Source organism: Canis lupus, chromosome 5 (genome assembly GCF_011100685.1).
Source record: "Canis lupus familiaris isolate Mischka breed German Shepherd chromosome 5, alternate assembly UU_Cfam_GSD_1.0, whole genome shotgun sequence".
NCBI classification, from domain to species: Eukaryota; Metazoa; Chordata; class Mammalia; order Carnivora; family Canidae; genus Canis; species Canis lupus.
In genome coordinates, this window is record NC_049226.1 from 8,892,962 (window position 1) to 9,016,274 (window position 123,313).

At 41.4% G+C, this 123,313-nt stretch overlaps 3 protein-coding genes across 7 annotated transcripts; all 3 read right to left on the reverse strand.

Moving 5' to 3' along the window:
* Nucleotides 1–4,326: 4,326 nt before the first annotated feature.
* Nucleotides 4,327–36,770, reverse strand: CHEK1 (checkpoint kinase 1). 2 transcript variants are annotated; one of them, XM_038535488.1, is made up of 13 exons: nucleotides 36,685–36,760; nucleotides 35,871–35,955; nucleotides 33,690–33,913; nucleotides 32,201–32,265; nucleotides 32,037–32,106; nucleotides 18,462–18,650; nucleotides 17,907–18,011; nucleotides 14,343–14,438; nucleotides 9,956–10,064; nucleotides 9,592–9,769; nucleotides 9,198–9,329; nucleotides 6,410–6,511; nucleotides 4,327–5,200 (listed from the first exon to the last, which is right to left on the reverse strand). In XM_038535488.1, exons 2-13 carry the CDS (start codon nucleotides 35,933–35,935, stop codon nucleotides 5,105–5,107), a joined length of 1,431 nt encoding a protein of 476 aa, XP_038391416.1. In that variant the 5' UTR covers nucleotides 35,936–35,955; nucleotides 36,685–36,760; the 3' UTR covers nucleotides 4,327–5,104. The 2 variants fall into 2 exon arrangements, with proteins under 2 accessions (XP_038391416.1, XP_038391417.1); XM_038535489.1 differs by lacking the exon at nucleotides 35,871–35,955 and having other exon boundaries at nucleotides 36,685–36,770.
* A 6,573-nt stretch (nucleotides 36,771–43,343) lies between these two features.
* On the reverse strand, nucleotides 43,344–68,539 carry STT3A (STT3 oligosaccharyltransferase complex catalytic subunit A). Of its 3 annotated transcripts, none has more exons than XM_038535734.1 (18): nucleotides 68,383–68,539; nucleotides 65,979–66,105; nucleotides 64,623–64,683; nucleotides 60,953–61,074; nucleotides 60,421–60,566; nucleotides 58,779–58,869; nucleotides 56,587–56,693; nucleotides 55,554–55,718; nucleotides 53,982–54,162; nucleotides 53,048–53,203; nucleotides 51,640–51,731; nucleotides 50,444–50,599; nucleotides 50,029–50,217; nucleotides 49,106–49,222; nucleotides 48,898–49,000; nucleotides 45,728–45,916; nucleotides 44,788–44,903; nucleotides 43,344–43,937 (listed from the first exon to the last, which is right to left on the reverse strand). In XM_038535734.1, exons 2-18 carry the CDS (start codon nucleotides 66,064–66,066, stop codon nucleotides 43,899–43,901), a joined length of 2,118 nt encoding a protein of 705 aa, XP_038391662.1. In that variant the 5' UTR covers nucleotides 66,067–66,105; nucleotides 68,383–68,539; the 3' UTR covers nucleotides 43,344–43,898. The 3 variants fall into 3 exon arrangements, with proteins under 3 accessions (XP_038391662.1, XP_038391661.1, XP_038391663.1); XM_038535733.1 differs by having other exon boundaries at nucleotides 68,332–68,473; XM_038535735.1 differs by having other exon boundaries at nucleotides 68,301–68,436.
* Nucleotides 68,540–76,367: 7,828 nt separating this feature from the next.
* EI24 (EI24 autophagy associated transmembrane protein) lies at nucleotides 76,368–90,321 on the reverse strand. 2 transcript variants are annotated; one of them, XM_038535736.1, is made up of 11 exons: nucleotides 90,128–90,321; nucleotides 87,366–87,475; nucleotides 83,925–84,070; nucleotides 83,449–83,509; nucleotides 81,956–82,022; nucleotides 81,293–81,417; nucleotides 80,865–80,984; nucleotides 80,407–80,518; nucleotides 79,618–79,729; nucleotides 79,153–79,227; nucleotides 76,368–77,399 (listed from the first exon to the last, which is right to left on the reverse strand). In XM_038535736.1, exons 2-11 carry the CDS (start codon nucleotides 87,405–87,407, stop codon nucleotides 77,237–77,239), a joined length of 1,023 nt encoding a protein of 340 aa, XP_038391664.1. In that variant the 5' UTR covers nucleotides 87,408–87,475; nucleotides 90,128–90,321; the 3' UTR covers nucleotides 76,368–77,236. The 2 variants fall into 2 exon arrangements, with proteins under 2 accessions (XP_038391664.1, XP_038391665.1); XM_038535737.1 differs by lacking the exon at nucleotides 90,128–90,321 and adding an exon at nucleotides 89,435–89,780.
* Between the last annotated feature and the right edge of the window lie 32,992 nt (nucleotides 90,322–123,313).

The following is a 123,313-nucleotide window of genomic DNA, read 5'->3' on the forward strand; positions in this document are numbered from 1 at the left end:
AACACCGAATGGGAACAGTAAGAAATGGATAATCTTTTCAATGAAGCAATGCTAAACTGGATAGCTAAGTGAGGGAAAAAAACCAATCTTGACTTCTACCCTCACATTACACACAAAATCCACTTTCAGGTGGATTGTCGATCTAAACGTAAGAGCCAGAACTATAAAGCTTTTAGAAAATAATATACAAGAAAATCTTCATGATCCAGAAGGAGAGAATGAGTCTTTCAATAGGAAATAAAACCAGCGCCAGGAGAGGTCTTAACCAAACTATGTTAAAATTACAAATCTCCATAAAATGTGAAACAATAAGCCACAGAATGGGACAGTGTATATGCTACACATGCAATTGACAAAGAACTAGTATGCTGAACATATAAAGAAGTGAAATCATTAAGAAAAAAGAAAAAAACAACAAAAAATTAGGAAAAGACTAGGGGAGGCACATCATAGATACTCAATCTCATTTAAACTTAGGAATGAGCAAATTAACACCAAACAGATATTACACACCAGTAACTTGGGAAAAATTAGGTTGACAGCATCAAATGGAGGTGAAAGTCTGAAATACTAGAAACACATATTCTGCTGCTATGAAAATTGTGATACTTTAATAGATTATTCCAAACTTTTTCCAGCAATTGCATCTTTTCATGGCAGTATAAATTGATACAATCACTTTAGAAACAGTTTGCCATTATTCTACTCAAGTTGAAGATATGCATATCCTAAAACCCATCCATTCTACTTGTGTAAGTATACATACTAGTCTCTAGGATCTAGAGAAGTTCATGGACTTGTACAACAGTGTTCTTAGCAAGAGTGTTAATAGGGGTACCTGGGTGGCTCAAGTCATGATCCCAGCATCCTGGGATCAAGCCCAACATCGGGCTCCCTGCTCAGTAGGAAGTCTGCTTCTCCCTCTCCCTCTGCCTACCGCTGCCCCTGCTTGAGCTCTGTCAAATAAATAAATAAAATCTTCAAAAAAACAAAACAAAACACAAAAAGAGTATTAATAATAGCATCAAACTGTAAACAATCCAAACATCCATTAACAATACAGTGTATACGCAATTAGTGGTATATTCCTAAGTGGCATCCTATACAGTAATTAAAATCAATGACTTTGATACATGCAAGTTATTCATGCTAATGAACATTAAAAAGCAACACATAAAAATTACATACAGCATAATTTCATTTATATGAAGTTCTAAAACAGGCAAAACTAAACTATCTCATTTAAAGATGCATAAATAGCTGAGAAAACTAAAAACCAAGGAAAAGATTATTACAAAAATAAATTTTAGGATTACTTCTGGGGGAAGGGAGTTGGTTATGAGTGGGAAGGGGAACAAGGGAAGGCTTGTGAGGGTTCAGAAATGCTCTTTCTTCAATGGAGTTTGATCAACAGACATTGACTTTCTAACTAAACCATACACATTTTATATATTTATATGTATCTCAACAATCATACCCAATATACATACTACACTATGCATACACATAGCATTGATCTTCCCATCAAAATTTTAGCTGTTATCTTTGGCTAATAATTCCATTCCCATTTTTACACTTTGCTAATTTTCACTGATAAGCAAACATTACTCTCAATAATGGAAGTAAGCACTTTCTCCCAATAGTATAATGAACACTGCAGAAAAATTATGGCAGCTTATGTTTATTGAATGCCTTTTGTGCAACACTGTATACTATACTTTTCATACACATTAACTCACTTAAGAAAAAAACAACTCTAAAATGTAGTTATTATCAGTTTCTCTACAGAGGCGGTTGCCAATGCTCACATAAAAATGTGAGAGCTAATCTGTCCAAGTCTGAATGCAACTTCTTCCACCATTCTACACAAATTCCAACAGCTGAGTTTGTTTACTCTCCATCGATTCACCTTCCCCTTACAATATTCTGTAGGATTTTCTTCATCTGATATTTAATTCATTCATTTATTCAACAAATATTTATTTAGTACCTACTATATTCCAAGTACTGTTCCACTTTCAAGATATACAAAGGGGCAGGAAGAAGGAAAAAGGTAGGCAAAGGGGAAAAGAGATGATGAAGTCTAAGTTTACATTTTGTTGGGGGAGAGAGACAATAAATAATTTCAGATAGCAATCAGTTCTATGAAAAAAACAAAATAGGAAGACAGTGATTGGGGATAGTAGAAACATTTGGGCTGAGATCTGAATACTACATAAGTCATGCAAACCACTGGAAGGGGTTCCAGGCGGTGGCAGCTGTAACCATAAAAGTCCTGAAAGCCGCCCCCCCCCCGCCCCCGCCAAAAAAAAGTCCTGAAAGGGGAATGAGTTTTGGCATGCTTAACGAACAGTAAAAGTAGAAGGCTACTCTGCCTGTAGTATGATAAGCAAAGAGGACAGATGGTGTATCTTGCAGTCCAAGGAAAGAATTTAGACTCCATTTCTGATGCAGTGGGAAGCCACTGGAGATTTTTAAGCAAGGACTTACAATTTATCTTTAAGAAAACAACAAGTTAAAAAAAAAAAAGAAAGAAAGAAAACAAGTTAGGACCTATGTCAAGCGAAGACTTTGAGGAAAAGAAGGTTGGGAAATGGCAAGAGTGGAAGTGGGAAGACATCAGTTTTTAGTAAGAAATCCAGGGAAGAGATGAAGGAGCTTGAACTAGAATGGCAGCAATCAAAATGGACAGAAGTGTTCAGCTTCCAAATATATTGTGAGGATAGACCAGATCAATGGAGTGCCTATTTCTTCATTAAACGACTATTCATTGCATGCTGTAATAATACATCAGGCACTGTTCTAGGTGCTGGGGACAGAGAACTGAACAGGACATACAGGATCCCTGACCTCAAGGAGCTTATTGTATATTACATACTGCAATGAGGGAAACATTTAATAGGTAAATAAAAATATATAGCATCAGACAATAACTGTTATGATGAAAAATAAAGGAATGAATGATAGAAGTGGGATAATATTTTAGGTAAGTCAAGGAAAGACTTTGCATAATGGGTGACATTTAAGCAAGGACTTAAAGTGAAACACAAGCCACACCAAAGCACTCCACAGAGAGGGAAAGAGCAAAGGAAAAGAATATGAGGTGAGAATGTGCCTACATTGTGAGAACAGCTAAGCAAATGCAGCCAGAGCAGGATGAGTACGTAAAAGAGTGGCAGAGGAGGCCCAGGAGTTGGTAAGAGGACAGATCCCATAAAGCCAGGAGGTGGGAGAGAAAATTTTGAAATTTGTTTAAACTGTGATGAAAAGCCAGGAGAGTTGAGAACAGGAGAAGGATCCCTGATTCACATTTTAGAAATATCATTCTGACGGACTTTTTGAACTGTTGAAGGATAAGTAGTATGAAAAGAGAGGTCACAATGCCTTCAACTAGAGTGCTTCTAATAGAGATGTGAAGTAAGATAGATTGTGGATAAGTTTGCTAAATTGAATAGGATTTGCCAAATTAAATGTAGAATATCAAAACCAGGTCAAAAAAGATTCCAGGGGTTTTGGCTTAAGGAAGGGGAGAGCTGAATGTAGCATTTATTGGAATTGGGAGAAACTTAGGAGGAACAGGTCAGAAGATAGGGACCAACAGCTGGTTTTGGTCACATGTTCACTATTAGTCAAGTGGAGATGTCAGCTTGGCTGGGTCTGTCAAGTCTGAAGCTCAAGGGGGGAGATCAAAGCTTAAGATAACTTTGTTTATGAGAGTTACTAATGATAATTTTCAAGAACAAAATTTTTCATATTTGAGAATTTACTAACTCAACCTTAGGAACCACCTAACCGTTCAAATTTTTTTCTCCTATGGTGTTAACACAATCACCAGTATAAACTAATAAGCGATAAACTCAAACCATAAAATTTCACCTTCTTAGGTTCAGACTAAGATGATCAATTTTATAAACTACCAAGAAAAAGGAATAGAGGTCCCAAACCTAATACATTCAAAAATTAATATAAAATTTTTTTAGGATTTTATTTATTTGAGAGCGAGATACACAGTGTGAGGGTGTGAGCAGGGGGAGCAGAGGGAGAGGGAGAAGCAGACTTTCTGATGAGCAGGAAGCCTGATGTGAGGCAAGATCTGGGACTCCAGGATCATGACCCGAACCTAAGCCAGATGCTTAATCAACTGAGCCACCCAGGAGACCCCAAAATTAATATAAATTTTATTAAAAGAACAGAGTCTTAGTAAATCTAATAGTAAAAGAATTAGGAATCAGATCTATTTCTCTCACAGCTTATTTACTTCTCCCTCCCTCTTTTATTCCTTACTACCTAGAAGCTTGGTTACCAAGAAGTCCACAGAGTTGGCTATTCATTTTCAAAATAGAATTTATTTCTGTAATAAAGAATTAAAATATGGCTGTGAAAGTAGAAAATAATATAGAAAAATATTTAAAATGTGCAATAGTAATTTTAGAGTAAAGGTAGTTAAGCATTAGAGTCCATGCTCAACTTCTACTTGAAAGACCAACCAGTATTTTATATATTAACTACACTGGAAAAAACATACCTAGCAATTTCAATTAACAGTTATACTCCAAAAACAGATTTATATACTTGGTAAGGCCCTTGTGAAAATATAAGTATAAATTTTGAGGATATATTTTTTGAAGTTGGCTTCACTTTATAGACTGATAAATCTACTGTCCAAAAGTCACAGGACTGCTTTTATTACTAATCCATCCATATAATTAAATCAACATAGAGGAAACACCTACTTTTTTGGATAAAACCAAATGTTCTGTTAACAATATGACAAGAATATCATCTTTCATTACAGTGGTATAAAAGTTGGTAAGTTCATGTATCCTCAAAGCTTGGTTTCCATTACATGGGTCTTTGGAAACTAAACACAGGATGAGAAATATCTAATGAATTCTATCCATCCATTCCCCAAAGCTTTACTTACAATGAAGATGTAAGGTATTGTTTGTATGAAGAACATACCAAAAAAATTCAAAGTGTTTGGCTAGAGGGAAGACAATTCTTCAGAGACTATTGTTTGCAGTTTGCAGAATAGGATAATCTTCTCTAGGAAGAATAATGTCAACATAGCAGCACTATATTCACCAGGAATCCAATGGATCTCTCATGTGGCAGGAAGCCAAACCTTCTGGCTGCTCACAACATCACTCAGCTTCCCTTTAATCTTCAGGAAGTGTCTCTTGAATTCTAATCCATCTCCCTATATTAGGAATAATATCCAAAAAATAATATCAAAAAAGAGACTGCCATAAAATCAAACTCTCTTTAGTGGCAAGTAGAGATAAACACCCTTAGATATGTCCAACTACAATTCCCTTCAAGTCCTCTTCTGAAGACTAAATATCCTAGAAGATATGGCTACATAAACAATTTCAACTTGATTTTGGGCCATCACTGTTCCCACCATACTGAGCGTAGAGAGGCAGAAACAATGGCATCTTATCTCTGTCCAGCATTGGTATCTATGTCTATGAACCTAAATCACTGTTTTCCATAGGTACTAGGGGTTTATAACCCAAAATTAAGCTACACAACTACATTGAAGTCTTGTCCAAATACTGTGGTAACAAAGCCAGTGATTCAGTTATGAGAAGAAATTCATTACACTAGGATCTTAATAATTTAATTTCATACTAAGCATCTGGACAATGCAGCAAATTTCCAATTTCAAAATGTGACCTAGTTCTCTAATCTCCTTTAGAACCATATACAGTATCTCAGGAAACATAGAGAACACTATTTTGCTCTTATATATCAAGGCCAAACTATAACCTCAGAACCAGTAATTTCTAAAGAAATAATCAGATATGTGAACAAGACTCTATGTATACAAATATTAATCACAGATTTACGTATGACAGATAAAGGTTAATTATATTGTACATTTTGACAAACATAATTGTTATTAAGATATATGTGGATTAAATAAGAAAAAGTTTAGAATGCTTTAAAATATTCAGGGTAATTACTGGTGGACAATATAACAGGATTATTTTTATTTTATTGTTACTTATTTACATTTTCTACAATAAAGCTTTTATAATAAGGAAAATGTCATTTGAAAAAAATCTGTATTTTAGAAGGATAATAACAAGAATGTTCAGAAAACTGAATGAGAAAAAGCAAGTTACCATATATTTACAAATGCCATGTATATACAAATATAATGCCATTAAAAAGAAATCTCTACATAAGAGCATTTCCATATAACACATACTAAAGAAGTAGTAAGACTACCATAATGAAATACAGTATAAAATCTCTCTATTCTCTCTGGATAAGTTTAAACTTGATTCTTATTTTATCCTTTATACATGTTTTCATATTTTTTAGGTTTCTTCAATGAACATGTAATACTTCTTTAATAACAGCAAAACAAATTTTTTTTAAAAAATGTTGTTTGACATACCTTAGAGAGCCGAAAGTCAACCAAGATCTTCTCATCCATTTCTACCAAATTCACTTTGAAAATCAGCTTATTGTTTCTCCTATCAGTTGTTGATACAGTAACCTAAGGCAATAAAAATAAGATTAGTGCAAATTACAAAAACATTTGTAAAACTTCTCATTTCAAGGAATGACCAAAAAAAATACACCAGTGTACCACAATTGTGCAACACTGGAACATAATGTTCTGGGAAAGAAGATGCTTAATACATATATTGCTGGTGGGAATCTGCAAAGGTGCAGCTGCTTTGGAAAACCACTTGGCAGCTCCTCAAAAAGTTAAACACAGATACTATATGCCTTAGTAATTCCATTAGCAAGTTATATACCTAAGAAATTGAAAACATATTGTTGTGAATTGAACTATGTCCCCTCAAAATTCATATGTTGAAGCCCTAGCCCCTCAGATTGTGACTGTATTTAAAGACTGGGCCTTTAAATAGGTAATAAGAGTTAAAATGAAACCACTTAGTGGGCTCTGATCCAATATGACTGATAGCTTTATAAGAAAAAAAAAAAAGTGCTGCCCGGGTTGCTCAGTGGTTTGGCACCTGCCTTTGGCCCAGGGCGTGATCCTAGAGACCTGGGATCAAGTCCCACGTGGGGCTCCCTGCATGGAGCTTGCTTCTCTCTCTGCCTATATCTCTGCCTCTCTTGAATAAATAAATTCTTTACAAAAAAAAAAATTTTAATAAAAAATTAGAATACAGAGAGAGAAAGATACCAGGTACACATGCACACAGAGGAAAGGCAAGATGAGGAGGCAGCAAGAGGCAGCATCTGAAAGCCATGAAGTGAGGCCTTAGAAGAAATCAATCCTGCCTGGGATGCCTGGGTGGCTCAGCAGTTCAGCATCTGCCTTTGGCTTAGGCCATGATCTCGGGTTCTGGGATCGAGTCCCACATCAGGCTCCCTGCATGGAGCCTGCTTCTCCTCTCTGCCTGTGTCTCTGCCTCTCTTTCTCTATGTATCTCTCATGAATGAATAAGTCAATAAATCCTCTTTTAAAAAAAGAAAAAGAAGTCAACCCTGCCGGCACCTTAATCTCAGACTTCAGTTTCTAGAATTGTGAGAAAATAAATTTCTGCTGTTTAAGCACCCAGTTTGGATATTTTGTTATGACAGCCCTGGCAGGCTAAAAACACATTAAGTTCATACAAAAAACTTGTACAAAAATGTTCTCAGCAGCATTATTCATAATAGACAAAAAGTAGAAACATCTCAAAAGTCCATTAACAAGTAAATGGATAAATAAAATATTCTATCCATATAATGTTGTATTCTATTATTCTCCCATAAAAAGGAATGAAGTACTGACAAATGTAAACAACATAGATTAACCTTGAAAACATTATGCTAAGTAAAAGATGACAGACACAAAAAGCCATTTATATAATTCCATTTATATGAAACATCCAGAATAGGCCATCTATAGGACAGAGAGTAAAGTGGCTGCCAGGAAATGAAGGGAAGAAAGAATAAGGAATGACTATTAATTCGTATGGAGTTTATTTTGGGGACGATGGAATGTTCTAGAATAAAATGACGATGGTACCACAATCTTGTGAATATACCAAAACCACTAAATTGTACACTTTAAAATAGCTAAAATGACGATTTTTAGGTTACCGTGAATTACATCTCAATATACCTACCTGATTAAAAAAAAAAAGTAAATTATCTACATAAGTGAGAGGAAAATCAGGCTGGTCTCAGATTTCTGCACAGTAACAATTTCCCCTAATTTTAATTTTGAAAGCTTACAAAGCTATTAAATAAATAAAAAAAAAACCCTGAAAGAATCACCAACTATATACCCTTTGTTGGTCTTATCAACCTAGATAAGTAGGTTTACTTGTCTTTTTTTTTCTTTTAGTTTTTCAAACAAGCTATACAAGACATACACTTCACTTCAACATGTTTCTCCTGTGAACAAAGATCCTCTTCTACAAAACTACAATATTATGATAACAACCAAGAAATTTGGCACTGATTCAAAAACATTATCTAATATAAAAACCATATTCAAATTTCCTCAATTGTTCCAATAATGTCTTTTATAGCTTTCACTTCTTTAAAACCATGATCTAGTAAAAGATCATGTCATTACATTATTTGTCAGGCCTCGTTAATACAGAATATTCGTCTAATTGTTTTTCATGCCATTAGGTTTTTGAAAAGCCTAAAGATGGACTAGAATTTCAGTATTACAAATATGCTATAATAATATAAAACAAAAATTGGTGGTGGGAGCAGGGGAGATAGAAGAAGTATGGGATTGTTAATGTATTCATCTTTCATAGAAGGTAATCTTTGTTACTCTTACAATTTAAGGACATACAGTTTTCAAGAACATGACTTGCGTCTCTTGATATTTTTTTTTTTTTTTTTTTTTTTTTTTTATTTATGATAGTCACAGAGAGAGAGAGAGAGAGAGAGAGGCAGAGACACAGGCAGAGGGAGAAGCAGGCTCCATGCACCGGGAGCCCGACGTGGGATTCGATCCCGGGTCTCCAGGATCGCGCCCTGGGCCAAAGGCAGGCGCCAAACCGCTGCGCCACCCAGGGATCCCGCGTCTCTTGATATTTTTAACAAACTTAAAGAAGACTTTCAATACTATTTCTTAAGGTAAGTAACATTTTACTTAAGTCTTTTAAATTCCAATTGCTTTTTTAAAAAATATATACTGATAATGATCATTTTTTACTCAAATATTTACATTTTTCTTCAGGAAAATCAATGAAACATACCTGATTCATACAACTCTTTTTCCACTGATAGCCCAATTTCTCACAAGTCTCTTTCAGGCATTGATAAGATTTGTCTGCATCCAATTTGGTAAAAAATCGTGTCATCCTTTTCACCAAGCGCTGCCAAGGGTTCTACATGTCAAACAGAGGAAACCTGAATAAATCTGGTATCACCAAAAGCAGTCATATCATAGCTATTGGGTCTGAAAATTTTTTTGTGTGACTAAAGATTCTTATATAGGAAAGCATCCTCTTATCTCTTCCTTAAAAAAAAATCTATATACGCACAATATTAATACTATATTTCTAAGATTTATACATTAAAACAAAAGCCTTTATGAGGAAAAAACTAGAAGTTTCTCATCATTTATTTGAAAAAACTAAATTCCCTTACCTGTGAGGATCCCGGGGTGCCAAGTAACTGACTATTCAGGAGCATATGATCAGGACATGTGGGTTGGGAAAAACTGATCCCTTGTACCAGCTTATCAATATATGAAGGGCTAGTGTCCCATACGGAAAGACCTGTCCGTGGTTCTGGCTGGGAACTGGAGTACTTCACATTTTCTTCACTGAGGCATTAAGATATGGGGAAAAATATATCTTTAGATAAAACCAATCAGGCCTTTCTTATATCACATTACCATTCTCACACTGATAAAAAATTACATTCATTATCAAGAAAAAATATATACATGCATTATTTTTATGGGAATATTACATACAATAATTATTTGGTCTTTATTGATTTATCTTACCTAGAGGCACTGTTCACTGGAGAGAAGTCCAAATTGGATTGAATGTGCTTAGAAAATCCACTAGGAGACTCTGATACACCACCTGAAGTGACTCGGGGCCTCTTTGCTCCTAAAAAAAGAAAACATAAATACAAATGTTTTTAAACCACATCTAAATCCATTTACTCAAAACAAAATAGTTATATGACAAATAGTGGCTCTCCATACATGATTGCATAAGAAATGTGGTCATCATAAACTTAGGAGGACTCCTGTGTCAAATTACACATTTCACAAATCCTGATTTGTATGTTGCCAGTGTGGGATTTCACAATAAAGTCATAATTTTATTTTATTTTTTTAAGATTTTATTTATTTGACAGAGATAGAGAGAGTGAACAAAAGCAGGAAAAGAGGCAGAGGGAGATGCAGGCTCCCTGCTAAGCAGGGAACCTGACACAGAGCTCAGGTGTCAGGACCAGGATCCAGAGATCATGACTAAGCTAAAGGCAGATGCTTAACCAACTGAGCCACCCAGGCACTCTCTCCCCTGGCAAAACTTTACTGAGAATAATTATTACAAAGAAAATGATGCCACTGTAACTTCTGTGGTTAATACCCTTAGCTGGATCCTCAATACTGATAGTCCTATGTTTTTCAGTCAGTTTCCTCTCCCTTTCTCCATAATGACTGCTTCAAAACTTCTACATTCTTATCAAATTCCCACAACCACCCACCCTCCAGTTCCTTATTACGTAGCACAGGATACCATCTCCCACTGCACAAAGAAAATAACGTCATTAGAAACTCCCTCAACTTGCCATTAATAAATCTGCCAATTTACTTGCATTGCGACTCATCCTTCCCTCCCTTCCATGCTCCCATCCAATGCCCATCCCTCTACTCATACCTGAACCCCATACCTTCCTATCTCTTCGGGGTCTTGATGCTCCTTCATTCCTTCTCTCTTATACCTTCAGCCTTTTTCCCTCTCAACTGGAACTGTCCCTAAACCATTTAAACACACTTATATTTAGCCAAACATTTTATTTATTAATTCCTTCATCCAAATATTTTAGTAAGCCTCCTATGGATCAGGCAGTAAGATGAGAGAAACAGCATGCTGGTATGCTGATGAGAAAGTTAATACAGAAAAATTAACAATGCAGGAGGAAGACTGAAGAATTGCTAGATAATGTCCCTGAGTAAGCAAAAGAGAACTGGGTCTCAAGTACAAGAGAAAGAGAGTTGGCTTATAACTGGAGCAATTTATTCATAGCAACAAAGAGAAAGCAGAGTATAGGAGCACAGAGGCAGCTGGTTAGGTGAGTGGAGGTGATGACTGAAGCCTGTAGAAGTTCCTTTGTGACTGTTTCCATTTCTCAGTGAAATAGGAAATGCTGTCACCAACTGAGAGTGAGGAGGGGAAAAGAGGCATTCAAAGTTGAAGGGGAAAAAAAAGTATATAAATGTGATTTAGGAGAGTGAGGCTGTCAAAGGAGTGGAGAAATGCATTATAACTGACTGGCAGAATTAAGGGCTCACTTGAGATTAGTGATCCTGAATTTAAAGTTAATATTCTGGTCCAAATGTGATCCGCTGTGCAGGTGTTAAGTGTACATAGGCAGAAAACTGGATTAAACTTGGGTTAGGTTTTGACCAGTAACCATGATGAAGAGCGAACAGGGCTGGAAAGCTGAAGCTGAATGTAAAGGAGTCATTATAATAACTGACCCTAGGATTTAAAGTAATGAGGATGGGATGCCTGGGTGGCTCAGCGGCTCAGAGTCTGCCTTTGGCTCAGGGCATGATCCCAGAGTCCCAGGATTGAGTCCCACATCCAGCTCTCTGCATGGAGCCTGCTTCTCCTCCCTCTTCCTGTGTGTCTCTCTCTGCCCTCCCCGCCCCGTGTGTGTCTCTCATGAATAAATAAAATATTTGAAAATAGTAATAATAAATAAAGTAATGAGGATGGAGCTAAGGACCTAGGGAGGGGGCAAATAAGAAATAGTGAAAAGGAAGTAGATTCGTGAATTGCATATCTAGGTAGGGTCAAAGGATTGCTGGAGTCAGGGAACTAGAGGAAACCAGGAAAATATAACAGTAGTCAAAGCAGGATGCTTAAAGAGACAATCCAGGAAATATAAGTTCAGAAAATTGGAAGGATCATCCAAATGAATATTTAAATTACCAAGAACCATGACAAAATGTACATCAAGAGTTGGAGAGAGTGATGATGTGACAAGAATTTTAATTGGAGGTTCAAAAGCTGACTGTAACAAGGATGGAACAGCGGGTGATAATCTGATATGAAATTCAAAATGAAGCAGGGGAGAAATGTGAGGAAAAGGCAGAAAGTGGCAACAAAGGACAAAAAGGATGCTTGCCCACTCTCAGATTCAAAGGTAGGAGAGTGTGGGAAAGAAAACAGCTACCACTGGAGGAAGCCTGTGTTCTCAAGGGAGAGCTGGATTCCTGTTAGAATAGAGTGAAAGGTAAAAGATGCATTCAGAGAATGCCTGGGTGGCTCAGCAGTTGAGCGCCTGCCTTCGGCCCAGGGCATGATCGTGGAGTCCCAGGATCAAGTTCCTCATCGGACTCCCTGCAAGGAGCCTGCTTCTCTCTCTGCCTATGTCTCTGCCTCTCTCTGTCCCTCATGCTCTCATGAATAAATAAAATCTTAAAAAAATAAAAGATGCATTCAGAGAAGAGTTAAAAACTCACTCATCTCTAGCCATTGTCCTCTTTCCTCTCATTCACAGCCAGAATGAGCTGTCTACACTCTGCTTCATTATCTCTCTTTTAGACTATAATCACTGTACTCGACAATTACTCCCACCTCTCCACCAAATCTGTTCCTGCCACAAACACAAATAACTACTGGGCAAACTTTTAGGCTTCATGTTATTAATTCATTAACAGTATCTGCTACTGTCATGCATTTTTTTCTCTTAGCCTCAATCCCTCCATATTCTCCTGATGTTCCCCCGCCCCATCTCTTTGGCTATTTTTCTGTTTTACTGGCCCTTACCTACCACTTAAATGTTGGCATTCCTTAAAGTTTCACATACTCAATTTCATCTACCAGTTTAAACTACCATCTATTTGCAGAGAACACCCAAATATTGAGATCTCATGCCTGGTCCTGTCTCCTCAGTTACACACATACACACGCACACACACACACAGCATACATCATCTCCTTTTTAGACAGTTTTTACTTCTAAAATTCCACATGTCCAAAATCAATAAAATTTCCCAATTCTGTTTTTCCTGAGTTATATCCTAGTAAATGGCACCACCATTTTCTGAGTTGGCCAACCCAGAAAGGAGTCATCCCAGACTCCTCATCCTCCTTCATTTTCCACATATAAACAATCACCAGTCTATCAATTGTAGACTGTAAATTTCTTTGGAATCTACCTCTTCCTTCCAAGCCCATTGCCACTAAAGCTCATGCAAGGTACCGTCTACTCACATCTAAGATCAAAAATGTCATAAACAATGAAAAAGAAAAAGCCAGAAAGATTTTTTTTAAGATTTTATTTATCTATTCATGATAGACATAGAGAGAGAGACAGAGACAGGCAGAGACACAGGCAGACGGAGAAGCAGGCTCCATACCAGGAGCCCGACATGGGTCTCGATCCCGGGACCCCAGGACCGCACCCTGGGCCGAAGGCAGGTGCCAAACCGCTGAGCCACCCAGGGATCCCCGCCAGAAAGATATTTTAAAACCAAGTATATGATGTTATTTCCTGGCTTAAAATCTCTTAAAAGCTTCCTCAATGGCCTTAAGTTAAAGCCCAAAATCCCAAATGTGGTTTACAAGGTCCCCCTCTACAATTTGGTCACTATCTACCTCTCTACCTTCATCTCAAACCTGTCTCCCTCTTCCTATTCTTTATTCACTCATTTACTCAACAAACATTTACTGAGAGCCTACAAGGTACCACACACCATGCTAACCACTGGTGACACCGTGATGAACAAGACAGACATGGTCCATGCCATACTGGCCTTCTTTCAAGTTCCTCAAATGTACCACCTTCCAAATTCCAAGACTCTCCAGAATGCTGCTTCCTCTGTTCCAAAGAAACTGTCACTCATCTTGCTAGTACTCATCTGGCTAGCTCCCCTTTAATCTTCAGACCTTAAATTTAATGTGATTTCCCCAGGAAGACAAGGTTTCTCTGTCATTTAAGACTTGGTCATACGCTTAGCTATAGTACTCTGACTTTCCATTTTATTAAAAACCGTAAAATTATTTTGTATTTCTCTTTTCCCTACTAGACATTATAACCAACCCGAGGACAGAGATAACAGCTATCTTGTGCTGTTGACTCGTGATACTGACTCAATTGCCTTTTCTTTCACAGAAAAAATACTTGTATTTTCAGGATATTACCTTTCTTGAGTGGTTTGTTGTACCATCTATCTTTTTTGATGTCTGGGATGGTAATCCTTACTGATGGATTCTCAACTAGGATTTTATGCAGCAAAGCTGAAATAAAAATATTAATACGATATTTACAAAATAGTCATGAGATTAGAATGCAACATTTACAAAATAGTCATGCAGATTAGAAACTTGTGCTGTGGAACATATTCTCTTTTAGTCTCTTTATATCCAAATACTTCTGGGCAAGAGAAAAAATAAGCTACTATATTATTGCTTTAATTTCATGTAATTGCTCTTTGCTACTGTCTATATCTTAGAATACCAGTTCGTAGATCTGATTCTCAGTTGTCTGCAAGTAAGCAGAGCAGGAGCCAGGTGGAAATGTTTCTTCGCGTGTGACACACATTAACAAAAAGATACAAAAACCCTCATCCGTTTTCAATACCAAACTCGTTCCAATATATCATGTTATGTCCTCACGCACACAGTTTTATAAAGAAAATTTACTTTCCAATAACTTTTTAAGAGATAATCATGTACGCAGCTATCATCCTAAAGTATCTTAACTATCTCGATGAAGAATTCATATATCTTCAAAAGCCAAAAAAAAATTTTTTAAAGATTTTATTTGAGAGAGAGAGAGAGAGAGAAAGCACAGAGGGACAGTGCAAGGGTAGGGGGAGAAGGAGATTCCCCACTGAGCAGGGAGCCTGATGCAGGGCTTGATCCCAGGACCCTGAGATTATGACTTGAGCTTAAGGCAGATGTTTAACTGATTGAACCACCCATAGGCTCCCCAAAATTATTATTATTATTTTTAAAGATTTTATTTATTCATGAGAGACACACACAGAGAGAGGCAAAGACACAGGCAGAGGGAGAAGCAGGCTCCATGCATGGAGCCTGACATGGGACTCGATCCTGGGTCTCCAGGATCACGCCAGGCTGAAGGCGGCTCTAAACTGCTGAGCCACCTGGGCTGCCCCCAAAATTATTTGCTAATGGGACAAAGATTTATACGAGAAACTGAAGCCATAAAAACACAGGGAATTTTTTTTTTTAAGTTAGGTCTAGGAAATATCTTTCCAAACATAACAATATAGTCAGAAAATTGCAAAGGACAAAATAATAGATTTGAATAAAAATATAAACTTCTGCATGTGAAAATAGCGTAAACAAAATAAAAATGCATGGCAAATTGTGAAAAACACTTGTAACTAAAAAAAAAAAAAAAAAAAAAAAAAAAAAACACTTGTAACTAATGCAAAGCTCTAATGACATTAATGTTTAAAAAAAAAACAACCCCATACAAAATAGTAAGAAAACCTCCCTGCCACAAGTGAGCAAAACAGATCATTCACAAAAATGGACAAAAAGCTAACAATGGATATACAACCTCACTGGTATTAAATTTAAAATAAGAAACAGTGAATATAGGGGTGCCTGGGTGGCTTAGCCAGTTAAGCAATCAACTTCGTTTCTGCTCAAGTTGTGATCTCAGAGTCCTGAGATGGAGCCCCATGTTGGGCTCCATGCTTAATGTCTGGCTAAGACACTCTCTATCCCTCCCCACTGCATGTGTGCACTGCATACGCTCTCTGGTCTAAAATAAATATATCTTAAAAAAAATTTTTTTTAATATAAACTAATGAAATTGTGAAGAAATGATACAAACTCTCTAAAAAGCAATTTGGCAGGGATCCCTGGGTGGCTCAGTGGTTTAGCACCTGCCTTTGGCCCAGGACATGATCCTGGAGTCCCGGGATCGAATCCCACATCAGGCTCCCTGCATGGGGCCTGCTTCTCCCTCTGCCTGTGTCTCTGCCTCTCTCTCTTCTCTTTGTGTCTCTCATGAATAAATAAATAAAATCTTAAAGAAAAACAAAAAATTAAAATTAAAAAAAATTAAAAAAAGAAAAGCAATTTGGCCAGGTAAACCGTAATAATTAAAAACTGCATATATCCCTGACACTTCTGGATTTGTTTAGTTTTAAGATTTTATTTATTTATTCATGAGAGACACAGAGAGAGAGAGAGGCAGAGACACAGGCAGAGGGAGAAGCAGGCTCCATGGAGGGAGCCCGACGTGGGACTCGATCCCAGGTCTCCAGGATTACGCCCTCGGCCAAAGGCAGGCACTAAACCACTGAGCCACCCAGGGATCCCTTGTTTTGTTTTTTAAAGGACTTTATTTTTTTTTCTGCTGATTTATTTATATTTTTAAAGATTTTATTTATTCATGTGAGATACAGAGAGAAAGAGGCAGAGACATATGCAGAGGGAGAAGCAGGCTCCATGCAGGGAGCCCGATGTGGGACTCGATCCCGGGACCGCAGGGTCACGACCTGAGCCTAAGGCAGACACTTAACTGCTGAGCCACCCAGGCATCCTGTGAATTTATTTTTTAATTAAGTGTATGTGCATTATGTGAATGATCATCATATTGCCTTCATAAGTGAAAATTTTTAAAATATATAAATCTCCAAAGAAAATGAATTGGATGAATAAGGTAAAATATACCCACACAGCATAATTCCATCCTTTAAAACAATGATGTTTTACAGCCTTTAAAAACAATGATGTAGACCTATAGTTATAGTCATGGAAGAATGTCCATGTCAACAGCATTAAGACAAAAAAACAGGTTATAAAATAGCGTATGTAGTGTGATCTCATTTTCTATAAAAACACAAATACTTATAAATAATATACATATGTAACAAATATTTGTAAAACATTTTTTTTGTTATTTTTTTAAAGATTTTATTTATTCATGAGAGACACAGAGAGAGAGGGGCAGAGACACAGGTAGAGAGAGAAGCAGGCTCCATGCAGGGAGCCCGACGTGTGACTTGAAGATGCTTAACCTCTGAGCCACCCAGGTGTCCCAACATTTTTACAATAAAGTATAGAACTGCATGTCAAAATATTAAAAGAAGCTATTTCTGAGTGCTGGGATTATACAGTTTTTTTTTAAATTATTATTTTCCAATCTATCTGCAAGGATTATGGATTACTTATGTGATTATTTAAAAGTTAAAAAGAGGGAAACTCTAAAAAACAACAACAACAACAACAACAAAAAAAAGAAAAGTAAAAGGGAAGCCATGGGGATCCCTGAGAGACTCAACAGTTTGGCACCTGCCTTTGGCCCGGAGCATGGTCCTGGAGTCCCGGGGATCAATTCTCACATCGGGCTCCCTGAATGGGGCCTGCTTCTCCCCCTGCCTGTGTCTCTGCCTCTCTCTCTCTGTGTGTCTCTCATGAATAAATAAATAAAATCTTAAAAAAAAAAAAAAAAAAAGAGGGAAGCCTGGGTGGCTCAGAGTTGTGTCTGCCCTTGCCTCAGGGCATGATCCTGGAGTCCCAGGATCAAGTCCTGATTTGGGCTCCCCCCGCAGGGAGCCAGCTTCTCCCTCTACCTATGTCTCTGCCTCTCTCTGTGTCTCTCATAAATAAATAAATAAAAATCTTTAAAAAAAAAATATGTATATAAAATGAAAAAATTCAAACATCACTAGGTTTCATTATATAAGAAATCAGTAGTTTCAATCAATATAACCCAGTTACCAAGAGGAGCTGAATCAATTTTTTTCCAAGGGTTAAGGTATGTTTTTTTTTCTTTCCAATCAGAATATTCTTGACAACTGTCACTGGGCTGGTCCCATGGTAATTCTAAAAAAGAAACAAGTCATGGTTTTCTGAGTATTCACATTATATAGTAAAGATTTTAAAGAAAAATAGTCAATGATGCAAATACTAGTCAATGATACAAATCCATTAAAAGTTTTCTCCAAATTAATTCAATATGTTTTTCAAACTAAGAATACCAACTCACAGAAATTTTAGAGGTATTTCAAAAACGGATGAACCACTTCCACCCACCCTGTTTCCAAACTTATTCACACGAATCTTAAAAGATTGCTATTGTGATATTTCATTTAAAAGGTATACATACCTCATTTTTAAAAAGCTTTGGGATTCCAAGTTCCAAATTAGTTATAAATAAAGTCACTATTAAAATATATATAAATATGGATTCTCTTGGTTTGTTTCATTTATTTTGGTATAATAAATCTGGCTTTCCATAGGACAAGAGTTTCACCATGATTAAATAGCTCTTACCTCCAGCCAACATTGCTGTAAGTACTATTCCACAGGACCAAACATCAACTGGTTCTGCATGAAATTCTTTTCTCTTTAGAAGTTCTGGAGCAACATAAGGTAAAGTACCACACATCTTGTTCAATAAACGTTCACGATTATTATGCCGAAACACTGTTGCCAAGCCAAAGTCAGAGATTTTGAGGTTATCTAAACAAAAGTAAAAATGAATGGCACTGGAATAAAATGTTTTATAAATATATATACTTAAAGGAATTAAGTTTTATTGGAAAATCACTGGTGTTACTTAAAACGTGTACAACTTTTCTACCTTAAAAGGACAAAAAAGTGTTTTTTTTTTTTAAACGATTTTACTTATTTGAAAGAGAACACAAGCAACAGGAGCAGCAGAGGGAAGAAAGGGAGAAGCAGGCTAGCCCTGAGCATACAGCCTGCGGCAGGGCTCAATCCCAGGACCATGACCTGAGCTGAAGGCAGACGATTAACCAACTGAGCCACCCACGTGCCCCAAAAAAGAAATTTTAAAAAAAGAAGAAATAAAATATATCACATAGCTAAAACTAGAAAAAGGCCGCCTCATCGCTTCTATTAAAAGAAAAATCATCAAATACACAAAACAGTGGACCAGGTTAAAGAAAGACACTGGAGTCAAAGGGGATTGCCCTTCTGGAGAATGAACACTATCTTAGGTTGAAAGCAGAGCCAGGGCCTTCAACAACTTGTACAGAGGGCAGGAAGGAGGGATCCCTGGGTGGCGCAGCGGTTTAGCACCTGCCTTTGGCCCAGGGCGCGATCCTGGAGACCCGGGATCGAATCCCATGTCAGGCTCCCGGTGCATGGAGCCTGCTTCTCCCTCTGCCTATGTCTCTGCCTCTCTCTCTCTCTCTCTCTGTGTGACTATCATAAATAAAATAATAATAATAATAATAAAAAAATAAATTTAAAAAAAAAAACAACAGAGGGCAGGAAGGAGACACCAATAACGTGACAAGTTCAACTTTCTCAGCAGCAAACAAAACCAGCTGGCAGAAGAAAATTATGTAAAGACATACAAAACCTAAAGATCCACAAAACACTAGAACTTCTTGTCAAAGTGGTCAAGTTTAGAAAAGAGAAACTGTGCAAAAAAATAAACCAGAAGAGCAAATTTACTCTAATTTCCCACTTTTAACACATGCAAACTACAGGCAGAACTTTCAATTTATCCTGTCCTTACTAAATATCTGCCATAACTGAGTGACACTGTGCTAGCCAATGCGGGTATATTTCTGAAAATTAACAACAGACAACTGCTGTGAAAGTTATGAAAATACAGAGCATTACAAGATCTTGCCTAATCTTAGGCAGGAGGGAAGACACCCCTCCCCCCCATTACCAAAGGTCAAATGGCACAACCTTTTTAGAGGGCAACCTGGCAATCTGGAAATTTGAAATATTCACTCTTTGAACTAGCAAGTCCCATTTCCAGGACCACAAATACCGAAATACTCCCTCAAATTCATAAGCATAAGGATATTCCTAGCAATATTATCTGTAAATAGCTTAAATATCCATCAATAAAGAAATGATAAAATTTTATTATACATATATACAATGAAAACTATGTTGGTAAGTAGTTTTTAAAAAAGGGTGCTTAAGTGGTTCAGCCAACTGAGTATCCAAGTCTTGGTTTCCTCTCAGGTCATGAGCTCCAGGTCCTAGAATCAAGCTCCATGTCCAGGTCTGCACTCAGTGCAGACTCTATTTGTCCCTCTCCTCTGCTCCCCTTCCCCTCCTCTCTCTCTCTCTGGAATAAATAAAATCTTTAAAAAAGAAAAAAAAAAGGATGTATCTATAGCGCTGACATGGAATAGGGTCTAAGTGGAAAAAAAAAAAAAAAAGGACGAATGTCATAGCAAATATCCATTAGAACATGACCCAATTTTTATATTGGGCCTGTGCACAAATTTAGAGAATAGACATTGCTTTCTATCTTTTTAAATCTAGAAACAACTTAAATATCCTAAAATAAGGGATTGATTCTCTGAAAATCAAGTATATCCACAGAATATAGTATGTAAGCCACTGATGATGTTTGCCTGCATTTGAATTGGGAGGTAGCTATGCAATTATCCTTTTAATATAATATAAATGCAAATACTATATTTAATATTAAATACATTGGTATTGCATATTTAATATATAAATAAATTTATATATAAATTTAATATACTTAAATTTATAATATAAATCATATATAACATGACACAATTATTTTAAGATTTTATTTATTTGTTCATGAGAAACCGAGAAAGAGAGGTAGAGACAAAGGAAGAGGAAGAAGCAGGCTCCCTGCAAGGACCCCAAGATCATGCCCCGAGCCAAAGGCAGATGCTCAAACACTGAGCCACCCAGGTGCCCCTCCATAACACAATCTTGACAAACCACTGAGATTAAGAGTGCCAAGTTACCACTGAAAATGCTAATGTAACTGTAACATTCCTTGAATCTTGCTGTTTCCTTATGTCTGCAACATAATACTAGGGTTAGAGAACTGCAGATAATAAATTCTAAATTGAGGGATGTGGTTATCTCTGAAATAAAGAGAATACATTTGTGAAAGAATACACTGGACTTGGACTATATTTGTAACGTTTTCTTTTTTAAAAAGATTATTGGGGGATCTCTGGGTGGCTCAGCGGTTTGGCGCCTGCCTTTGGCCCAGGGCGCGATCCTGGAGACCCGGGATCGAATCCCACCTCGGGCTCCCGGTGCATGGAGCCTGCTTCTCCCTCTGCCTGTGTCTCTGCCTCTCTCTCTCTCTGTGTCTATCATAAATAAATAAATAAATCTTTAAAAAAATTTAAGAGATTATTGTTAAGTATTAGATAAGAACAAAAAAATATTTATACACTATGCAGGATATGAGAAATATAACAAACATCCATTTACCTAATACTCAATTTAAGAACATTCTAACAACAAAAGAACATTCTATTTCCTTTTAAATCCCCTGGGAAAAAAAAAATCCCCTGTAATTAGGGACACCTGTGTGGCTCAGCGGTTGAGCACCTGCCTTCAGCCCAGGGAATGATCCTAGATCAAGTCCCACATCAGGCTCCCTGCATGGAGCCTGCTTCTCTCTCTGCCTCTCTCTCTGTCTCTCTCATGAATAAACAAAATCTTTCATAAATTAATTAATAAATCCCCTGTAATTATTTCCATCAATATATTCCCTTCCCTACTTTCTCAGAAGTGACCACCATTCTGATTTTTATTTTAATATGCTTCTTTGTGGGATGCCTGGGTGGCTCAGGGATGCCTGGGTGGCTCAGTGGTTGAGCGCCTGCCTTGGGCCTAGGACGTGATCCTGGAGACCTGGGATCGAGTCCCACATCAGGCTCCCTGCATGGAGCCTGCTTCTCTCTATGTTTCTGTCTCTTTCTCTCTCTCTCTCTCTGTGTCTCTCATGAATAAATAAATAAAATCTTTAATATGCTTCTTTGTGATTTCCCCAGATTTGTATCTCTAAATAATATTCGATTTTATATATTTTTGAACTTCATATAAATAGAATATACTTGTGCGAACACTTCCATGAAATATATCCATGCCATTACTTTGTACCTATAAATGACGCATTTCATAATTTATCTATTCTACTGCCAGTAGACATTTAGGTTGTTTCCAGTTTTTTGCTATTATAAACACCACCGCTTTGAGCAGTGTACATATGCATAATGTTTTATTTATTTATTTTAATATTTTTTATTTATTTATTAGAGATAGAGAGAGAGACAGAGAAGCAGGCTCCATGCTGGGAGCCTGATGTAGAATTCGAACCTGGGTCTCCAGGATCACACACTGGGCTGAAGGTGGAGCGAAACCCCTAAGCCACCAGGGCTGCCCATTGTTTTATTTTTTTAAGCCAGGTCGGTACACTGGTAGTTATTGTTTTTTAATTACATTACATATTATGTTTTATACAAATTTTTATGTCCCTGAACTTTTTTTTAAGCTCTACACTCAACATGGAGCTCAAATTCACAACTTCAAGATCAAGAATAGCATGCTCTACCAACAGCCAGGCGCCCATGCCTAAATATTTTTTAAGTTTTAAGTAACTGTAAAGGTTTTTATAAGATATAAATACAATGTAAAATAAAGTCTACATGCACATTTAAAAAGCAGCCCGGGCCGCTCAACAGTTTAGTGCTGCCTTCAGCCCAGGACGTGATCCTGGAGAACTGGGATTGAGTCCCACATCAGGCTCCCTGCATGGAGCCTGCTTCTCCCTCTGCCTGTGTCTCTGCCTCTGCCTCTCTCTCTCTCTCTCTCTCTCTCTCTCTCTGTGTGTGTGTGTGTGTGTGTGTGTGTCCTCATGAATAAATAAATAAAATCTTTAAGAAAAAAAGCATATATCCTTTGATCTAACTTATGTTGATACATGTATGGGTGAAGATATATACGGCTCCTTTATTCTCACAACCCAAATAGATTCTCTTACTATCACCATTTATAAAGAAGGACAGTAAGGCAGAGAGAAAATATGTAATGGCCAACTGACACAAGGCTATACACTTACTATGAGGTGGCCTAGAAATTCCAAGCTTTTAACACTATTCCATACTGCCTCTCATCGTTAGACACAAACAATCCTTTTTCCCCAGAGGGTTTTATGTAGCTTGAAACCTACATTTCCTCAAATAAGGACTTAATTTATAGATGAGGAAGGGGATGAATGACTGTACTACCATCAAGACTATTAGCATTCAAAAACTAATCAAAATAGAATGAAAAACAGAAGCTAAAGGATTCTCCAGCCTTGCTCTCATTTCTTGGGACTCATCAATCAACTATTCAGTTCCTTTTTCCCAATACCAAATTTTCTGAATATCTAAAATTTTGCTATTTGCCTTTATAAAGCAACTTGCAGAAGGCTAAATAACTGAAAGAGGATCTTAGATAGCTAGGTAAATAGCTTAATAAGAGGTTATCTTGGAACATCTGGGTGCCTCAGTGGTTGAGCATCTGCCTTCAGCTCGGAGCATGATCCTGAGGTCCAGGGATCGAACCCCACAACGGGCTCCCCAGAGGGAGCCTGCTTCTCCCTCTGCCTGTCTCTGCCTCTCTCATGAATAAATAATTAAAAAAAAAAAAGACTTATTTATTTTAAAGAGAGAGCAAGAAGGAGAAAGGGAGAGGAAGAGAACCTCAAGCAGGCTCACCCCTGAGCATGGAGCCCCTCTTGGGGCTTGACCCCATGACTCCGAGATCATGACCCGAGTCAAAACCAAGAGTGGGATGCTCAACCAAATGAGCCATACAAGCGCCCCCTGTCATCTTTTTCAATCCTGACTCAATAAGCTAACACTTTCACTATCTGTCCATCCCAGTTTTTATAACATGCATGAAGTAAAACTAAACTCTTTGCATCTCCATCGAAGTCACAGATTAAAAAGAACAAACAGGATCCCTGTGTGGCGCAGCGGTTTGGCGCCTGCCTTTGGCCCAGGGCGCGATCCTGGAGACCTAGGATCGAATCCCACATCGGGCTCCCGGTGCATGGAGCCTGCCTCTCTCTCTACCTATGTCTCTGCCTCTCTCTCTCTCTCTCTCTCTGTGTGTGACTATCATAAATAAATAAAAAAATTAAAAAAAAAAAAAAAAAAAAAGAACAAACAGAGTGGAGCTAAGATGGCAGAGTAGGAAGGGGACCCTAGGCTTGCTTCATCCCATGAACACAGCTAGATAAATATCAAATCATTCTGAACACCCAAGAAATTGATCTGAAGACTGAAGAACAAACTGCACAACTAGAAGGAAAGAAGAGGCCACACTGTGAAGGGTAGGAGGTACGGAGATGTGATTTTGGGGAGAAAAAGATCATGGGTGCTGCAGAGGGGAGGGAGCCCTGCTCAAAGAGAGAGGTGGGGGGATGCCTGGGTGGCTCAGCAGTTGAGTGTCTGTCTTTGGCTCAGGGCGTGATCCCAGGGTCCTGGGATCGAGTCCAACATCAGGCTCCTTGCAGGGAGCCTGCTTCTCCCTCTGCCTTATGTCTCTGCCTCTCTGTCTCTCATTTAATAAATAAAATGTTTTTAAAAAGAGAGAGAGAGAGAGAAAGAGAGGTGGGAGAGAAAGAGAGAGAAGAGTACACGGGACATCACACAAGGAAAACACTTCCCAAAACCAGTGACTGGGAAAAACAAGAGGCTGATTTCCCTGAGTTTTTACAACCAGCAGGGCTAAAAGACTAGAGTTTTAGAGGTCTGTGGCACGGCTTGTGTGGAGCCCTGAGGGCACTCAGTGCTCCCAGGGAGACGGAGGGCAGAGAGCCTGGGAGCAGATGGTGCAATCTGAGGATCCCCGGGACACACTGAGAGAGACGGTGCCCCCTTCTTGGCGTACACCTGGGAGAGGTGGCACTGCCTCTCCAGGGACAAAAGAGCCAGAGGGCACCGTTTCCCTACTCCGCCCCTCAGTACAGGTGCAGAGATACTTGCTGAGGGCAGCTAACCTGGACACTAGCGCTTTGCTGCACTTTATTCCAAACTCCATGCCCTGTGCTTTGGTGTGACTGCCGCTCTGGGACAAACCTGCATCAGTCCTAACAAGGCAAGACCCTCCTACAGAGGACAAGCACGGGTCTGTGCCATACCAGGTCCCTAAAGTTTGGAGTTTTAAAACTCAGCCAGCCTGCTTGGGGTAGAACACAGGTGCACTACAACACCAGTGGGCAGACAGCCTGGGCACAGACAGGGTGAAGGAAGCAGATCTGAGGGATGCCTGGGACACCTGCTCTTCTGGGAGGGCTTCCTGGACAGTGGTGGGTATGAACTTCCCTCTCCAGGGACAAGAAAGGGGGCTGGTGCCATTACTCTACCCTGCACCTCAGCATAAACTAACTTCAGTAAGCAACACAGCACCGACACTTATGGCCGAAATCGCTTACACCAAGTCTCACCCACCCTGCACTCTACAGGTGCTGCCTGTCTCAGGCAAGTACGCCTAAGAACCAGCACAGTGGGTCCCTCTCTCAGAAGACCAGCACAAATCCCCTCCATGCACCAAGTCTACTGACTGGAGAGTTCCGCAGAGCTTCAGCATAAGTGGAAACAGCATCAGGTCTCTTTTACCAAGCAAACAGAGTACACTTAGTTAAAACTCACCACACTCTGGCCAAGGTCCAAACACTCCCCATTGCAGGCAAGGAGAAACTCTGCAGGGGACCGATCTGAGGAAAAGAGCAGCCAAAATATAGCCAGACAGCACACGACATACCTCAGAGACACTTCCTGAAGCGCCGAGCCCTAGATAATATAGGACCTCTTCTTTATAAAGCCATTACTCTCAGAAGTAGGAAACATAATAGGCTTTCCTAACACAGAGAAGAAAACAGAGATCTAGACAAAATCCCAAGATGGAGGAATTCATCCCAAAGAAAGAATAAGAAAAGGTCATAACAGGGATCTAACTGAAACAGATAATATGAAACATAAGTAATATGTCTGATCCAGAACCTAAAGCAACAATAAGAATACTAGCTGGGCTTGAGAAAAGCACAGAAGACACAGGAGAATCCCTTACCTCAGAGATAAAAGATCTAAAAACTAGTCAGACCAAAATAAAAAATGCAGGAACTGAGATTTGAAATCAACTGGATGTAAGGACCACAAGGATGGAAGAATCAGAGGAACAAATAAGTGATAGAAAAGATAAAATTACATGGGATGCCGGGGTGGCTCAGTGGTTGAGCATCTGCCTTCAGCTCAGGTTGTGATCCTGGAGTCCTGGGATCAAGTCCCACATCAGGCTCCCCCCCAGGGAGCCTGCTTCTCCCTCTGCCTGTGTCCTGTATCTCTGCCTCTCTCTGTGTGTCTCTCATGAATGAATAAATAAAAAAAAAAAAAAAAAAAAAAAAGAGTTGAATACTGAACCAACTGAGCCACACACGTGCCCTGAGACAAATGAGATTTTAAACCAAAGACTGTAACAAGAGATGAAGTGCATTATATCATAATAAAGGGGTCTATCCAACAAGAAGACCTAAAAACTGTAAATATTCATGCCCTCAATTTGAGAGCACTCAAATATATAAAACAGTAACAAACATAAAGGAACTCATTGAGAATTATAAAATAATAGTAAGGGACTCTAACACCCCACTTACAACAATGGACAGATCATCTAAGCAGAAAATCAACAAGGAGGGACGCCTGGGTGGCTAAGCAGTTGAGCATCTGCCTTCGGCTCAGGGTGTGATCCCGGGGTCTGCAATCAAGTCCCACATCAGGCTCCTTTCGGAGAGCTTGCTTCTCCCTCTGCCTGTGTCTCTGCCTCTCTCTCTTTCTGTATCTTTAATGAATAAATAAATAAAATCTTAAAAAAAAATAAAGAAAAGAAAATCAACAAGGAAACAATGGCTCTGAATGACACACTAGACCAGATGGACTTAACAGATATATTCTGAACATTTCATCCTAAAGCAGCAGAATACACATTCCTTTCAAGGGCATATGGGACATTCTCCAGAACAGACCACATACTGGGTCACAAATTAGGCCTCAACAAGTATACAAAGATTGAGATTATACCATGTATATTTTCTGACCACACATTATGAAACTTGAAGTCAACCACAGAAAAAATTTGGAAAGACCACAAATACTGGAGATTTAAAAACAGCCTATCCAAAGAATAAATGAGCCAACCAGGAGGTTAAGGAATAAAAAACACATGGAAACAATGAAATCACGAAAAAGCCTTTGGGATGCCAAAAAAGCAGTCATAAGAGGGAAGTATATAGCAATACAGGCCCACCTCAAGAAGCAAGAAAAATCTTAATCTAACCTTACACCTAAAGGAGCTACAAAAAGAACAACAAATGAAGCCTAAAGCCAGAGAAGAAAGATACAGAAGAAGAAATTAAAAAGACCAGAAATAAATGAAACAGAAAATGCCCAGCAGAATAATAAAACCAGGAGCTAATTCCTCAAAAGAATAAAATTAATAAACCCCCAGCTGGACTTATCAGAAAGAAAAGAGAAAGGACCCAAATAAAGAATGAGAATAAGAGAGGAGAGATTCCAACCAACATCACAGAAATATAAAAAATTATGAGAGTAGTATGAAAAGTTATATGCCAACAAATTGGGAAGTCTGAAGAAATGGATAAATTCCTAGAAACATATAAACTACCAAACCTAAACAGGAAGAAATAGAAAACTTGAAAAGACCAATAACCAGCAAAGAAATTTAATTTATAATAAAAAATCTCCCAATAAACAAAAGTCCAGGGCCAGATGGCTTCCCAGGGAAATTCTACCAAACACTTAAAGCAGAGTTAATACCTATTCTCAAACTGTTCCAAAAAATAGAAGTATAAGGAAAACTTCCAAACGCATTCTACAAGGTTGGCATTACTTTCATTCCAAAAACAAAGACCCCATGGGCAGCCAGGGTGGCTCAGTGGTTTAGAGCCGCCTTTGGCCCAGGATGTGATCCTGGAGACCTGGGATCGAGTCCACATCAGGTTTCCTGCATGGAGCCTGCTTCTCCCTCTGCCTGTGTCTCTGTCTCTCTGTCCCTCATTCATTCATTCATTCATTCATTCATTCATAAATAAATAACCCACTAAAAAAAGAGAACTACAGGTCAATATCCCTAACAAACATGGATGCAAAAATTCTCAACAAGATATAGCAAATTGAATCCAACAATACATTAAGAGTCATTCACCACAATCAAGTGGGATTTATTCCTCGTTTACAAGGCTGATTCAATATTCACAAATAAATCAACGTGATACATCACACTAATAAAAGAAAGGATAAGAATCTTATGATCCTCTCAATAGCTGTGGAAAAGCATTTGACAAGGTACAGAATTCATTCTTTTTTTTTTTTTTTAAGATTTTATTTATTCATGAGACACAGAGAGAGAGGCAGAGACACAGGCAAAGGGAGGAGCAGGCTCCTGTGGGGAGTCCAATGCAGGACTCGATCCCAGGACCCTGGGATCACAAACTGACCCAAAAGCAAATGCTCAACTACTGAGCCACCCAGGCATCCCTACAGCATCCATTCTTGATAAAAACACTCAACAAAGTAGGGATAGAGGGAACATATAGAGCAACATCATAGAATCATATTTCTAAAACCCACAGTTGGTATTATACTCAGTGGAGAAAAACTGAGAGCTTCCCCTCTACAGTCAGGAACAAGATAAGGATGACCACTCTTACCAGTTATTTAACATAGTACTGGAAATCTTAGCCTCAGCAATCAGAAAAGAAATAAAAGGCATCCAAATTAGCAAGGAAGAAGACAAAGTTTCATTATTTGTACGTGACATGATACTCTATGTAGAAAACCCAAAAGACTCCACCAAAAAATTGCTAGAGCTAATAACACGAATTCAGTAAACTCACAGGATACAAAATCAATGTACAAAAATCTGTTGGATTTCTATACACCAATAATGAAACAGCAGAAAAATAAATCAAGGAATCAATTGCACCCAAAACCATAAGATATAGATACCTAGGATACCTATACCTAGGAATAGTACTAACCAAAGTGGTTAAACATCTGTACTCTGAAAACTATAGAATGCTTATAAAAGAAATTTAAAAGGACATGAAGAAATGGAAAAACATTCCACGCTCATGGATTGGAAGAACAAATACTCTTAAAATGTCTGTATTATCCAAAGCAATCTACACATTTAATGCAATTCCTATCAAAATAACACCAGGATTTTTCACACAGCTAAAATAAACAATCCTAAAATTTTTATGGAACCACAAAAGATCTAATAGCCAAAGCAATCCTGAAAAAGAAAAGTAAAGCTAGAGCATCATAATTCCGGACTTTAAACTGTATTACAAAGCTGTAATCATATAAACGGTATGATACTGGCACAAAAACAGATACATAGATCGATGAAACAGAATAGAAAGCTTAGAAACAGAATAGAAAGCTCACAACCATCTGATCAACTAATCTTCAGTAAATAGGAAAGAACATCCAATGGAAAAAGAACAGTCTCTTCAACAAACAATGCTGGGAAAACTGGACGGCAACATGCGAAAGAATGAAACTAGGGGTCTCTGGATGGCAGTCAGTTGAATATTTGACTCTTGGTTTTGGCTCAGATCATGAAATCAAGCCCTGTGTCAGTCTCTGCACTCAGATACTTGAGTATCTCTCTCCCTCTGTCCCTGCCCACTGCACACACTCTCTCTTCCAAATAAACCTTTAAAAAAAAAAGAGAGAGAGAATGAAACTGGACCACTATACACAAAAATAAAGTACATAAAATACCTAAATGTGAGATAGGAAACCATCAAAATCCTAGAGGGGATTATAGGCAGCAACCCTTTTGACATGAGCAGTAGCAACTTCTTACTAGACGTGTGTCTGGAGGCAAGGGAAACAAAAGCAAAAATGAACTACTGGGATTTCATCAAGATAAAAAGCTTCTTCACAGCAAAGCAAACAATCAACAAAACTAAACAGCAACCTACAGAATAGGAGAAGATGTCTGCAAATGACATACCTGATAAAGGGTTAGTATCCAAGATCTATAAAGAACTTATCAAACTCATCACCCAATAAACAAATAATCCAGTTAAGAAACAGGAAGAAGGGATCCCTGGGTGGCGCAGCGGTTTGGCGCCTGCCTTTGACCCGGGGCGCGATCCTGGAGACCCCGGATCGAATCCCACGTCAGGCTTCCTGCATGTAGCCTGCTCCTCCCTCTACCTGTGTTTCTGCCTCTCTGTCTCTCTCTGTATGACTATCATGAATAAATAAATAAAATCTTTAAAAAAAAAAAAAAAAAAAAAAAAAAGAAACAGGAAGAAGATATGAATAGCTTTTTTCCAAGGCAGACATACAGGTGGCTAACAAACACATGAAAAGATGCTCAATATCACTCATTATCAGGGAACTGCAAATCAAAACTACAATGAGATATCACCTCACACCTCACACCTGTCAACAACACAAGAAATAACAGATGTTGGTGAAGATCCAGAGAAAGGGGAACCCTCTTGTGCACTATTGATGGAAATGCAAACTGGTTGCAGCCACTCTGAAAAACAATATGGAGAGGTTCCTCAAAAAGTTAAAAATAGGACCGCCCCAGGGCACCTTGGTGGTGCAGTTGACTAAACCTCAATTCTTGATTTCCACTTGGGTCTTGATCTCAGGATGTTGAGATCAAGCCCAAGTTAGGCTCCACACTCAGCGAGAAGTTGGCTTGTCCCTCTGCCACCCCATGTGCACACTCTCTCTCAAATAAATAAATAAATACATAAATACTCTGGGAAACAAAGGGCTGTGGAGGGGGAGGTGTGTGAGGGAATGAGGTAACTGGGTGATGGGCACTAAGGAGGGCACCTGAAGGGATGAGCACTAGGTTATACTATATGTTGGCAAATAGAATTTTTTTTTTTTTTTTAAGATTTTATTTATTTATTCATGAGAGACAGAGAGAGAGGCAGAGACACAGGCAGAGGGAGAAGCAGGCTCCACGCAGGGAGCCCGATGTAGGACTCGATCCCAGGATCACGCCCTGGGCCAAAGGCAGGCATTAAACCGCTGAGCCACCCAGGGATCCCTGGCAAATAGAATTTAAATTAAAAAAAAAAAGGTAAAAAATTTTCAATTAACTAATTAATTAATTAATTAAAATAAAATTACCCTATGACCCAGCAATTGCACTACTAGGTATTTACCCAAAGGATACAAAAATACCGATCTGAAAGGACAAATGCACCCTTTTGTTCATAGCAGCATTATCAACAATAGCCAAATTATGGAAAGACCCCAAATGTCCACTGACTGATATATGGATAAAGAAGATGTGGTGTGTGTGTGTAAAGACACACACACACACACACACACACACTGGAATATTACTCAGCCATAAAAAATGAAATTTTGCCATTTCCAATGACACGGATAGAGATAGAGAGTATTATGCTAAGCAAAATAAGTCAAATAATATATGATTTCACTCATACATGGAATTTAAGAAATGAAATAGATGAACATGGGGGTGGGGAGAGAGGTGAACCATTAAAATAGACTAACTATATGGAACAAACTGAGGGCTGCTGGAGGGGAGGAGGGCAGGGGATGGGTTAAGGGTTATGGGTATTAAAAAGGGCACTAGGTATTATATATAAGTGATGAATCACTAAATTATATTAAAACTATTATTACACTATATGTCAACTAACTGGAATTTAAATAAAAATTTGAAACAAACAAAATAAAAAAAAAAATAGAATAAGCCTAAGGTCCAGAGTATTCCAACAAAAACTTTCCTTTATTAATTCATTGAAGAGTTAAGACTATTTGTACAACTATTCGTGTAGTGAATTACTCTCGCATCTAGGTTAGATTTCTCTATCTCATCCACAAATATTTATCAGGAAGGACTTGTAAACTCTAAATATACCGAGTCTCTCAAACTTCCTAGACTCTTCAGATTTTCTGCCCTAAAATTTCAATAATACGAAAACTTCAAATCTGCCTTGTATGGATTAAAATAATCTAGGCAGCAGTGACAAAATGTTAAACTTACCCCGGTCATCCAAAAGAAGATTTTCTGGCTTAATATCCCTATGAGTTATCCCAATACCATGCAGATAAACCTAAAAGGGAAACAGAGGGGAAAAATACCAAATTTGGGTACTTGTTTCATTCATAATAATTTTAAGCAAAAGGAAAAGAGACAACTGTACCTACCACTCCTGCCATGAGTTGGTGAAAGAACCTCTGAGCATCTTGTTCAGGCATGCCTATGTCTGGCTCTGTAAGAATTAATTATGAAAGTTAGTTTGCCAGGTACAACAATAATCAGGCATCAACCACAGTCTCCTAAGGTTAGATTTTTGCGATGGTACTCTGGCAAGCAAAATCTTGTGGTAACAATTAAAAGACTCTGACTAACTAACTAACTCATACAATACTTTTTTTTTTTTTTTTAATATTTTTTATTTATTTATGATAGTCACACAGAGAGAGAGAGAGAGAGAAGCAGAGACATAGGCAGAGGGTGAAGCAGGCTCCATGCACCGGGAGCCCGACGTGGGATTCGATCCCGGGTCTCCAGGATCACGCCCCGGGCCAAAGGCAGGCGCCAAACTGCTGCGCCACCCAGGGATCCCAACTCATACAATACTTAATAACTAACTCATACAATACTTAATAACTCATATTTCCCCATCTGTTATGTGGCAAAAATAAATTAACATCACAGGAAAGTTACAGAGAGAAACAACAAACTATTATCCAAATCAAGAATGGAAGGCATACCCTAAAATCTCTGCTTATCTTACACTAACCATGATTTGTTTAGCATCTTTCAAATTCTCCCCTAATTTCCTCTAAACACTATGGCAATATTTTCCCCACCACCAAAAATGTAATTGCCAAAGTGTATGCCTGGGCAAATATAAACTAATTTCACTAAATATTTAACAACAAAACGAAACTTCATATAATCGCTCGTACTACAAAGCCATGAATGACTGCAAAGTTCCTTCAGGAAATATAGTTTTATTAAGAAATGCTCTATTTTGAGTGATCTTTTTAATATTTTGATCTCCTCTTAACCTCTTATTTTCTTTTATACTGAACTCTCTTCTGAGATATGTACCAGAGATTCTAATAATATTTTTAAGTGATAAATTTTGATCCACATAATACATTTTTATGTACTTCTCGGTGTTTTGTAATATCAAGCCTTTAAATCTACATAAAATAATGAAGTAGCAAGTACAGAATTTACTAAATATAGGCAAAGAAATTCTAGAAAATTCTTAAGTTAATTTCATTTAAACATGAAGAAGATATATAACAACATGCTGTTACTTTGGCTGTCAGTGTATGTAATGACTTCATGTAACTGAAATGTCTACAAAGAATCACTGTATAGGTACATAATACATTGCACTCATGATACTTCAACCTATTAGTTTATCATTCTTAAACTTTACAAAACCACAATCCTAACCAAAATTACATACACAATTTGGGGGAAAAGTTTTCCTTGATGATTCCGTATATGTTTTAATGTGTTAATATAACCTGCAAAAACAAGAAAACTTACTCCAATTTCGCTGTTGCATAAGCAGTTCTGAATGGGCAATGACCAAATAGCAGACCCAATATGAAAAAAAAAATTAGAAACTTGTTTAATAGAACAGCTATCTTAAAAAGCTTATTTCCATACCTATTCTGTCAAAAAGTTCTCCTCCACTACAGTACTCCAGAAACAGATACTGGATATTGCCTTCTCTCCTGTGACCATAGAATTTCACTACATTCTCATGATTTAACATTTTATTGATACAGATCTCTTTCTTAATATTTTCTGGACAGTCTATGGCACGCTTCATGTCTACAATCTTGACTGCAACTGCTTCTTCAGTTCTTCTATTCACAGCAAGTTGAACCCTAAAAAAGAAAAGGAACACACCTGAATTCTGTTTCTTTGAAAACTTTAAAAGATTAAATATGACGTGTCCAACAGTTTTACCTTCATTACTTTCTCTACCCAACAGAAAATACGAAAATGGTTTCTGCCGTGTTCTCAACACATACTACTCTTTTCCGAAATGTGAAGCATGATGGCTAGCTAATGCTCTAAGGAAGTCATGATGATGTATCTCCAAAGGTTATTTGATAAATACTTGATAAAATACACTAAAATAGAGTAACAATAATTCCAGGCCACATCACATATACACATGCCCTATTCATTTAAAGATTTTTTTTTAATTTATTCATGAGAGACAGAGAGAGAGGCAGAGACACAGGCAGAGGGAGAAGCAGGCTCCCTGCAGGGATCCCTGCTCCCACCCAGGGATCCCTCTATTCATTTAATTTTAATAACACAGGCAGCACGGGTGGCTCAGCGGTTTAGCGCTACCTTCTGCCCAGGGTGTGATCCTGGAAACCCCGGATCAAGTCCCATGTCTGGCTCCCTGCAGGGAGTCTGCTTCTCCCTCTGCCTCTCATGAATAAATAAATAAAATCTTTTTAAAAAATTAAAAAGCAATAATTTTAATAACACTACTTAAGATTTCCTAACCTCATATTATGTATGTCTGTGATAACTGTTCTAAGGGGTGGGTATTATTGTCCTCTGAGAGCTGAGGAAATGGAGGCACAGATTATGAAGTTTGCCTAAGAACGCAAACCAGGGCAGCCCAGGTGGCTCAGCGGTTTAGCGCCGCCTTCAGCCCAGGGCCTGATCCTGGAGACCGGGGATCGAGTCCCACATCGGGCTCCCTGCATGGAGCCTGCTTCTCCCTCTGCCTGTGTCTCTGCCTCTCTCTGTGTGTGTCTTTCATGAATAAATAAAATATTTAAAAAAAGAACGCAAACCAATGTGCTAGTATGTGATGAGTGAAGATTTGCAACCAGGTGATCCGACTCCAGAATCATTTAACCCCTATGCTTAAACCCCAGGAAGGAATATGTGGGAGGAGAAACTGACTACACAGGTCTCTTTCAACTCTTTGTAGAGAAAAATATCTGGGGCAGCCTGGGTGGCAAAGCGGTTTAGCGCCGCCTTCAGCCCAGGGCGTGATCCTGGAGTCCCAGGATTGAGTTTTACGACAGGCTCCCTGCCTGCTTCTCCCTTTGCCCGTGTCTCTGCCTCTCTCTCTGTCTTTCATGAATAAATAAAATCTAAAAAGAAAAAAAAAAGAAAAGAAAATGTTGTGTGTGTGTGTGTGTGTGTGTATATATATATATGAGAAAAAAAATAACCCTTACAAAAGATTATGCACCCAAAAAATTCTTAGACCCCGAACGCAAACACCTGTTCTCTAAGATGCCACTGTATCAGAATCAACAACTGCAAAACAAAGGGCTGCAGGAGGGAAGGAGGATGGTGTGGACTGGGGGAGGATAGGGTGGTGCCTGGGGGTGTATGGGGGTGTGACTGGAGGGGATGGGGGGGATGACTGAGTACCAGGCACTGAGGAGTCCAGGCCAGATATTCACTGGGGGAGGATGGGAGTGACTGGAGGGATGGAGTGGCGACTGGGTGAGGATGGGGGGGGGGGGGGGGGGGGGTGACTGGGTGAGGACGGGGTGTGTCTGGGGGAGATGGCGGGGTGACTGGGGGAATGGGGGTGTGACTGGGGGAGGATCGGGGTGTGACTGGGGGAAGATGGGGGTGACTGGGGTGATGGGGGTGACTGGGGGGAATGGGGGGTGGCTGGGGGGATGGGGCACTGAGGAGAGCCCATGATGGGATGAGCACTGGGTGTTATATACATGTTGGCAAGTTGAATTTAAGTAGAAAGCAATGTTTTTAAAGCACACAAAGGGAGTATGTACTCAAGAGAGCAGACAGAAAACTGAAGCGAGTGCGAGCGCAGGGTGGGAGCGCCGAACTCACTCTCCATAGGCGCCTTCTCCCAGGGTTTGCACCAAGTCCCAGTCCTCCACAAAGGGCACTGCCATGACTCCAGGCCGCAGCACGGCTGCAAAAGGCAGGAACCCAGAGAAGATGGGGGTGAGGGCCAGGCTCGGCCACCGCCGCCATCCCTCAGGGCTTGGCTCCCCCGCACACCCCGCCCCTATTTTCTCCAAGGCTTTAAACCGCGAGCAAGTGCCCGGGGTTCCGGCGTCCTGTGGTGTGAACCGCCATCCCCACGCCCACGCGGGACGAGGCGGGGAGCGCCTCCCGCAGGCCTGTGAGAAAAAGCGGCGGGGCGGGGGCGGGGGAGGGGGGGCCGGGGGCTGCGGGGCTGCCGGGCGGGGGGCAGCGGGGCGGGCGGGGCGGGGGCTGCCGGCCGGCGCAGGCCAGCGCGAGGGACCCCCGGCGCCGCAGCCCCTCCTCCCCGGCGCCCGCTCCAATTCCCACCCCCGCGCCGACCCGGAGGCCGGGAGGAGCCTGGGGCGGGGCCAAACTGCCCCCAGAAGCGGAAGGCAGGGCCGGCGGGCCCCGGAGCCGCCCGCGCCCGCGCGTCGGGGTTCGGGGTCCGCAGCCCGCAGCCCGCAGCCCCCGGAGGGCGGCCTCCGTCACCCCCCACCCGGCCCCCGGCCCCCGGCCCCTCGCCCTCCGCCCGCCGAAGCCGCCCCTCGGGCCAGGCTCCCCGATCCCCTGCGCTCGGCACTGAGAACTGCCTCTCGCCATGCCCCTCTCCGCTAACGGGGACCCCGAGCCCCTTCTCCAACCCCTTCCCACCCTACCGGCCGCCCCTCCTCACCAGGCCGTCCTTTGCCCGCCACCACAGGAATCCAAATGCAGCGCTTTTCCCGCCAAAACCCTGCCGGCGTCACGCTGTCGCAAACGCGCGCAGCCTTGCCGTAAAGCAGGAGAGCGCGAGTCCCGGCGTGCGGCTGCTCCTCAGCGCGGCGGCGGCGGGCGGCGGGAGGCTGAGCCCGAGCCCGAGCCCGGGCGGGCCGGGCCCGGGGTGCTTTGGAGTCGAGGGGAGGTGCGGGCTGGAGAGGTTTAGGAGCTGCGGGGCGCAAAGGCGCGCAGGTTTCGGTGCTTCACCCGACGCCGGGCCGCCCTTGCGCCTCCGACGCGGGCACACGCTCGGCGGGCGCGGGGTCCTCAGGTCCCCCCCCGCCCTCCGGCCCGCCCCCCCCTCGCCCTCCGGCCCGGCCCTCTGAGCCCCCTGCCCACGCGTGCGGGGTCCTCGGGGCCCCCCCCCGCCCTCCGGCCCGGCCCTCTGAGCCCCCTGCCCACGGATGCGGGGTCCTCGGGGCCCCTCCTCACCGCTCTGGACCCGCGCCCCCCCCCCCCCCCCCCCCGCGCCCTCTGAGCCCGTTGCCCAGCGACCTGGCTGCATCCAGCAGGTTGTACTCAGAATCGCCTGCTCGGAGACTAAAAGGCGTAGGGACCGCTCAGAGTAGAGCCAAGAAGCTAGGAACAGCTGTTGTGAACCGAACCTGGTGAAGAATGAAAACTTTATGACGGGAGTGAGAAGCACCTAAAGAAGACTGGCCGCGCTGCAGGGCGGGTGGACGGCCTCCAGCTCTCGTAGTGTGAGGGCATGTCAGGATAACCAGTTTTGCCTCGTCTCCAGGCACCAAATCCATACCTTAGCCCAAACTTTATCAGGGAACAGCATCTCCATAGCCTAGTTCCACCTGCTTTCTAATTCTTACTGTATGAGAAACAGACATTCTTAGACCCCGAATGCAAAAAGACTGTTTTGCCTTATTTTAGGATGCAGCTTTTTTTTTTTTTAACTTTTATTTATTTATGATAGTCATACAGAGAGAGAGAGAGGCAGAGGCAGAGGGAGAAGCAGGCTCCATGCACCGGGAGCCCGACGTGGGATTCGATCCCGGGTCTCCAGGATCGCGCCCTGGGCCAAAGGCAGGCGCTAAACCGCTGCGCCACCCAGGGATCCCATGGATGCAGCTTTTAAACGCAGAGTAACCAGCTTAAACGGGAAAGGAGATTCTGGGGAAAGAGACTTGCTTGAGAACGAAATAAAGTGGGAAAACTATAGGTATTCCCCTGACAATAAACTAGACAGGGAAATCAAGGTGCAGGTGAGATCATCTCCATTAAATTCTCCAGTTCTTAAAATTGGGCCACATACCTGGAGTATAAAGCTCTTGATTGTGATACTAGTAATAGAGTAAATGAGTGTACAACATGCTATCAAAAAAAGCACACATTTGTTTTAAAGCAAAGTCAGGAACAAAGAAAGGCGAGACCATTTCAAAGTTCTTACTGGAGAAGTTTTTAACCGGGACATCAACACTTTAGGCTTCATATAATAGTTAAATTTTCCAAGGTCATTTACTCCGTTTTCTCTCATTTTCACACTGTGCTGCAAAGACTGAAGAAAGGAAGAGGAGGTCCTGCCCAGCTCCTGTGTCTAGGTGGAATTAAGGTAGGTTAGCCTGAAAGAGTATGGTATGCAGATTTCAGGCAGAACAGCAGATAAAGACAGCGTGTGAGAGAATCCGTACACACAATAGCCTCTCTTCCCTTCTCAAACCTTACTAGAATAGTAAATATTAAAATTATGATTTAATAATAAAAACAGTAAATTTGTAAAAGGCAATAACTCACAAGAATGCACTATGAAAAAATTTTCAGAAATTGGGAAGTTGGGGATCCCTGGGTGGCTCAGCAGCTTAGCGCCTGCCTTTGGCCCAGGGCATGATCCTGGAGTCCCCGGATCAAGTCTCACATCAGGCTCCCTGTGTGGAGCCTGCTTCTCCTGCCTGTGTCTCTTTCTGTGTCTCTCATGAATGAATAAATAAAATCTTAAAAAAAAAAAATTTGGGAAGTTTTCAGATGAATGATAACTTAAAGATGAATCTTAAAGCTAGCAATAGGAAAGAAAAGGAATTTCTATCACAAACCTCCCAAAAAGGCTCAAGTTGGACCCATGACACCAGGTAACTGAATGTGGAGGTGAAGGTGGAGCTAAAAAGGATAGGTTGAAAGACTGGGATGCCTGGGTGGCTCAGCAGTTGAGCATCTGCCTTCGGCTTAGGGTGTGATCCCAGGATCAGGGATTGAGTCCCACATCAGGCTCCCTGCATGGAGCCTGCTTCTCCCTCTGCCTATGTCTCTGCCTCTGTGTGTGTCTCTCTCATAAATAAATAAACCTTAAAAAAAAAAAAAAAAAAAAAAGAAGAGACTGTAAGAAGCCTAAAGAACCCTGGCCCCTCCCCCTCTGTGTACCCCACTGAACTGCTCCTCCTCAAAGTTGGTACAAGACTTGAGAGGGTAAACCCTATCCTAACTGGAGAGCACCAGGCAGGGTTAAAAGCCTTGGTTACCTTACTGAAAAAGTTATTAAGTTTATGTACTGAAGGTTGAACCTCAAAGCCTTCTTACCCCACCTTACTGGCAAAAATCTGCCAGCTGGATGGATATACACGCCTTCTTGAGGGAATCTTACCTATATTAAAGATCTAAAAATACCAGTATCAAGGATTTCCTATGTAAACAATTAGATAACAGAACTATGTTCCTATGTAACAATATGATAATTCAGCCAGATAAAGGAGAGAAGCCCATGTTGAGTAAGCCCCACCCCAAGAAGACTTTCCAATCTGCTTTTTAGGACCCCACTCTTAAGAGCAGATAACCAAGAATTTGAAAACGTCTTTAATATGAAAGATATTAAAGCAAAAATTTTTTGAATTTTTTAAAAGATTTTACTTATTCATGAGAGACACAGAGAGGCAGAGATCTGGGCAGAGGAAGAAGCAGGCTCCATGCAGGGGGCCCAACGTGGGACTTGATCCCAGGACTCCAGGATCATGCCCTGAGCCAAAGGCAGACACTTAACCACTGAACCACCCAGGTGTCCCAGAAATATTTTTTTTAAAGAGCTTTTGGACATAAATGACAGCAGAGGAGCATCTGAGTGGCTCAGTGGTTGGAGTGTCTGCCTTTGGTTCAGGGTGTAATCCCAGGGCCCTGGGATTAAGTCCTGCATCAGGCTTCCCACAAGAAGCCTGCTTCTCCTGCTGCCTGTATATCTGCCTCTCTCTGTCTCTCATGAATAAATAAATAAAATCTTTTTAAAAAATGATAGAAAAAAATTGGTTAGAAAAAAAAGTTTAGGAAATCTCTCCCAGAAGGAAGAATAAAGGTGAAAAACAGAAGAATAAATATAAGACTATCAGGAGACTAACCCATTAAGTCCAAAATCCAAGTAACTTAATTTTCAGAAAGAGAAACGAGTTGTGGGAATATACAAATAAGTAAAAAAATGTCCCAGAACTGAAGAACTTGATATTCCATACTTACAAGTTTAAAGTACTCAACAATGGATGACCCATTCCCAAGTGCATCACTGGGAAATTTTCAAAACATTACATAGAAAGTATCTTAATATGTCTGGGATGGGAGTTAGAGGAATGGACACATAGGAAAAAAAAGAATAGCACTGCACTTCTGAACATTTAGAAGACGCGTGAGTGGCTCAGCAGTTGAGTGTCTGCCTTTGGCCCAGGGCATGATCCTGAAGTCCCAGATTGAGTCCCACATTGGGCTCCCTGCATGGAGCTGCTTCTCTCTCTGCCTCTGTCTCTGCCTCTGTCTCGCTCTCTCTCCCATGAATAAATGAAATCTTTAAAAAAAAAAAAAAAAAAAAAGAAGAAGACAGAAAACCATGGGCCAATACCTTCAAAATAATTCTAAGGAAAAGTTATCCCCAACTTGAAACTCTGTCCATAGCTAACCTAACAACTGAGTGTGACAAGACATACAAGATCTCAAGAGCTTTATCTCCCACATGTTTTTCTCAGGAAGTTAGGTAGAGGTGATGAATCCAGAAGGAAGTTAGGAGATTAACACATGACAGTTGAAACCCAACAAGTTGGGTAGCAAATCTAGAATGTAAACCAATCCAAACTGGAACATAGCAAAACAGAAGACCTCTCTAAGAATGAATACTTAACAAGTCTGAACGTATTGAAAGAATGCTGGGACAAATGAAGGAGTCTGGGGAAAAATTAGCATCAAGTACAAAATACCAAAATACAAAATAGGGAAAAAAACCCTCCCCAAAAGTTATGCCAGGGGGAAAAAAAAAGGAACCTAGCTCTAGAAAACCATAAGGTAAAAACACTAGTGAGCTGATCTAAATAATTATAGATCTAATTTGTGGGACCCAGGAAATTTAACAAAAATCCCCTACCCCTGGACAAGCAGAGCAGGACTAACTCCATTTTGTGCTACACCCGCCACCTCCTGTATCACCCCCACAGGACCTGCTTATTGCTTAAGGTGCTGCCCCACCCTAGTCAAGCCGCTGGGCACACCCTAATCGGAAATCGGCTCATAACAATGTAACCCTGCTTTGTGCCCGCCAAAACTGCAGCCAAAACTGCACGCCAATTCTGACCAAAGTAATAGGCCGGCTCAAATGGATACTATAGGGTAAGGTGTAATTCAATTGGCCACCTGCATGTGGACCGACATGACTGCGCAACTTTCTGCATATCCCATTGGCCACTGGCCCCTATAAAGCTGCTACGCCTCTTAGTCTCGGGGTCCAAGTCCCTGCTCCGCTGTGCCGGGTACACTTGGACCCAAGCTCGAGCTTGTAAATAAATGCTCGTGTGTTTGCATCGGCGTCGGCTCTTTTGTGGTTTCTCGAATTCGCAATCTTGGGCACAACATAATTAAATAAACATCTAAAATAAATATACATGGTATATGTGTGTTCATGGGAATAATAGACTAGTGAAAAAGCTACAACCTCAATTTCCATATCACCAAGTCACCAGATGATACCTAAAATTGAAAAGCCAATGCATAGCAAAATAAAGAAAGTTATTTAATAATCTGGAGTAAGTACTATGATAATCAGCAGAGTTGAGAGGCTATCTTGGGGGGGGGGTGGAAAAGAGCGTTGTTGCTTTTTTAAAACTATTTTATTTTTCTCACACTAAGTGCACTAGAACAATAAAGTGAAAAGTAAATTTTGGGGCAGCCTGGGTGGCTCAGCAGTTTAGTGCTGCCTTCAGCCCAGGGCATGATCCTAGAGACCTGGGATCAAGTCCCATGTCAGGCTCCCTGCGTGGAGCCTGCTTCTCCCTCAGCCCATGTCTCTGCCTCTCTCTCTCTCTCTCTCTCTCTGTGTGTGTGTCTCTCATGAAAAAAATAAAACCTTTTTAAAAAAAGTAAATGTTTTAAAAAGATAGTTTCATGTAGCCTAGAAGGTAACAAAATTAAAATCATACAACTAACACCTATAGTGATAAATTAAAGGATTAGCCCATATATGCTCCTGAGGGAGATTACTAATGATCTTTACCTGTATTGCTCATATTGGTTAAAAAAACAAACAAACAAACTCAGAATAACCTCTTCCACAAGGAGAAATTCTGTATACAAATCAAGTAATATATTTACATATAGTAAATGAAATCTTAGACCAAATTTAAATCTCACCCACAGGTCAAACACTTAGTATATAAATTGGTTTGGAAGGTTAAGTTTCCTGGGTATACAAGAATACCTGAGTATACTCTTTAGGGGCACCATTATGACCTGAGTATACTCTCTAGGGGCACCATTATGACTTATCTAAAAGCCATGTAATTGCTCCTGTTTCTTAAAAAGGTAACATTAAACAGTTACCTTGTAGTTCTTTTTCTTAATGACTTAGGGTTTATGTACATCACTGATACATGTTTTGCGTTGTAAGGTACAAAATGTCCAGCTGTACTGAATATAAGGTTGTTTGTCCTGACATTGAATATTGATGGAACTACTGTGCTTTGAGTCAAAATTTTTTTAAGTTTCTCTTCCCCCCCCCCCCAAAAAAAAAAAAAAGAAAAAAAAGTTTCTCTTCCCCTTTACTGCAGTCAGGAAAGCACTGTCTCCAGGTACTTTCTAATAGCAATTACTCTCCTTTCTAATTTGCAGCTTATTTGGCAAGGGTTTCAAAACCAGATCATTGAATTTATTAGTGGTATATAACAACAACATGGGCCACATATTTAGCTGAGACTGAGAAAGAAGTTTAAATAATCACAAGAGCTTTAGTGATAGGCTAAAGGAAATGAGCAAAGGGACATTTAACTGCATCATGGGTAACGAAAAGCTGGATTTCAAACAGAAACGTATGATATTTCAGCTGATTCAAAAACACCTGACCACTAAATTCTATATATAATATTGGAGAAGTTTCATCCTCTCCAATGAGAACAACAGTTTCACTGTCTGCCTTGAGTCTTCAAAAGTTCAAGTGATTGAGTCTCACTTAATTTATTTTTGCTGAAAAACAAAACAAAACAAACAAAAAATCCAGCTAGTCCTAAAAACCACTGGTGAGATCAGGTCTGGGTAGCTTTCTGTCCCTCATAAAACCAAAGAGCCTGAAAGGACAAGAGATATTGAAAACAAAGACATGATGGCAACACAGCTGACTTTCCTGCCCAGAAATGGTACTCCTCTGGTTCCACAAACATTTATTCATTTAATAAAAGTTTACTGAGCACCCAATATATGCAAGGCATTGTGCTAAGTGCTGCAATTTTTGAAATGACAAAATTGTTTGTACATGTACATGTGAGATCTGAGCTAGTCCTTGATAGTGTTCCTGATTTGAGAGAGACAGAATGCCCCCACATGGCTCATTTAGGGAGCTAAAAGCATGGATGAGGTTTGCTTTCTTTCCTTCTATCAGCCCAGCACAAATTTTTGCCTTTCTCAAATCAGTCATAAGTCAAAACAAATAAGGCACATTTAAAAAAAAAGGTCCCCCCTTTAATTGACCAAAGTAAAGCCATGACATTTCATTTGGTAACCTGCTCAGAATTATAAAAATCATTCCATTTGGCCCAGCCCATCTGCCCAGGCAAAACTTCCGGAAATTCTAATCCCATCGTGCTCTGTTCTCATAAACTGCATATTTAAAAAACGTCTTCAGCGTCCTAAATGTGACGCACTCAGTGCGAAGCATATCAGAGCTGGATGTAACATTTATGTCCGTGATAAGCCTCGATTATCCAGGTCCTTTACCTGCAACATAAAGAATGTCATTTTAATATTTACAATCAGGTCAACTTGGGAGAGCTTCTCTACTGGGCTGGGTTCTGCTGCTTGGTGTGGTTTTGGCAAGGGCTTCAAAACCAGATCATTGAATTTATTCAATGACTAAAACAGCACTGGTTTGAGACTAGCTACTCTCTGCTTCCTTTTGTTTTGTTTTTTTAAGATTTTTTTATTTATTTATTCATGAGAGAGACAGAGAGAAACAGAGAGGCAGAGGGAGAAGCAGGCTCCACGCAGGGAGCTTGATGTGGGACTCCCTCCCAGGATTCCAGGATCATGCCCCGGGCCAAAGGCAGACACTAAACCACTAAGCCATCCAGGGATCCTCTCTGCTTAGCCTTCTGCAGTATTTCTGAGAAGCAGTATAAATGCTACCTGCCAAATATATCAAGGGTTCTCAATCTTATGTAAGAGATATAATGCACTTCTGTGTGATTCTATGCCATAAATTCCTCAGTGGGAGAGATGCAAATGTAGAGTACATGCACACACACACACCCCCACCTAACCCACACACACACACTTCCTTTTTTTTCCCCTCCAGGCCTGACAATCACAAAAACAGTTCAAGTACAGCCCCAACTGGAAAAATATCACTGTAACCACAGCCAAAATGAGAGCAGACGAGGGTGACTACTCTTGAACAACAATCTAAAATAAAAATAGTAACATTCTGAGTTTTAAGTACTTTTCTGACATTAGAAATGTCCCATATTAGAAATATACGACCTATTTTTTTTTTAATACGGCCTATTTTTAAGCACTAGAACCAATCCACAAACATGAGAGTTGCTTTCTCAGTGTAGCGTCTGCTCACCTTATATATCCTGACTAGCCAGTGTTCTGTGGTATATGCTTCCTCCAGGACATCAAGTTCAAAGTCTTTATTCCCAATCTCAGCATTCCGGACACGGTCAAAGCCAGGCGGACGCTCTAGAAAGGGACAAAAAAAAAAAGGAGAAACACTTCTTTCTACAGTGCTGATTTCCTAAGGAAAGAGTAAATCAATTTGGCAAATCATGTACTAATTGGAATATTATTCCTCAGCCTGATATTTGTTTAGAGAGTAGGCCCCTTCAGAAAAAGACATTAGGTAGTTAGAACAAATCAAGTGTAACCCTGACTCAAATCCTCTCCAAGTTAATGCTTGGCAAAGTCCATGGAGGCTAACTCTTCTAAGAGACAGGGGTCTGATTTCCCAGTCCCTCCAATCCTGAGGATTGCTACCCAGAGGCCTCTGTGTTACACTAGTAACCCTTCCATGGATTAGAGAAGAACCCATCAGAAGTGAAAGGCCTGCATCCGCTTCAGGAATTGTCCCTAGTGCAGAAAAAGAAATTAAAGTCAGAAGGAAAGACCTAACCTAAATCAGGTTAGTCTCCATGCATTTGTTTAAAGCAAAGTCCCTTATGTCACTGTATCCCCTCCCCCCTTCGTTCCTCTCTCCATTGCAATACCTTTTACTGAGAGGCAATAGAATGTAATGAGTAAAAAGCACAGAATCTAGAGCTAGACTACCTTAGTTTAACTTAACTCTGCCACTAGTTAGGTAACTCTGGACAGGTAAGTATCTTATTTGTACCTCAAATTCTTCATACATAAAATAGAAATAATATTAGTATCTCTGTTTTGGGTTGTTGTGAGAATCGAAGGAATTAATAGATGTAAAGCACTTAGAGCAAATATGTGAAAAAAACTATACGTGTCGGCCATCACTGTTCTTACTGCTATTACTAACGTTATTACGAATCACTCACTGGCTTCTGTGTAGACCTGTCCAAAGCGGTAGTAACACATCTTGTACATAAGGCAGTTGAGCAGCACTGGAGAACCCTCACGGTCTACACGGAATTCCCCAGTTGGAGTATAATAATCGTGTTCCTTAATATGTTTGCCTGTGTCTGTGCTCCCTCCAATCCGGACCATCCACAGAAACTTGTTGATGTCTAGAAAAAAGTAGAAAGAGAACTGCTGTGTCACAAAGGTTGCTAAAGCTGAATTACCAAATGAAAGCTACTATTTATTTACTTTTATTTTTAATTTAAGTACAGTTGACATACAGTATTAGTTTAAGGTGTACAACATACTGGGGTGACATTTGAAAAAGCAGCCATTTCTAAGAAAATCCCTCAAAATATTTTTCCAATGGGGAAATATTTTTAAAACAGGAAACACAATGTGGGGACAAAACTTTTCCCTCAAAATTCTGAAATTCGGGGCAGCCCGGGATGCTGCCTTTGGCCCAGGGTCTGATCCTGGAGACCTGTGATCAAGTCCCATATCAGGCTCCCTGCATGGAGCCTGCTTCTCCCCCTGCCATTTATACAGTTCAAAAACAGGCAAAAATACATTTATGTCAAAACTTGCCAAATTACAGATTTTAAATATCTGAAGTGTACAATATGTTAATTACGCTTTAACAAGTCTGTTTAAAAAGCAAACTGATGGCCTTAGAAGCCAAGATAGTAGTCACCCTTAGAAGATGGCGGTTTGGGGGGTAGATACTGTGAGGGGTATGAAGAGAAATTCTAGGACACTAGTAATGTTCTGTTTCATGATCTGGGTGCTAGTTACATGGATATGGTTCCCCTTGTGAAAAGAGACCATGCTATATACTTATAGTAGCTGCGTTTTTTAAAATGTCAAACTTTAATGCAAAGGTCACTTTTAAAAATTGTATAATTTGGGCACCCCAGAGGCTCAGCGGTTTAGCGCCGCCTTCAGTCCAGGGCCTGATCCTGGGGACCCGGGATCGAGTCCCACATCAGGCTCCCTGCATGGAGCCTGCTTCTCCCTCTGCCTGTGTCTCTGCCTCTCTTTCTCTCTCTCTCTCTCTCCCTCCCTCCCTCCATCTCTCTCTGTCTCTCATGAATAAATAAATAAAATCTTTTAAATAAATAAATAAATAAATAAATAAAAATTGTATAATTTGAAACCTCTTCATCTCAGCACTTTCTTTTATGTTAAGTTACTTTGTCAAGTGTTTCATATGCTAATTTCCCACACAAAAATTACAATATGTTCCAAATGACATTCATTCTTACACCATCATTAAGCATACTTCTGTAAACCTTTATAGGCAATAAAAGGTTGACTGGCTGAAAGTGGTTTACCTAACAGTGCTTAATGCTAGGATTTCAAGAAATTATCTCTTTTTACCACATATAATGTGTACATTCATATATATAAAAATACATATACACATAAACATACACAAGCACTTTTCTGTAGTATTTGGATATGTTGTGACTATTAGAAAACCTACAAATAATTATACATAAACAGTGCTGTTGCGATTGTAAAAGTTCAGATCCTTGGACACATGTCCATGGTATCATCGTTCTTCCTGCCTGTACCAGAAACGCATGGAAGCCAGTCTTCTAACTTTACACTTGGCACTTTACCTATACTATATACACAGACCGATAATCTAAAATTTAAACATCTCTGGGGCGCCTAGGTGGCTCAGCGATTTGGTGCCTGCCTTCAGCCCAGGGCATGATCCTGGAGACCCAGGATCAAGTCCCACCCACATCGGGCTCCCTGTATGGAGCCCGCTTCTCCCTCTGCCTGTGTCTCTGCCTCTCTCTGTGTCTCTCATGAATAAATAAATAAAATCTTTAAAAAATAAATAAATAAAATAAAATTTAAACATCTCTAAGAAGTAGTCTATATTCAAAGAAAATTAAGAGAGAAAGATGAGGTAGTTATTTAACTGCAGGAAAACAGAAGTCATTCTAGGTAAGAATGTAACCTGTTTAGAATGTATACTGGTTGACCCAGGAAGGAATGTTTAGATAGTCACGATCTTCAAAATACCTTATTTGGAGTTAACCAAAAACTAAAAACTGACTCTACTAAGAAGAATCAAGAGGAAAAGGAAGAATTGGGGAGTGATAAAAAGAACGAAATTCCTTCTCTATAATTATAAGTTGATACAGCATATCTAAAATGATCAATGAACAGAAGAACATACATATTTTTAGAAATATAAACATAAGTACTAGAATAAACAACTGAAGAAATAATTGCATCTGGAAACTGATGTCATAGGGAGTTTAGGTTTAGGGACTAGGTACTACATACCAGGTTTTATTGTAAACCTGCAAAAGTATTTAATATTTTCAAGTATAAAAAGGTATTGCTTTAATTATTTTTACAGTTTTTTTAAGGCAGAGAACCACATTTGACAATTCTTCTAAAAATATGGTTTTCCTATTAATCACAGGGAACATGGTAACATATGCCAGACACACACAAGTATGAAACATTTTAAACTGGCATATGAATCTATGGCTGAAAACCACTAAAAATACTAATTCTTAAGTTCATATTGAGATGCTATGTTCTTTTTGTCCCATTGTGTTTTACTTTGCTATTACTTTCTGTTTGTTTGGTTTATACACACTGTGAAATGAACACAATAAGTTCAGCTAAGCTTTTTTTTTTTCTTTTTAAAGATTTTATTTATTCATTCATGACAGAAAGACAGAGAGAGGCAGAGACACAGGCAGAGGGAGAAGCAGGCTCCATGCAGGGAGCCCGATGCAGGACTCGATCACGGGACTTCAGGATCACGCCCTGGGCCAAAGGCAGGCGCCAAACCACTGAGCCCCCCAGGGATCCCTCAGCTAAGCTTTATGTTGTTTATCGATTATGGAACTCTTAGGTCTTTAGACCATTCTAGCAGGCCACACTCATGAGAATTATTTACTTTTACCTCTTACTTGTTGCCAAAAAAAAAACAAAAAACAAAAAACAAAAAACAAAACATTAAAACCCTAAAGTTCCAAATACTTAGGAACTTCTCCAACCAAGAAAATACATCGGTATTAGTAAAAAAAAAAAAAAAAACTGAAGAGTAGGAGATTCATCTTGTTTCCTTAGACTCTATGACCTATAATTAAAAATAGAATCAAGTACATACCATCAGAGGAATACCCAGTAAGGCCTCCAAAAATGACCAGCACATAGCTAACATCAAGCTCCCTCATGATCTCATAGGCTTTTTCTTCTGTGGATGCCATCGCCTAGAAAAATAAATGCATGTTTCTCAGAGCAAAATTCCAGATCATATGATACCTCAGAAATATTTCCCACTAGTCCCTGTGTGCCAAATAATCCCTTCACTTTACCTGTCCTACTCGAGAAATATGGGTATTATTCCATGTGTTATTGTCCACTAAAATTGTCCGATTCGCCATAGCTGTAATCTGGTAACCATAATCCCACCATGACATGACCTTTGCATCCTGAAAGATGAATGGAAAATGAAAATGAGCTCGCTGCCTCCAAAAGTCAAATACGAGAGAAGAACTGGAAAGGCATCTATAGTTAAGTAAGGCCTAACCGAGAAAATGAACCTTGTACTTGGTCCTACATTTATAATATAATCATGAAATCTCACTGCAAATTATACAGTATCTAACATTCACAACACTTTTAATTCAGATCACCTTTTATAAGCAAGAATAATAGAATGGTAGGTATAGGGGGCTGTGTAATAGTTCCAAAAAATAATCTCATGTCATCAGATAATTATATTAAATCTTTAATTAAAGTCACAAAAAGCTGTTAATATAAAGATGAGAGGGAATACAAACCACGGAATATGATGGACAAGAATTGAGAAATTCATACAGCTTTAACTCCTTAAGAGTCTAACTCAGAAATGCTATTCCCAATAGTTACTGTCAAGAAAATTACTTCAGATTCTCAAAAGGTATAAACCAAATGTTACAAGTACTTATCATCAGGTGATCACTTTATGGAAAATTTCTATCTTTTTTTCTTATTTCTATTTTCTGATTTCTTTTATAATTGGGATGGTCCACCTCCTGATAAAAACACCATGCTGTCAGAGTATAGATGATTACTAGTAAAAATACAGAAGAAATCCTGAAATGAATGGTGGCTGACTTTTAGGGCTTATTCAATACCAGGGTTCTATAGTTCCAATTTCTCCAGGCTTTCCACCCATCTAAAAGCTATATGATTATCACAGCAAATGTCTCCCACTTCCCCCTACCCCTCAGTCCCACTCCTCTCAAATCTTAACCTCTGGAGTATTGTGACGAAGCCAATAGTATGCTTCTCGGAAGTCATCAAAAATGATCCTACTGCCATCCCCACCACGGGCAGACAGCACAATGGAGGGAGAAGAGTAGGCCTCGCTGGTCACCCAAGTTGAATGAAAGGTGTAGGTGATGAGAAAGAAAGCCATGACCAGTATCATTCCACTTGCCACCTAAAAAAGGAAAAACTATGTCATAAAACAAATTAAACTAACACAATTCAGAACTGCTTCTTACCATACAATATTCATAAGACGAATCAAAATGAGTCAGGGGCTGTATGAGTTCACTCTGGCCACTATGATGACACTCTACTCCCTCACTCAAGAAATAGGTACACACACACACACAAACACACACACACAGAGTTTCCCAAGCCTGTTCTTAGTTAATTCTCACTTCATTCTTAATTGGGTATGTAGAATCCTGTTGCTTCTTGCTCTTTTTGTCTGGACGACTTATGTCCAAATTCTTCATGTAAGTGGACAGCACCTGGGAAACTCCAATGCCAGAAAGAATGCACATAACAGGTGCCAACACTAGCATTAGACGCACCTGAAAGAGACAGAAAGCAAGCAAAAACAGTCCAATCAGCATTTTACAAATTACAGATTTCAATATATTAGTATAGCATGATATCAGTTCAGTGGTTTATTATTTTATTTATTTATTTTATTTTTATTATTTTATTTATTTTACTTTACTTTATTTTATTTTATTTGAGAGAGAGAATGCACAGAGCAAGAGGGAGAAGCAGACTCCCCACTGGGCAGGAAGCCCAATTCAGGGCTCGGTCCTAGGACCCGGAGATCACGATCAGAGGCAAAGGCAGACGCTTAACTGACTAAGCCACCCAGGGGCCCAGTTCAGTGGTTTTCAACAAACAGAGTTCTCTATAAAAAAGATCAAAATAGGGCAGCCTGGGTGGCTCAGCAGTTTAGTGCTACCTTCAGCCCAGGGCGTGATCCTGGAGACCCGGGATCGAGTCCCACGTCAGGCTCCCACATGGAGCCTGCTTCTCTGCCTCTCATGAATAAATAAAATCTTAAAAAGAAAAATCAAAATATGAGAAAATATTTGCTGTATCTACAGAAGTATATATTTCTTGAATTGCTTTTCAGTTACATATGTACCTATGTATATGTGTTCCTAAATAATGATATGTTAAAGAATACATGTAACTATAGTTTAAAATTTTTTAAAAAGCATGAGAAATGTAGTCTTACTACAATATATAAATTCCCTCTGCTTTCAACAATCTAACACTTGGCAATCCTCCCTGGACCTTAGGGAAAAAATGTCACCTCCTTTCTTAAGACAATCAGAAAGAGAGGGGAAAAAACATGTCCACGGTTGCTTTCTCCAACAGATATATAGTGCCTCTCCCTGACACAAGAGTATGAATCCAAGAAAACTGGGCCCCACAACCAGACTATATGAGTGCATCATATATCCCTGGGAAGGATCAGTAATAGTAAGCAGCTTTATAACTCAGCCCCCCAAATGCTCCAAAGGAAGCATGTGCACAATCATCAGTACATCCTGAATCTTGCCATGCCCCTCAGAGTCAGGGGCAGAACTGTAGCATTCCTCACCATGACAGCTGAAAAGTACATGCTGGTTACACCATACATGATGATGAAAATCCGGGCATCAGACAGGTTGCTAAAGCAGTAATACAGACCAACTACAAAAGTAAAAATAAAAACAAGTAAGCAATTAAAATAAATAATCATAGATACATGCAAAGACGTTTATACAGAACACTTTAAAATAGCAAAAAGTTAAAAAACCATCTAAATATCCAACATAAAAGAGATGGTATATTTACAGAATAGAATACATCAATTAAAATATTGCTGCAAGATATTATGGATCATTTACCTTCTTTACACATCTCTGTACTTAAAAAAACAAATAACATATTTGTCATATCTTTACAATAATACTAAATAAGAGAAAATATGATTCTTTATAAAATGAAAAAAACTGGGGAAAAATTGTATCATCTCATTTTTATTCAATTTTTTTTTTTATGATAGTCACAGAGAGAGAGAGAGAGAGAGAGGCAGAGACACAGGCAGAGGGAGAAGCAGGCTCCATGCACCGGGAGCCCAACGTGGGACTCGATCCCGGGTCTCCAGGATCGCGCCCTGGGCCAAAGGCAGGCGCCAAACCGCTGCGCCACCCATGGATCCCCTCATTTTTATTCAATAAATAACTGGATGAGGGGGGCCTGGCTGGCTCAGTCAGAAAAGCAGGTGATACTTTATCTCGGAGTCATGAGTTCAAGCCCCCTGTTAGGTGTAGAGATTACTAAAAAAAAAAAAAAAAATTTTTTTAATTAAAAAAAACTGAAGTAAATGAATAAATAACTGGATGAATACACATCAAAATGTAAACAGTAGCAACAGATGTGTGGTGAGCTCCTGAAAGTTTTACTTTTTTTTTTAACTTGTCTACATTTTTTACAATAATCAACTTCGTAAAAAAAAAAAAAAAAAAAAAAAAAAAATTATTTTATTTAAAAAAATAAAAGAAAAGAAAAGGCAGCACCCCACCACCAGCAAATCCAAAAACATACGGACTGGTTAGAAGACAGGTAGCTGTGTTGTTACAATCAGCCATGCCTATTCTCAAAATTCAGTACTGTCAATAAAATAAATGGGGCAGACTCATGGATAGGAGATGGGAGAAGTATACTGAAAATACCCAAAAATAAAAACAAAAACCTGAATGCAAATTCAAGTTGAATTTTAACTTATAATAGAAATGAACAGAAAACGATGAGGCTCTGAACTTGCCAGCATCTCCAACTGTTCAACTTCTGACTTCTACTCTGCTTCAAATATTAGAAAAATGCTTAGCCATCCTTTGTACTGCACAGGGTAAACAGGCAAAAACAGAAACAACAACAAAACACAAGAATGAAGGTAATTTACTTATTTCAAATCAAACAGTGATTCTTTAAAAAAGCCACTTCAGAACACAAGGCAGACAGACCTGGAAACATGAAGACCAGAAGCTGTAGGTCAAAATAGTAGGAGGACCAGGTCGTGGGCTGGTGCTCAGACACAGAAGCAATGATGGGGATGTTGTTCTTAGCATAAGAAGGATCCAGCAGTGAGTAGAAACGACCCGTCCAGGGAGATATTTTTCCTGGCAGCAAAGAAGCAACAAATATTTCACAATCACTCTTGAAACAAAATAACCTCTGATCCTAATCACAATTTTCCATTTCAATAAGAGTCTCTGAAACAGAGAAGTATTTTTTATTAAAATGCCATCAATACTTTGAGAATTTTACTCCATCCTTTCTTTCAAACTTCAGAGTATTTTTGTCAGCATAGCCAGCAGAATAAAGTCAGGCTGTATATAAACTCAGAGATAAGAGGCAAAAGTGCTTTCTGGAAAGATTTTAGGTCAAATTCAGCCAAACCATGGCCAACTCTATAAACTAAGTCAACTACAGCCTCCAGTGCTGCTCCAAAGTAGACAACACACAGAGACTTGGGCAGAATCAAATCAGCCTGTGAGAAGTAAGGAAAATGAAGCAAGCTAAACAGCCATGGTTTAGTGCAAATGGCATTAGACGAGGCCATGTTTGCACAGTATGGCCAGCAGTGTTGATTGATCTCTCCCACCCTACCAGTAGAAAAGAAAAAGAAAAAGAAAAAAAGAGGAGGAAAATTAGCAAGGTGAGATATAGTCCTTTCACCAAGTGTGATATTTCTGACATTAAGAGCTACTCTAATGAGATATTCTTAACTACATAGAATCCAAATACTGGGCTGACAAGTGGACTAAATGTGAAGAAGCAGGACTTTTTACTCTTAGGAGGGAAAGAACAAATCTTTCTGTGGTCAAGAAATAACCCATATTTTTGAAGTTTATTATATGTTCCATATCCATTTACAAAAAATGTGAGCCTGCATACCTGTCAGCATGAGGAGAGCTCCCACGGTGAGAAGGACAAAGCCTACCAGGGAGATGACACTTCGGAAAAGAACTTCAAACTGCTGTGGATTCAACTTGCTGCGCAGATAATCCACAAAGGCATGAATCTGGCAGAGACCAAAGACCCCAAAGGCTGCCATGTGCTCTGATGAGAGGACGGGCTGTAGATAAAAGCATATATATGACAATGCTGGAAAACAATGGATCCAGCCTAGACCTGAATTCTCCTGACCTAGTTCTGACCAAACAAAGGGTCAAATGAGTTCTGAGGCCTCCGAGGAATTAGGGCCAATTGAAGGGACAGTCTAATTCACCTGCTGCATTTTCCAAAGAGTATTTGGAGTCCTCCAAAGCATACCATACTCTATCATAATCATACCTCTGGCCTTTGCTCAGGCTTTCTTTAGCCTAGATGGCAATTTTCTCATTTTCCCAAAATCTGCATTCACAGAAATTCTCATCACTCAAGGCCACACATTTCCTCCTAATCTGCTAAACTTACTCCTTTCTATGTTCCACGCACCTTAGATCTCTTCCATTACTTATAAATTCTTTGCTTAGACCAGTGGTTCTCAAACTAGTGAGCATCATAACCATGGGGAGGGCAAAGAAGAGAGGGTGTTAAGACACAGAATGCAGAATCCTCCCCTAAAGTTTGATTCAGCAGGTCTCTGAGAAGAACCCAGAATTTGCATTTTTTTAATAAAAAATTTGGAATTTATATGCTTCTTCAGAATACTTATATTATTATTTTTTGTAACTTCTACCCCCAGTATGGGGCTCAAACTCACAATACCAAGATCAAGCAGCACGTTCTACTGCCAAAGTCAGCCAGCTGCCCCCATAATCTGCATTTCTAACAAGTTCGCATTGCTGCTGGTCTAGCAATCACATTTCCAGAGCTGCTATATTATAAATATAGACAACTGCATATACTTCTTTCCCCACAAAACTGCAACTTCCTTAAAGACCAGGATCATATTTTTAATTTTTACATTTCCCACTGATTAGCAAATTGCATACAGTAGGTGATCAGTAAGGAAAATACTGCTGATTTCTGAATAAGGGTTCTATTTTCATCAGAATTTCACACGAGAAATTAAACACACCACATCATTCTCCGGTTTCATAGTTGTCTCTTAACCCTATAAGTAATGTGGTTAAAATGTTTGTGCCTTGCGTCCTAAAGGACTTTCACACAGGTCCCATCAAGAAGTTCAGGGGTCATTACTAATACATGGGACTCATCAGCATTAAAAAGGACTGGAAATAACTTTGCATTTATACCAACTCAGCTCAAAATAGCTCTCCTCCAACAAATCTAAGCCAGATTAACAGTCCTTAAATTCAAACATTATGGAACAAATATTAACATGCTCTGGAAGCAGACTTCAGTGACCAATGATTCTGTTGCTTCAGTTAACACAACAGTCCAAGGTTAGACTGTGAATAAGTCTTACTCTCTTCATCGGAATCCAAGACAAATCAAGCTACTTGGAGCGGTTTAGAGAAAGTAAAAGAAGCTAAAAACTCTATTCAATCTAGGACTCACCTGAAAACCCACAAAGGAGATCTGCATGGAAAGAATGGTGCCCAGGCAGTAAACAGTACAGTAGGCCACGTAGATCCGGTGGGAGAAACGTCCTGTGAGCATCAGCACCAGTACATGGAGAGGGATTAAGTTGATCAAGAACACATAACCTCCCCATGAAGAGACCTATGACAGGATAAAAAAAAGAAGAGTTCCTCTGAGCACTCCTGCTCAGGCTACCACTATATTTAGGATATTACCTGTGACCTTGCAAAGAACATCTCTTTACAGTAACTATAAACTTTATTTATGCCAAGTGGCTTAGGGAGTTTAAATAACTGACTTCTGGGATGTCTGGGTGGCTCAGCACTTGAGCACCTGCCATCAGCCCAGGGCGTTTTCCTGGAGTCCTGGGATCGAGTCCCACATTGGGCTTCCTGTGTGGGGCCTACTTCTCTCTCTGCCTATGTGTCTGACTCTTTCTCTCTGTGTCTCTCATGAATAAATAAATAAATATTTTAATAAATAAATAAATAAATAAATGATTTCTTTCATTAAGAAAATCAAATTCACACCTATTACTGTAATTCAACCCCATATTCCCTATGCCATCATGATCACAAAAGAAGACTTTTGTAACTCAACACTCAGTTAATCTAGATGCAATCTAACACTATATGGAGGATTTAAGGATACATAGCAAGCGGAAGCAATTAAGGGAAGAAGTCTAAGTAAATACATAAGATTGAACAGGAAAAAAATATATTAGAAAAGGAAAAATTTAAAAGGAACATATTAGAAAAGAGAGTTGGCCAACCAATATCCATAGGACATATACTATCTGGAGAACTTTAAAAATTAAAAACATTATCTCTATCTTGCTATTACACAATAGATATCCACACACCTGTCTTGGATGGGGCTTTGTAAGGACATAGTAAACAATAAAGACTTCTAGCCTCCAATCTATGGTCTCAAAGCCCAAGAGCTAGTTCCAATTTATATCAGTTGATCTCAATAGAAACACTCATGGAAGAAAGGAGGGAAAAGTTACCATGTAGAAATAAGCAAGGGCACACTTCGCTGCCCAATAGATGGAACCAGTCTTTACTGCTTTGATCCACATGTAGTAGGTGAGTAGCATGCAAAAGATGGCAATCCCTGCAGAAAGAACAGAACAAAAATTTAGTAAAAGGCCATCCTGGTACAATATTTAAGAATACTGTTCTGGGGGTGCCTGGGGAGCTCAGTCAGTTAAGCATCTGCCTTCAGCTTAGATCATGATCTCAGGGTCCTGGGATTGATCCCTGTGTTGGGTTTCCTGCTCCATGGGGAGTCTGCTTGTCCCTCTCCCTCTGCCCCTCCCCCCAGCTCATGTTGTCTCTCATAAATAAATAAAATCTTTTTTAAAAAAAGATTTTTTTTAAAGATTTTATTTATTTATTCATAAGAGACACAGAGAGAGGCAGAGACACAGGCAATGGGATAAGCAGACTCCCTGCATTGAGCCTGATACGGAACTTGATTCCAGGACCTCAGGATCATGACGTGAGTCAAAGGCAGCTGCTTAACCACTGAACTAACCCAGCATCCCAATAAATAAAATCGTAAAAAAAATAAAAATAAAAAAAGATATTGTTATGATTCTTATCTCAAACCTACTTACTCAATAACAGTGTAATTATTTTACCTCTTATCATTTGTTTCCTATTAAAAAGAAGCCATAATAGTATCTATTACATAAAAGTATCGTGAAGACAAATTTAATTATTGCGTGTAAAGGACTTAGAATAGCACCTAGTATAGAGCAAGTACTCAGTAAACGTTGGTTGTTATTATTACTATTCCTTTCAGGCACTAAATTCCCTGTTAGTGTGGTCCTAAAGATACTCCATACTAACATGCACCATCCTGTCTCTACCTCTTATGCCTTCATTAGCCCTTTCCTTAATATTTATCTATTGAAGTCTTAACCCCAGGACTTGGTTCACTCTCAGCTACTTCCAAAAAGTCTTCCCTCATCTCCAAATCTGAATTATCTCTCCTTTCACTATATTCCCAAAGTACTTGGTACATACCTTTCTAATAACATGTATACTACCTACCTCTTGTGCATTATTATAGGTCTATAATTACCTTCCATAATAGATTATGAACCAACATAATTTTATTCATTATCATTGTAATTCCTTAATTATGAGCCAAAATAGTCTTACTGATTACCTATAATACCTAACATTATATTTTCCCAATAACATTCAATAAATACAGGCCATACTGAAACAAGTCAATAAAAGTCATTAGGGATTTAAGAAAATCCATTTCTCAGGGTGCCTGGGTGGCTCAGTCAGTTAAATGTCTGCCTTCCGCTCAGGTCATGATCTCAGAGTCCTAGGATCAAACCCTGATTCAGGCTCCCTACACATCAGGGAGTCTGCTTCTCCCTCTCCCTTTGCCCCTCCCCTCCAAGACAGACTTGTAGTCTCTCTCTCTCTCTCACTCCTGCTCTCTCTCTAAAAAAAAAAAAAAAAATTTAATTTAAAGATTTTAAAATATTCATTTCTCAAAGCATGTGGCTGGTTCATTCAATAGACATCCAACTCTTGATCTTGGGAGTTGTGGGGTTGAACCCCACCTTGCTGTACAGATTACTTAAAAATAAATCTCGAAGGAGCACCTGGGTGGTTCAGTCAGTTAATCATCTGCCTTCAGCTCAAGTCATGATCCCAGGGTTCTGGAGTCCTGGGATCAAGCCCTGTGTCAGGCTCCTTGCTCAGCAGGCAATCTGCTTTTTCCCCTCCCTCTGCCCTTCCTCACCACTTGTGCTCACTCTCACTCACTCATATAATGAAATCTTTAAAAGAAAAAATAAAAAAGTAAAAAGTAAATATATCGATAAATAAAACCTTTAAAAAATATATCCATTTCTCTTATCTAGGAAAACAAAGCAAATGATCACGATGTTAACATAATAGTAACACTCAACACTAAACTATCTACTTTTATGCCCAGAGAAGAGCCAAAAGCCTTATATAATGAAAATTACCAGCTACCTTTCTGGAGGAGATGACAGAGAAAGATATAAATTTGTCTGAGGTCCCTTCTGGCACATTTCTAATCTTCTAACCCAAATACCATTTTTGCTACTGCTAAACATCAGATATGATGAATTCAGTTCTACTGCACTTCCTGAAGATCTACTGAATAATGAGATGAACAGATTATCTTCAGCATTTTAAGTCTTACCTTCATTATCATAGGAACCAGCCACAGATCGAGAGATATACCCAGGAACTACAGCAATCATGGCAGCAGCAAGAAGTCCAGCCCCTGCATCCTGAAAGAAAAGAGAGGTAACAGGAAGTTAACAACATCTACTCATGAGAGAAAGAGAGGATCCACTAGTACATTATGCTTATAATGGGCCCAGAGAACTGTCCAACACTTTCCAAGATAGAAGTGATGCTAGAAATGTTTGCAGCACAAGAAAACTAAAAACATCACAACTAATTCCCCATGATGATACCAAGACTGAAACTGAATACACATAGGCTAAGGACAGACAAATCATGCAAGCTGTCAGACATCAGACATTGCCTCAGAATGGGCTGTTTGGCTGCAGTATTCCCGGGCTTATGAGTCCCTATCCCTAACAATATCTGCATGCTGTCAAAGAGTCACACCTCTAAAAGGTATGCAAGAATAGACAATTATTTAAGCTAAAAAGCTAAAAGGTGACCATCTATCTGGAGTAAAGATCCCAGGAGCTTGAATAATAAAGTTGGAACATCACAAGGCAAACTGTGAGCTCAGAAGAGAGGAACAACAAATATAAGCCATACTCCAAAAGAGTAAGGACTTGTCTGTTGGTAAGAGTCAAATTTGGAATGAGGGCAACAAAGGGAAGGATGAAAAGGTTTCCAAACTACACTCAACTTTCCCAAGACCTCCTACTAGTTAATCACCTCTATGGGATCTCCCTGACACCATAGCCACAAACTAAGAATAGTATCCAAGTACCCTGGATCAGCAGTGCAGAAACCTAGAAAAAGAGAGGCAGGGGATCCCTGGGTGGCGCAGCGGTTTGGCGCCTGCCTTTGGCCCAGGGCGCGATCCTGGAGACCCGGGATCGAATCCCACGTCGGGCTCCCGGTGCATGGAGCCTGCTTCTCCCTCTGCCTATGTCTCTGCCTCTCTCTCTCTGTGTGTGACTATCATAAATAAATAAAAATTAAAAAAAAAAAAAAGAGAGGCAGTATAATGGTGCCTACTACAAAAGTGGTTTAATAATTTTAAATAATGTTAAAAAAAAATCAACAAATAATTGCTGTGCATTTCCAATAGGAAAAATTAACCATTTTGGAACACTTTTTGTAGTTATTTTTCCTCTCCCTTAGATTGTGAGAACTTTTTTTTTTTTAAAGACTTTATTTCTTTATTTATGAGAGACAGAGAGAGAGGCAGAGACACAGGCAGAGGGAGAAGCAGGCTCCCTGAGATGAACCCAATGTGGGACTTGATCCTGGATCCCAGGATCATGCCCTGAGCTGAAGGCAGACCCTCAGCCACTGAGCCACCCAGGCATCCCAGGTTGTGAGAACTTTAAAATCTAAAGCTCACATTTTGCATTTTAAATGTCTTTCTTTTTCCTTATGTAGAAATTTATATTTGACCTTCAAATGTTCTCTAATAAGGACAAAACAGTTGCTAATAACAAGAAACCATATATCCAGGAAGGGGCTGGAGTGAACCCTGTAATTCAGCCTTGCCAAAGCTTTCTTTAGCCTCTGGTTCCCTGCCCTTCTGAGGCTCTCAGTCCCCCACCCTTTAATCTACTACAGGAGTTCAACAATATTCATTCCCAAGCCTATCACCCCAAATCCTTCACCTTGAGCTCTTTGGTAAGGTGGTACGTGACGATGGTGGTGAAGGAAGAGAAGAGAGGGGCCAGGAACACACAGACATTCCGAATGTCGATGGTGATGTGGAAAAAATGAAGTACATGGTAGATTGCAGCAGAGGTGATCATTAAGCCTGTAACAGGAAGAAGAAACCCCAGTAGGTTATCTTAGTAAGACAAAGAGCTTTAAGGGAAAGAGAGAGAAAATCAAAAGTATCAATAAAGTGATAACATAGGTCTTGACAAACTCCCAGAAACAGACACAGTAACTGTGGTAGACCTATAAATTTCTCTCCTAAGAATTCAATCAGGAGTCCAGAATTTATGAAAATCCACCCATCCCCATTTCCCACACGTGTTTGCCTATATACATAAGATCCAATTTTAGTAACCTGTAATCAGAATAAAATTACAATTGCCACAAAATGAAGATATTAGAAATAAGATAAACTGTTCCATAATATACAAATACCTTATTTCTATTAAAAAAACTTTTTTTTTAAATTCCTGTTCCTCTCACCTGGATAAATTGTTCCTCCAATGATTCGTCCCAAAGGGTACCAGGCCCGGTCATCAAACCAGTTATGGAATTTATAAAATCCCTCTTCAGCCAGGAACCGAGTAGTCCGATAATTAAAGTACCTATGGCAAGAAAGAAAGGATCTGTGTCTACTCCTCTTTGTACTCAATACCAATTTGCAGAGAATTTTGCTCCTCAGATTACACCACTAAGGAACTTACCATTACTCTAATAAAAATCAGTTTGATACCAAAACATGCCAAGTATGAAAATCATTTTACATTACCGTAAGTGCCCTCATTTCTAGCTCCATGCTTGTCTCAACTCAAGAACTACTTCTCTCAGAAGGAAATGCAACTAGAGCCTAACTCAAGCAGGATACTTCACTAGCCTGGCAATTAGTAGGTATTAACATCAGTCAGAGAATTCAAGCACCAAAACACAAAACAGCTGATATGTAGGCATTAATAAATTTGGCCCTTTCCAAGAGAGAGGAACATACAAAAGATCATTTTGATACCACATAGGAAGATACATGGATAACATCAAGAAATGGGCATCTCTAAAGATGTTGGTGTAACACCATACACACCTTACAATTTTTTTAATCCACTCAGTAACACAAATGTCTTTAATGAGTGTTTAAACTTACAAGTCCTACTCATGTTATTTAAAATAGTTCTGGGTGCAGCCTGGGTGGCTCAGCAGTTTGGCACCTGCCTTCAGCCCAGGGCGTGATCCTGGAGACTCAGGATCAAGTCCCACATCAGGCTCCCTGCATGGAGCCTGCTTCTCCCTCTGCCTCTGTCTGTCTGTCTCTCATAAATAAATAAAATCTTTAAAGAAAATAGTTCTGAATGCCACTCATGTAGTAGAATAAAAATATAAATTACACAAAAATATTTGAGGGGGACACCTGGGTAGCTCAGCGGATGAGCGCCTGTCTTTGGCCCAGGGCGTGATCCTGGGGATCCAGGAACAAGTCCCATGTGGGGTTTCCACATGGAGCCTGCTTCTCTCTCTACCTATGTCTCTGCCTTTCTCTCTGTGTCTGTCATGAATAAATAAACAAAATCTTAAAAAAAAAAAATTTGAGGGACGCATGTCTGGCTCAGTTGGTCAAGTATGTGACTCTCAGGGTTGCAAGTTCAAGCCCCACATTGGGTGTAAATTACTTAAAAATAAGATCTTAAAAAAATATATTTGATATAAAATTCTTAGAGTTATACATGAAAAGACACAATTCTTTAAGTCCAAGGTATATAACCTCTTCTCAAGCTTATTTTATTTATTTTAAGTTTCTTATTTTAAAAGAAATAAGGGGGAAAAAATAACTTACAAAATTAAAAATAGGGACGCCTGGGTGGCTCAGTGGTTGAGTGCCTGCCTTTGACCCAGGGCGTGATCCTGGGGATCCAGGATAGAGTCCCACGTCAGCTCCCCGCATGGAGCCTCCCTCTCCCTCTGCCTATGTCTCTGCATCTCTCTCGATCTGTGTCTCTCATGAATAAATAAATTATTTTTCAAAAATTAAAAATAAAAATAAGAACATCAACATCTCATCACCAAGGAAACACAGATCAAAACCACAATGTGGTATCACCTTACATCTGTCAGAATGGCTAAAATCAAAAAGAAATAGCAAGTGTTGGTGAGGATGTGGAGAAAAAGCAACCCTCATGCACTGCTAATAGAAATGTTAACTGATACAGCCACTGTGGACAACAGTACAGAGGTTCCTCAAAAAATTAAAAATAGAAATACTATATGATCCAGTCATTCCTCTACTGGGAATTTACCTAAAGAAAATGAAAACACTAATTTGAAAAAATACACACCGTATGTTTACTGCAGCAATGTTTATAGTAGCCAAGATACAGAAGCAACCTAAGATTCCATCGATAGATGAATGGGTAAGGATGATATGGTATGTATGTATACACACACACACACACACACACACACAGGAATGTTACACAGCCACAAAAAAAGGACGAAATCATGCCATTTGCAGCAACATGGATAGACCTAAAGAGTATCATGCTAAAAGAAAGTCAGAGAAAGACAAATACCATACAATTTCACAAAAATAAACAAAAAACAGAATCAGACCTGTAAATACAGAGAACAAATGGATGGTTACCAGAGGGGCAGAGATGGGGGCATGGGCTAAATGGATGAGGCATGGGAGACACAGGCTTCAGTTATGGAATGAGTAAGTCAAGGGAATAAAAGGCACAGCATAGGGAATATAGTCAATGACATTGTAATAACAGTGTGTGGTGACAGATGGTAGCTACATTTGTAGGGAGGATTGCATAATGTATAAACTTGTCCAATCACTATGATGTACACCTGAAACTAATGTAACACTGTGTACCAACTACATTCAAATAAAAATATAATTTAAAAAGTAAAAAGAATAAGAAAAAAAAGGAAAAAATATAAATTAAATAAAAATAATTTTTAATTACTAAGGGTAATGATGACTAACCACCCTTCCTGCCCATCCTTCTAACCCTATTTCCTTCTTGGTCAGTCAAGTTTTAGCAGCTGAAGTAAGCAGAAGTAGCAGATGGCAGAAATCTCTATCCTTCTGTTTGTTGCTAATGAATGTTATTTTGGTAACTGTCAGAGAAATACAGGGATGAGGGTAACAGGCAGTCAGTATGTGTGAGAACCATGTCCTTTACCTAAGCGCAGGTAGGGCAAGGCAGAGGAAGTACCAATTAGTGGGAAGAGGTCTGGACTGGGGTCAGAACCCAGGCCTCGGTTTCTTGCTCCACAAAAGTAAGCATCAAATCACAAGATCTTTACAGTTCCTTCCAGTTCTATGGCTACAGAGCAGACAGTCCCGTTCTCCCTGGCCATCTCGCTTCAATATTTGTTCATGTAGAGAATCTGAAAAAAAGCCTTAACAGTCTGGTGATCAAGAAACAAAAGGATAGGTTTCCTCATTCATGAGAAATAAATACATAAATTGATTTGAGAAGCCCCAAAGAAAATATTTTATGCCTCCAGAGTGCTTTCAAATACTTACAAAAAATAACAAATTTGCAAATCAACTTCTGAACCAATGCAACTGAAATATGGTACTTTTTAAATACCTATGATTCTAGCTTTCCAGATTTTTAATTAGGCCTTAACTTTAGGCAATACAATATAGTGACTCCAGTGTCCAGAGACAGACACACCTAGGTTCAATGTAAAACAGAGCTTGAAACAAAATGAACTCTCTCTCTCTATATATATATTTTTTTTAAATAAACAAAATCCCTAATTGAACTCATGACTCTACATTTTCCCCAATGTCTTAGAACTTAACCAAGAGGCCCAATTTCTGTCATTTAAATTGTTAAACAAAAAGTCATAAATCTCAAGTTCATGACTTGTGATTTTCTTTTGAGCCTCAAACACACATCAGGCCCCTTTCCCTCAATCTGAATCACTAACTGCTGACCAACCTGAGTAACCGGACTTCCCTTAGCCTGGCCAGAAAATGAGTTTCAGAGACTTACTTATCTCCACTGGAAAACCTGAAGGGTTTTCACCCTAAATATATATAGGAAGCACATCCCCGTCACCAAAAGCTGATTAGAATCTGAGATCTGAAACCCACTGAACCTGAATGCTCCCCAAAGCAAATACCAGACGAAGCAAAAGTACTTACGGGTCAAACTCATGGATGACACTTTCAAATCTCAGGACGGCAAAAAGACGAGTGGAGAATGCTGCAAAAGCCAGAAAGTTAATATTTTAATGGTACTGTGCCATGAAAAGTAATAGTAGATTATAGTATTATAGAGGTAATAGCATTATCCAACACAGAAGTCATAGGAAATATGATCCCTAAACAGGTGCCTGGCTGGCTCTGTTGATACAGCATGTGACTCTGGATTTTGGGGTCATGAGTTTGAGCCCCATCTCTGGGGTAGAGTTTACTTAAAAAAAAAAAAAAAAAAAAAAAAGACCCCTAAATAAAGTATTTATCCATCTCTCCCACATAGGAAAAACAAAAGTACTTCACTTTTTTTTTTTTTTTTTTTTTTTTTAAGAATTTCACTTTCCCCTGAGAATGACACCTACATTTTCCAGGTAGGTAGGACCCACTTTACTTATTATCAAGGCCTGTAACAATGCATTCACCTATTAATACTGCACTCAGCCTACATGGTCATCTTTCTTATATGTTGACCTCCCCTCCCCACAACTAAACTTTACTTTGGAGCAAACTAAGAGGTAAGGCAAATCAAGACCACACTTATGACTCATAAAGAACTAGAAAATCTAAAAAAAAAATAGACTAAGTTCTGAAAAGATTTTCAGAAATAACTAAAGTAGGCAACTAGACTGAAGACAATTGTCTTTTACAAAATTCAGTATCCAAGGGTTCCCAGTATATCTTTTAGTTCTAGGAGAAAATAGAAGTAGCAAAGCATGCCTCCCATTCTTTCCCAGATGACCTCTAGCCCTGACTTTTATAATCTTTTTTTTTTTTTTTTAAGATTTTATTTATTTATTCATGACAGAGAGAGGCAGAGACACAGGCAGAAGGAGAAGCAGGCTCCATGCAGGAGCCCAATGTGGGACTCAATCCTGGGACCCTGGGATCACGCCCTGAGCCAAAGGCAGATGCCCAACTGCTGAACCACCCTAATCTTTGTTTCTTGTATTTTGTCTTCATAAAATTACACTGATGGATAACAGTAAAAAGATAACATCACAATCTACTGAAAAGAACAAGGCATTCAAGAAAGCCATTCTTGGGACGTCTGGGTGGTTTACTCAGTTAAGAGTCTGCTTTCGACTCAGGTCCTGATCCCAGAGTCCTGGGATCAAGCCCTGCATTGGGCTCTCTGCACAGTGGGGACTCTGCTTCCCTCCCCCTGCTTGTGCGCACACCCACGCACGCGCACTCTCTCTAAAATAAAATCTCTAAAAAAAAAAAAAAAAAAAAAAAAAAAAACCATTCTTGATTCTTTTGAAGATTTTCTCCCCCCAAAGAGAGGTCTACATGCACACTCACATAACACAGCAGCCATCGACAGAATGAGAAGCTTCAGAAGTGTGTCCTGCTTCTCATAGGACAACCGCAAAAATCCCAGCTTAGTCATCTTGACATCAATGGATGGCAGCAGATGACACTCAAATAGCTGAAATGGAAAAATCAACACTGTGAGATATTAAACACTTTCAATTTATCTAATTCACTTTCATATTTTATAGTGGCAAAAAAATATCAGGCAGACAGGAGCTAACGAACACACCAGAGAGGTCAGAGCTAATACCAAGACCCAAGCCTTGCCTCAAGTACGACTGCCTGGCAAGAAAGGAGGGATAAGTCAAGTCTGTGTGTCAAAACTCAAAAGGAGTGACGGGACTCTTATCACCATAATTCTGCTTCCTGCTCCTTCACAGCTAACAAGTACATGATCACTACTGGCAACAGCATGGTACAACAGGAATAAAGAGCAAACACAGGAAAGGAAAAAGGGGGGGTTAGGGGAAGAAATGCAAAGAAAATAGGAAAGACTGGAAATGGAGATACAATTAAATAGAGAAAGGGAGCACTCTAGAAAAAGCAGGAATGTATAAAAGAAACCAGGAAATGAATATTGAGTACAGAGGAAAAAGTAGAAATCAGAGAAAAGTCATGACTGAATATGCCCAATTTATGGTCCTACATTTCAGCAGCAACTGCCTAGCTACAAGCTGCTTTCTGTTCCAAATCCCAATGGGGTAGCAGGGTCAACTAAAGAGCATGACTGATGACTAATGCAGGTAGTGATGCACTCAAGAGGGAGACATACGCATCCACCATCACTGCGCTTCCAATCCCATATATCGCGCTGCAACTACTGCTCCTATCTATAGCCACTTCCAACTGCCCATCTCAAGACATGTCTGTAACTGACACTGCTGATCGAAGCCACCGATCGCAGAGACAGCTCACGGAACTAGATGACAACCGGAGGAAAAAGAAAATTTTTCCTACTGAATCTGGAAAAGCTCAGAGAAGAAAAAAAAAAAACTAGATTAAAATAAAACATCAAAGGAAGGAGGTTAGCTATTTCTGTTTAAGACAGTGCTACCTGGGGCACCTGGGTGGCTCAGTCAGTTGAGCATCTGCCTTCAGCTCAGGTCATGATCTCAGGGTCCAGGGATCAAGTCCCCTGTTGGGCTTCCCTGCTCAGCCAGGAACCTGCTTCTCCCTCTACCCTGTCCCTGCTCATGCTATGCTCTCTCTTGCTCTCTCAAATAAATTTAAAAAAATATTAAAAATAATAACACCGTGCTACCTTCTTAAACCATAAGCTGATCAAGAGCTAAATGATAAAGAATATAGTAATAAGGAGATGCAACATTGTTCAAGACTTCAGGGGGGGAAAAAGGTCTTTTTCTCACTATTAGCTGGAGGAAAGGGGGGGGGGGGGGAGGAATAACACCAGACTAGGTGGAAAGCAGAAAGAATCATGCATTCCCTGCTCCAACAACATCTTCTCCACAATCAACTGGCTCAGAGGGGCGGTTTCACGTGTGCTTTTAAATATACAGCCCCAAAGAAAACAAACAAACAAACAAACCCTTATCTTGCAGTAAAAAACAAACACCTAACTCCAGGGAGTCAATAATCCTGCCACATCTCTCAGGTTTGTACTCGTTTTTCTGGAATGCCTGAAAACACAAACATGTCTGCACCGCTGGGCTGATACCAGCCACAGACCTAGAGGACTCAACGGAAGGAAAGGAGAGTAAGGAGAACCTCTAACTGAGGAAAGGAACTCGAAATTTAAGTCAGGACCTAAAGAGAGTTTTTTCGTAGTGGACTCTGTTTTGTTTTGTCTTGTTTGTTTGTCACGCTGCTAAAGCAAATAAAAGCAAAGGCACTTTGAAGACCACACGGGGCATCTGTCCTCCTCCCCAGCGGGTCCGCGAGCCGTGCCATCCTAGTCCCACCTTCGTCCTGGTTTCCAAGCCGGCAGCTTCCCCAGCCCCGTCCGCCCACCCCTTCCTCGCGCCCTCGCTTCCCCCCTCCACGCCCCTCTCTGCTCACTCCAGCAGGTCCCAACCGCCCGCCTCCCGCCTCCACAACTCAACCCCTCGGACGCTGCCCATCGCGGGGCAGCCCCCGGCCCGCCGCATCCCGAGCGCCTCCCCCCCCCCCCCCCCCGGGACCGGCCCCAGGACGCGAGCTTTCCCGCGCCCTCCTGTGCGAAGCGCACGCCCCATCCCGGACCTTCACACCCTTGCATTCCAGGATGTCCCTACCCCACATCCCACGCCCCCTCCTCTGCGAGGCCCCGGACTGCCGCTTCGCACACCCCACCCGCCGCCATCAGAGCCCCACCTCCCGCTCTCCGTTCAGCTCCACCAACAACCTGGATTGCACCTGCAGCTGGCTCTCCTGTTACAGCCTCCGGCCTTCTCACCTGGCCAGCGTTCCCCAGGAATCCGCTCGGCTCCCTCTGCCATCCGTTCAGCGGCGCACCCAACCCCGGCAGCGGCCCGGTCCGCCTCCTGGCCCGCTCCCCATTGGCTGAGTCAGGCTCGATGCCGCGCTTCGAGAGAGCGATAGGATGGCGTGGCTGTCTGTCGGCGTCGGAGGCGTGGACGAGGCCGCGCTCCCACGTCTTCATTGGGCAGGACGGCTGTCAGTTGGCACCCGGGAGGCGGGACTCTGCGCTCCCGCTGAGCTGTGATAGGCCCGGTCGTGAGAGCGAGAGCGCGGAAAGAACGTGCTCGGGGCAGTTTGGTTGAGAGCCGAGCAGTGACGTGTCGGTCCGCGGACCGCGGCGGAGTGGCGGGGGCGAAGGTGTGGCGGGTTTACCCAGTCATGTGACCAGAAGCGGAAACTACGCGGCGGAGTCCGCCGGGTCCACAAAGCCGCAAAAAACAGAGCCGCGCCGGGAGAAAGTGCAGAAAGGGGCACTGGAGAGGCACCTGGAGAGGAGGGACGACCGTTCCGCCTCTGCTCGACGAAAACCCCAAACGCTTCCTGCGACGGACGGCGGCACCTGTGCAGGCAGGATTTGTGCCAGAATTCGCTCCTGTGCCCGGCGGGCTGCGAGCGAGCCCTGCCACGTTCCCGGAGGCGGGCAGAGCCCTCCCTTCAGCCCCCGGGCCGTGGGCACCGTGGGGTCAAGCCGGCCAGTGAGCGCCGGCCACGGCCCCGAGCAGCCCCTCCGACGGCGGGCAGGTGCCCCGGAGACCCGGCGTGCAGCCCCGCTGGGCCCCGGCGCTCTCCCCGTGCTGGGGGCTGCGGGTGCAAGGTGCCCCAGCCACGTTCCCTCCTCCCTCTCGCCCTTAACCCACACACCCCCCCCCCCCCGCCTCCAAAAAAATCCGAAGAAATGCCGAGAACAGGAAGAGGGCGAAGGGCGAAGTTCAGCCTCTCAAACACGCACCCGCACCTGCACACGCACGTACGCACATGCACATGCACGCTGCAGTGGGCAGAAGCCACACCAAAGAAAACTTCACAGTCGAGCCAGGGCCACTCGGAACCTTCCCGTGTGCGCTGCGATCAACGCAGCCGACCAAACGTGCTGACGGCGCGCTTAAACCTGTGCTTCAGGGGATCCCTGGGTGGATCAGCGGTTGAGCACCTGCCTTCAGCCCAGGGCCTGATCCTGGAGACCCGGGATCGAGTCCCGCATCGGGCTCCCTGCGTGGAGCCTGCTTCTCCCTGTGCCTGTGTCTCTGCCCTCCCCCACCCCACCCCGCCGTGTATCTCATAAATAAAATCTTTGGAAAAAAAAAAAAAAAACCTGTGCTTCAAAATCCGTGCTTTTCACCATTCACAGGACTCTGGGACGTTAGGATTCAAACCGCTCTCTTGCTTTTCCTGTTCTTAAAATGTATTCAATGTGACTGTATGAACAAGGAAACTAAAAACTGAACCTGAAGGAATTGCAGAACTTCAAGCAAATGCTTCTTCAAAATTAGAATTAGGGCTTTTCTTATTTCCTGTTAAAAAAGGAAAAGGAATTAAAATTAGATTCCTATAGTGGTAAAAAAAAAAAAAAACTGTTCCAAGAACATAAGATCTTGGTGTTTTTTTTTAAGCTTTTAATTATTTATTTGATAGAGAACATGAGCAGGGGGGAGAGGCAGAGGGAGAAGGAGAAGCAGGGTCCCGGCTGAGCAGGGAGCCGCATGTGGGGCTCCACCCCAGGACCCAGGGATCATGACCTTAGGAGAAGGCAGACCCTTAACCAACTGAGCCACCCGGGCATCCCTAGATCTTGGGTTTTCATTAATTTTTTTTAAGAATTATTGAACATAGACGATCCTTGGGTGGCTCAGCGGTTTAGTGCTTGCCTGCAGCCCAGGGCGTGGTTCCAGCCTGGGATGGAGTCCCACATCCGGCTCCCTGCATGGAGCCTGCTTCTTCCTCTGCCTGTGTCTCGAATGAATGAATGAATGAATGAAGAATTGTTGAACAGATTTCTTAAAGGAATCTCTTAAGTTTCTAGGTGGAAAACTAACTTGTTTTCAAAAATCAAAATATGCTACTAAAAAACAAAGCTTAAAATTGAAGCCTAGAGACACCTGGGTGGCTTAGTGGTTGAGCATCTGCCTTCAGCTCACGTTGTGATCCTGGAGTTCCAGATCGAGTCTGCATCAGGCTCCCCACAGGAGCCTACCTCTCCCTCTGTCTCTCATGAATAAACAAAAATCTTTTAAAAACATAATAAAATTGAAGCCTATTTTTAGGCTAATTCTTTACTACCAGTTGCTAGGGAAACTCTTATCTATAAGTAAAATCAAAGTCAGTACAGGAAATGGAGAAAATTATCGTAAACCCAGAGAATATACATGAATTCAGCATATTAGCTAATCCTTCTCTCTCCTACTTTACTGGACCAAAAGTTTTGAGTTGTTTTTTTTTTTTTTTTTTTCAGAAACATTATTTTTACTATTCTGTCAACTGCTTAGAATAATGCTATGTTTTGCTTGCTTTGTAGGAGTCAGGTCATTCCTGTGGAGCTCAGTGGTCTTTCCTTAAGTGTCTACTTACATCTTTAACATCATTAATCAAAAGAACACAGACTTCATCTCATCAGAGGCACACCAGAGTAGCAGTATGTTTTCTCTTTTTTCTTTTCAAGATTTTATTTGAGAAACAGAACAAGCCAGGATGGTGGGCAGAGCAGAGGGAGAAGGGGAAGCAGGCTCCTTGCTCAGGGAAGTGGGATGTGGGGCTTCATCCCAGCCAGGACCCTGAGATCCTGACCTGAGCCAAAGGCAGATACTTAATCAACTGAACCACCCGGCACCCCTCTTTTTGTTCTTGAAGATGTTCTCCCCAGAATCTACCTTTCCAAGGGTGCTGCAAAGTTACATTACCAATTTTTTTTTAAAGATTTTATTTGAGAGAGAGTGAGCGAGCACACAAGCAGGAGGAGCAGCCAGAGGGAGAGGGAGAAGCAGGCTCTCTCCACTGAGCAGGGAGCCCAAAGTGGGGCTTGATCCCTAGAGCCCGGGATCATGACCTGAGCCGAAGGCAGTTGCTTAGCTGATTGAGCCACCCAGGTGCTCCGCCAAGATTTTTCTTAATGCACTTATGATTTCACTGTTTGTTTGGTTGGGTATGCTTTGTTTTAACTAGTCATCTATTTCTTGGCTTTATCTTTCCCTTGAGTAGATTTTCCAATATTTTTTTTCAGAAAAGCTGAATGAAAAGCCAACAGTGCCTTTGTTTTGCCCTTTATAACAGTTATGAGGAGAAAATGGGGACCCACTCATCCCCTATACACTTGACATGAAAAAGCATCTTTGAGGCATTACAATTTTACCTTCTATTATCTAGAGTTGTTCTTAAGAAGTCTGATGCCCATGTGAATCACAGTCCTTTGTAAGTAAACTGTTTTTCTCTCTGACTTTTCCTTAGAGATCCTATCTAGATGTGTTTTCCTGTCTCATTTTTGTTCTCATTTTCATCTTTACATTCTGCAGGCCCTTTCTGTCTGAAACCTATCATCATTAGTCCAGTAAATTTTCATTCTATTCCTGTCTCTATGTTCCTGTTCTCATTTCTTAAGGTGCTGTTTGGGTGAACATCAGACCTCCTGATTCCTGGATATTTCCATGATTAACTTTTTCCATGTCTTGATCATTCTATATTCTGAGAATTTCCTCAATTTTATCCTGCAAATTTCTTTTTTGTTAAGATTTATTTACTTACTTATTTATTTATTTATTTATTTATGATAGACATAGAGAGGCAGAGACATAGGAGGAGGGAGAAGCAGGCTCCATGCTGGGAACCTGACGTGGGACTTGATCCCAGGACTCCAGGATCACGCCCTGGGCCAAAGGCAGGCGCTAAACCGCTAAGCCACTCAGGGATCCCCCCCTGCAGTTTTCTAATTTAGGCTCCTCAGTATCACTTTTTATACTTTATTTCCCCTATTTTCCCACAGACCCTCCCCCCCACACCTCCTTTCTGGTAACCATCAGTTTGTTCTCTATAGTTCAGAGCCTGTTTCTTGGTCCTTTTTTCCTTTGCCCATTTTTCTTTCTTAAATTACACATATAAATGAAGTTATATAGTATTTCTTTTATTTCACTTGGTATTATATTCTCTAGCTCCATCCATGTCATTGCAAATGGCAAGATTTCATTCTTTTATGGTTGAATATTCCACTGTGTGTATCACTTCTTTATCCATTTACCTATCAAAGGACAGGTGGGCTGCTTCCAAAGTTTGGCTAATGTAAATAATGCTGCAATAAATCTAAGGATGTGTGTATCTCTTTCAATTAGTATTTTTCTGTTTGGGGTGAATACCCAGTAGTATTACTGGATGATGGGGTGGTTCTATTTTTAATTTTTTGAGGACCCTCCATGCTGTTTTCCACTGTGACTGCACTGGTTTGCATTCCCACCAACAGTGCACGAGGATTCCTTTTTCTCTACATTCTCGTCAACACTTGTTTCTGGGGTTTTTATTTTAGCCATCCTGATAAGTGTGAGGTATTATCTCATTGTAGTTTTGATTTGCATTTCCCTGGTGATGAGTGATGTTGAACATCCTTCCATGTGTCTCCTGGCCATCTGTTATGTCCTCTTTGGAGAAATGTCTGTGAACATCTCTGGATTACTTTTAGAAGCCATATCATTTAAATCCACTATTGCTCTAAGTTCCAAGAACTTTCTTATCCTGTCCCTTTTTCACAACAATCTGTTCTTACTTTATGGGTACAATAGTTTCCCAGATTTCCATGAAAGCAGTTATAGCTTTTAAAGTTACCTTTTGTTCTGGAATTAAATTTCCTCCAAGGGCAGGTGCCATGTGCATTTGGGCAAAGCTCCAAGAGAGGACTGTGATGGTGATCCAGATCTAAATAATTAAAATTTATCTCAATGATCAAATGGACACTACTTTCCTCCATAGGTCTGAAAGCACTACAAAACACTGAAACTTGAAATCAGAGAATGAGGGACGCCCAGGTGGCTCAGCAGTTGGGCAGCTGCCTTCAGCTCAGGTCGTGATCCCGGGATCCAGGATCCAGTCCTGCATCAGGCTCCTGCAGAGCCTGCGTCTCTCTCTGCCTGTGTCTCTGCCTCTCTCTCTGTGCCTCTCATGAATAAATAAATCTAAAGAAAAAAAAAAAAAAAAGAATACAAATCAGAGAGTGAGTACAAGAATGGGAGGCTGAAGGTACAGCTTAACCTCTCACCCTACTGAGATTCTCTGAAATCCAGTTTTATCCAGCTTTGAGACCTATGGAAAAGTAGCTATTTGAACATGTTATTTTTAAAAACTTGCTTGACTACTTGTCACTCGCTTTCACTGTGCTGTTAGGTCCAGGAGGACAGTAATCATCTTTCTAGTTCAAATCTGAATCCCCAGCACTTTGCAAAGTGCCCAACAGAGAAGGCACTTAAATGTTACATGATGAAGTCCTGCATTCCCCCACTTGATCCTTGACTGACTCTATGGACTTACTTTAGGCCCATCCAAAATACTTCACTGGTGCCTGTCATTGCTCAAAAGGCATGTTACACTGACCTGATGTCAGTTTCCTTTTAACTTCTGTGGGTCATACAGCATGGGAGGAATGTTAAGGGAGGAGGGAAATGTCTGTTCACTACTAAGCTGATAACCTTTACCAGAGCAGTCTTGATGGAGGTAAACACATGGGTATAGAAATTGAATGTACTTCTATAACCAGAAAATTCAAGGGGGATGGAAAATGAATAGTAAACAGAACTGTAGTTGCCTTTTTATTCCCACAGCTGTTATCATTTTTTTAAAGATTTTTATTTTTTATTCATGAGAGAGAGAAAGAGAGAGAGAGGGGCAGAGACACAGGCAGAGGGAGAAGCAGGCTCCATGCAGGGAGCCTGACATGGGACTCAATCCTGGGTCTCCAGGATCACACCCCGGGCTGAAGGCAGCACTAAACCACTGGGCCACCAGGGCTGCCCAGCTGTTATCATTTTTAAGGTGCTTCAAAAAACCTCTAGCCACTCACTGCCCTCTCCTGGGTTTGCTCCAGTTCGTCACAATTCCTCTTCAACTTTATCTTGGCTCCTTACTAAGTGCAGAACAATGAACAAGTCAGTACAAAGATCTGTCCACTTAAAAGTTTCCAACAGACTTAGCAAAGGTACTCAGGCTTTAAGTATCCACTTAAAAATTCTAAGTATCCACTTAGAAATTCTAATTCTTCAAGTTGCTACAATGGACAACTGAGCTCTAGATGGGATGTAAGAACATCAATCACATATACCTGTCCAGGCTGTGACGCCTGTCTCTGCAAAGAACTTTTGTGAAGAGGATGCCTTAGATCCTATTGGTTCTAACCAGGTTGCATGGTTCAAACTCAAGTTCTCTCACGTTTAGCAATGTGATCTCCCTTCCTTTCAGGTTACTGTTTGCCTCAATTGCCAATTCTGATCTTAGCAAAAAACAGAGCCTACTCTCTTTGATCCTCATTTCCTTTTTTAAAAAAGATTTATTCATGAGATAGAGAGAGAGAGAGACAGAGAGATAGAAAGATAGAGAGGGAGGGAGAAGCAGGCTCCCCACAAGGAGCCCAATGTGGGACTCGATCCTGGACCCTGGAATCACTCCCTGAGCCAAAGGCAGATGTTGCTCAACCACTGAGCCACCCAGATGTCCCTGATCCTAATTTCCTAACCACTGTCCTTAGTGCCCTCACCCTAGTGAAAACATGAGTTCACACTGCTTTGGGGCATATCTCATTTGAGATGGTTGCCAGGTTTTTACTAGAGGTATGCCTAATCTATCCTTTGTACAGGCCTGGCATTTCAATTATGCTAATGCAACTTTGCAGATTCCTCACTTCCAAATTGAAGCATTTTCTATCGCTAGGCACAGTGCTGGATAGGAATCACGTGCCTTCAGGCAGCCCGGTTGGCTCAGCGGTTTAGCGTCGCCTTCGGCCCAGGGCGTGATCTTGGAGACCCGGGATTGAGTCCCGTGTTGGGCTCCCTGCATGGAGTCTGCTTCTCCCTCCGCCTATGTCTCTGCCTTTCTCTCTCTCTGTGTCTCTCATAATAAATAAATAAAATCTTAAAAAAAAAAAAAAAAAAAAAAAAAGAAAAAGGAATCATGTGCCTTCATCCACTTAACCCCTCACCCTTTTAAACTAAGACAAGCTTAGTTGGTACACAAACTTCAGGCAGCAAAGATGTGGGCCCTTTAATAACAAAGCCAGTTGTAAAAACTTTAACTCACCTTAAAATAATGGCTGCTGAAATGCTGAGGTCTTCAAACCACCACACAGCAACCTGGAAGTACTTCTCTGCAATACTACTGTCAAATGACCAGAAGGGTCACAGAGGAATACTGGAATGAAATCTTTTTTTAACTATGTCTTTTACAATTTCTTGTGCACAAGCTGCTAACACCACCCACGTCCAAGATGCCACTATTTTAAAACCTTCTGTACTTTGAAACTTGCTTTTACGTTTCCCAGCAATGATTTTCACATCCTTACAGTCTTGTATCTAATATAGGTTTCTGTAACCAAATGTCTAATCTCTTCCCTAATGCAAAAGTTCAATATACTGAAACCTAAAAGGATTTCTCTCTTCGTGAATACATAAGAGACATACATACAAACTTTAAAACAATTCCAAATTCTATCAAGATGTAAACATTATAATCACATAACCCACACTTCCTCAGGGAACATTTTTCAGGACCAATCTCTCAAAACTACAACCAGATTGTCCAAGGCAAAGTTGTATGTTCCACTTAACCTTTTTAACGTTTCACAAGGTGATGATTTTTGAAAATCCAACCATTACACGCTTGTGGGAAACCAGCTCATGTTTAATTGTGACATTTTAAAATCGGACAAGTTTTTTGACATCTGCCCCCACCCCCACCCCGACATATTTAGTCTCTTTAAAATGACAGGAAAACACCAACCAATCACAGGCTCAATGGGTTTAATAAGTTTACCCCTTCAGTTCCTATTTGCAGCACCCAATAATCCTTTGAAATACCAGACAGACCTGGCAGTGGCCAGCAGTACACTTCAGACCTCCAGAGTTAAAAGTTCAGGTTCTCTGAGCATTCGGTGTTGCAGTGGCACTTGTCCAAAACTGGTACCTCCCTACAGCCGGGGAACTTAATGTACCAGTGAAAAAAGCTTTTTCCCCTTCAAGGGGAAGAAAAAAAATCACTCCTCAAAACCCAGCAGATCTGGCTGTGAGGTCTTTCCTCCTGTCCCATCTCTTCAGGCTTGTTTTTTTGCAGTGGAGCAAGAGAGACCAAAATCTAACCTGAGTTACAAGAAACAAGACAGTGATGGCTATAAAGGGAGTGACCAGGAGCAGATGAGATACTCCTTTATCTCCCTCATCCAATAAATGTGCTTCACAGAAAAACAACAACAACAAAAAAAAAACAGGTCCACAAAATACAACAGCTAGAATTACAAAATCCATTCATCCAAGGGTGGTGGAAGGCAGGACAGGGAATTGGGAGGATCGATGGCACAGGGACCAAAAAAAGTATTCCAATCAGTCCAGGCACGGGGGCTGGCAAGTACTAGAAAAGAACTACAGAAAAACCTGTGGTCCATTCAGACTCACCGGTGTTAAAAATCCACACACTGGTGTCAGGAAGATTCTGCCTTAAGCGCACCAGAGACAAAAATCCCAGCTCCTCAGAAACAAGGGAATATGCAAAGGACCCTTGGCAGAGCGGGTCCTGCCTTCCCTGGCAGAGGAGGGGACAAGGAAAAGAGCTCCTACAGCCTCCTTCCAATCCACCCATCCCCCCTGGATGGCAGGCAATCAGTGGCCTGCAGCAGCCTTCAGTTTGGCAGGAGATGGATGCGGTGAAGGGAATTTTTCTGCAGAGGTTGAGCTACTCAGGGCAGACTGCAGGTAGACTGTCTTGTGGAAAAGTCTGTTGCTTAAGAAAACCACCAAAGAGAAGAGGCGCAGCTGGAAAAGGCTGGAAGGCAAGAGACCAAACAGGTTAGATCCCCATTTATTCAAACTTAATGTTTCTAATTATTGGACACATTACTTGACTATGTTGAACTTAAAATGACATAGGGGAAAACCAGACAACTGAATTTGATCAAGGAAGTACAGATATTAAGACACATATAGGTTAACAGGCAGCAGCTGAAGGTGGCACTGGGTCTGGCTGCTATCATGAGGGCAATGGAATCACCATTTGAAGAATCAAGGGTCAGAGGAAATAAAGTTACATTTCAGATTAATTCCGATTGGAGAAGTACTTTTCTATGGCTGTTTGTAACATCAAGCTATGTCTGAAAATATACTCTATGTGCTTTATTTTCAAGAGTTTCAAGGGAAAGCAATTACATCGGGGACTGCCATTACACTGAGCACTGCTGGGTAGCAGGGAGCCCGATGCAGGGCTCAACCCCAGGACCCTGAGATCATGACCTGAGCTGAAGGCCGAGGCTTAACCGACTGAGCCACCCAGGAGCCCCAAAGATTAAACTTTTTTTAAAATAATAAAGTTTCCGGAGTGCTATTATTATCGTTGCTAAAGATTCACTTCATTTTTTGTTTAATTTTCTGTTTTTACAGACTATCCACAGGTACAAATGTGTGTGTGCTCAAGTGCTGGGGGAAGGTCAGAGAAAAAAGGATAGAGACTCTCAAACAGGCTCCAAGCTCAGTGCAGAACCCAACAGGGGGCCAGAACTCACGACCCTGAGATCATGACCGGAGCCAAAATCAAGAGTTGAATGCTCAATTGACTACACCATCTGAGCACCCCACTAAAGATTCATTTTAAAATACTTTGTTTTGTGGCACCTGGTGGCTCCAACAGTTAGCCACTTGCCTTTGGCTCAGATCATGATCTCAGGGTCCAGGGGAGTCTTCTCCCCACCCCTCTCTCACTCTGACCCTCCCTGTGCTCATGTGCACTCTGTCAAATTTTAAATTAAGTACATAAATAAAATATTTTGTTTTACTATCACTATCAATAAATTCATATAGCCAGATCATATGGCACACTATAAAAATCTAACCATTCTTACAAGAATGAGCTTCACTACAGGTATTTCCAGTGCCTTATATTCAGTGAACTGTTTAATTTTAAGCATATGTATAATAGCATCATTTTTTGAAACATGTGCATACATGCCTGGGAAAAATAGGAGATATATTCCAAAGAGTTTTTCTCTCATCATAGTGGATATTAAATGTTATCCTACAATGTAAGAGGTTATTCTTTTTTTTTAACTCTTATTCCTGGGATGCCTGGCCATCCCCGTGGCTGAGTGTCTGCCCTTGGCTCAAGGTGTGATACCGGAGTTCTGGGATCAAGTCCCAACATCGGGCTCCCTGCCTGGAGCCTGCTTCTCCCTCTGCCTGTGTCTCGGCCTCTCTCTCTGTGTCTCTCATGAATAAATAAATAAAATCTTTCAAAAAATAAAAAATAAAGTGTAGTGAGCTATCTCTCTGTGTACAGAGGAGCAGGACTGTATGTAACATGACAATTATAGGAATGAGACCTTTTTTTTAAAGATTTTATCTATTTATTCATGAGAGACAGAGAGAGAGAGCCAGAGACATAGGCAGAGGGAGAAGCAGGCTCCAGGCAGGGAGCCCGACATGGGACTCGATTCCAGGACTCCAGGATCACACCCTGGGCTGAAGGCGGTGCTAAACCATTGAGCCACCCAGGGATCCCAGTTTACTACACTTTAGCTAATACTTACTATGCTTTGCCAGGTGTCTTTGCTTCATTGGCGCTGATAATGAATAGAGGAAAGAGGATGGAGAAGAGGCAGCCACTGCAAACAAAAGAGAAACAGTCACTTTCATGACACCCATCTGGAGAAGAGATTAGAAGCCCACAGTTCCCTTGCCTCCAGAGCTAACATCTATCAAGCACATCTTCAAAAGCAATGGTCAACACTACTCCAGAAGGCAACATAGAAGCATTTGGCATTTAAGATCATGCAGACAAGAAAAAAAAAAAAAAAAAAAAGATCATGCAGACTAGATTTTAATGCTGACAAAGCTGACAAATGTCTATGACTCTCTGTCAAGGAGATAAGTCTACAGACCTCCGGATGGCCAAGTAAGAATGGAAAATGCCTACCATAAAACCAGGCATGTAGAAGATGCTCCCTACACTGATTATTTTACTAGTCCTCATCAAGTCCCTCTGGCCAAATTACCTGATAATGTATGAAGACTGCATTGCTGTGAGGAAAGCCAAGGGTAAACCAAATCCAAAGTAGTAAGGCCAATTCCTTTCTATGTTTGACAACCGCTGGTGCATTTCAATTCCTAAAACAGGACAGTCAATACAATACACTTACTAATTAGATTGCTTACTTTTGTTTAGTCAAATGACTATATACAGTAGACAAATTATTTGAGTTTGAGTCTTAGGTACACATCAGTCATTTAAAACAGTTAAAGCATATAAATTGGAATTGTCCAAATATAAGGCTTCTGGGTCCAGTTTTTCAAATCAATAATCACAATTTCAAAGCTGCTAGGAATTAGGAATTATAACATCAGCTTCCTTTCTAATAACTAGTCTCGAACAAAGTATCAAATAAAAAGGCAGCCATTCTCTAGAAATCAATTAACCTCGGCTAACCATTGGCACCCAGAGAAATACGCCAAGGTCTTTTAAAACATCCCCCAAAGAATATGAAAGCAATGATATCAAATTAAGAAAAATTCAGAAAGATATGTGCGCCTTTATGCCACTGTATGGCTCAGAATCAGAGCTACATCACATCAAGTACCATAAAGAGAATGTTACGCTGCCATATCCCCCAGTATCAGGTTCAGGTTAACCTCCCCAAGCAAGTTTAAATTCTCTCTCGCCAAAGAGGCTACCTCCTTCCAAAGATGGGTTACCAATGGCCTAAGTATTGAACAGTGTGAGAAGCCTGCTTAGCAGCATTTCCAGACTGGACCTCCTACTTCCGAGTTTCTTTAGGTGGACTTACCTTTATTGAACCAACGATATTCAAAGCAGTACAGTGAGTAGAGAAGGGACATGTGCAGAAGACTAACCAGCTGACCAACAAGGTGGATGGGAAAGAGACTCACAAACATCCCCTAAAGAATAAATATGGAGAATCTTAATCCCAAAGCTTCGGAGACTTAACACTTTCACCTGCCACTCTGAGTCATCCCCCTCTGCCTAGAGAGGCTCCTCATGTTTCTCGACAGGAGAGTGGAGAAAGCCCGTGGGCAGCGAAGAAAAGGTAAACCATGCTGCTTATCATTTTACGATTTTTAAGTTTTCTAGTTGTTTCTGTGAAAAAATTATTTAAATGGGAGCTCATGACCTCCCATAAAGCTCATCTGCCCCAGTACAAATGCAGTATTCTGATCTTTGTGACACTCCCTCCAGTGAACCGTCTTTCAAAATTTGCCCATGTAACCAGAAGGCCAGTCTCACCTGGATGAGGAAAAGAGCCTGCAGCAAGAGGTTGAAGAGCATGTCAGCAATTATTTTGCTGACACTAGGGAATGGGTGAGGCTTCCTCCCTGATACCTCAAATGCCAGGTCAGCTATGTCCTGTAACAGAGAAAGTAGCTCACCAAAACACAAATATTATGGCTTCACTATCCATCCCCAAAGCTAAGGCCACTGATCTGCCACATCAGATCTGCCAGGTGAGGCAGGTCTTGCAATGAGATGCTTTTGTGACTTGAGACGCTAATTCCATCTTACAAGAGCACATAGATCACCCACTGGCTGCTATGAGCCAAGAAAGGTTAAGGCTATGAAATCCTTCCCTGCCCCACCACCAACCACAAGCTAAAACCACAACCCATTAACCCATCACACTGCTGGGCCCAGATTCCATTCTGCCATGGACCTACTTGAAACCAAATGGCATTTACAACTTTGCTGAGCACAAACAGAGGGAGCACCCAAAGAGCACTGAAGATGGACGTAAGGAAGAATTCCAGCCACGACCAAACGTCTCCATGCAGTGATGGATCACCTAAGAGAGGGGAGAAAAGAGCGGTTAGTCTAACTGAAGAAATGAAAAACATAAGAGACCAAGTATGGAAGCACTAGTTGGTGACTCTTCTCCATATACACACACACGAGTCCCCTTCATTTCTTGCCAGCACATCACCATACCAACTTCAGGTAGTTTTCTTCTCCATACACAAACCAATCTCTAGCCATAGCTCTAATTCAGGAGCCATGAGTGCTACTTACCTGGTGGTGACAGATGTCACAGTGCTCTAACGGCACACAATATGCAGGAAACCACCTGAGTTTTTTTTTTTTCCATCTGAGTTTCGATCCCAGCTCTGCCACTCACAAATGGTTTAACCTCAGTAACTAATTTCTATTTCTTCAACCATAAAAATGATATGTGTAACAGTACTCACTCAAAGGGTTGCTAAGAGGCTTGAGCTAGAAACATCTAAAGCTCCCGGCGCAAGGAAGTATTCAATAAACTGAGAGAGACAGGGAAATACCTGCCACCCCATCCCAGGCAGATGGCATGCAGCAATACATATACTTACCAATAATCTGGGCTGTCACTGACTGCAGAACAGGAATAAACACTCGATAAAACAGGAGGAGACTTAACTAAATGAAAGAAGTAAGAAAGCAAACATTAAAAGCTCTCCTCTAGGGACACCTGGGTGGCTCAGTGGTTGAATGTCTGCCTTTGGCTCAGGGCGTGATCCTGGAGTCCTGGGATCAAGTCCCACATCGGGCTCCACATAGGGAGCCTGCTTCTCCCTCTGTCTGAGTCTCTGCCTCTCTCTGTGTGTCTCTCATGAATGAATGAATGAATGAATGAATACTCTCCTCTAGCACAGGAGTTCCATGTTTCGAGGTCCTTATTTCCCAGATGGAGGTGCCTATTTAAGGCAGCCTAAAGAAGCACCCTAACTGGACCCATTTCCATCTGCCAACACCCCCCTATAGTACAAACCTGACACTGCCTGTGAAGATAGTTGACACTCCTTGGGACAGAGATGAACATTTCACATAGTGGTCAGACCAAAAATACAGGTATATACTAAATACGCAGTAAAACTTTATTAATTAAACACCTGGAAATGTGGAGTGTTTAGATTAAGACAACTGGAATTCTATTGAATTCCAAGTCAGAAAAAAAAATTTAACTACCTATCTTTCCAAGTACTCAAATTTCGCTTAAGTCCGTGTTGGCTCTTGAACTCTGAGGCAACTTTTTCTGGTATGGGTTTTAGTAGTAATCAATTCTAATATACTTGTAAGATCAGACACAAGGATAACCTGTCCTGATCCTTCTCCCCTTCCCTTCTGATCTTCCATAGCTGCTCTTAGCCAAAGGGAAAGAGATTCAAGAGAATTTGTAACATTAAAACTTGTGAAAGTCATTTTTAAAAAATAAAAGTGCAGAGGCACCCGGGTAGCTCAGTCGGTTAAGCATCCAACACTTGAATTTGGCTCAGGTCATGATCTCAGGGTCCTGGGACTGAGCCCCACATCCAACTCCACGCTGGGTGTGGAGGCTGCTTGAGACTCTCTCCCTGTCCCTCTGCCTCTCCTCCACCCCCACCACTTGTGCTCTCTACAAAAAATAAATTAAAATAAAAGTGTGTATTTAGGGCTATACCTGACATTTACATACAAGTGTTCTTTGTGTGGAAATAAACACTGCAGGTGCACAGATTCCTGAGTTATGGTCTTAAGCATGCATCAGCACATGAAAGCTACTTGTCTCAATTTCAAGAAAAGTCAAGAACTATTAACATAACAACAATCAGGGATCCCTGGGTGGCGCAGCGGTTTGGCGCCTGCCTTTGGCCCAGGGCGCGATCCTGGAGACCCGGGATCGAATCCCACATCGGGCTCCCGGTGCATGGAGCCTGCTTCTCCCTCTGCCTGTGTCTCTGCCTCTCTCTCTCTCTCTGTGACTATCATGAATAAATAAATAAAATCTTTAAAAAAAAAAAAAAAAAAAAAAAACATAACAACAATCTAAAGATGCTTACGAGGCATTTGAGAGTAAAGAACTTACCCAGAAGACACCACCATTCCAAGCGCAGCATTGGAAAATTCTACTAACGATACGTGGCTCACTAGAAAAGACCAAATGTATTTAGCTAAGAAGGCTATTTCCATATCACCCAATCCCTCCCCACCTTATACTTTTCATTGGTTATTGTTATTTTTCTAGCACCTGTTGTTCTCCCAATGTTCTCCTAGTGCCAATTAGAAAGGCTAAAAAAATGTTTCTAGAGAAGAAACAGCTTTTTTTTTTAGTGTTCTCGATTCACCATTCTTTTTAAAACATCATGACATCCTGAGCAAGCATGGTTGCTAAACCCTAGTTTAATCCAATGTGAAAGAGAGAGTCACCTATAACATTTTTTTGGAAAAAAAATACAAAGCAAATATGGGGTACTGAAACTCCAAGTGATTATACTAAGGACCAGTCACTTGGTGAATGAAGTCCCTCCCTCTCACTTTCTGACATCAGCCCCTACTCCTCACCTCTCTTGCTTCCTTTCTATACTCTGGGCTCTCCTCTGCGCCAGGACACTGCTTGCCCTTCTTCGACGTTGCTCCTCTCGCTTTTGCTGAATCCGAGCATCCAGCTTTGAGATGGTACAAATTCCCCAGATGGAGTCTTTGATTCCCTAGAGACAAGGGTATTATTTTAAAAAGGAAGGATTATGGATCAGAGAAGACTTTCTAAGTTACATGCATTAAAGTGAAATAACAGTGGAAACCACTGAACTTACTTTGCTTAAAGGAACCTTGATAGTTTGATAGAATTCAAAATTTACAGCAGTTCTAAAAATGGAACTTCCAAATATCTTTTCTCAAGATTTACAAAATTATAATAAATGTGGTAAATTAATGTATTCTTTACACATATAGTCTTCCCCGTTATCAGAATGTGTATTCCTAAGAATGATACTCCTTTCTATAACTGCAAGATATTGGGACGCCTGGGTGGCTTGGCAGTTGGGCACCTGCCCCTGGCTCAGGGCGTGATCCGCAGTCTCAGAATGGAGTCCCACATCAGGCTCTCTGCCTGGAGCCTGCTTCTCCCTCTGCCTACATCTCTGCCTTTCCCTGTGTCTTTCATGAATAAATAAATAAAATCTTAAAAAAAAAAAAAAAAAAACTGCAAGATACTGACTCCAGAAATTCAATACTGAAAAATTTTAATCCACAGTCCATATTCCAGTTTCTCCATTTGTCCCAACAATGCCCTCTTTAGGATGTTTACCCCACATGTGTCAGAAATCAGTTCAGTCACATGCTATAGTTACTTATCATATCTCCTTAGCCTCCTTTAATTAGAAACAAATCCTCAGCCTGTCTTTTTGAAGTATAGAGGCTAGTTATTTCATAGTTCCCTCAATTTAGGTTTACTCACAATTAGACCAAGGCTACCTCACTTTGGGGCATCACAGAAACGCTGTGCCCTTCCAGACATCAGATACAGAGAAAGACATTTGTCTGCCCTTGCTGGTGATATTTTACATAGTCAAGGTGCTGTCCAGCTTCTCCTCATTAAGTTTCTCTCCCTGAGATTTAGCACCCATTGACAATTCTTACACAAACCAAGCTTAAATAGCACAGTTGCAAAACAGCAGCTTTCCAATCCCTCCAACACTTAGGACTATAAAAGTCCAGTTACTGCCTTTCCCTATACTCTTTCAATATTAATCAAATACCCCTAGTATGCCTTATACCCTGTACTAAACTCTAGTGAAACAAGGACAAATTAAACACTGGTCTCAGGACACCTGGGTGGCTCAGCAGTTGAGCATCTGCCTTTGGCTCAGGGCGTGATTGAGTCCCACAACCAACTCCCTGCATGGAGCCTGCTTCTCCCTCTGCCTGTGTCTCTGCCTCTCTCTCTCTCTCCTCTCTCTCTCTCTCTCTGTCTCTCATGAATAAATAGACAAATCTTTAAAAAAAAAATTAAAATAAACACTGGTCTCTAGAAAAGACCAGGGACTGGACCACAGCTGAAAAGACAAATCACTACTGTGAAATGTGAAAAGCTGGAGGATACAAGCATGCCACACATGACAGAAACACGGTAGCATAACTGGAGGAAACAATGTCCTTAAGAGGAGTGTATGGAGGGGGAGAAGGTTACGTCTATAAAGACAGTGACAGAGGCACTTGCCCACTATATTGAAAGAGCTCCAACAGTGGAAAAGTTACCATTAGCACTACAAACCCCAGAACTGCCTATTGCCCAGTTCCAAAAACTATTCATTCATCCATCTATCCACCTATGTATTTAGCATCCTCAATGAGCTAGACATTGGCCATATGAAAATGCTCAAGAAATGTGTAACCTGCCAGGTAAAGTATACAACGAACAACAACAAAAAAGTAGACCGGTGGCACTGGGATATTTAACCTCACGAAGGCTAGGTGGAAAAAGACATTCTGGAAGCAAAAGCCAATCTGGACTCAAAAATGTTGTTATTAGCTAAAACAAATTTTATTTATTTTTTTAAAATATTTTACTTATTTATTCATTACAGAGAGAGAGAGAGAGAGAGAGAGAGAGGCAGAAACACAGGCAGAGGGAGAAGCAGGCTCCATGCAGGGAGCCCGACATGGGACTTGATCCCAGGTCTCCAGGACTACACCCTGGGCTGAAGGTGGCGCTAAACCGCTAAGCCACCCGGGCTACCCTAAAACAAATTCTAGAGGTAATGTTCGGGATACAGAAAAATACGAATGGGCAAGTGGTTATGTACCAACGAGTGATAACATCAACTAGCACAGTGTGCACTTGACCTTTTAAGCATAGTTCTATTTTGCTTTTAACTTCTAAATCTTCCACAAATTGCTTAAATATTTAAGGTAGTGAAGTTCAAATGTCTGAGGACTTTGTACGTGGGAGGACGATGACAGGATCCCCACCTCTGAGATGCTTACTGGAACAAACAGTAACAGTACATTGTGTAGAACTGATCCAGGGTTGATATTTTATAGCACAAGAATGGCAAGATGAGGTAAAGGTATTAAAAGTAGATCTCCTTGCATGAAGTCTCTTTGACCCTTCTAAGATAACTCCTTCAATTCTCCCTCTTTTACTCAAAGGTAATAAACTTTTAAGGACTCCCGTTGAGGAAGGATCCCCTTCTCCCAAGAATAGAGCTACAGGGGATACAAGCAGGGCATTAAGCCTCAGACATCCACTATGAGGGAATTTTGTGGTATTGGTTAATTGGGGTTACCAGGTCCTAAACAGATCTTTATGGGACATTTTCCTAGTCCATCATCATCTGCACCACATAGAATGGGGGAAAAATAGGTTCTGTAATGTAAATAGGAATTAAGTAGTTTAGGTAGTAGTATTCTATCAATGATCATGATTTAATTTTGACCAGTGGACCAAAAACTTGATGTTGGTGGAAGCTGAAGGATAGAGGGCAACCCTGTACTATCCTGCAACTTATCTCTAAGTCTAAAATTACTCCAAAATAAAAAGCTTTTTGAGGGCAGCCCGGGTGGCTCAGTGGTTTAGCACCACCCTCAGCCCAGGGCCTGATCCTGGAGACCCAGGATCGAGTCCCAAGCCAGGCTCCCTGCATGGAACCTCCTCCTCCCTCTGTCTGTGTCTCTGCCTCTCCTTCTCTCTCTATGTGTCTCTCATGAATAAATAAATAAAATCTTTAAAAACAAAACAAAAAAAATGCTTTTTGACAAAAAGGCTCTGGAGTCAAACTAACCAAAGTTCCCAATATTAGAGAAACTATTATTAGATAGCTTTCCCAAGCTTTTGGAAGATGCAAGATAATACTTAATCTCCTGAGTAGTATGTCTGAGAATGAGAATCTGTAGGTGAAGGACCTTACAAATATAATAAAAATTCCCCCCAAAAGAAACCCTAAGGCCCTGAGTCGGTTCCCGCAGCAAAAAGATCAAGAGATGACGTGACAATGTACTCACCCTGGCAAGGTCCTGGAGAAAGGTTTTGACACTGTCAGCCATCTCTTCACCACCCAAACTACCAACTACACACAGAGAGAAGCGTCTCAAAATCTTTCATCATGAAGGACCTGGAAACAGATGGAACATAATGAAGCAACAAATAGGCATCTTATAGGTAAGTTACTTCAGGTATATTTCTACTTGATGGCATATTCCACATACCAACATCTCTACATGGAGTGCAGCAGATTTGGGCACTCCCACAGATACTAACACAGTGAACTAAGTGAAGGTATACCTGTAACTGCTAAAACCTGAAAGCAATACAATTTTTTAAGTCCCACCCGTTCACTTTTATTTGGGGGTAAATATGCTCTTGGATGAGGAGTCTCCTCTCCTCTCTGGGCCTTGGTGTCCACAACTATCCCTCCCCTATACATCCCAAATACTTTTGAGGATTTGGAAATGAGCCATCATTTCATCTTAGTACCCTCTTGAGCGGTTATTTATGCTTGACATAGAACCTCCAACACTTGAATGAAAATCAAGAGCAAGATGAAATTCTGGGAAAAATTACTAAATACACACTTCATACACAGGACCCTCGGACACACAAGCTTAAGGTACAATATAAATTACCTACCTACACTACCAAATAGGCCTTGAGTTTTCCAACTTTAAATACACGCACAATTTTAATAAGCACGCAGGAAACGTTGGATTATAAACTAGGTCAAAAAAGGTCGTGTATAAACATTCTTTAAAAAAATACAGCTTTCTCATTTTAGGTATTCTCAGATGAATGAGAAACCTAGCTCCAAAAATTGATGACGGAATTTCACAAGCATCTAGTATAAAACTCAAACTTCAAAACCTAAGTACATTTTTCTCTCACACATATAACCACTTCAAACTGTACTTTGACCCAACTGGACTACTGCCACCCAGAACCAGAAGAGCAGGGAATATTGCACTAGGAAGGCAACTTGTACAACACCATATGTACCATCTGCTCCTTAGGTCAAATCCTATTACTTCAGATAAAGAAGTTTCTAAGGTTAAGAGACTTCTGTGACTACTCCCACTTCAGCACAAACAAAAGCACCACAGAGTAACAGGGTAACTCACTGCCAGGTGAACAGTTAACTACTCAATGAGGACAATACACAACAGTAGTTTGTCAAGACTATCATGGATTACTCTTCATCAGCTACTTCCTCACCTGTAAATTAAGGATATTAAAAATTTTGATAGGTCTTTTGAATATATGCTGCACTAACATCAAAATAGTAACTTTTTTTTAAAGATTTTATTTATTTATTCATGAGAGACACAGAGAGAAAGAGGCAGAGACATAGGCAGAGGGAGAAGCAGGCTCCATGCAGGGAGCCCAAGGTGGGACTGGATCTGGGGACTCCAAGATCAGGCCCTGGGCTGAAGGCAGCGCTAAACCGCTGAGCCACCGGGCTGCCCTAGTAACTTCTATATAAACATAGTCCTGCTCCAGACTGAGCTGGCTTGGGAATTTAAGCAGGACCATCGCTTGGTCTGGATTTCTCACAAGGCAGGGACAAGGGTGAAGCATGGCAGTTCTAGTCCAGAACAGTTGTGTTGGGGATCCCTGGGTGGCTCAGCGGTTTAGCACCTGCCATTGGCTCACGGTGTGATCCTGGGGTCCCCGGATTGAGTCCCACCTCGGGCTCCCTGCATGGAGCCTGCTTCTCCCTCTGCCTGTGTCTCTGCCTCTCTCTCTGTGTCTTTCACGAATAAATGAAATCTTAAAAAAAAAAAAAAAAAAAAAAGAAAAAAGAAAAAGAAAACCGAACAGCTGTGTTATTTGAACCGTGGCCATTAACACCTGGCTTCAGGACGTTCCAGGGGCAAGTTACCTATTGACCAACAGCAGCAGTCACTTCGATTTTATAGAGACCCTAGCAGTCCTTCATTCAGGGATACTCGGTCAACTGCCCGCTTGGACAAAAAACTGAGACGTGGAGAAAAATAGAACTTCCCACAATTTTAGGACCACACGGGGGGAGGGGGGGACCCGACACTTTGCAACTGAGCTGGAAGGAAAAAAGATGCACCTGGTTCTCATCACTTTACAGATGGAGGAACCCAGTCTCCAAAGTTCAATGCCTGCCCAAGCCTACAGCAAATGAGAGGCTCCTGCGAACTTCAAAACCCTGGTGTCCTAACCCCCACCATCCCCCCGGCAGTCGGGTCTTCTCTTCACTCCAGCTTTGCGATGCGTGTGTTCAACCCGTGCAACTTCTCTTGAGCCTGGAATACAGATGGCCCGGAGATCCCCAGTAGTCGCTGGACCTTGTCACACATCCGTCTGCGGCACAATCCTGTCCTTCCGTTTCTGAGCAGGCAAACTCAACCCGGGAGGCAGGAGGCTGTCCCGGCCACGGCGGGTCTCGGGAGGGTGAGCATCCTCGCTTCTGGCGGCGGCGGCGGCGGCGGCGGCGGGGGCGGGGGCTCCACGGCCGCCCGAGTGCCCCGGTCATCTCGGGTCCGTGCCCGCCGCACCTCCCAGCCAGTTTCGACCGGAAGCCACGGTCTCGCCACCGCCCAGCCGCGCACGAGGAGCGGGGCACGCTCACGACCGGTCACACGCAGGGCTACCCCCGCGCGCCCCCCGCCCGCCCCGGCCGGCTCCTGCGTGCCCGGGGCCCCCGCCCGGACCGCGCACCCGCGCCCGGGCCCTACCGCCCCTGCTCGCAGGCCCCCGGCCGCGCGGCGCCGGCGGCCCGGCTCGGTGGGCCTGCACCTACCCGGCCGCTCCGCCGCCCGGCCCCTCGCCCACCGCGGGCCCGCTCGGCTCCTCTCGGCCCCTCCGCGCCCGGCCGCCAGCTCCCGCCCGGGCGCTCCCAGGGCCGGGGCCGCTGCGCCCGCACTGGGCATGCCCGGGCCGCACGGGGCCGCTGGGAAGTCGGGCGGGCGCCGAGCCGAGCGGGGCCGAGCCGAGCGGGGCCGAGCCGAGCGGGGCCGAGCCGCGGCGCGCCGCCCGGGCTGAGGGGGCGGGGCCTGGCGGCGGGGCGGGGCGGGGCCTGGCGGCGGGGGCGGGGCCTGGCGGCGGGGGCGGGGCATAAGACCGAGCGGCGTCGGCGGCGGAGCCGGGCTGAGGGGGCGGGGCCGGGCTTTGGGGGCGGAGCCTGGCGGCGGGGGGCCGGGCTGAAGGGCGGGGCCTGAGGGGCGGGGGCGGGGCCGCGCGGGCCTGCGGAGCCTGGGAAACGCAGTCCGTGCGCGGCCCCGCCCATCCCGCGCCGCGCGCTCCCGGGACCGCCTCCCTCCTCCCCGCCTTCCCGAGCCCTTCTTCCCCGTTTCCTGCCCTTTCCGGTCCGTTTGCTCCCGCTGGGCTGCTTGTGTCTCTAAAACAACCCTACGAAGCCTAAGAGAACAAACTACAGAGGTTCACCTTGCTTTTCTGGTTGGAGAGTTTCTAGACCCAAAGGCAGCCATGCGCAGGAGTCAAGATCGTTCAGAACAGGACGAGCCGCCGTGCAGTTCGGCTGCGTTAGATGTGTGCTCTGGCTGCAAAGTGATGGTGGAGACTAAAATTCTAAAAATAAAGTGAATAGAAAACCCTTTTCATCTCCATCCCCACCAATCCATTTTTACCCCAGGGATGTCAGTTCTTTGGCATCCCCATCAAGCCTCACCCAGAACTTTTTCTCCTCTAGTCCCAGCCTATTGTATCTCACTTCCCATTTCTCCTATTCACTTCCCATTTTCCTTTACCTCTGTGTTTAGAGCTGCTAGCGCTAGGACAGAAGATCAGACTTTTACCCCCAGAATCCATCTAATGCAACCTCCTATTTGTGGGACAGGAAGCCTGGCTGGCAACTGGACTCCCTCGAAGTGAGTGGCGGAGCAAATGTCCAGGCCTCCTGACTTTTCCAGTTAAGTGGGCTGGGAGTTGTTGATCTCTTCTCCCTCGGCCAACTTCCAGCCCCGTGCCAAAATAAACCAGCCCTTACCTTGAGCCTGCTGAAACCTTCCTTTCCCTTCAAGGAAGAGGACCAAGTGGAAATGACCAAGATCAGAGAAGGGAATGAAACATTCAGATAAGAAGGCCAGGGCAGCCCCGGTGGCGCAGCGGTTTAGCGCTGCCTGCCTCTTGGGGTGTGATCCTGGAGAACCAGGATCTATCTAGTCCTATGTTGGGCTCCCTGCATGGAGCCTGCCTCTCCCTCTGCCTGTGTCTCTGGTCTCTCTCTCTGTGTCTCTATGAATAAACAAATAAAATCTTAAAAACAAACAAACAAAAAAACAGAAGGCCAACCTAGGATTTATATGTGAACCACTGGGGTGGGCTTTTTTTTCTTACTTGTTTCAATAGTCTATCACTGGAAACAGATCTAGGAATATCCACTCAAGTTTCCTTTTCTCATAAATCTATTGATGAAGGAGGGTTGGAAGAAAGGCAGGCAGGGACAAGGGGCCCCCTGGCAGGCAGGGACAGGGGACCCCCTGGCCTAAGAGGAAACCAGCCTTAAAAGGATTTTACACCACCCTGGAAGGAGCCTCCACCCTTTCCTACATGATAGATGCCAAAAACCTGATTGGATGACCAGTGAAGAGGGTTAATCACATTAAAAGAGCAGGCCATGGAGCCTATAAAAACCCCTAGATGTAGAAACTGATGGCAACTCTCTCTGGTCCCCTCCCTTTTCGGGAGCTTCGTACTATCACTTTACTAACCCTCAATAAACGTTGTTTTCTGCTCACTACTCTCTCAGGCCTACCTCTTATTCTTTGAAGCAGCGTGGCCAGGAATCTTGAACACCAAAGGAAAGGAAATCCTACCACACTATTGCTGTATTTACTCTATTGCTTTATCTACTCCACCAATGAAGTCATTACAAAGAAAAGACTTTCCTAAGCATTCCTTTTGCCTCCACTATAAGTAAAAATCTTAAATTGCTTATTACATAAAATGACTTTCTTTTGGAATTTTATTTTATTTTAAAGATTTTATTTATTCATGAGAGACAGAGAGAGAGAGACGCAGGCTCCATGCAGGGAGCCCGATGTGGGACTTGATCCAGGGACTCTGGGATCACGGCCTGAGCCAAAGGCAGCCACTCAACCACTGAGCCCACCCAGGCTTCCCTGGAATTTTATTTTGATTAAAATAAGCAATCCAGAGGCTCCTGGGTGGGCTCAGTTGGTTAAGCGTCTGCCTTTGGCTCAGCTCATGATCTTAGAGTCCAGGGATTGAGCCCACGTGGCGCTCCCTGCTCTGTGGAGAGCCTGCTTCTCCCTCTATGTTCCTCCCCACTGCTCCTGTGCACGTATGCTCTCTCAAATAAGTAAAATCTGTAAAAAAAAATAAAATAATGTAAACTCCATCCTCTGAGTCTTAGATACCGTATTATAAGGAGGTTTAATGATAAACTGAGTATAGTAACCATCAGTCACAATAGTAGCTTTTCCTCCAAACTCTATCCTTTCTCGAGAGTGTGAACTTAGAATTTAATACGTATTAATCTCTAACTTGTTTGACGGTAGGAAATCTTACAAATCTGACAAGTATAATACAATCTAGAATTTTAAAACAATGATAAAAATAATTATTATACTTTGCACTTTTAAAGAGCTCTCACAAAGTCCTGAAAGATTAGAGGCAACCTATGAGACAAATAAAGAAGGTATTACTGTCCCAATTTTACAATTGAGGAAGCTGTATGGCTGAGCACTGAACTCAGAAGACTTAACCTCCAGCCTTAGAGCCTTACCATATCTGTAACACAATGTTGCTAAACTAAATGGTATCTGTGTAAAAGTTCCTTCTAACTCTATGTACCATGATTTAGTGAATTGGTGACAATATCAGATTTAGAGGCTAGATCTCCCAGTGATCAGCCTTGGAATCTTCCAGGGGAGAGAGATACTATGATTTATTAAGCATCTAACATGTACCAAGCCTTTCAAACTTACTATTTCACAACAACCACTTATGGGAGGTAACTAATAATCAAAAACAACCCAGCCAGGTTTGTGGGATTCTTAGTGCCTTTTCTTCATAATACTGGCCTTCCTTTGTGGATCACTATAAGGCTTCCCAGTTAAATTTAGGCTGTGTATTATTATCAATAAAATAGTGCTCCTCGGGGATCCCTGGGTGGCGCAGCGGTTTGGCGCCTGCCTTTGGCCCAGGGCGTGATCCTGGAGACCCAGGATCGAATCCCACGTCGGGCTCCTGGTGCACGGAGCCTGCTTCTTCCTCTGCCTGTGTCTCTGCCTGTCTCTCTCACTGTGTGCCTATCATAAATAAATAAATAAATAAATAAATAAATTAAAAATTAAAAAAAAAATAGTGCTCCTCAAATTTTTTTTTCTCCTCAAATTTTAATGTGAAAACGAATCACCTAGGGACCTTGCCAAGTACAGATTCTCATTCAGTCCATCTGAGGTGCAGGCTAGGAGTCTGCATTTTTCTTTTCTTTTCTTTTCTTTCTTTCTTTCTTTCTTTTTTTTTTAAGATTTTATTTATTTATTTGAGAGAGAGAAAGAGCACCAGCAGGAGAGGGCCAGAGGGAGAGGAGAAGCAGACTCCTCTACTGAGCAGGGAATTTGATGTGGAGTTCCATCCCTGGACCCTAGAATCACTACCCCAGTTGAAGGCAGACACTTAACTGACTTAACCTCTCAGTACCCCAGGAATCTGCTTTTCTTTCTTTCTTTATTTTTCTCTTTTTGTTTTTAAGATTTTACTTATTTATTCAAGAGAGACACAGAAAGAGAGGCAGAGACATACACAGAATGAGAAGCAGGCTCCCTTAGGGGAGCCTGATGCAAGACTTGATCCTAGGACCCTGGGATCAGGACCTGAGCCAAAGGCAGACACTCAACCACCAAGCCACCCAGGATCACTATCCCAGTTAAAGGCAGACACTTAACTGACTTAACCTCCCAGTACCCCAGGAGTCTGCATTTCTAAGAAGTTTCCAGATGATCATTATAAATGTTTATCAACTGCCTGTTATCTACCTACCTATCTTGGCTAGATGTTTGGAAAACATCATGTTCTCCACATTCTTCTCTCCACCTGGAAAACAGACAATGTAATGCAGTGTGATAAAGATAAAGTCTTGAGGGGCAATGAGGAGTTAACAAGAAGAAAAGATGAGGAGGGACTTCTACATGGAGGAAGAAGCATATTTAGAGCAGTGTAATTTGCTCATTAAGTCTGGAATTTAGAAATGGCAAGATATAAACTCTCTATTAATCAAGTGGTTTCTGTTTGCCAGACTCTTTTCAAATAATAGGATTTAGTGATAGGCAAGACAGACAAGATGTCTGCATTAACGGGGTTGAGTAAATAGACAGGATGGCATAAAATAGAATAAGATAATAATGATAAATGATGAAAAAATAAAACATGGAAATATCCTAGAGAAGGCTGGCTGCCACTGGCTTTGTGAAGGATAGGAATGGAAGGCAAGTTAAGGAGCTGACTTCGTGCTGGCATCTGAATGCAGAAAAGGAGACAGCCATGTAACAATCTGGGGTTAGCAGGGGAAACCAAGTACACAGCACTATGGCAAAAAAATTGCCGGGGTATGTTCCAGGAGCAGAAACGAGGACAGTGGGGCTGCAAATATGACAAAGTTGTATTTGGCTTTCTCTTCTTTACCTCCTACATCTCACCAGTCACCAAGTACAGTTGTCCCTTGAACAATGCAGGCATTAAGGGTGCTGCCCTTCCCCACCCCTGCACATAATCCAAAATCCACATGCAACCTTTGACTCTCCCAGAATTTAACCTCTTAATAGCCTCCTGTTGACTGGAAATCTTATTGATTACATGAACTCCATACTGCATCCTAATAAAGTAAACTAGGGAAAAGAAAATGCCAAGACAATCGTAAGGAAGAAAAAAATGCATTTACAGTAGTATACTGTATTTCTCAAAGAAAATCCACACATAAGTGGAACTGAGTGGCTCAAGGGTCAACTGTAATTTTGATTTGGCCCCCTAAAAATCTCTCAAATCTATCCTTGAATCCATCTGTACCTCTACAATTGCTTTTTACCTAAAAAAAAGCCTTGTAAAAGTCTTCCTGCCTCCAGTCAGTTCCCCTAACCCATTCACCACATAGCAGATAGCCAGAGCTTTGAGAAAATGGAAATCTGATTATTCTTCTCTCTGCCTAAAACCCTTCCGTGGCTCCTATTCCCATCAAGATAGAGTCCAAACTCTTTATCTTTATTATGGTTTATAAAGACTCTGGGGACCTGGCCCTGCATATCTATCTTACCACATGTCTCTCTATACTCTGTATTTCAGGCCTAATTCTTCAAACACACTAATGTTTCTCTTTCTTCCTGGTCTTCATATGGTCTGCCTCCATATGCCTCCCTCCTTCAGAGGGTCTGCCTCCCTCTGAGCCCTCCACACACACACACCTTCCTCAGGCAGAGTCCTCCTCACCATCCTCTGTGAAACCCTTCCCAATTACCCTCCAGGTCTTCCTGAGAGCTCTTGGAGCACGCAGAATTTCCCTTATCAAAGTACTCATCCTGCTAAATTATAATTACTTATGTATTATCTTTCTTCCCCATTAATTGAGGGGAAGACCATTACTGCTTTGTTCTTTTTCATAATCCCCAGTGCCTCACACGGTGTCTAGTATTGGAGTAGGGACTCAAATACTTGCCGAAAGAACAAGTGAATCAGCCTTTCTGTGTCTCTCATGAATAAATAAAATCTTAAAAAAAAAAAAAGAACAAGTGAATCAATTAATAGAAGTTGAAATAGGCAGTGAGATCATAGTTTTCTATGTCAGCCCATGAACTTTGGACACTAGCTTGGTGGCAGCAAGGAGCCAGTGAGGAATCTGAAGGAAAATGGTATGATTATAGTTGCACTTATGAAAGACCACTCTGGTAATAAGAAGATGCATGGATTTGAAGTGAACAAAATTGGCAGTAGTGACTGTGGATGTAGGAGGCTGGTTGCTTCCACTATGAAAGGGTAGAACGATGAAAGCCTAAATCTGCAGAAAACAGTTTAGAGATAAGAAGAAAGAAATTTAAGGATGTGGAGATTGGGAGAAGAGGTAGAGAGAAGGGGTCTTACGCTTCTAGGGTGGCTAAGCTGGTTGATAAGAAAGGTCATGACCTGAAATTGGAAAAGAGAGGTAGGAATCATGGAGGAAGATAAATTCAGTTTTACACATGTTGAATTCCAGGCACCTGCCATATCCACAAGATGAGCTATTTTAGTAGGCAACTGGATCTGGACTCACCAAAGAGATCTGGGTAACAACACAGATTTGGGAGTCGTTGGCATGTAGAAGATAGTTGAAGTGATGAAAGTAGAAGAGATCAACCAGGAAAATGCATAGACATGAAGTACCTGGCTGGCTCAGTCAGTAGAGCAAGTGATTCTAGATCTCAGGGTTGTGAGGTTAAGCCCCCGTTGGGTCTAGAGATTACTTAAAAAAATAAAATCTAAAAAAAAAGAAAGAAAGAAAGAAATGAAGCAGCATAAACTGAAACTGTGAGTATGATAGCTTTTAATGAGGTCTGGGAGTCCTAGAAAATTATTGAAACTAAGAGAGGTCTTGGGGACTCCTGAACTTGCAGGTGGTGTGAGAAATAAGGGTGCTTTTATAGACCTTCCTCCCTCTAACTGAAAATGAGAGGCATACAGAGGAATATTTAAAGCAGCTCTGTTCCCAACTGCCAAATTCTGGAAACAACCAAAACATGCATCAACAGTAAATGGATTAAAAAATTTTAGCATATTTATAGAGTACTATATGAATGAAAATGGATCAATCTCATAAATATTAAATTAGGCAGAGGAACCCAAACACAAAAGGATGCATACTGTAAAGTTCTACTTATATAAAGGCAAAGAGCAAGTAAAACTAACCAAAGTGATAGAAATTATATTAATGCTTATATTGGAGAAGGAGGGAGAAAAGGAAATGAAGAGGACATCTGGGTTGCTGGTAATGTTCTATTTATTGATCTGGGTGAGAGTTACATGTATGGGTTCACTTAGAAAACTTGTTATTGAGCTCTGCACTTTTTCTGTATTTATGTTACACTTCAGTTTAAAAGTTTTCATTACCAAAAGCTTAAATGTGAAAGAGAATAGCATCAGGTAATTTGAACTAAAAAAGCCTTTTATTTTTAAGCTAGGAGAAAATTGAGGGTTTTTTTTTTAAGATTTTATTTATTCATTCATGAGAGACACAGAAAGAGAAGGCAGAGACACAGACAGAAGAAGCAGGCTCCATGCAGGGAACCTGATGCAGGACTCGATCCTGGAACTCCAGAATCATACCCTGAGCCGAAGGCAGACCCTCAACCACTGAGCCACCCAGGCAGCCCGAGGATCTCTTATATAAGGAGAAAGAGTCAGATCCAAAGGAAAGTCAAAGAAACCAGAAAGAGAGGCTAGGGAAAGATTCTTTTTTTTTTTTTTTTTTAATAAGATTTTATTTATTTAAGAGAGAGAGTGAGTGGGCATGAGCAGGGGGAAGCGGCAGAGGGAGAGGAAGAAATAGACTCCCTGCTGAGCAGGAAGCTGCCCCCAGGACCCTGGGGATCATGACCTGAGGTGAAGGCAGATGCTTAACCAACTGAGCCACCTGGTGCCCCTAGAGAAAGATTCTTGAAGAGTTTTGAGAAAAGATAAAATCAGAACTTCTTGTGGGGCCTTGTCTATTAAGGTGAGGTATGGGGAATTAGTTAGAAATGCACATTCTAAAGAGTCACACCAGAGATTTTGATTCAGTTTATCAGGAATGGAATCCAGAAATCTACACCTTAAAACCTGGTGTTTCTGGTACAGGAATTCTTGGACTTAAGCTTGAGAAACACTGCCCCAAGGGAGTGATAAGGGCAGACAGGGCACAGCACTGGGATCAGAGCATTTTTGCACGTTCCAGAGTTGCCACTTTACCATCTAACAGGAGAGTTTTGTGTCTTTTGCTTGCTTATTTTGTTTTAGTGTCCACAGGTCATATACCACGCAAACTTCTGGGCAAGGTTATTCCATTTCTCCAAGCTTCAGATGCCCTCATCTGTAGTGATCTTATCTACTGCAGAGTAATTAAGAATCAAATTAAATTATGTGGAAGGAAAAAAAAAATTATGTGGAATATAATTCCTCTTCTAGCCAAGACGTAGTAACAGTAATCCTCCCATGTGAAACAACTACAGAATCAGACAATATACATGCAACAGTGGTTTTCGGATATTGGACATCAGGCAAAGCAGGACAGTGATCCCTAAGAGTGGAGGAAACAAATGAGATGAGCCTACTATTGATTCACTTTACTATATGGAGGCTGTAACACACAGAGAGTAGAAACCCAGTTGAACCCAGTAGTCTCCCTGAGGGTAGCAGCTGGAGTTGGAGGTCCCAGGAGGCACAGCTGACTAGAGTTCACAGGGCAGAGCCCTAGAAAGGGAAGAAAGCAGAGAGAGGGGTAGAGTTTCCGGTGGGCTGTAGAAAGGCTCCTTATGGATACAGCTGAGCACACATCAGTGCATAAATATAAGGAAAGTACTCAAGGTTTAGGAAGAGCCACCCAAAAGGACTAGAGGGCGTAAGTCTGAACCTCATGAAGAGCTAGGAATACCTTGTGTTCCCACTAACCAGAGGAAAAAGAACTTGATAATAAAAGGACATAAGGTAAAATAATGCCCAGGAAAAAAAAAAAAAAAAAAAAAGCTCTTACTAAAGGCTGCACTTGTCCTGCCTAACAAAACTTAAAAGCAATCCTCATCCTTGAAAGAAAGTACAAAAGTGTTTCAGGTAAGTTTACCATATCCCAGAAAAAAAGCTCAGGTATATGTATAGGAGGGACACCTGGGTGGCTCAGTGGTTGAACATCTGCCTTTGGCCCAGGGCATGATCCTGGAGCCCTGGCATCAAGTCCTACATTGGGATCCCTGCATGGAGCCTGCTTCTCCCTCTGCCTGTGTCTCTGCCTCTCTGTGTCTCTCATGAACAAATAAATGAAATCTTAAAAAACAAAACAAAGGGACAGGGGTTCATTTAAAAAAAAAAAAGAATATGTATAGGAATACAAAAATATCCAACTCCCACAAGGAAACATTCATAATGTTTGGCATTTAATAAAAAATGACCAGGCATGCAAAGATGCAGGGGAATATAATGCATCATGAGGAGAATAACCAATCAGTAGCAACGGATCCTTAAGTGACACAAATGATAGAATAAAGAAGAACACCAAGAGGAGTTATTGTGATTGTATTCCATATATTCAAGAAGGTAGAGAGGGCACCTGGGTGGCTCTGTCGGTTAAGCGTCCGGCTCTTGATTTCAGCTCAGGTCATGATCTCTGGGTCCTGAGATTGAGCCCTGTGTTAGTGGGGCTCTGTGCTCAGAGGGATTCTTTCCCTCTGCCCCTCCCTGTTGCATGGTCATGTGTGTGCTGTGTCAATCTCTCTCTCTCTCTCTCAAATAAATAAATAAAAATCTTAAAAAAAAAAAAGGTAGAAAAGAAACCGAACAAGTTAAGTAGATGCATGAAAATATTTAAAAAGAACCAGATCAAACTTCTAGAGATTTAAACTTCTAGAGATTTAATCCAAAAGAAGGTAGAAGAGGAGAGGGATGGAGACAGATGGGATAAATAAAAAATGATGCTAAATATAAATCTAGTCATATCAATAATTCCATTAAATGTAAATGGTGTAAACACTCCAATTAAATGTATGAATCTAAAGAGAAAAAATATCCCTTTGGCCATCTTTGGAATCTGGTATTCTAGGAGTCGTGGCCACAGAGTCCATAAGTAGATAGTAGGAAGGAGCCCAAAATCAGTTGGCAAAATTCCCTACAGAAATAAACCAGTGAAATGTATTTCAGTCATTGAAAGGTGTTATGAATAATAGATGATAATGTCCTATCAGGCAGCAATTTACAAATGAAACAGTTACTTTATTCACTTGAACTTAAATACATTCTTTTTTTAAGATTTTATTTATTTATTTCAGAGAGAGAAAGAGAGAGAGAGAGAAAGCAAAAATGGGAGGTGGGGGAGGAAGAAAGGGAGAGGGACAAGAACATTCCCCAGGCATCCTTGTATGTATATATGTATTATTTTTTTTAAGACTTTATTTATTTATCCATAGGGATGCAGAGAGAGAGAGAGAGGCAGAGACACAAGCAGGCTCCATGCAGGGAGCCTGATGTGGGACTTGATCCAGGGTCTCCAGGATCACGCCCTGGGCTGCAGGCGGCACTAAACCGCTGCACCACCGGGGCTGCCCCTATTTTTTTTTTTTTTTTTTTTTTAAGTAAGCTCTATGCCCCAGGTGGGGTTTGGACTCACTACTCAGAGATCAAGAGTCACATGCTCCAGGACTGAGCCAGCCAGCTGCCCCTAAGCTTGTATTTTACAATGAATACTTAATTCATTTTTTCAAAAAAGATTTTATTTATTTGACAGAAAGAGAGAGAGCACAAGCAGGGGGAGCAGCAGGGGGTGAAGCAGGCTCCCCGCTGAGCAGAGAGTCTGATTACAGGGCTCAGTCCCACCACCCTGGGATCATGCCTGAGCCAAAGGCAGCTGCCCAACTAACTGAGCCACCCAAGCACCCAAATCAATACTTCATTTAAAACTCAAGGCAACTCTATATAAGAATCTTATGTTATCAATCATTTCTCTCTCAATTAACAGATGAGGAACCAAGAATTAAGGAGGAAAAGTAATTGCTCAAGGACAGACAGATAAGTGGTGAGGCTCTTCCAAATAGATTCACATTATTCCAACATTTATACATTTACATCATTCTATATTGTTTTCAAAAATTGAAGAGAGAGGGACGCCTGGGTGGCTCAGTGGTTTAGCTCCTGCCTTCACCCCAGGGCGTGATCCTGGGGTTCTGGGATGGAGTCCCACATCAGGCTCCCCTCAGGGAGTCTGCTTCCCCCTCTGTCTGTGTCTCTGCCTCTCTGTGTCTCTCATGAATAAATAAGTAAAATCTTAAAAAAAAAAAAAAAAAAAAAAAAAGGAAAGAATAAGGGGCAACTCCCAAGGAAGCTCTATTGCTTGGCTGGAGATGTCCGGGAAGGCTTTCTGAAAGAAAGGATATTACTGTTGAATCTTGAAGGTTTGATGAAATGTCTGCAGACCAAAAGGAAGAATCACCATTCTGGTTTAGGATGAGGAACCGGTAAGGTAACTACAAGCATAGAACTCATGGGATGGGGAATAGGAAGGTGAGGTTGGTAAGGTGAGCAAGGACCATCATGGAAGGTGGTTTATAAACTCCTACAGAGTCTTACCTTCTTGTTTTTACTTTTTTTTGTTGTTTTTAATCAGTTACAGCTAATTGAGTTCACTGTACTTCTCAATTCAGAGTACGCTGCCATCATTGGTCTGGGCAAGGTCTTGCTTGTTTGTTTTTATTTGTTTACACTTTTGCATTCCCCTCTATTCACCAATCTCCACTACCCTTTCCTACACAAATATTCCTGTGTGTTTGATATCATTTTACTTGAATATGTTCTTGTAAAACATGAATCATCTTATAATATATACAAAATTTTAATTTACATAAATGATATGCGATAGATGTCAGCCTGCTTTTCTTTTCTTTTTTTTTTTTTTTTTTTTTCACTCAGTACTGCTTTGAAGATCACACCAAGGTGATGTGGACATCTAATTCTTTACCTATTGCTGCCTAAGGAGACAGTTTTGTCTTGGATTTTTTCCTGTGAACCCAGAAGAACCGTTCTGACTTTCCATGGTTTGTAAAGTCAGATGTCTAGAGGCCTGCTGAAGCAGGCTGAGCAGCCTGGATGGGGTGGAGGAAGTTGTTACTTGGCTCTGGGGATTTGATGCTATCTGGCAGTGCAGGAAATGTTGCAAGAGAGGCCAAAAATCTTCTGATTTTTTAAATATTGGAAAAACTTAAATACTCAACCATGCACTGCCATTTCTTGGCTTTTACATTAAAACATTTGGATCATCATGGGGCACATGGCTCAGATCATGATCTCAGGGTCCTGGGATGGAGCCCTGTGTCTGCTTCCTGCTCAACAGGGCATCTGCTGCTCACTCTCCCTCTGCCACTTCCCCTGCTTGTGCTCTCTCATTCATGCACCCTCTCACATAAATAAAATCTTAAAAAAGCAAAAAACAAAAACGTTTGGATAAGGGGTGCCCAGCTGGCTCAGTGGGAAGAACATGCAACTCTTGATCTCAAGGTTGTAAGTTCATGCCCTGTGTTGGATGTAGAGATTATTTAAAAATAAAATCTTTAGGGACGCCTGGGTGGCTCAGTGGTTGAGCGCCTGCCTTTGGCTCGGGTCATGATCTCAGGATCCTGGGATCAAGTCCCACATCGGGCTCCCTGCATGGAGCCTGCTTCTCTCTCTGCTTATGTCTCTGCCTCTCTGTGTTTCTCATGAACGAATAAATAAAATCTTAAAAAATATATATATAAAAAAGAAAAGAAATTAAGGGGAGAATGAAATAGAGTAAAAGGTCAAAGATTCCACTGAGCTTCGGTACCTAGAATAGTGGTTTACCAGAGGCTGGGAGCAGGGGAGAAGGGGGTTTTGATTACAGAGTTAACATTTCAATTTGGGATGATGAAAAAGTTCTGGAGATGGGCTAGTGGTAATAGTTATAACTAATGTGAATGTATTTAATGCCAAACTATACACTTAAAAATGGTGAATATGCTGAGTTTTATCTTTATGTATATTTTAACACACACGCGCGCACACACACACACACACACACTGACTCAAAACAAGTCCTTTCTGCCAGTAGGACAAAGCTGCGTTTAATATGGAAAAATACACCCCTGGGTGTGCCTGAGTGGCTCAGTTAAGCATCCAGCATCTGAGTTGTTTTCTGCTCAGATCACCATCTCAGGGTCATGGGATCGAGCCCCACGTGAGACTCAGTGCACACTGTGGAGTCTGCCTGAAATTCTTTCCCTCTGCCTCTCCTCACTCTTGTTCTCTGCCGGTGACTCAGAGAGGCAGGGAAGTCAAAATGTACTGAGAATTAGAAGTTTGGTTTCAGGTACTTCTTTCAATACCGGGGACTTTTTTTTTTTTTAATTTTTATTTATTTATGATAGTCACACACAGAGAGAGAGAGAGGCAGAGACATAGGCAGAGGGAGAAGCAGGCTCCATGCACCGGGAGCCCGACGTGGGATTCGCTTCCTGGTCTCCAGGATCTTGCCCTGGGCCAAAGGCAGGCGCCAAACCGCTGGGCCACCCAGGGATTCCCCCAATACCGGGGACTTAATTAAAGATAAGATTGAGTAAGAATCATGACACAACAATCTAGGACTAATGGAAAAAGCAAAGCTGGGATGTGAGAGGAGGAATTAGAGAATTTAAAAATTATACATAACTGTATTGAGATATAATATCCACATTATACAGTTCGCCCATTGAAAGTGTACAAGTCAGTGGCTTTAAGCTCAGTTTCTGCAACAAGCAACACAATCAATTTCAAAACATTTTCTCACTACCTGTAAAATAACCCTCTTACCCATTAGGGATCATTGTCCACCATCACTAGGCTGACACACATGCACTTTCTGTCTCTATGTAGATTTATCTATACTCTTTGCCTGTGTTGGGAGGGAAAAATTTCCTCTACCAAGTTAGGTTCAGTAAGGGGGGCTTCAAATTAACAATAGACAGATGAATAAAAGATAAGAAGTTGTATTTATAAATAAGCCATGGGAAAAAAAAAAAAAAGCCATGGGCCCATTCAGCTCAAGAGGCTCTCTGAATAGCTAGAGATAGGAGTTTATATATCAATTTAATAGTGGAAAGAGGGGGAGACAAAGGGTTTCTGAAGGAAGAACAAATGGTTTGGTGGGGTTTATTGTTTGTTCTCAGAAAAGACAAATGGGCTTTTAGGGAAGCAAAGGGCAAGTATGACAGTTTGTTATAAAGTTTGTTTATGTAATTTCTCTTCCCCGTGTGAGTGGCCCATTTTCTTCCTAGAAGTGAAGCATACCGTGAATATTTATGGCAGTTTTACTCTTGGAAGACATTTTTTCTTTTTAGTTAGATAAGGGAACCTCTGAAAAGGCTTCTTTCTGCATTTGCTGTATCTCAAAGTGTTCAGTTTAAAACAATCATAAAAATGAATAAATGAATAAATAAATAAATAAATAATAAATAATAAAATAATTATCCAATGAGAGATGCCTGGGTGGCTCAGTGGTTGAGCGTCTGTCTTAGTCTCAGGGCGTGATCCCGGGGTCCTTGCATCAGGTCCCACGTCTCGCTCCCCGCAGGGAACCTGCTTCTCCCTCTCCCTTTCTCTGCCTCTCTCTGTGTCTCTCATGAATAAATAAATAAATCTTAAAAAAAATAATGCTTTCCACTGAAGGGTTGATGGGAAATCCCAATAAGTAATGCTAACAGAGGGTGAAATTGCAGTCTTGTGATGGGAAACGGCAAGGGAGCGGTTGGTTCTCTGTGTCCAGGCTGAGTAAAGGAGTAGAGGGTTTGGGTTCTTAGTACTTAGCTCATAGGGATAATAGAAATAAAATACTTAAAATGGTGCCTGGCACTCAGTACTCAGGAAGTGTTAAGTTATTTCCTGGGCAGCCTGGGTGGCTCAGCAGTTTAGTGCTGCATTCAGCCCAGGGCTTGATCCTGGGGACCTGGGATTGAGTCCCACATCAGGTTCCCTGCATGGAGCCTGCTTTTCCCTCTGCCCGTGTCTCTGTGTCTCTCATGAGTAAATAAAATATTTAAAAAAAAAAAAAAGTTCTTATTTTCCCCAAATTTCTTTTGATGTAATTACCAGAGGAATAGCTAAAAAATAAAGAAGGTTATGATGAAATCTTTAGTACAGTAAATGTTTACCTTCTCATTTTGACAGGGAAGTTTCAAAATGCACTGGGAAAGGCCCCAACCAGAAACAGAAAGGTAGAATCGCTGAAAAGGACACATTTCGGGGATCCCTGGGTGGCTTGGGGGTTTACACCTATTCTTATACTTTCACTCATCTCTCCCCGTGGAGTGGTCTAGTCACTCTTGTAAATATCCACATAAAGCACTCTGAGATGCTCATGAAAGATATTGTTCCTCCCAACAAAAGATATTCTATAAGTGTGGATAGAGGAGAGAGAGAGAAAGGAACAATGTTACAGAGGCCAGACTTATTATTCAAGGACAATTAAAATATTACTTTAAAACATTGTTTTTGACTTTTTTATTTTTTGTTTTTTTATTAAGAGAAGCTATACAAAAGTATGCAATTCAAATAATCATCATACACACCCATGCAAATGCACATACTTGCACATCGGTTAGGATTTTCCCATCTCCACCAAGGTAAGGGTAGATGTAGAGTTGCTGGATGAAATATGGAGATACAGAATGTCCAGTTAAATTTGAATTTCAGGCAAACAATGAGTACATTTTTAGTACAAGTCTATTCTATGCAATATTTGTGACATATTCACTTTTTTAAAAAACCATTCATTATTTATCTGAAATTCAAATTTAACCGGGTGTCCTGTACTTTTGCTTGGTAAATCTGGCAATCTTAGAAGGGGACATTAAAGAACATCCATCGGGTATAAATCTTTTTTTTTTTTTTAAGATTTTATTTATTGAGAAGCCTGAGTGACTCAGCAGTTGAGTGTCTGCCTTTGGCTCAGGGCGTGATCCGGGGGTCCTGGGATCAAGTCCCGCATCAGGCTCCCCCAAGGGAGCCTTCTTCTCCCTCTGCGTGTGTCTCTGCCTCTCTCTGTGTCTCTCATGAATAAGTAAATAGAATCTTTTAAAAAATAAAATAAAAAAGGACAAATTTCTCTCACTGATTAAAAAACATTGTTAAAAGTTTAATTAATTATTAAAGTGGGACTCAGTAGAATGGTATAACCAGTTTAAAGGAGAAGTCAAAAAAACAAAAAATTTATGTAGAGTAAAAGAATGTCAAAAGGAATTTACAGATAGATGATAATCTGATTTTTTCCCCAAGGTTTGGGGAAGGGAATTGAACCTCCACCTGACAGAGTCAATTTGCGTGTCTTTAGGGAAGAATTGTTTTGCATTTCTAGGAGTTATTTGCAATTTACAAAATTGCAAAGTAGCTAAAGGGCAATGAAGGATTCAGAACAGGCCACCTCAAAATGAGCTGTTTTGATCTACCGATTATTTTGAGCTAAAGAAGCTTGAGAAACTGCGGAGGCAGGAAGCGCTCTCTGACCTCCTCTTTCTACCTAAAAGCTTGTCAAGACATTTCCCATGAGAAAGATGCCCTCCCTTACCAGCAAGAGAAGAACATTCTCGTCACCAGAGACTGGAGTTGATGCTGAAATGGCTCGATACACACAGACCTACCAAAAATAACCCTGATCTTGTACTAGTTACCTCCACATATTTCCTAGTGACCCTCCCACAATTTACTGCCCGTACTTCAAGCCCCTTCATCTTTTCACATCTTCACAAATTTACCATTCCTTTATTTAAAATGTTATATGAGGAAAAAAAATAATAAAAATAAAATGTTGGGATCCCTGGGTGGCGCAGCGGTTTGGCGCCTGCCTTTGGCCCAGAGCGCGATCCTGGAGACCTGGGATCGAATCCCACGTCGGGCTCCCGGTGCATGGAGCCTGCTTCTCCCTCTGCCTGTGTCTCTGCCTCTCTCTCTTTCTCTCTCTGTGACTATCATAAATTAAAAAAATAAAAAATAAAAAATAAAATGTTATATGAGGGATCCCTGGGTGGCTCAGTGGTTTAGTGCCTGCCTTCGGCCCAGGGCATGATCCTGGAGTCAAGTTCCTTGACTTCTTGATCCTGGGATCAAGTTCCAAGTCGGGGTCCCTGCGTGGAGCCTGCTTCTCCCTCTGCCTGTGTCTCTGCCTCTCTCTCTCTCTCTCTCTGTCTGTCTCTAATGAATAAATAAATAAAATCTTAAAAAATAAATAAATAAAATGTTATATGAGGTCTTGGTCCTGACTGCTGCTGCTTCTTCCCCCCACCCCTTTTTTTAAAGGTTTTATTTATTCATGAGAGAGACAGAGAGTCAGAGACACAGGCAGAGGGAGAAGCAGGCTCCCTGCAGGGAGCCCGATGTGGGACTCGATCTCAGGTCTCCAGGATCATGCCCTGGGCCAAAGGCAGGTGCTCTACCGCTGAGCCCCCCAGGGATCCCCCCTCTGTGTTGACCACAGTTCGTACTGATGAGGTTTTGGAATATAAGTGAGGTCCAGAGCCGATGACCAAGAAAGAATTCTTGAGGCATCTTGGATGTAAGATGGTTACTAAAGCAGGAGGACAGGACCGCTGGGCAGGAAGAGCTGCTGCCCCGGGGCTGGCGAGGAGAGGCTGATTATAAACCTGGGAGTTGGGAGACTAGGGAATAGGGCGATTTCCAAAGGGTTTTCATATACTAAGGAGGACCTGCAGGATACTGGAGGCCTTGCCATTGTCAAGTTAAAGATTGCATCTCCCACTAGCAAGGCACCAACATTAAGACAATTGGAAACTTTCCGAAGAATGTCACACGTATCCCACCCTGGGCAGGGGTCGTTTGTGGGATATATGCTGTGCTTTGTCCTCAGCTAGTCCTGCTCCCCTATCCTGTACCTTCTATTGATTAAGTTCCTCTTTCCAGCTTATCTCTTAACTACCACAAACGACCCTATGGGCAAAGCATCCCTCGATGGGAACTGAGACTACCCCCACGTTGAGCAGTGACAACTGTCCCGACACCAGCAGGACCGCACGTGATTGACCCCAAGACAATGATCGGCCTGACCTTTGCTGCCCACCGCAGGTACCCACCGACCTTCGTCCCACATCTGCCTTATATAAACTGGGATGTGTTCTCAGCACTTTGGAGACAGTCTCTGTGACCTTCGTCCTCTGTCTTCCTGGCGTTGGCCTCATTGGAATGAATTCCTTTCTTGTCTCCCCACCGCTCCTCTCTCTGTCTCTGGATTTCGCCAGGGGCGAGTGGTCGAACCAGGTCTGTTTGGGGTCCCTGGAGCCAGCTAGTCTCCTACCCCAGCACCCCAGCTACATTACTGTTACCATTTCAGAAATGATGACATTGAAGCAAAAGAGAAATAAGTTGCCTGGGACAATACAGTGTGATGTTAGGGACTTCCCTCTCAACGATTGGATTGCTTACAGAAGTAGGCTCCTTTACACACACACACACACACACACACACACCTTCAACTTGACGACACCAAGGAATCAAAGAAACAATACAACCATGGCAGATTTAAAAGTAAAGAAAAAAAAGAATTAAAAATAAAGGTCCGGGGGATCCCTGGGTGGCTCAGCAGTTTAGTGCCTGCCTTTGGCCCAGGGCTTGATCCTGGAGACCCAGGATCGAGTCCCATGTCGGGCTCCCTGCGTAGAACCTGCTTTTCCCTCTGCCTGTGTCTCTGCCTCTGCCTCTCTCTCTCTGTGTCTCTCATGAATGAATAAATAAAAGCTTTTTTTAAAAAAAAAGGTCTGGACAGAATTTGTTGAGCCCAAGAATTAGAACAAACTTAAAAGAATCCTTAGTTAACTAGAGATTCAGGCCAAGCGGTCTGCTTCGTTTGACTTCCCTTGTTAAGCTACAAGAGCAATTAGAGCCTAGCAATTTGCTAAGACCTAGGTGTTTCTTTTTTATTTTTTCCCCAGTTTTTAAAACAGCTTATTGAGCTATAATTCACATACTATACATTTCCCCTACTTAAATTTAGTGCGTAACTTGGGGTGCCTGGGTAGTTCAGTCTTTTGAACATCTGCCATGGCTCAGGTCATGATCCCAGGACCACATGGGGCTCCCTGCTTGGTGGGGAGCCTGCTTCTCCCTCTCCCTCTGCAGCTCCCCCTGCTTGTGATCTCTCTCTGTCAAATAAATAAAATCTTTTTTTAAAGTGTGTAACTCAATGGTTATAATAAATCACAGAATTGTATAGCCATCATCACAATCTAATTTTAGAATTCTTTTTTGGCCCCCCAAAGGAACCATAGTCATTTGCTGTCTCTCTGCATTCCCACCTCTGTACCCCAGGCATAGGCAAAAGCTAATCTTTCTGTCTCTAGATACCTATGCAGAATGTTTCATATAAATGGAATCATCCAGTAGGTAGCTTTTTGTGTCTGGCTTCTTTCACTTAGCACAGTGTTTTCAAGGTTCATTCATCTTAGAGAATATACAGTACTTCATTCCTTTTGTAGCTGAATAATATTCCACCGAGTGAATATACCACATTTTGTTGATCAGTTCATCAGTTGATGGACTTTTTTGGCTTGTTCCCATTCTTTGGCTATTATGAATAAGGCTGCTATGAAAATTCCTGCACAACATTTTCATCAGGAGTGGGATTGCTGGAGCATACGGTACCTCTATGTTTATTTAGGTTTTTTAATTGTAGTAAAATGCATATAACATAAGATTTATCATGTTAACCCCTTTTCTCAGTGTACAATTTGGTCGTGTTAAGTATATTCACATCGCTGTGCAACCAAATCTTCAGAACTTTTTCTTGTAAACTGAAACTTTATACTCATTAAAGAACAACTCCCCATTTCCTTCCTTCCCCGACCCCTGCAACCATGACTGTACTTTCTGTTTCTATGAATTTATGCTAAATACCTATAAATGGAACCATACAGTGTTTGTCTTTTTGTGACTGGCTTATTTCACTTAGCAAGTGTCTTCAAGGCGCATCCATGTGTGGAAATTAATGAAAGGAAACCTTGTTCATAACCATGAATATATAACCAACACTTCCTGGTATGTAAGAGCATGAACTTTACTTTCAAATAGACCTAGAGTTATTTTGTATAAGTTTTCTAAGCTCTTTCAACCTCAGTTTCTCCATCTATAAAATGTAAAATAAAAAAATAGTGTCTACTTCATAGTATATGTGTGAAGGTTAAATGAGGCAATACAAGTAAAGCATATGGTACAGTGCCTGATGTATGGTAATTACTCAAGATGGTTGATTTCTTTCTTTTTATTGCCTTCAAATAATGTATTTACTGAACCCTTTGCTTACCTTCAAACAATATACCAGTGTATTATTTATTGTATGTTATAACTGGAGACATCATGGACTTCTGGTTAAAAGTTCAGGTTCTAAAATCTATTTTATTCATTTATTTAGTTTTTAAAACGTTTTACTTCTTTATTTGAGAGGGAGAGAGAGAAAGAGAGCACAAGAGGAGGGGGAGGGAGAAGCTGACTCTTCACTGAGCAGGGAGCAGGATGCAGGACTCCATCCCAGGATACTGGGATGATGATGATGATGATGATGATGACGATGATTATAAAAGTTTTTATTTATTAACTCATGGAGACACAGAGAGAGAGGCAGAGGCACAGGCAGAGGGTGAAGCAGGGTCCCTTTGGGGAGCTCGATGCAGGACTCAATCCCAGGATCCTGGGATCTCGCCCTGAGCTGAAGGCAGACACTCAACTGCTGAACCACCCAGGGGTCCCTCAGGATGCTGGGATTATGACCTGAGCAGAATGCTGATGCTTAACTGACTGAGCCACTCAGGCACCCCCAGATTCTAAAATTTAAATTTCTGTGTTGGGGATCCTTGGGTGGCTCAGCAGTTTAGCGCCTGCCGTTGGCTCAGGTCCTGATTCTGGAGTCCTGGGGTCCCACATCGGGCTCCCCACAGGGAGCCTGCTTCTCCCTCTGCCTGTGTCTCTGCCTCTCTGTCTGTGTGTCTCTCTCATGAATAAATAAATAAAATCTAAAACAATTTTTATTAATTTTTTAAAAAAATAAATAAATATCTGTGTTCAGGGGCACCTGGGTGGCTCAGTCTGTTGAGTGTGTCTACCTTTGGCTCAGGTCATTATCCCTGGGTCCTGGGATAGATCCCCATGTCGGGCTTTCTGCTTAAGCAGGGAACCTGCTTCTGTCTCTCCCTCTGCCTGCAGCTCCCCCTGCCTGCTCTCTCTCTCTCTCAAATAAATAAACATAAATCTTTATTTAAAAAAATAGGGACACCTGGGTGGCTCAGCGGTTTGGTGACTGCCTTTGGCCCAGGGCATGATCCTGGGAACCTGGGATCGAGTCCTGCATTGGGCTCTCTGCGTAGGGCCTGCTTCTCTCTCTGCCTGTGTCTCTGCCTCTCTCTGTCTCTCATGAATAAATAAATAACATCTTTTTTTAAAAAAAGGAGGGATGCCTGGGTGACTCAGCGGGATGCTGAATTTGAAGGAGGGATGCCTGGGTGACTATATGAAGGAGGGATGCCTGGGTGAAGGCAGGAGGGATGCCTGGGTGACTCAGCGGTTGAGCACCTGCCTTCAGTTCAGGGCCTGATCCCAGGGTCCTGGGATGGAGTCTCACGTCAGGCTCCTCCCACGGAGGAGCTTCTCCCTCTGCCTGTGTCTCTGGCTCTCTCTCTCTGTGTGTGTGTGTCTCTCATGAATAAATAAAATCTTAAAAAATAATTAATTAAAACAAAACAAAACAAAACAAATCTTGTTTAGAATGGAGAGGGGAGTCCAGCAGGGGGAGCTCTCATGCCCTATCACTCAACATTAATTGTAGACCCAACAGAAAGAGGTGGACTTTGCCCTTGGATAGGATTTTTACTATCCCAGCAGGAGGAAGGCAAACTTTCCTCCTTCCCCAGCAACAGCCTGGCTAGAGAGGGAGTCACAGCTCAGCCAATGAAAAGTCTCTATACTTCAGTCTTCAGGTTGTTCCAAAGGACTTTTTGTTTATGACAACCTTTCCAACATTCCTTTCCTGTATAAAAGAGCCTTCCTCTCCCTGGTTCGGCAGACTTGCCTATGGTTTTGCCAGAGCTTGCTCATCCCAGATGTCAATTCTCTGCTATTCATGAAAAAATCCATTTTTTTTAAACTGGTAAAATAACTGACAGTTTTATTTATTTATTTTTAAAGGTTTATTTATTTATTTATTCATGCGAGACAGAGAGGAAGGCAGAGACAGGCAGAGGGAGAAGAAGCAGGCTCCACGCAGGGAACCTGATGTGGGACTTGATCCTGGGTCTCCAGGATCATGCCCTGGGCTAAAGGCGGTGCTAAACAGCTGAGCCACGCAGGCATCCCAACTGACAGTTTTATATTTAAGATTAACACATGTTATATATCATGTGTCAGAGTTTCCTTCCTTTTAAGGCCCAGAAAACTTCCACTGTATTTATATTCCATGTTTTGTATATCCATTCATCCATCGACGGACATTTGTGTTGTTTTCACCTCTTCTCTGTTGTAATGTTGCTATGAATGTGAGTGTATTAGGAAGGAAAACAGGAAAAAAAAAAAAAAAAAAAGGGAAGGAAAACAGGGCAGCCCGGGTGGCTCCACGGTTTAGTGCCGCCTTCAGCCCAGGGTGTGATCCCGGGGAATCCCACATCGAGCTCCCCACAGGGAGCCTGCTTCTCCCTCTGCCTCTCTCTCTGTGTCTCTCATGAATAAATAAAATATTAAAAAAAAAAAAAAAAGGAAAACAAAATTACTCTCCTAAATTCTGTACCTGGATCCTGCAAACTAAGATATATTAGACAAAAGATAGATTAACAAGAGAATAGGCGGGGCAGCCCGGGTGGCTCAGCAGTTTGGTGCCACCTTTGGCCCAGGTTGTGATCCTGGAGTTCCGGGGTCGAGTTCCAAGTCGGGCTCCCTGCATGGAGCCTGCTTCTCCCTCTGCCTGTGTGTGTCTCTGCCTCTTTCTCTTGTGCTCTGTGTCTCTCATGAATAAATAAATAAAATCTTAAAAAAAAAAAAAGAAAAAAAGAAGAGAATAGGCACTTAGTTCATGTGCATGGGAATCAGAAAAGAAGTGAAAATCAAAGAAGCATTTAGATTTTGGAGTTTATATACTCTTTTAACAAAGGAAACTAGGTTTCAAGGGACAATAAATTGTCAGGAAGTGACTAAAAAATATAGAGGGGAACTAATGGAAGGTAAGGGCTATTTTAGTAAGATCTGTTTATGCAAACTTATCTCGGTGAAGATATCCATCTTCAAAGGTAAGAGTCTCTTTTCTATCACTGGTATTGGGGAAGAGCACTTTACTCAAAGAGAAATTTATGCTGTGCTTTTAGGCACTGAAGGTAACCATGTTTTTGTTTTGTTTGTTTGTTTGTTTGTTTGTTTTTTGAGGAATTTCCAGTTTTTTAATTTTTATTTTTTAATTGTTTTCAGTTTTCTTTTAAATTTACGATTTTATTTATTTATTTGAGACAGTGAGACACAGAAAGATTACAGAGGGAGAGGAAGAGGGAGAAGCAGATTCAGTGATGAGTAGAGAGCCCGAAATGGAGCTCAATCCCAGGTCCCTGGAATCATGACCTGAGCCAAAGGCCAGACACCTACTGAGCCACACAGATGCCCCAGAGGAATTTCCAGTTGTTGTTTTTTTTTTTTTAGAATTTCCAGTTTTTATTTGAACTGATAAATGCAGAGAGAAGATTCACCATAACAAAATCTAAATAAAGTAAATTTTTTAAAAAGCTTTTATTTATTTATTCATGAGAGGCACAGAGAGAGAGAGAGAGGCAGAGACACAAGCAGAGGGAGAAGCAGGCTCCATGCAGGGAGCCCGACGCGGGACCCAATCCCAGGTCTCCAGGATCAGGCCCTGGACTGAAGAAGGCAGGCGCTAAACCGCTGAGCCACCCAGGCTGCCCTAAATAAAGTAAATTGTATTTCAAGAATGATATTCTACAACAACATGAGATAACCCAATAACAACAAAAAATGTATATGTTGTTATTATTTTTTAAGAATTTATTTAAAAAAAATTTTTTTTAAAAATTTATTTTTAAGTAATCTCTACACCCAAATAGGACTCGAACTGACAACCTCAATATCAAGAGTTGCACAATCTGCTGAGTCAGTCAGGCGCCGCTCCCCCAAAATGTATATTTTATTTATTTACTTATTTAAAAGATTTTATTTATTTGAGAGACAGAGAGAGATCATAAGCAGGAGGATGGAACAGGCTCCCCACTGAGCGAGGATGCAGGGCTCCATTCCAGGACCCTGGGATCATGACTTGAGCCGAAGGTAGACACTTAAGCAACTGAGGGACCCCAGTGCCTCAAAAATGTATATTTTAAAAAGAAATACATATTTTGATTTTGGAACTGTAAATTGTTTTTCTTATTTTCTTTTTTTTGATTTTTATATTAAAATGCATTTCTTTATATTTGAGAGAAAACAAACTGATTAAAAAAAAAATGTTGTGTGACCTAAGATAGTCACTCTAGGGAGGAACACCATAAGGAGAAAAGCAGATTTCCAGGCAAAACATCCAACTGAAGAGACAGCAAAGCATGTTTTGCATTTGCCATTTTCCTAGCTAGACAAAGAGCCCAGATGTATTAGTATATTTACATATTAACTTGATCTTCACAATGCAGTGTCTATTCGGACCCCACACTAGGCAAAACAATGGACTTGATCTAGTGCCAGGCACCTCTCTCTCTAGGTTTAGGGAAGAGAAAATTCATGAAAAGACAGTGGGAAATGGTCCAAGGTCCAGCCTGGAGACATCAGAGGGAAACAAGATCTTTCCTCTAAAGTTCTCTGGACTGAGACCCCTTCAGTCCTTGTTTTTGACCTGGGGGCATAACGGTCTCCCTTTCTCTTTGGGTAGACAGACAGTCACTGCCTATGGGAATGCAGCAGCGCCTCTCAGTAACCATGGGAACCTTATTGGCATGGCAACCTGGCAGCCACAGTGAAAGTCAGCAAAGGGTGGAGGGATGAAAGTAGTGGGAGGTAGTCCTGTGGAAGAGGGGAGGGGGAAACCGCCTTCCTTTTTGCTGAAGAGGGAAAAGGATGAGGAAAGATGTCCAGTTCTCTGAATGGCCTCAAGGAGAAGCTCCTGATCAATTCAAAGCTCACTCTATAACCCAGTTCAGGGGGCTTGGGGTAGGATTACATGCCAAACTGGACACCAGGATCTAGATCTCTTGATGCTTTCCTGTGTTAAGTGTGCCTCAGCAGCACCAAGACAGGGATAGGGCTGGGAGACACAGAGTAAAATATCTCACAACATGTGAGCAAATTCTGACATTAAGTTTTGATTGCAGGCAAAATACCATGCAGAGCTTTTGTAAGGCTCTGAGAGTCAAGCACCTTTTATTAAAGACGTCTAGGGGTGAGGAAATTTCCAAGGAGCAGCTAAGGCAGGAACTCACTATGCAATAAGGTTGAGGAAGGCTAAGAAGGTAGTAAAAACAAAATCAGGGGCACCTGGGTGGCTTAGTGGTTGAGCATCTGCCTTCAGCTCTGGTCGTGACCTGGGGGTCCTGGGTCTGAGTCCTGCATCGGGCTCCCCACAGGGAGCCTGCTTCTCCCTCTGCCTGTGTCTCTGCCTCTCTCTGTATGTCTGTCATGAGTAAATAAATGAAATCTTAAAAAACAAAACAAACAAGATCCAGTAGGGAGAACCCCTGCCCTGCACCTTACCTACCTATGTCAGCCTCAAAGAAATTACTGTTTCTCAGCGTCCATTTCCTCTTCTCTCAAGACAGAGGGTAACAGTACCTAATTTTTGGGACGTTGTGAAAACTAAGTAAGATTTAAAAACAAAATAAATTAAAAAGTAGTATTAAAACTCAGTGCATGAATATATCTCAAATAATAGTAACAAGTGTTACTCTGTTGGCTTCTTATAAGTGGCTGTTTGAGTGGTTCTGTAGCATCACCTGAGATCTGACTTTTACTTTACTTACTTACTTTAATGCACTGACTTTTAAAAAATAACAGCTTTATTGAGATATAATCACATGTCATAAAAGTCACCCTTTTAAAATATACAATTCAGTGGATTTCAGTATGGCCACAGACTTGTACAACCATCACTTATCTAATTTTCATTACCCCAAGTAAAAGTGAAGAAACTATACACTCTACACAGTCGTTGGCAGTTACTTACCATTCCCCTTCCAAACAGCCACTTGGAAGCCACTCGTGTAATTTTTTTGTCTATGGATTTATCCGAACATCTTATATGAATTAAATCATGCAATTCATGGCTTTCCATGTCTGACTTCTCTCATTTAGCATAATGTTTTCCAGGTTCATCCCTGCTACAGCCTGTGTCAGTATTCTATTCCTTTTTATGGCTGAATAATATTCTACTGTATGGACATACCACAATCTGTTTATCCATTCATCTGTAGATGGACATTAGGGTTGTTCCCACTGTCTGGGCTCTTAGGATAAAGTCACTATGAACATTCATGTACACGTTTTTGTGTGTATGTCCTGATCAAGTTTTAGTTTATGGTTTATCAGGCCCCTGACTTTTTTTTTCTTTTTTTTTTCCCATGGCTTATTATGATCAGATAAAGAAATGGTAAATATGAAAGAGAGGCTGATGTCATCATTTCTTTTAAAATTTCCTCCTGACCATACCCTGCTTTACACCTATTCTCCTTATATTTTCACTCATCTCTCCCCGTGGAGTGGTCTAGTCACTCTTGTAAATATCCACATAAAGCACTCTGAGATGCTCATGAAAGATATTGTTCCTCCCAACAAAAGATATTCTATAAGTGTGGATAGAGGAGAGAGAGAGAGAAAGGAACAATGTTACAGAGGCCAGACTTATTATTCAAGGACAATTAAAATATTACTTTAAAACATTGTTTTTGACTTTTTAATTTTTTTATTGAGGGAAGCTATACAAAAGTATGCAATTCAAATAATCATCATACACACCCATGCAAATGCACATACTTGCACATCGGTTAGGATTTTCCCATCTCCACCAAGGTAAGGGTAGATGTAGGGTTGCTGGATGAAATATGGAGATACAGAATGTCCAGTTAAATTTGAATTTCAGGCAAACAATGAGTACATTTTTAGTACAAGTCTATTCTATGCAATATTTGTGACATATTCATTTTTTTAAAAAACCATTCATTATTTATCTGAAATTCAAATTTAACCGGGTGTCCTGTACTTTTGCTTGGTAAATCTGGCAATCTTAGAAGGGGACATTAAAGAACATCCATCGGGTAAAATCTTTTTTTTTAAAAGATTTTATTTATTGGGAAGCCTGGGTGACTCAGCAGTTGAGTGTCTGCCTTTGGCTCAGGGTGTGAACCTGGAGTTCCATGATCTAGTCCCCGCATCGGTCTCCCTGCATGGAGCCTGCTTATCCCTCTGCCTGTGTCTCTGCCTCTCTCTCTATGTCTTTCATGAATAAATAAATAAAATCTTTAAACAAATAAATAAATAAATAAAATTTTAAAATAAAGATTTTATTTATTTTATGACTTATGACTGAGTAACAACTGAAGCTGTGTTAGAGGAAATCCCTGAATAAAATGCAATTTGGAGTTAGCTTGTAGATTTAATTTACTTGGCACTCCCCCTATGGTTTTGTATAACTAAGCGTTGTGCCATCTTGTTTTCTCCCAATACCTCTGTGAAATACTTAGGAGTCTACCAATGGGCACAGAAAGACAAGGAAATTTAAAGACATTCCAAGATCCCTCAGAGTTTGGAGTCAACTTAAACAAAATGTTGGGATTGGTTTGGGAAAGAAAACAGACTTCAGATGGATTAAATTTATGAGAAGGAAAAGATCTGATTTGAAGATCTTTATTTTATTTATTTATTTTTTTGAAGATCTTTATATCATAGATGAGCAAACTGAGGTTCAGAAAACCCAGTAATTCTAAGTCATAGAGTTAGCTAATGTTTATTTTTTAAGGTTTTATTTATTTATTCATGAGAGATAGAGACACAGGCAGAGGGAGAAACAGGCTCCATGCAGGGAGCCTGACATGGGACTCGATCCTGGGTCTCCAGGATCACAACCCAGGCTGAAGGCGGCACTAAACTGCTGAGCCACCGGGGCTGCCCTAGTTAATGTTTAAGTCGACACTGAAATCCAAACTCCTAACTCCTAGCTTGTGGAGCTTTCCCCAGTTTGCCAACACCACATACCCTTCAACTTCTCTTCCCTTCCCTTTAATTTTCTTCTCTAGTAATGTGGTCTACATAATCAGATCACATAATAATCATAATCACATAGTTATATGAGACACTAGACTGAGAATTTTTCCTAGATCTTGCAAGTATAGAGAGCTGGATTATTCAATATGGATTAATATTTTTCTGTTCTAAAAAGGTTTACAAAAGGATTAAAGGATGGGACACCTGGGTGGCTCGGCGGTTGAGCATCTATCTGCCCTTGGCTCAGTGCTTGATCCTAGGTCCAGGGATCAACCTCCACGTTGGGCTCCCCGCAGGGAGCCTGCTTCTCCCTCTGCCTGTGACTCTGCCTCTCTCTCTCTGTGTTTCTCATGAATAAATAAATAAAATCTTAAAAAAAAAAAAGGAAAATGTATAAAAAAAAGAAGCTCACTCCTTACCTATCAGAAAAGATTACCCCATAATCTAATAATAATTATTCTTTAATCCTTTTGTTTTTGTTTTGTTTTTAAGATTTTATTTATTCATTCATGAGAGACAGAGAGAGAGAAGGAGAGAGAGGCAGAGTCACAGGCAGAGGAGAACCAGGCTCCCTGCAGGGATCCCGATGTGGTACTCCATCCCTGGACTGAGGATCACGTCCTGAGCCAAAGGCAGACACTCAACCACTGAAGTCACCTAGGCATCCCCCAAAGAGCAAATTCTTAACCTGGAAAGGAACTGGATTTTTTTTTTTTTTTGAATATGCAAACTTACAGAATCAGCAGATTTTGAATGATTGTAGATTGCCAAGTTTCTCAAAGCTTCTGTATTTATATTCATTCTATATCTAACTGCTCTGTGTGTCTCTAAGTCAGTATTTGCCTCATCAACTTCTTTTCACATGTTCCAGGGATCTGATCAATATCTAACACTGTATTTTTCCTCTTGTAGCTCCTCAAAATCCAGTTGCAATGCCCTGCCATGTCAAGAATTTTGCAGGATGTCATTTGCTATGTATATTTTTGGGGAGCCATCTTGCTCATCACCAACCATACTTCTTTGGGGCTTGGTGTTTCAATGTTGTGAAGCTTTCACCTAGTAGGATGTGACAACTAGAGGAGACTGGTTTATTTAAATCCTGGCGACCAAGACTTTGTGAAAAAGCCTAACTGCTGAAAGTGAGACTATGGGGGCTCTTTGCTCATCATTTCTACAGGGTGAAAAATGATGTCGTGACTCAGAGTCAAGTCTTAAGGAGGACAGCTGTGGCCTAGGGCAGCATTTGCAGTGCATGTAGGGCTCTGGGGGTTTGCTGGCGAAGTGATTTTTATATGGCCTGACGAGTGCAGTGAAATGACAGTGTTAATTGGCATTTTCATTTCCTCCAGTTTATTTCTGAATCATCACATTTCTGAGTACCAGGGCATCCTGGGGTAGCATAAAATAGAGATTACCTGCGATAGAGGGAAGAGGGAGTGAGTCCTCAAGGGTTTATATAAATGATGTGTCTGCTTGGCCTGGTGGGCACCTGAGGAACCTAAAATTAACCTGATAGTGAGCTCGTGGACCTGAACCACCTTGTGAGTGGCCTCTCCTCATGACACTGTGGTTGAGGCTGTATTTCCTATCGAGAGTAGGAGACAACAATAAGCCTATTCTGTCCTCATTCACCCAGGCACATGCTGAACTGTGCTGATAAATCACTTGGTAGCTACAGAGAGGGGAAGATTAATGACCTTTCTCTTTTGACCACTGCAGATCTACAAGCTTCCCCCACACCGGGGATCTCATTTTCCTCTTCCAATTAAAACCTGTGGTTCTCCTTTCCTGAATAGCCAAATATTTTCTTTATAGAAAATAAAAATTGTCATCATATTTACACTTAAGGGAATTTCCAACACCTTAAGGGATCTCATGCTTTATTTGCCAACTAGTTCATGTATTTCATCATTTTTCATCAGGTCACGGAGGTGACTATTCTGTAATTTGTAATTATTCTTGAGGTTGATTTATCGTCAATTTTTATAGTGCTGCTCTTTCTTTTTGCAAGTAATGTGCTTTTGCTCTTGCCGCTTGCGCTTTGTGGTGGAGGGTAATTACCCACCAACTAGATGGCTATGAATAGATTTTGAATCTTGGGGAATATTCCACTTCCCTTGTGGAAACAAATCAGGGAGTTTAATCAACCCTGGAGATTGAGGATGGAGATGGATATGGTCTGGAATGGAATGTTGGTGTTTGAGAGCTACCAGTGATGGAAACATCAAGCAGCCTTAAAATGTTAGCAGCTATGAGCTCATCTTTATTTGCTGGGCTGTGATTGACATAGGTTTTCAAAAAAGATTCAGCAGCTCATTTCCAGAATACCATGGAAAGCTGGCTTCTACAAGAAGGATCCCTCTAAGGAAAGTCAAATAGAACCAGCACAATACACATCGTGCTATTACTGAATTTCTAACAATAACAAGCTGTTTCTAGCCTTGAAGGCCATTAAAAACACACAACCCGAAAAACAGAAAAGGAATGTGCCACTCTGCCAGGTCAGGTTTCTCATCACAGGAGGTGTCTAAGAGCACCCGGAGGGATACTGGTTTCTGAATCAGGTGCAATTAGGTTAGATGACCTTTAAATGCTCCTTATTCTCCAAGATTCTTTGATTATATCAAGTAAATTAGAGACTAAAAAAAGTTCAGTTCAGGAACTAAAATAAGCTCTTAGAATGGTATTAGTGTGATTCCAGAAGTATCATTTACCCTGTATTTCCAACAACCAGCAGTTTGAACCTATGACCGACCAGCCTTACTTAAAAAGCCAAGCTTTGGCTATGCCAGTTCTCTCTGGAGGAAATGCAGCCCCGTGCTGGCAGGACGTTCACTTACCCCGTGAAGACCTATGTGTAAGATAGTGGTTCTCCACTAGGGTGATTTTGTGATTTTTTTCCCTTCCAGGGGTCACTTGATGAAATCCAGAAGCATTTTTGGTTGTTACAACTGGGGGGATGCTACTGGCACCTAGTGGCCAGGGATGCTGCTAGACATCCGGCAACACACAGGACAGCCTGCAATGGCAATCACCCAAAATATCTACAGGGCTGAGCTTGAGAAAACCTGCCCTAAGGTTTTCAGGCAAAACCCTGCTCTCTTCCTTACTATCACGTAGCAGTCATAGAACTTTGTTTAAAACACTTTATACCTGGGGCGCCTGGGTGGCTCAGTCAGTTAAATATCTGTCTTCAGCTTGGGTCGTGATCCCCAGGGTCCTGGGATAGGGCTCCCTGCTCAGCAGGAAGTTTGCTTCTCCTTCTCCCTCTGCCCATCCTCCTGCTTGTGTGCACGCATGTTCTTTCTAGCAAATAAATAAATAAAATGTTAAAGAAAAACCCTCAAACACTTTATATCTTCTTTAAAGCACTGATCACTTTTGTCTACTGAGAGTGTCGTTTGTTTGGAAACTTTCCTAAGGTCTAAAAGCTCTTACTATGGGGATGCCTGGGTGGCTCAGTGGTTGAGCGCCTGCCTTTGGCCCAGGGCGTGATCCTGGAGTCCCGGGATCGAGTCCCACATCAGGTTTCCTGTATGGAGCCTGCTTCTCTCTCTGTCTATGTCTCTGCCCCTCTCTCTCTATGTCTCTCATGAATAAATAATGAAAATCTTTAAAAAAAAAAAAGCTCTTACTATGTATAAATAAAATTGGACTTACTCTGATTGGAGATGTGGAGAGGTGGGAATAGCTCTACCTATTAACCTTAAGGAGGATTTTTGAAACTTTTAACAATAGCAATAAGCAGCACTTATTGAGCACTTACTATATGCTAGGTCCTGTGCCAAAGTTTTATATGGATTGCACTCAGGAGGTGTAAATATGTGTTGAATGTTGGATTGTCTTATATAATTCTGCTGGGGTTCTGTATTAGTTTCTTGAGACTGCCTCAACAATGTCACCGAGTCACTGGATATCAGGCCCACCCTAATCCAGTATGACCTCATTACCTATTTCCAGGTAAGGTCACATTCTAAAATTTGGGGTTGGGATGCCTGGGTGGCTCAGCGGTTGAGCATCTGTCTTTGGCTCAGGATGTGATCTTGGAGTTCTAGGATCTAGTCCTTCATGGAGCTTGCTTCTCCTCCCTCTGCCTGTCTCTGCCTCTCTCTGCATCTCTCATGAATAGATATATAAAATCTTTAAAAAAAATAAAATAAAATCTTTAAAAAAGAATAAAGTTTGGGGTTTCTAGGGTCTGAATTTTTTCCTCCTCTTAAAATTTACAGATTGGAAACCTAATGGCCAATGTGATGGCATTTGGAGGTGGGGCCTTTGGGAAACCTCACAGATGAAGTGAAACCCTCATGAAAGGGGTGAGTGCCGTTACAAAAATGGCCCAAGGGAGATCCCTAGTTCCTTCTACTTTGTGAGAAAATGTCCATCTGCAACCCGGAAGAGACCTTTACCAGAAATCCTGCCATGCTGGCACCACAATCTCTGAATTCCAGCCTCCATACCAACTAAAAATAAATGTCTGTTGTTTATAATCTACCCAATCTGTGGTACTTGGTTAGAGCAGCCTGAATGGACTAAGACATGGGTGGACATGAGTTTTTGGGGGACAATATCCAACCCACTATAGTCTGCCTTCAGTCCTCTTGTGCGAAATACCTTCATGCTATACCAGCATTCCCAAGTCTTAACCCATTTCAACATTAAATCTCATCCAAACGTCATCAATTCAAAAAGTTTCAAAGGTCATCATCTAAGTCAGGTATGGGTGAGATCGTGGGGGTGATATACCTGGGAGCAAACTTCCCCTCCCTCTGTGGATCAGTGGAACTCATTGGCTTTTAAAATACAGGGTGGGACAGATGTAGGATAGACATTCCCACTCTGAAAGGGAGCAAGTGGAAGGAGTAACAGGATGGCCAATTTAAGGCAAGCTTGAAACCCAGCAGGGCAAATTCCATGAGGTTTCGAGGCATGAGAATGATTCTCTGTGCCTCAGAGCTCCATCCTTCAGACCAAGGGTGGCTACTCTGCCTTCAGAGTCGTTCTTCCTTCTTCTTGGAGGATACCAGGTGTTTGC

Bases quoted from the DNA above. Each gene is read 5' to 3' on its own strand.
- CHEK1 (XM_038535488.1), bottom strand. From the start codon at position 35,935: ATGGCAGTGCCCTTTGTGGAGGACTGGGACTTGGTGCAAACCCTGGGA. The intron at 32,266-33,689 runs GTATGGAAATAA...TAATTCTTACAG, and splicing joins AGAACTTTTTGACAGAATAG to AGCCAGACATAGGCATGCCT. The intron at 10,065-14,342 runs GTAATATCCTGA...TTCTTTTTTTAG, and splicing joins CAACAAACCACTCAAGAAAG to GAGCAAAGAGGCCCCGAGTC.
- STT3A (XM_038535734.1), bottom strand. From the start codon at position 66,066: ATGACTAAGCTGGGATTTTTGCGGTTGTCCTATGAGAAGCAGGACACA. The intron at 55,719-56,586 runs GTAACTTTTCCC...ATCCTGTCATAG, and splicing joins CCCTTGCTTATTTCTACATG to GTCTCTTCATGGGGAGGTTA. The intron at 49,001-49,105 runs GTAAAGTGAAGG...TTATTTTTCTAG, and splicing joins ATATTTCTCGAGTAGGACAG to GCGATGGCATCCACAGAAGA.
- EI24 (XM_038535736.1), bottom strand. From the start codon at position 87,407: ATGGCTGACAGTGTCAAAACCTTTCTCCAGGACCTTGCCAGG. The intron at 83,510-83,924 runs GTGAGGAGTAGG...GGTCTTTTCTAG, and splicing joins ATAGAAAGGAAGCAAGAGAG to TGAGCCACGTATCGTTAGTA. The intron at 81,418-81,955 runs GTAAGTATATGT...CCCCTCTCTTAG, and splicing joins AGTGACAGCCCAGATTATTG to GTGATCCATCACTGCATGGA.